Below are 144,179 nucleotides of genomic sequence, written 5' to 3'. Positions count from 1 at the left end.
TGCCCTGACCTTACATAGGAATGTCTTCCACACACAGTCATACACACACAAACAAACACACACACAGGTGACCCTGTGAAAGAGTGAAATCAAGCATATTGCTATCCTCAAACAAAGTAAAAATCCAAGGGTAGTAAACCCCTTGACTATCACAATATATCAGCCGCAATCTCTTAACAGATAAAAAAAAAATCACATTCTGCGTTAACTGAACTTTCACGGTTAAGCTGCGTCCCATAACAGGAGAGGAAGTCAGTCCCAACTCAAGATCAGTATCTGTTTATCAGAGGTTACTGAAACCATTTAAAAGACCAGTATGAGACCATTCTCGGAATGGGATCAATTGTATATTTTCCCGCTGTAAACTCCAGAAAAGTTGTTAAGAGGAGGAAGTATTTTCTTGGCTTTGAAATGTAATGTGATGGGGAAAAAACACTGGGGCTGGACCTTGTTGAATTTACTCACCCACAAGTTTCTGTCCATCAGAACACATTATGCTATCCTGTACACTTTTCAGTTCTAGTCTATTTTTTACATAGTTTGTTTTTCTCAGATATGCAGACTAGAGGTCGACCGATTAATCGGAATGGCCGATTAATTAGGGCCGATTTCAAGTTTTCATAACAATCGGTAATCAGCATTTTTGGACACCGATTATGGCCGATTACATTGCACTCCACGAGGAGACTGCGTGGCAGGCTGACTACCTGTTATGCGAGTCCAGCAAGGAGCCAAGGTAAGTTGCTAGCTAGCATTAAACTTATCTTATAAAAAACAATCAATCTTAACATAATCACTAGTTAACTACACATGGTTGATGATATTACTCGTTTATCTAGCTTGTCCTTGTTGCATATAATCGCAGTGCCTGTTAATTTATCATCGAATCACAGCCTACTTCGCCAAACGGGTGATGATTTAACAAGCGCATTCGCGAAAAAAAGCACTGTCGTTGCACCAATGTACCTAACCYTAAACATCAATGCCTTTATTAAAATCAATACACAAGTATATATTTTTAAACCTGCATATTTAGTTAATATTGCCTGCTAACATGAATTTCTTTTAACTAGGGAAATTGTCACTTCTCTTGCGTTCTGTGCAAGCAGAGTCGGGGTATATGCAGCAGTTTGGGCTGCCTGGCTCATTGCGAACTGAGTGAAGATCATTTCTAACTAACAAAGACCGTAATTAATTTGCCAGAATTGTACATATTTATGACATAACATTGAAGGTTGTGCAATGTAACAGCAATATTTAGACTTAGGGATGCCACCCATTCGATAAAATTCGGAACAGTTCCGTATTTCACTGAAAGAATAAACGTTAAGTTTTCAAAATTATAGTTTCCGGATTTGACCATATTAATGACCTAAGGCTCATATTTCTGTATGTTATTATATTATAATTAAGTATATGATTTGATAGTGCAGTCTGACTGAGCGGTGGTAGGCAGCAGCAGGCTCGTAAGCATTCATTCAAACAGCACTTTCCTGCATTTGCCAGCAGCTCTTCGCTGTGCTTCAAGCATTGCGCTGTTTATGACTTCAAGCCTATCAACTCCCGAGATTAGGCTGGCAATACTATAGTGCCTATAAGAACATCCAATAGTCAAAGGTATATGAAATACAAATGGTATAGAGAGAAATATTCCTATAATTCCTATAATAATTACAACCTAAAACTTCTTACCTGGGATATTGAAGACTCATGATAAAAGGAACCACCAGCTTTCATATGTTCTCATGTTCTGAGCAAGAAACTTAAACGTTAGCTTTTTTACATGGCAAATATTGCACTTTTACTTTCTTCTCCAACACTTCGTTTTTGCATGATTTAAACCAAATTGAACATGTTTCATTATTTATTTGAGACCAAATAGATTTTATTGATGTATTATATTAAGTTAAAATAAAAGTGTTCATTCAGTATTGTTGCATTTGTCATTATTACAAATATATATAAAAATCGTCCAATTAATCGGTATCGGCTTTTTTTGGTCCTCCAATAATCGGCATTGGCGTTGAAAAATCATAATCGGTCGACCTCTAATGCAGACAAATGTGAGAGCCTGATGAGCAGTTGCAAATGCAGTGGACCAGGTCCCTCCATCCCTCCGAGTTGAATGTAAGATGGCAGCGCTGAGGAGGGCACAAGTCTTGCCGGTTCCTGCTCAACCTTGGTTTGTTTTTTTATACTGTGCTCAAATGTTTATTCTATTCTGAGCCATGTACTTTATGTTCGTATTCTTATCTTTTCTTATTTCTTATTGCTGTTGCATTGCCGAGAAGGAACCTGCAAGTAAGGATTTAATTGGACGGTGTATACCAGGTGTAATCCTGTACATACGACTAATAAAACTTGAAACTTGTCCCTCACACCTGACACCTCAACTTGACTTAATCCCCCACATGCTGGAAGTCATCTGACCAGTGGTCTGGTGGGCCACTTCCCCTGCATGGTCCTCACTTCAAAAGCACAGGTTCAGATATCAGACCCAGACTAGTAACACAACACTGTCACCCCCTTACACACACTCCAAACCCTCACCTCGGCCCGACTGCAGCATGGCAGAGAAGGGGTAAACACACACATACCTGCCGTCTTTTAAATATAGTTTATAGTCATGTTTAATGGGTTTGCACAATCAGGTCACATTCCAATACCACTTAAGTTGAGCAGTTGAGCTATTGAGGCTGAAACATTACCTCCCCAGCCATTTGAAACGACATCCACAGTATGTTGCAGCTTATTTATATGGTTTGTCCATATCAAGTGTTACAAATCAAAGAGCTGCACATTACCAAAGAGAGGATGTTCCCCCAGAACAATCATAAAAATGATGAAAGTCACTGTTTCAATATGGATCTGGCCACAGTCTCTTGATCTGCAGCCTGTCACTGTGCAATCTATTATAAGAGATAACACTTGCAATCATACTGCAAATTGTACAATACTACATGGGCTATTAAACCCGTGGGCCACAGTACATGATCATGTATGCGTCTGGCCAGAGATTGCATATGAGCAAATACTCTTGACAGCCCACTTTAAATAAGTGTTTAATTAAGCATTGTAAACCTCAGCTGGCGGCCTGGAGAGGCCGTAGGACAGGATTTGACTGCACTCTCATAAACTAGCACAGTGACACACTTTCCCATCCCTGCCTGCACAGTTCCTGTCAGGCTGCCTGCTATGCTGTGTGGACTGCAGTGAGAGAGTAGAGCTGAGCACAAGGCACAAGGCACACACACACACACACACAGGCATGCACACTGCGCTGACTCCCTCGCTGGGGGTGAGACACGATATGCCGGCATCACTGCCCCCTTAGCGGAACCAGGGCTGAGGGATGGGCAGAGGCACAGTGGGTACTTCCACAGTGGGTACTTCCACAGTGGGTACTTCCACAGTGGGTACTTCCAGTCACGAGATAGAGTAGGACTCTTATAGGAATGTGCATCTCTCCTTTCATGAATGATTTGATACGCATCTAGATACATGGGCTCTGATACGATACAGGAACAATACGTTTTAGTCTGAAACGATTCAGTGTACGATTCGGTTTGATTAGGGGAACGAATTGATGCGATTCGGTTCAATTCGATTACACCGTACTCAAACCGGCCGCGCGCGAGCGCCATCTTGCGCAAATTGATTTTGTCCCCCCWRGTCAAATGCGATCATGACACGCAMGTTGAAATATCAAAACAAACTCTGAACCAATTATGTTAATTTGGGAACAGGTCAAAAAGCATTAAATATTTATGGTAATTTAGCTAGCTAACTTGTCCTATTTAGCTAGCTTGCTGTTGATAGCTAATTTGTCCTAGGATATAAACCGTGAGTTGTTACTCTGACAATTAATCCACAGATAAAAGGGTAAACCAAATATTTTCTAGTCATCTCTCCTCCTTCCAGGCTTTTTCTTCTTTGGACTTWTATGGCGATTGGCATCTAACTTTCATAGTTACCACGACTACCGACCGAACTCAGTTCATCTTTCAATCACCCACGTGGGAATAACCAATGAGGAGATGGCACGTGGGTATCTGCTTCTATAAACCAATGAGGAGATGGGAGAGGCAGGACTTGCATCGTGTTCAGCTTCACAAATAGAACTGACTTCTATTTTAGCGCTTGGCAAATCAGACGCTCGTTGGCGTGCACGAGCAGTGTGGATGCAAAAATGTAATAACATGTACGTTTAAATTTATTTTGCAACGTGGGCGGTGTGGTCAGCATGTTAGAAATTATTAGGACAGGACTATCGTGTGTTATATATATTGTTTTTGGGGGAGGGGATTTATTCATCCTAAAAAATAAATATCAGGTAACTTACTGCATTTCAACACATTTTAGCATGGTGCAGAGAAAAATTGCTGTTTTATAACACAATTCTACACATTTTGGGCTCCAGAGTGGGGCAGCGTTCTAAGGCACTGCATCTCAGTGCTAGAGGCGTCACTACAGTCTGGGCCAATTGTGCGCTGCCTTATGGGACATAGTGAAGACATCAAAACCATGAAATAACACATATGTAATCATGTAATGACCAAAAAAGTGTTAAACAATTAAAAAATATGTTATATTTGAGATTCTTCAAAGTAGAGAATGTCAAGCTTGTAAAGTGAAGCTGTCATCAAGGTAAAGGGTGGCTACTTGAAGAATCTACAATATAAAATATATTTTGATTTGTTTAACACTTTTTTGGTTACTACATGATTCCATATGTGTTATTTCATAGATTTGATGTCTTCACTGTTATTCTACAACGTAGAAAATAGTAAAAATAAAGAAAAACCCTTGAATGAGTAGGTGTATCCAAACTTTTGACTGGTAGTGTATATCAAATTACTCTTGAACGTTGTAATAGTAGAACGCACAAGGTGACATTTTTAAATTGGGTAGTGCATCATRAGTATTCCTCTTGTCATGTCAGTCATTGTATACCTTAGAGAGCTATTTATAACTTGTCAGAAATGTCCAGATCAACTAGCTCATGTCAGCTAACATTTTTTAGCTAGGCTTTTTGGCCCGTAGATTTTGTAGTAATGTTCGAGTTACTCAAATATCACATGAATACACATTTAACATGGCAAAATACATAGAATTTCAAGAAAATTTGTTTTAAACCTGCCACATTTTCTATGTACCCCATGACAACATGTGCATAATTGCAGGAAATAAGCTTTAAACCTGCAACATTTTCTTTCCGCCAACAAGAGGTGAACAATTTATGTCATGAACAGTGCTTGCGCCCATATGGCACGAGCTTGCGCAGCGGGGGCGTGGGATGTTCCCCAATGCTGGAAGGGGATGCGAGTGAAAAGTTTGGAACCCCTGGGCTACTGAACTGAAGGAGAGGACGCATCAATTCAGTCACAAAATTGATTTATTTTCAATAGGAATAAAAAACATTAATAAACCGGCGATTCGTAACGTTTGAATCGGTTTTCTTTCCGATGCATGCTTATTTTGGATCAGTTTGGGCTCCCGCAAACCGAATGCTTTAGCATCTTAAACATTTGAACCGGGGACTGATGCGTATTGGTTAATCGTTACATCCCTAGAGTCTTACTGTCTCACCCATGAGAGAGAGGATGCATTCATGTCTGAGTCACTAGCCCAAGCCCCAGTCACAAGGACCACTGCATCACAGTCCTCTGTACCACTTAGCCAAAGGTAGAGAGGGAGCGTGGATGTCAAGTGCAGAGGAACATCTAACCCCCATTCTGCGTAACCTTGGTAACAGCTAATGCCATTCTGCTTTCCAGGAGGAATGGGTCCTGTCGTAACTATGCAATAGAAATGCCAGTGCGTCTGTGTTAAACAAGAGCCAGCAGTCACAGGACATGAACAAACAGTGGAAGCTGAGTCTAACAATACGCACACAGTGAGATCTGTCTTCATTCAAGGCCCTCTAGGTGAGGATAGCATCATTACTCTAAATTGTGATTTTAGCCCTGAATCCCACACTTCACTTAAACCTTTACTTGAGCTCCAACAAGGAGGCAGCTGAGTAAAATGATGAGTCATGCTAGCCAAAAGGAGTACCTCAAATAGTGTGTGTGTCAGAGTGTGGCTGGGGCTGGGGTTCGATAGGAGCATCTGTCTGCTGCCAGGCCAGGCTGTCCAGAGACCGCCCGTGTGAACAGCAAAGACCAATAAAACAGTTCACAAACTCTCTACTCTTTCAATCAACAAAACCATGTCTGTTTCCCTAGTGGGAGTATTTTTGCACATTCTATTTCCAAACACCAACTTTCTCCTCTCTCTAACTCTCTCTCACACCTTTTCTCCCTCTCTCTCTCTCCCTCTCTCACCCTCTCTCTCTCTCCCTCTCAATGTATCATTGAGCCTTGTTTGCTGTATACTTGGAAGCAATGGCATGGAAAGTTTACTGTGGTGAGAGTTAAAAGCGAGCTTAATTACTTTTATTAGCGTGGACAGATTATTAAAATGCATAGGGTAGAAAGTATACAAGACCTGATGGAGCATGGCCATTAATTTGTTATGCCCAGAATAATTGTATATTCTATGCATAAAATATAGCCCTTGATTCAATGTTGCTGATTTTTTTAAACCTTTGGGAAATGGGCAATATCATATACAGTGGGGAGAACAAGTATTTGATACACTGCCGATTTTGCAGGTTTTCCTACTTACAAAGCATGTAGAGGTCTGTAATTTCTATCATGGGTTCACTTCAACTATGAGAGACGGAATCTAAAACAAAAATCCAGAAAATCACATTGTTAGATTTTTAAGTAATTAATTTGCATTTTATGCATGACATAAGTATTTGATACATCAGAAAAGCAGATCTTAATATTTGGATCAGAAACCTTTGTTTGCAATTACAGAGATCATACGTTTCCTGTAGTTCTTGACACGGTTTGCACACACTGCAGCAGGGATTTTGGCCCACTCCTCCATACAGATCTTCTCCAGATCCTTCAGGTTTCGGGGCTGTCGCTGGGCAATACGGACTTTCAGCTCCCTCCAAAGATTTTCTATTGGGTTCAGTCTGGAGACTGGCTAGGCCACTCCAGGACCTTGAGATGCTTCTTACGGCGCCACTCCTTAGTTGCCCTGGCTGTGTGTTTCGGGTCGTTGTCATGCTGGAAGACCCAGCCACGACCCATCTTCAATGCTCTTACTGAGGGAAGGAGGTGTTGGCCAAGATCTCGCGATACATGGCCCCATCCATCCTCCCCTCAATACGGTGCAGTCATCCTGTACCCTTTGCAGAAAAGCATCCCCAAAGAATGATGTTTCCACCTCCATGCTTCACGGTTGGGATGGTGTTCTTGGGGTTGTACTCATCCTTCTTCTTCCTCCAAACACGGCGAGTGGAGTTTAGACCAAAAAAGCTCTATTTTTGTCTCATCAGACCACATGACCTTCTCCCATTCCTCCTCTGGATCATCCAGATGGTCATTGGCAAACTTCAGACGGGCCTGGACATGCGCTGGCTTGAGCAGGTGGACTTGCGTGCGCTGCAGGATTTTAATCCATGACGGTGTAGTGTGTTACTAATGGTTTTCTTTGAGACTGTGGTCCCAGCTCTCTTCCAGGTCATTGACCAGGTCCTGCCGTGTAGTTCTGGGCTGATAACTCACCTTCCTCATGATCATTGATGCCCACGAGGTGAGATCTTGCATGGAGCCCCAGACCGAGGGTGATGACCGTCATCTTGAACTTCTTCCATTTTCTAATAATTGCGCCAACAGTTGTTGCCTTCTCACCAAGCTGCTTGCCTATTGTCCTGTAGCCCATCCCAGCCTGTTGCATGTCTCTACAATTTTATCCCTGATGTCCTTATACAGCTCTCTGGTCTTGGCCATTGTGGAGAGGTTGGAGTCTGTTTGATTGAGTGTGTGGACAGGTGTCTTTTATACAGGTAACGAGTTCAAACAGGTGCAGTTAATACAGGGAATGAGTGGAGAACAGGAGGGCTTCTTAAATAAAACGAACAGGTCTGTGAGAGCCGGAATTCTTACTGGTTGGTAGGTGATTTCAAATACTTATGTCATGCAATAAAATGCAAATTAATTACTTAAAAATCATACAATGTGATTTTCTGGATTTTTGTTTTAGATTCCGTCTCTCACAGTTGAAGTGTACCTATGATAAAAATTACAGACCTCTACATGCTTTGTAAGTAGGAAAACCTGCAAAATCGGCAGTGTATCAAATACTTGTTCTCCCCACTGTATATTGTAAAAACAGATTGGCCGGCATCAATATTACTTTAGGGTAAAAAAAAACTTTTACCATGTAATGAAAGTGACCAAGGTTTGTTGCTCTAAGTGAAATGGTAAACATGCACTTATTTACCGTTATCTTGGCTGTATTGGTCTGACACCTGAAAGTTCTGAACTTGTCTCCAGTCCTCCTACACATGATGGTGAGCTATATGTTGAGAAACTCCACCCATGGCTTCAGGGACTGAGGTCCAATGGAATCCCAAAGTTCAAGAGTAAAAAGTTTTCATGCCCCTACCGAGGCGGTGGGATTCTGTCGTGCTCAGCAGGATGCTGGGAAATGCCCCACTCTGTGATTCACAGTGGCGAGAACACTGGCCTGACTACACTGGTCAATAGCTCTCAATTGTTTGAGTCCTCCTCCTTTTTTAATGCTAATTGAGATCGTTCCCTGTTTCCTTTCCATGTCAAAATCATCTCCAATATCCCACATCCCCTTCCTTTCCTCGTAGTACAAAACACAGTTCTCATCAATTACATCCACAGGGCTACACAAACACACTAGCTAGTAACTATACAAAATCAACAAGGCATCACATAGATAAACAACCACCCCTCCTAAAGAACCCATGTGTCAGTTTCATTTCTGATAGATACCCATACTCACTTATAACGTAAATGCAACCACCAAAGTACTACAGATATAGGCTATGAAAAATAAACAGCCGACAACCAATAAATAGCAACTAACAGACTGCAGCAATAAAGACTGTATGTAAGTATAATCTGTGAGTTGTAATGTCATRGTTTAACTAATAAACAAATGGCACCCCCTTATTGAGCAATTGTGAACATTCGTTTCTGAAGGGCCTTAATGTATTGATTTTAGGGGTGTAACGGTTCACCAAACCAACAGTTCGGTAGGTATTGTGGTTTTGGGGTCACAGTTCAGTTCGGTTCCGGTACAGGGGGGAAATGAAATGCCAACAGTTACTGTAGTTTTACTTGTTTGTTTTTGTTGTTGATGGGCGGTCACTGTTAAGTAGCTCTCCGTAGACCTGGGGGTCCATCCCTCTGTACTATGCGCAACACAGGACGCATTGGCCAATTCATTGACAACTTCGGCTTTAACCTGCTTATATAGAGCAGGTACTACATGCTTGCTAAAATGGGTCCGAGAGGACAATGTTCGTAACGTTGCTCGAGCACTTTCACGAGGTGCTGAAACCCCTTATTCTTCTCAACCACCGAGAATGGGCGCATATCCACAGCTATAAACATACCTATCGCTCTTGTAGAAWCAGCTGCGAAGGGCTGCTTGAGTACTGAGGGGAGACGTAGTTATGTTGTTTTTTTGCGTTTCCGTCTTGCTCCGCAGGTAGGAATATTGGGGTGATGTTGGTGTAAATGCATCAACATGTTTGAGGTGTTGGCAGCTGTATGGCTTATTCACGTTGAGCAGTGGCGACGTACTCTCTGTCCAACGCTATTTAATCTACTGGGAAGACAAAATGTTCCCAAACTGGAGATTTAAACAATGATGGAGAATCCTCCTAGTTCATCGACCCCACCACTCACCATTGTACAGAACTAGTTCTCGGCTGCGCCTCACAAAAGGACAGTATGAAATGCACCAATTAAGATTCAAATTTTGATAACAACGTGCGCATAGGCTCTAGTTGTTTTAATGGAATAGCCAGAATTGTTTTCAGCTCAGATTTACTCAAGAGGCATACAACACAGCATAAGCATAGCCTATAGGCCTAGTGTTTTTAGTTTTTATTTGAACAAAAATATAAACACAACATGTAGTGTTGGTGCCATGTTTCATGAGCGGAAATAAAAGATCCCAGGACATGGTGTGCACAAATTTGTTTTCATCCCTGTTGGTGAACCTTTCTCCTTTGCCAAGATATTCCATCCACCTAACAGGTGTGGCATATCAAGAAGCTGAATAAACAGCATGATCATTACACAGGTGCACCTTGTGCTGGGCCAATAAAAGGTCACTCTAAAATGTGCAGTTTTGTCACACAACACAATGCCACAGATGTCTCAAGTTTTGAGCGAGTGTGCAATTGGCATGCTTACTGCAGGAATGTCCACCAGAGCTGTTGCCAGATAATGTCATGTAAATTTCTCTACCATAAGCCAATGTCGTTTTAGAGAATTTGTCAGTACGTCCAACCGACGTCCAACCGGCCTCACAACCGCAGACCACGTGTATGGTATTGTGTGGGCGAGCGGGTTGATGTCAACATTGTGAACAGAGTGCCCCATGGTGGCGGTGGGATTATGGTATAGGCAGGCATAAGTTACGGAAAACGAACACAATTACATTTTATCAATGGCAATTTGAATGCACCAAAATACAGTGACGAGATCCTGAGGCCAATTGTCATGCTATTCATCCACCGCCATCACCTCATATTTAAGCATGATAATGCACGGCCCCATGTCGCAAGGATCTGTACACAATTCCTGGAAGCTAAAAATGTCCCAGTTCTTCCAAGGACTGCATACTCACCAGACATGTCACCCATTGAGCATGTTTGGGATGCTCCGGATCGACAGCGTGTTCCAGTTTCCTCCCATAACCTGCCATTGAAGAGGAGTGGGACAACATTCTACAGGCCACAATCAACAGCCTGATCAACTCTATGCGAAAGAGATTTGTTGCGCTGCGTGAGGCAAATGGTGGTCACACCAGATACTGACTGGTTTTCTGATCCACGCCACTACTTTTTTTTAAGGTATCTGTGACCAACAGATGCATATTTGTATTTCCAGTCATGTGAAATCTATAGATTAGGGACTAATTCATTTTTTTCAATTGACTGATTTCCTTATATGAACTGTAACTAAGTAAAATCTTTGAAATTTTTGCATGTTGCGTTTATATTTTTGTTCAGTATATTTTTTATGCATTCATTCGGGTTCACAGTGCGGACTGAACTGACTCCCCGTGTTCGGTACAAATATGTGTACCTTTACACCCCTAATCGATTTTGCAGGAGACATGATTCCGTCACCGTTGGGTCACTTTGCTCCACCACATGGTGTTTAGCCTTAGAGATTCCACTAAGTTGCTTAACAGCAGTCAAACTCAAACATGATCAAAGTGAGCTGTTACAGTAGCCTAAATGTTATTAATGGTCACAAACTGGGCAAATACTCAATTCAGAGGGGACACAGTCTTCAGAAATGCATTGAGCCTCATTAGACTTTTCCCATTCCGATAATACATGACTAGATTAAACATTTGTTCTATTTTCTATTTAGTTAGACACCGCCACCTGTCTTTACTGGTGTAAACGAATGAGACAAGAAAATTGGATACTGCGCAAACCTTGCAAAGCTTGCTCCGAAACCTTATTACATTTGACCCCTTTATTCACTCTCCAAAAACACCTGCCCCTTCTTGAAGGCTGGCTGGAAACTGGGCTCCAAATGATGATGTCAGAAGCTATAGCAAAGCCCAGTTGTCTTCTCCACTAACTAATAAGCCATTGCCTTTTCATAGCCTTCTCAAAACATGATGAAGCACACTATTAACATAAATCAGCACAATTGGAAGATGCTATGACAGGTTGCAGGAACCAGGTGCCCAGGTTCCCTGAGCTGTTGAGGGTAACCACTAGAGCAAGCAATAGTTAATGTCTGGCAGGTAGCCTAGCGGTTAATAGCGTTGGGCCAGTAACCGAAAGGTTGCTGGTTTGAATCCACGAGCCGACTAGGTGAACAATCTGTCAATGTGCCCTTGCGCAAGGCACTTAACCCTAATTGCTCCTGTAAATCGCTCTGGATACGACTGTCTGCTAAATGACTAAAATGTAAAATAATTGCAAGACAGATGAGGTACAGGAAATGTAAAGAATAACGCTGATCTGACAACAGCAACAGTCCTCAAAACATTGAATTATGCACTGTTTTATGCTATGGAAAATAATCCACATCTTTACAAGCTGCTCAGTCCTTCAAAGTCATTGTGGTGCACTTGTGTGAACTATGTATAAATTATTTTAAGAAAATTGTTGAGAACTGTTTATTTCCTTGACAAAGAACATGCATGTGGATAAGACTGGCTGCATTGTCAATAGAATAGCTCAATTGTAAATTTAATTTTGCAGAGAAGGTCTTCTGCATTTCATATGCATTCCACCACTTGTTTGCCTACTTATGGCATATTAACAATCATTTTGGATACTTGAGTATCCAATGACTTTGTCCTTGTTTCTGAATAGGCTGAATAMGCCTACTGAACCACTTTTAAGAGGTTGCATACACTGCAAAAAAATATATATAGTAGTTTCAACTAATTATTATTAAGTAACTGGTTCCACAGCCTGTTTTAGTTTACTCAACTTTTCGGTCAAAGTGTCACCTGAACTTAACATTTTTAGGCTCCAACTTTTTTAGCACCAACTTGAGAAAACTTAGGCAAAAACTCAGTCAACTTAAAATGACGTGTTTGCTGAACTTGTCTCATATGTTCATTCAACTAGAAAAATATTATCTGGGCATTTTTACACAAAAAAAGTCTGTGTAGTAACACACACACACAGTGCTTTTGACATACAATATTTTCAACGTACATATTTGACACACATGATTACATTGTGCATGTTCATCTATTCAGTAATTATTATTCAACGTGTCTGTGATTTGAACTCACTACCTTTTGGTTCACAGCATTKCGATCTTTCTTCTATGCCACCATGTCTGTGTCAATTAGCAGTTCATCTAACTATTCTCTCATCATTGATTTGATTGACTTATTTATGAAATGTGGGTTTTTTCTGTATAGTTGTCTAATGTTGATGGGGAATATTACTTTGTTTTAATGTTACTCTTTAATAATACTTTTACTTGAGTGTACTTTTAACAGAGCTGAGATTTACTTTGAAGTGCAAAGTATAGCAACACAGATGAAATCAGTCATTGACACAGAATTGGTGGCGTAGCAGGAAGATCGGTGTGCCGTGAACCAAGAGATTATGAGTTAAAATCCCAGGTGAGGAGATGTTGAATAATAATTACTGTATAAATGAACATGCACAATGTCATCATGTATGTCAAATATGTATGTTGAAAACATTGCATGCCAAAAGCACTGTGTGTGTGTAACTTGTTCCACAGCATTTTTTTGTGAAGATGCCCAAATAATAATTTCTAGTTGAGTAAGCATATGAGACAAGTTGAGCAAACACATAACTTTAAATCGACAACATTTTCTCAAGTTGGAGCTAAATTTGGGCCAACAAAAAAAAATTACGTTCAGGTAAGACTGATCGAAAAGTTGAGTAAACAAAAAAAACAGCTGTGGAACCAGTTAGGGTTCTACACGGAACCAAAAGTGGTTATTCAAAGGGTTATTCTATTGGGTCAGCCAAAGAACCCTTTTTGGTTCTAGATAGCACATTTTTTTCTAAGACTGTACCTTTATTTGAATGCACTGAAGTGGATAAAGAGACACACTATTCCATTGTATAGGCTATTGTAAACTGGTGAAAAACTAGGCTTATTTAATTTAACACAGTCCTCCAGGATGTGACATCAGGTTCTATATGCATTTTTTGTCGCTAAAATAAAAGGCCAAAAGCTAAGATAAACCAATAGGACAGTATTTACCTATACTATGCGCGTGCATGTGCATACACATAATGACATTGGTGGGACTCGGAAACCGCGCGCTACCACCACCGCTACGAATGCAAAATGGCCACATGGTCGAAGTAGTAGGCTAACCTTCATCCATGGATTCATCCTCGTTCGTTTGCCGGAAAGCATCATTATAAAGGCTCACATTTTTACGGGTGTAGGCCTAATTCATTGCTAAAATATATGAGCCTATAAGATTGAAACAAAATCAAAAACATATAGGCTAATATGTTTGTGGGCTACTGTGGAAAAATCAACAATCTCAAAGCCTAATGTGATATATGTTTACATTATGCAATGTGACCATATTTTCAGCTATTTCCATAGCTAAGTCAAGCTAGATACGGCATTATTTTAAAAATCATCAATTTTCTTTTGCTATTCAACCTACTCTCAAATTAATGAATCTCTGAATTGACGTGAGCCTGGCGATGAAGCCTACAATAACATGTAGCCTAGCATGTAGGCCTATGTATCTCTTTACAGTCATGMGGACCAAAACAAGATACTGATACTGTAGTCAGACCAACAATAAAGCTGTAACTAAATAATAATAACATAAAATAGCTACAATGTTAAACCATTAGCGACAAAACATTGTTGCATTGTAACGGCTCGCATGAATGAGGATAAACCCGAAGAAACCTGACAAGGTATACCGTATTATTTTGAGTAGGACATCACAATGGCACTTACTTTCTCCATTTGCGGTCCATAGGCAGATAGTGGAGACAAATAGCATCAGACCCCAAAACAAGGTCAAAGTATTCCTCTCTGTCCCAGATCTCATTCCTGATCAATTAATTATTCACCTCTCTAAAAAGCAAATAACTTAATTCCAAAATAGTGGAAAGGGGAGATGATGCCACCGAGTTCACAAAAAGTAAAAAAGAAAAAAAAAACGTGGTCCAGCAAATAGGCTACACTGTTTGACAGGTCGATACAAATTCGTGTTCAGAGTATAGCCTACTATTTTTCCAAGTTTTGTGTTTTGGTGGAATTATATATAGCCTAGGCCTATATATTAAAAATATATATAAGATTAAATAAATTAAAACAATTCGTTATTCTTGCCAACGACACAATGATTTAAGGATTGCTGGCAAGACATTCGTGCCACTGATTTCACTCGACAGATGATGGTAATCCGCATCCTCAGTCTCCATTTCTTGAAACCCCAGTAATTGTGCGCAGGAGTTTTTATGACTCGCAATCGAACAACGTTCACTTGTAGTAGACCAAAGGGAATTCCAATCTTCTATCATTCATTTCCGTCTGAGTGATGAGAATTAGAAGGAGAATCTACGGCCAGTTCCACAGGGTGGTGGCTGAGAATGGAAATGAATGAGAACGTAACTCCGTTCAATGAGCCTTTCCAACAGGGCGCAATCCAAAATATCCTCCACAACAGAAATTGTTTCACCAATCTCACCCCCCTTTTCTCCCGCCCCCTGCACTGTCTGTTTTCGCTGTTAACGCAGTCAATCGTCTCCTTTGCGGCTGAAAAAAAGACTTATGCCACGCAACAGTAGACTATCAAGTTTAAGAGCTTCGGTTGGGGTGTAGTATGGTATACTTGCACCAAACTCAAGCTTCCGTTATGTCCTGTGAGCCATTTATGGGTGATGATGTGTATTTTTTTGTTTTCCCGTATAGCTCAAGTAAGCAGCAATCCTATCACTGGCCCTCGTTTTCGGTCTCCAGTCCGTAGAATCACTGCTGTAAACAAGAGTAAGCTCCGCTCACACAGAAACACATAGCACTAAGCATACGGCAAGTCACGGAGAAAAGCTGGAATGGAGCAAGCAGCCAATGACATGGATAACCAATGTTAAGATAATTTTAAATGTAATTTAGCCTAATAAAAAGACGCATCCCTGCAAAAAATAGTATAACAAAAGGTTATAAATCGTTTGTAAACGGTTAATTATAGCTCCCGTTGTATAGGCTACATTTGTAAATCGGTAATAAACATTTGTGAGATTGTTATTTCTGAATTTGCCAAATTGTGTGTTGACATATGACCAGGCTACTGTTATTAATTATTAGGCTACTTTTATTATTGCCCGTGCAGTCATGGGCAAGCACCATAACAAACACACAGTTTCAACCAATGTGTTATAACTGTTTATTACATTTATAATATATTAACTAATAATTAAGAGTTTATAATCTACATACAGCTAAACCCTTTATAACTGTTATACCATGTAGCCAACGGTGTTGCCTTAAATMAAGCTATTTGGTATGATTGATGGTCATTAGGTTATAACGTTCCATATTCGTCTATAGGGTAATAAAAGGAAAGTAAATATACATTATTCTGCCTACAGGCTATATCAACTTTCCATATATAATTTTGTGTAGTAGCCTAATAAGTGCGATATCTGGAAGAAGAGCTCATTTATTTGTTATTCCCTGGGAGTAGTGAATTATATAACAGTTGCCTAAACGTTATTTGAAATTTAAAAACACTTTAGAATCCAGCTCCCTCTGAATTCAAAATAGGTAGCCTAAGTCTTATGTCCGGGATAAACATTTAGCAAGCAAATAATTACAATCACAGTAAGCTACAACATTTTATTATTGGATGCATTGTGCTTACAATGCAAACCAATTTGTTATATTAGATTATTGGTAAGCCTATAAATTTAAACAGAACATATAAATAGCCTAGCCTATGCTAGTCTATTTTCCGCATTGCCTGTTTGATTCTTTCGGGATATGTTGGTTGTACATGGATGGAAATGTAGGTTTATATAGCCTACCTTTATGTTTAGAATTAAATGTATATGATTATTGATTCTAGTCTTATAATAGAATGCCGTATGTGTTGTAGAGCCTATTATGACCATTTACAAATAGATAATCTTACCCAGTTCCACATTTTTGATGTGCACGTACAGTACTTTGCCTGACACACGATAGCCCAAAGCGAGTAGTAAAATCCGCCATGGAGTTTCATTCAAATGCACGGATTGGACTCAATATTAGCGTTCATTCATCTGTGTTCTCTCTATAGCTTGTTTTGTGTAGATAGCGCGCAATGGGCAGGGCTCAAATAATTKATGTTAATTCTGCAAAAGTAACATTATAATTTGAATAGGATACAAATAATAAAACAGGTCACAAATTCTTATTTTTAATTTGTGGTGTTAGCTTATAGATARGTCATGACATGCTTTTTGTTTCAAAATTCAAAAGGCACTTGCACTTCTGAGCCTTTGTTGCAGGTACATGCTTTTTGTTTCACAAAGTTTCACTTGTTTGCATTTGTTTCGTAACGTATTTAATTTTGCAGCATATTTTGTTACTTACAAAATATTAGTAAATATTTTTTATAGCATATTTGTTCATCAACAATAAATAAATAATGTGGAGAATCAGGGCCGGACTAACAACCTCCAGGTTGTTGAAAAAGGTGCCGTTTTATCATGTTATTCTAAACATTTTGTCAAGAAGCTATGAGAAAATGTTGCAGTTTTAAAGCTAATTTCCTGCAATTCTACATTTATTTGCCATGATGCTGAGAGAGAATGTTGCAGTTTTAAAGCTAATTTCCTGGAATTCTACATTTTTTGCCATGATGCTGAGAGAGAATGTTGCAGTTTTGAAGCTAATTTCATGCAATTAATCACATTTTGCTATCATAAGCTATCTGGGTGGCCCCAAACCTCCAATAATGTTTTGATATGTAATAAATTAGTGTTGCTACTCATTTATTTCTACGAAGGCATTCTCATTAGAATGTGTGTCTGTCAGAATACATTTGAACAGACAGCATGTATTTTATGTTTATAAATTCATATTTCATAAACCATTACTTAATTACACCTAAGCAGTATATACACAGTGAACATCAGTGCCCTCTCAAAAATCGTTGGTGCACGATGCCACTGCTCAGGTGTAATTCAGTAATTGTTTATGATATATTAATTTAAAAATTGTATAAACATAAAATACATACTGTCTGTTCAAATGTATTGTGACAGACATATACAGTTGAAGTCGGAAGTTTACATACACTTAGGTTGGAGTCATTAAAACTCATGTTTCAACCATTCCACAAATTTCTTGTTAACAAACTGTAGTTTTGGCAAGTCGGTTAGGACATCTACTTTGTGCATGACACAAGTAATTTTTCCAACAATTGTTTACAGACAGATTATTTCACTTATAATTCACTGTATCACAATTCCAGTGGGTCAGAACTTTACATGCACTTAATTGACTATGCCTTTAAACAGCTTAGAAAATTCCAGATAATGATGTCATGGATTTAGAAGCTTCTGATAGGCTAATTGACATAATTTGAGTCAATTGGAGGTGTACCTGTGTATGTATTTCAAGGCCTACCTTCAATCTCAGTGCCTCTTTGCCTGACATCATGGGAAATTCAAAAGCAATCAGTCAAGACCTCAGAAAATAAATTTAGACCTCCACAAGTCTGGTTCATCCTTGGGAGCAATTTCCAAATGCCTGAAGGTACCACGTTCATCTGTATAAACAATCGTACGCAAGTATAAACACCATGGGACCATGCAGCCATCATACCACTCAGGAAGGAGACACGTTCTGTCTCCTAGAGATTAACGTACTTTGGTGCGAAAAGTGCAAATCGATCACAGAACAACAGCAAAGGACCTTGTGAAGATGCTGGAGGAAACAGGTACAAAAGTATTTATATCCACAGTAAAACGAGTCCTATATCGACATAACCTGAAAGGCCAGTCAGCAAGGAAGAAGCCACTGCTCCAAGACCGCCATAAAAAAAGAAAGACTATGGTTTGCAACTGCACATGGGGACAAAGATCGTACTTTTTGGATAAGTGTCCTCTGGTCTGATGAAACAAACATAGAACTGTTTGGCTATAATGACCATCATTATGTTTGGAGGAAAAAGGGGGATGCTTGCAAGCCAAAGAACTCCATCCCAACCGTGAATCACGGGGGTGGCAGCATCATGTTGTGGGGGTGCTTTGCTGCAGGAGGGACTGGTGCACTTCACAAAACAGATGGCATCGTGAGAAAGAAAAATGATGTGGATATATTAAAACAACATCTCAAGACATCCGTCAGGATGTTAAAGCTTGGTCGCAAATGGGTCCTCCAAATGGACAATTACCCCAAGCATACTCCCAAAGTTGTGGCAAAATGGCTTAAGGACAACAAAGTCAAGGTATTGGAGTGGCCATCACAAAGCCCTGACCTCAATCTCGTAGAAAATGTGTGGGCAGATCTGAAAAAGCATGTGCGAGCAAGGAGGCCTACAAACCTGACTCAGTTACACCAGCTCTGTCAGGAGGAATGGGCCAAAATTCAAGCTTGTGGAAGGCTACACAAAACGTTTGACCCAAGTTAAACAATTTAAAGGCAATGCTACCAAATACTAATTGAGTGTATGTAAACTTCTGACCCACTGGGAATGTGATGAAAGAAATAAAAGCTGAAATAAATCATTCTCTCTACTATTATTCTGACATTTCACATTCTTAAAATAAAGTGGTGATCCTAACTTACCTAAGACAGGGAATTCGTTACTAGGATTAAATGTCAGGAATTGCGAAAAACTGAGTTTAAATGTATTTGGCTAAGGTGTATGTAAACTTCCAACTTCAACTGTATATATATTTAAAGATGCCTCTAAACCCAAGGCAAAAGAATAACACCGCGAATGAGACACAGAATGAAAGCAGTTTTACTGGCACTCTTTGCCTCTATTATACCGCCACTACTGATGTTACTATCAACTACTGCTCCTATAAACATTTGCAAACCATTCATTTCAGTATTGTTTTGCCATATGTCTAGATCACTTCTATGCCATGCAATCAAGGACCTATGTCCATGCACAATTATTATAACTGGCGCCCTCTGTTGCTACAAAGATAGTATTGACGCACCACTGAGGACAATGCACCTTCATGCTAGGGTATTTGAAACTGTGTTGGGTATATGACTGTGTTGCTCTGTCAAAGCTTTTTCAGAGTCTGTTCTGTCTGAAACCCTGTTGTATTGCAAGTATTATTGCAAGCCAATAGACCAAATGGTCAATCAGTCATAAATCTAGGCTACTCTCGCTTTGTTCTTTTGATCCTAACTAGAACCTGTGAAAAAGTGTATAGAAGCTTTGTAGTGTGGCCCAAACACTTCGATTTGGAGGATTTTTGAGGCTGCAATAATGTAGTTTTTGAAGGAAAATATTCCAAGGTCATTTAAGTTAATTAAAGGTTAAACAGTAGTTCTGGTTGTAATGACTGTCAACATAAATACTTTATTTTATGTTGATAACTTGTTTGCGTGTCAGCAGAACCTTTGTATCAGAAAATAAAACTGTATCAAAGAGATACATCCTTTCACTGAGAAATATTACAAAAAACAAGCAGAGGATATCTGGCCACCCAGACTGCAGTTATGATGAGTCATCCCTGCATAATTATCCCCGGTCTCCAGTGATTGACCTGCCTGTCCACTTGCATTTGTTAAATCCTTGTAAACAGTTTCTCATAAAAAGTGGCGGCATGGCCTACCTACCTTGACCACCACTTGTTTGATTTCATTCTGACCTAGCACTCAAGTGGAAATAAGTGTTTACCACCAGCAGGTCACATATGCTAATGAGTGGCTGTTTGTTCTTCACAGRACCCATGCAGGAGAAAATACATTTTAGGAAGTTATGATTGGGAGAGAAAAAAAATGACAGTTCTGAAATCATAATCCCCCAAAAAATCTGAACCCTGTTAARGGATAATTGTCACTGAATCCATACTTGCCAACAGTAACTTAAACACTATGCCTAACTACATTATGTACCTTTAGTATTCTGAGTGCATATTTAAAGTAATTTTGGCCAATTTGATTTAAGCACTTCTCAGTAGTTGGTATMCACACCCGTATGCAGCAGTGGCGGTRGGTGACATTTAAGATGGGGAGGACGATTATTTTGTTTATGATCATGGCCATATTTCTATTAAGCCATATTGGATGACTGTCATTCATATTCCATTCACCCATCTCATTGTAACATCGATAGGTTTAGGCTCCATGATACCCGGATTTTCCTTATACCCATCATGAGGTTGCTACAACGTAGCCTATGAATGAAAGTTTACAACACAGGTGCACAGGTCGAGAGAAAAATTTGAGTAATCAAGGTGACAGACAGTGACACATTCAATACCAACTTGCACACTCTTGCGTGCATCTAACTGATCTAGAGTGTAGTCATTAGTCCACCAGTTGCAAACAAGCGTTTCTATTGGACACATTCAGGTATGTTTATCCCCATTTTGTTCTGTTTGCTTACGTTTAAGAAATGTTTTCAACAGAATCGGCAGAATGAATACATCCCTGATCACACGCAAACACAGTTCACTTTCATAGCAGCCTCATACAAACAGTATGATCATTTTGCTCGTTGTATAATTCCTTCTCACATCTACGCACTCTCCTCCGCTCACCTTTTCCCTTTGCTTGTGGACTTTAGTGCACAACACATCAGCTGTCTGTGACTAGGCGAAGAAACCTTTCTAAGCCAAACTTTCATATCATAACCGCTAACCGCTATACACAGCCTACATCATTGTCACCATATTAGCTAACGTCATAGACAACATAGCTACTAGAACTTTCACATTAGTAAACCCGCTACAATCACGGTACAGTGTACAGTCAGCAAGCAGTTTAGCAGTTACACCGGTGGGCCCCGGTGGCAATAAATGTATAAAACTAAATGCTTACCTTGACTTGGAAGAGTTCCAGTGTTGGATAGCCATAGCCAGATAACTAACATAGCATCCATTTCTGCTTGAGCTGGGTGTTTGAGTAGGCTAAACTAGCTAGCTGCATTCAGTGAAAGTCAAAGTGAAAAAAATTGAACGAAATATAGCCAGCGCTCTCTCTCTTGCGTCTCCTTAATTTTTTTAATAAATACATTTGTTCTAAACTGTTCAACTATTGTATTTTTCACACTTTGAGTCAACTACATTTTATGCACTGCAGTGCTAACTAGCTGTAGCTTATGCTTTCAGTACTAGATTCATTCTCTAATCCTTTGATTGGGTGGACAACATGCCAGTTCACGCTGCAAGAGCTCTGATAGGTTGGAGGACGTCCTCCGGAAGTTGTCATAATTACTGTGTAAGTCTAAATGTGAATCAATTCTCAATTGCAATGGTACGGTTCTAGAAACATAAATCCCTCTACTTTAATATCACATCAAAATAATTTCAAAAATGCAAAATACACACTTACTGTACATTTTTTAAACCAGTGTTAACATAGTTGCAGTCAACAATTTTTCAGTGACAACAATTTTGTGGCATCCGTCTTCCGTTTACACACAGGTGTTCGATGACGCAGATAGCTAAGTAGAACAGGTAGTCCACTCTGTCTTCCATCTGTTTTCCGTAAGCAACCGCTGTAACATGGAATAATGGCCATTTGGGAAACCTTAACCCTCTAAAGGTTTGTTATTATTATTTCTCGCCGATATGAAAGATAAGGTCCTTATGCTTCCAAAACTGCACCGCAAGCAATCCGTGTTAATGTTCCAACCAAGTGTCGCGGCTCTATTTGCTTTTCGATTAACAAAATCAGATTAAAGCTGCAATATTTAACTTTTTGGGCGACCCGACCAAATTCACATAGAAATGTGTGTTATAGATCTGTCATTCTCATTGAAGTCTAAGAAGCAGTAGATCGGTTCTATGTGCCCTATTTCTATGCTTCCCTTTCTTAAGTTTAGTTTTTGCATCTTTTACTTTTGGTTTTCTAAGATAACGGTTAATAAAAAAACACTGGGGAGGTTATTAAATATAAAATCTGCGATTTGTTCCCCCTGCGCAGAACCCAAAATTATATGTTAAATTTTCCCGAATTCTGTTTTTCGCTGGTTTTTCACTCTCAAAATTACAATTGTTCATAGAGAAACAACAACATTGGAAGTTCTGAGTCCATGCCAATGTTTAAATCACACCAGAAGAAAAACATTTGTTAGGTCTGGAAGAAAACTATCACAATTCAATTTTTGGGGTGTAATTCCCCTTTAATTGTGCACGTGGCCCTTCAATTGCGCATCTAGCAAGTGAGGAATGTGCAGTCTAATGTTCTGGTCTAGCCATGGTTCTGTACTGCTGCTGCTCATTTCATGGCAAAGTTTGCAAATAACAAATAATAAATACAAATGATATACAGTGCATTCGGAAAGTATTCAGACCCCTTTAATTTCTCCACATTTTGTTACGTTACAGCCTTATTCAAAAATGTATTAAATATTTTTTTCCTCACCAATCTACACACAATACCCCATAATGACAAAGCGAAAACAGGTTGAACATTTTCTTTGCAATTTTTGATTTGTTTTTTAAACAGAAATACCTTATTTACATAAGTATTCAGACTCTTTGCTATGAGACTCGAAATTGAGCTCAGGTGCATCCTGTTTCCATTGATCATCCTTGAGATGTTTCTACAACTTGATTGGAGTCCACCTGTTGTAAATTAAATTGATTGTTCATTATTTTGAAAGGCACACACCTGTCTATATAAGGTCACAGTTGACAGTGCATGTCAGAACAAAAACCAAGCCATGGGGTCGAAGGAATTGTCTGCAGAGCTCCGAGACGTGTTGAGGCACAGATCTGGGGAAGGGTACCAAAAATGTTCTGCAGCATTGAAGCTCTTTTTTTATTTTACCTTTATTTAACCTTTATTTAACCTGGCAAGTCAGTTAAGAACAAATTCTTATTTTCAATGACATCCTTTTCAGGAGCAGAACGACAGATTTGAACCTTGTCAGCTCAGGGATTCAATCTTGCAACCTTTCGGTTACTAGTCCAACGCTCTAACCACCAGGCTACGCTGCCGCCCTAGTTTGGAACAACCAAGACTCTTCCTAGAACCGGCCCGCCCGGCCAAACTGAGTAATTGGGGGAGAAGGGCCTTGGTCAGAGAGGTGAGCAAGAACCCAATGGTCACTCTGACAGAGCTCCAGAGTTCCTCAGTGGAGATGGGAGAACTTTCCAGAAGGACATCCATCTCTGCAGCACTACACTATTCAGGCCTTTATGGTAGAATGGCAAGACAGAAGCCACTCCTCAGTAAAAGGTGCATGGCAGCCTGCTTGGAGTTTGCCAAAAGGCACCTAAAAGACTCTCAGACCATGAGGAACTAGATTCTCTGGTATGATGACACCAAGATTGAACTTTTTGGCCTGAATGCCAAGTGTCACGTCTAGAGGAAACCTGGCACCATCCCTATGTTGAAGCATGGTGGTGGCATCATCATGCTGTGGGGATGTTTTTCAGAGGCAGGGACTGGGAGACTAGTCAGGATCAAGGGAAAGATGAACAGAACAAAGTAGAGAGAGATCCTTGATGAAAACCTGCTCCAGAACCTCAGATTGGGGTGAAGGTTCACCTTCCAACAGGACAACGACCCTAAGCATACAGCCAAGACAACATAGGAGTGGCTTTGGGACAAGTCTCTGAATGTCCTTGAGTGGCCCAGCCAGAGCACGGACTTGAACCCGATTGAACATCTCTGGAGAGACCTGAAAATAGCTGTGCAGCGATGCTCCCCATCCAACCTGACAGACCTTAAGAGGATCTGCAGAGAAGAATGGGAGAACCTCCCAAAATAGTTCACAGGAGGTTGGTGGGACCTTCATTTGGGAGGACGGGCTCATGGTAATGCCTGGAGTGGAATAATTGGAATGGTATGCCATTTCATTTGCGCCGCTCCAGCCATTATTATGAGCCGTCCTCCACTCAGCAGCCTCCACTGGATTAGATAGTAACTGGGAGCTTGCAGTGTCTGATACTTGTGAGATTTGTTCATGACAGTTTGCGGTGGTGAAAATTGCATGTACTTTCAGAATTGTTTGGTGAGCTACTCATAGGTGGACTGCAAGCTACTGGTAGTAATCAACCTCTTGGAGACCCCTGCTGTGATGTGATCATGTGAACTGCTGATTATATTGTAAATGTTTCACAGTTAGCATATTTAATTTTACCGGTGTTCTAAAAAATCAAAAAAGTTGATGGAGCGCTCTCTCTCTCTCTCTCTCTCTCTCCCAATGTGACAACTTTTTTCTCTTCTCGGAAATTAATTTGGCAACAGTGTTGCTGGCTTCATTAAAAACTGTTAAAATGATGGATTTTGGATGTCCTTGGTCTTATTTACTTGTTCAGGGCCTATACATGAGGAAAACTTTACCATATTATCCTGGAGCCATACTTACACACACAGTCTAATTGCAGTCCCTTACTTTGCGTGAATGATATCTCTCAACCTTAAACAATGTAAAATTTTAATACAAAATCATTTGAAATAGCAAACATAACATGATGACATTTGTTTACGTCATCTTTGTAGCTCCCTGATGAAACAGTAATATCCATTACAAGACAAAAAAACAAAAGGAAAGATTGTCATTTAATGTGAGGTGCTCAGCGATATTAGGATTTTGAGTCATGTAGTGTTGACTAGATTCCACAATGTGTGCATCCGTATGCACGCTGAAATCTACATCCACCGTGACATATACAGTGGCTTGCGAAAGTATTCACCCCATTGGGATTTTTCCTATTTTGTTGCCTTACAACCTGGAATTAAAAATTGAATTTTGGGGGGGTTGTACCATTTGATTTACACAACATGCCTACCACCTTGAAGATGCTAAATATTTTTTACTGTGAAACAAACAAGAAATAAGACAAAAAAACMGAAAACTTGAGTGTGCATAACTATTCACCCTACTAAAGTTAATACTTTGTAGAGTCACCTTTTGCAGCAATTACAGCTGCAAGTCTCTTGGGGTATGTCTCTATAAGCTTGGCACATATAGCCACTGGGATTTTTGCCCATTCTTCAAGGCAAAACTGCTCCAGCTCCTACAAGTTGGATAGGTTCCGCTGGTGTACAGCAATCTTTAAGTCATACCATAGAATCTCAATTGGATTGAGGTCTGGGCTTTGACTAGGCCATTCCAAGACATTTAAATGTTTCCCCTTAAACCACTCGAGTGTTGCTTTAGCAGTATGCTTAGTGTCATTGTCCTGCTGGAAGGTGAACCTCCGTCCCAGTCTCAGATCTCTAGAAGACTGAAACATTAGCGCCTGTATTTAGTGCCATCCATCAGTCCTTCAATTCTGACCAGTTTTCCAGTCCCTGACAATTAAAAACATCCCCACAGCATGATGCTGCCACCACCATGCTTCACTGTGGGGATAGCATTCTCGGGGTGATGACAGGTGTTGGGTTTGTGCCAGACTTAGCGTTTTCCATGATGGCCAAAAGCTAAGTCTCATCTGACCAGAGTACCTTCTTCCATATGATTGGGGAGTCTCCCACATGCCTTTTGGCGAACACCAAGCGTGTTTGCTTATTGTTTTCTTCAAGCAATGGCTTTTCTCTGGCTACTCTTCCGTYTACGGCTTAAAGTGTACGGCTTAAAGTGGTCCTATGGACAGATACTCCAATCTCCGCTGTGGAGCTTTGCAGCTCCTTCAGGGTTATCTTTAGTCGCCTTGTTGCCTCTCTGATTAATGCCCTCCTTGCCTGTTCCYTGAGTTTTGGTGGGCGGCCCTCTCTTGGCAGGTTTGTTGTGGTGCCATATTCTTTACATTTTTTAATAATGGATTTAATGGTGCTTTGTGGGATGTTCAAAGTTTCAGATATTTTTTTATAACCCAACCAAGATCTGTACTTCTCCACAACTTTGTCCTTGACCTGTTTGGAGAGCTCCTTGGTCTTCATGTTGTCGCTTGCTTGGTGGTGCCCCTTGCTTAGTGGTCTTGCCGACTCTGGGGCCTTTCAGAACAGGTGTATATATACTGAGATCATGTGACAGATCATGTGACACTTAGATTGCACACAGGTGGACTTTATTTAACTAATTATGTGACTTCTGAAGGTAATTGGTTGCACCAGATCTTATTTAGGGGCTTCATAGCAAAGGGGGTAAATACATATGTACGCACCACTTTTCCGTTTTTAATTTGTTCGAATTTTTGGAAACAAGTTTTATTTTTTTTCATTTCACTTCACCAATTTGGACTATTTTGTGTATGCCCATTACATGAAATCCAAATAAAAATCCATTTAAATTACAGGTTGTAATGCAACAAAATATGAAAATCACCAAGGGGGATGAATACTTTTGCAAGGCACTGTAGCATCGCCCACCAGGTTAAATGGCTTGAAAAGAGTGTCCCAACATTTATTTTGGGATACACTCCTGTAAACGTAATTGGCTTGATGACACACAAGTGGAGGAGCTTCTCATTTCATACAAGCGCATTTTCTTCCATGTTCTTTCATTTTCTTCCTCCACTCTCTCCTCACTGCCTCTCGACGATTACCTTTGACCTTTTTCAAAAAGAGGCGAGAGAGGACGGAGGAGAGAGAACACACAAGTTGAGCAAATCTAATTGAGAAAAAGCCCCTACCCTGTCACATAATGAAAGTTGCATAATGTTTTGTTAAGTTTAGATAGAAATATATGTAGAACAAACATGCCTCTTTGACATGTAGAATAATCACATCGGCTCATTTTTTAATGCAACTTTCTGAAACGTTTTCTTAATGAACATGGTCCTGATACAGATCTGATAGCGCTCTACAAATGCAGAAGTAGAGTTTTACATTGCAGGACCACAATCAGTATGATAACGATCTGGGCCCGGTTTCCTGATAGCAATGGAATTTAAACTTATAAGTATTTTAACAATATATCGTTCCTATAGTGATATATAACAGCCAAACAACTTACATGTGTTTCCCAAAACACCATGTAGGGAGAACTTTCACTCATGCGTCATTGCAGCATGTGTTGATAGGCCTACGGATAGAATCTCTAACCTCAGGGAGGTTGAATTTGCAATTTTCAACTTGTTGTGTAATGTTTATGTCCAATGGCCGATGAGCACCGATACGTTTTATCCATAATTTCTCTTCATATGACAAGAATTGAAAAGGATTGCCAGTAGATTGCCGACTTGATGCATGGTGATGACTGCTTGTCTAGCTTGATAGCTAAGATTTTGAAAGTATGATGTTGACATGATCAGTCCAATCAAAGCTACGGTAGATGTAACGTGATTTGACGTCATTTGATCTGTGACCAATGACCTTGAGCCTTCTTGGATGGGTACTTCTAATTTAAGTCTATGACAACACTCAAGGGGATTTAATTTAAATTTTGCAGTGACATAGTGTCCCCATAAGTGACAGAACACTCATGGCGCAACTAGAGAACATTACCAGCCCCTACGCTCTGTATTTTACGCTGGCTGCCCCACCACCACAGAAATGATTGTATTGAGATAAACTGTCACGCCTGCTCCAGGCTGCCCTTCATTACGCACACCTGTCACCATCATTACGCTCATCAGCGCTCACTGGACTCACCTGGACTCACCTGGACTCCTTCACTTTCTTGATTGCCTTCCCTATTTCTGTCTGCTCCTCAGTCTGTTCCCTGTGTCAGCATTAATGTCGTTATGTTTTCATGTCCAGACGCTGTCCTGTCCTGTTGCATGTCTGTTGTTAATTAAATGTTCACTCCCTGTACTTGCTTCTCGTCTACCAGCGTCGATCCTTACAGAATGCTGACACCACCATACGAAGCGTCAGGGAGGTTTTTGTTTTTTTGMTTTGTTGGTGACATCGGGTCTGGGTGCCGCCGCCGATGGAACCGGGGATGCCTCAGCTGGCCCGTCAGGCTTTCACGCCTTAGCTGGCTCGAGAGGTTTATCCTAGGGGGGGGCGCTCCTAGAGAGGGGGGGGGGGGGTACTGTCATAGTTTGTACATCTCAATTGTCAGTAGACACCACATTTGTTTAAGCAAGTCAGACATCTCAGCTATGTTTTTAAAAAAGGCAGTAAATGAGGCTGAATGAACTGTTTCGCTGCCAGTATCCGCTGATAGCCAGGTGTAGCGGTGGTAAGGATTGGCTCCATAGTGCTGAAAAGAAAGCTTTGCTGTTGGGACAGTTTGTGGGCACCGTTTTTCACGTTATAGTGCAATAAATGTATTGTACAGCATTGTGTTGTGTTGTGTAGTGGCTTTGCTGGCATGCATAATTTTCTTTTGAAGAAATGTTACATGCTTAAAATGCCACTGGATACATACTGCATACTGTAGCTGCGTATATGCGCTACACATTACTGTTTGGGATGTGCTAATGTGAAACATGGCCTTTAAACCTTGAATACTGTTCTGTCATACTGAACGCAGCCCAGGCTAATGCAATCGAGCAAAGCATTATGGCACTGATCAACCAATTTTGGGGTATATTATTAGGATCCCCAATAGCTGTTGCTAAAGCAGCAGCTACTCTTCCTCGAGACATGAAACATGACATGATACAGAACATTAACAGACAAGAACAGCTCAAGGATAGAACTACATACATTTTAAAATGGCACACAACGCCGATATATCAATACATACACACAATATCTAGGTCAAATAGGGGAGAGGCATTGTGCCGTGAGGTGTTGCTTTATCTGTTTTTTTAAAACCAGGTTTTCTGTTCATTTGAGCAATATGAGATGGAAGGGAGTTCCATGCAATTATGGCTCTGTATATACAGTAATACTGTACGCTTTCTTGAATTTGTTCTGGATTTGGGGACTGTGAAAAGACCCCTGGTTGCATGTCTGGTGGGGTAAGTGTGTATGTCAGAGCTGTGTGTAAGTTGACTATGCAAACAATTGGAATTGGGATATGCTTAACACCCCGGCCGTCCTACAATCTAAGCTAGATACTGTCAATCTCACACAAATTATCAAGGAATTTGTACTCCTTGGTTCACTCCAGACATGACTGCCCTTGACCAGCACAAAAACATCCTGTGGCGTGCTTTCCACCTGGCTACCACAACCCCGGCCAACAGCTCTGTACCCCCCGCAGCAACCTCCAAAATAGCTTCAATGCCATTCAACACTCCTTCCGTGGGTTCCAACTGCTCATAAATGCGAGTAAAACTAAATGCATGCTCTTCAACCCATTGCTGCACACACCAGCCCGCTCGACTAGCATCACTACCCTGGATAGTTCTGACTTAGAATATGTGGACAACTATAAATACCTAGGTGTCTGGCTAGACTATAAACTCTCCTTCCAGACTCATATTAACCATCTCCAATCCAAAATTAAATCTAGAATCGGCTTCATATTTCGCAACAAAGCCTCCTTCACTCATGCTGCCAAACATACTCTCGTAAAACTGACCATCCTACCGATCCTTGACTTCAGCGATGTCATTTACAAAATAGCCTCCAACACTCTACTCGGCAAACTGGATGCAGTCTATCATAGTGCCATCCATTTTGTCACCAAAGCCTCATATACTACCCACCACTGTGACCTGTACGCTCTCGTTGGCTGGCCCTAGCTACATATTCGTTGCCAGACCCACTGGCTCCAGCTCATCTATAAGTCTTCGCTAGTTAAAGCTCCGCCTTATCTCAGCTCACTGGTCACCATAGCAACACCCACCCGTAGCATGCGTTCCAGCGGGTATATTTCACTGGACGTCCCCAAAGCCAACACCCCTTTGGCCACCTTTCCTTCCAGTTCTCTGCTGCCAATGACTGGAACGAATTGCAAAAATCACTGAAGTATATCTCCCTCACTAACTTTAAGCATCAGCTGTCAGAGCAGCTTACCGATCGCTGCAGCTGTACACAGCCCATCTGTAAATAGCCCATCCAACTACCTACCTCATCCCCATATTTGTTTTTTGTTTTTCTGCTCTTTTGCACACCAGTATTTCTACTTGCACATCCTCATCTGCATATCTATCTATTACTCCAGTGTTAATTGCTAAATTGTAATTACTTCGCCACTATGGCCTATTTATTGCCTTACCTCCGTATACAGATTTTTCTATTGTGTTATTGACTGTATGTTTGTTTGTCCCATGTGTAACTCTGTGTTGTTGTTTTTGTCGCACTGCTTTGCTTTATCTTGGCCAGGTTGCAGTTGTAAATGAGAACTTGTTCTCAACAGGCCTACCTGGTTAAATGAAGGTGAAATAAATAAATAKAATWAAATTAAAATAAGTAATGGATTAATTGTGTGTAACCAATGGTGTGCTAGATATCACCCACATGTGTTTGCTTGACACCCCCTAATTTTAATATTGGAGGAAGAAATACAGAAATACAGTACCAGTCAAAAGTTTGGACACACCTACTCATTCAAGGGTTTTTCTTAAGTTTTCCTATTTTCTACATTGTAGTAGAATTCATCAAAACTATGAAATAACACATATGGAATCACATAGTAACCAAAAAAGTGTTAAACAAATCAAAATATATTTTAGATTTTAGATTCTTCAAGTAGACACATTTTGCATTGATGACAGGTTTGCACACTTTTGCCATTCTCTCAACCAGCTTCAACTGGAATGCTTTTCCAATAGTCTTGAAGGCGTTCCCATATATTCTGAGCACATGTTGGCAGCTTTTCCTTCACTCTGCGGTCCAACTCATCCCAAACCATCTCAATGGTTTCGGATGCAGCACTCCAACACTCTCCTTCTTGGTCAAATAGTCCTTACACAGCCTGTAGGTGTGTTGGGTCACTGTCCTGTCGAAAAACAAATGATAGTCCCACTAACCGCAAACCAGATGAGATGGCGTATCACTGCAGAATGCTGTGGTAGCCATGCTGGTTAAGTGTGCCTTGAATTCAAAATAAATCACAGACAGTGTCACCAGCAAAGCACCCCCACACCATCACAACTCCTCCTCTATGCTTCACAGTGGGAACTACACATGCAGAGGTCATCCGTTCACCTACTTTGCGTCTCACAAAGACACGGCGGTTGGAACCAAAAATCTGAAATTTGGACTCATCAGATCAAATGACAGACTTCCACTGGTCTAATGTCCATTGCTCGTGTTTCATGGCCCAAGCAAGTCTCTTCTTATTTTTTGTGTCCTTTAGTAGTGGTTTCTTTGCAGCAGTTCGACCATGAAGGCCTGATTCACGCAGTCTCCTCAGTTGATGTTGAGATGTGTCTGTTACTTGAACTCTGTGAAGCATTTATTTAGACTGCAATTTCTGAGGTAGGTAACTCTAATGAACTTATCCTCTGCAGCAGAGGTAACTCTGGGTCTTCCTTTCCTGTGGTGGTCCTCATGACTGCACTTGAAGAAACGTTCAAAGTTCTTGAAATTTTCCGTATTGACTGACCTTCATGTCTTAAAATAATGATGGACTGTCATTTCTCTTTGCTTATTTGAGCTATTCTTACCATAACATGATATTTTACCAAATAGGGCGATCTTCTGTATACCACCGCTACCTTGTCACAACACAACTGGTTGGCTCAAACACATTAAGAAGGAAAGAAATTCCACAAATTAACTTTAAAGGATGGTATAACTAAATAAATGTATCTCTGAAATTGTACGCATTCAAGAGGTCAGGTTTACATCTAAATGTTGTAAATCTTTTATAATTAAATATGAAACTATTTGTGAGAAGATGAAATGTGATTTTAGCCTACTAAATGAGATAATTGTTTTTCATGTAAACATTTACCCAGGCATTAACCTCTCCCACGTGAGCACAGACATTGTGGCAAAGTGATGGAACCGCCCTCCAAGGCGAGTGCTTAAAAGGACTCGCTGAAGAATGAACATATCAGACCAGTACATTGACGGGTTGCTATTGGCGTGTAAAATCGTTTACACTACCATACCAGACAGTGTGGAGCGGTGGCTACATGGCTGACAAATGGTAAGACCATCAAACTCTCGAGGTAAGAAGATAAAGATGACATCGGAACATTCAGTCTGCAGCTGTTTAAGCACTTTAGTCTGGTAAACTCGACCGAGGATCACTGCGTGTGGACCTTTGAAGGATCCAGTATAACGAAGACAAGAGGGGAAGAACATTTCCCTCCCACCACCGTGTGGAACGTCTGATGTATCCATTCTAACAGACCTACTACAACTAAACTCAGCAAAAAAAAGAAGCGTCCCTTTTTTAGGACTCTGTCTTTCAAAGATAATTCGTAAAAATCCCCAAAACTTCACAGATCTTCATTGTAAAAGGTTTAATGCAACCGCTGTGTCAGATTTCAAAAAAACTTTACGGAAAAAGCATAATCTGAGTACGGCGCTCAGAGCCCAAAACAACCAAAATAAATATCCGCCATATTGTGCAGTCAATATTAGTCAGAAATAGCATTATAAATATTCACTTACCTTTGATGATCTTCATCAGAATGCACTCCCAGGAATCCCAGTTCGACAATAAATGTTTGATTTGTTCGATAAAGTTCATCATTTATGTCCATATACCTCCTTTTGTTAGGGCGTTTGGTAAACAAATCGAAACGCGCGTGCAAGTCCAGGGGAAAGGTCGGACGAAAATTCCAAAAAGTTATATTACTGGTCGTAGAAACATATCAAACTATGTATAGAATCAATCTTTAGGATGTTTTTATCATAAATGTTCAATAATGTTCCAACCGGAGAATTCCATTGTCTGTAGAAAAGCAATCGAACGAGAGCTACCTCTCATGTGAATGCGCGTGACTGAGATCGAGGCTGCTGGCAGACCTCTGACTCATTCCCCTCTCATTCAGCCCCCCTTCATAGTAGAAGCCTCAAACAAGTTTCTAAAGACGGTTGACATCTAGTGGAAGCCTTAGGAAGTGCAACATAACCAATATCCCACTATAACTTCAATAGGGGCTSAGTTTAAAAACTACCTACCTCAGATTTCCCACTTCCTGTTTGGATTTTATCTCAGGTATTTGCCTGCCATATGAGTTCTGTTATACTCACATACATCATTKAAACAGTTGTAGAAACTTCAGAGTGTTTTCTATCCAATACTAATAATAATATGCATATAATAGCATCTGGGACTGAGTAGGAGGCAGTTTACTCTGGGCACGCTTTCATCCAAAAGTTAAAATGCTGCCCCCTATCCCAAAGAAGTTAACAAGGCACACCAGGTGCATTCCAGGTGACTACCTCATGAAGCTGGTTGAGAGAATGCCAAGAGTGTGCGAAGCTGTCATCAAGGCAAAGGGTGGCTACTTGAAGAATCTCAAATCTRAAATATATTTTGATTTGTTTCACAATTTTTTGGTTACTACATGATTTCATATGGGTTATTTCATAGTTTTGATGTCTTCATTGTTATTCTACAAAGTAGAAAATATAAAAAATACAGAAAAAACCCTTGAATGTATAATAATAATAAGATAAAATATAAATAATATAAATGAATAAAATGAAATAAAATTTGATTAATTAATTAAATAATTGTTTATCTAATTATGTGTGAATTATTTATTTATCTATGAGTCCATTTATTTATTCATTTATTTTTAACTATGGCAGGTTTGGTCCAGCATACCCTTAAGATGCTTTTGGGAGACCAGGCCCTGATAATTTGCCCAATCCATCTGCAAAGTAGACAGATTGGAGGGCACTCATTGTGTATTGCTGTCTACTGAAGTGCCTCTAAAAAACAAGGTTTAATTTTCTCTGTCACCAAAAGGTGGTAGTGTTGCATAACTTTTGTCATCCAGTTGACAGTTTTCAAAATGGAATCCAACCAGACATTCCAAACACAAAACACAGGTAAAAGAGAATAATGTGAGCCCATAATGTGACATGTTAGCATGGCAAATGGCTAGAATGTTCAGTAGCCGATATATGATACATTTTTTCTCCTCTTAAGAGATCGCTGACAGTTGAGCAAGTTACACAGTTGTAATCCAAGCGTATTGCAAAAGTTCAGAGTTCAAATCAAATTGTATTTGCTTACTTACAAGCCCTTAACCAACAATGCAGTTCAAAAAATATAGTTAAGAAAATATTTACAAAATAAAGTTAAAATATAAAATCCAAAACTAACACGAAAATTACATAACAATAGCAAGGACATATACAGAGTCAATGTGCAGGAGTACAGGTTAGTCGAGGTAATTTGTGCAGTGACTATGCATAGATAATGGGGGGGGGTCAATGTAAATAGTCCGGGTGGCCATTTGATTAATTGTTTATTGTTCAGCAGTCTTATGGCTTGGGGGTAGAAGCTGTTAAGGATCCTTTTGGTCCTAGACTTGACGCTCTGGTACCGCTTGCCGTGTGGTAGCAGAGAGAACAGTATGACTTGGGTGACTGGAGTCTTTGACAATTTTTTGGGCCTTCCTCTGACACTGCCTAGTATATACAGTGGGGAGAACAAGTATTTGATACACTGCCGATTTTGCAGGTTTTCCTACTTACAAAGCATGTAGAGGTCTGTCATTTTTTATCATAGGTACACTTCAACTGTGAAAGACGGAATCTAAAACAAAAATCCAGAAAATCACATTGTATGATTTTTAAGTAATTAATTTGCATTTTATTGCATGACATAAGTATTTGATCACCTACCAACCAGTAAGAATTCCGGCTCTCACAGACCTGTTAGTTTTTCTTTAAGAAGCCATCCTGACACTGTTGTGTCATCAGCAAACTTAATGAATGTATTGGAGTCGTTCTTGGCCACGCAGTCGTGGGTGAACAGGGAGTACAGGAGGGTACTAACCACGCACCCCTGAGGGGCCCCAGTGTTGAGGATCAGCATGGCAGATGTGTTGTTTCCTACCCTTACCCCCTGGGTGCAGCCAGTTAGGAAGTCCAGGATCCAGTTGCAGTGGGAGGTGTTTAGTCCCAGGGTCCTAAGGTTAGTGATGAGCTTTGTGGGCACAATGGTGTTGAACGCTAAGCTGTAGTCAATGAACAGCATTCTCACATAGCTATTTATTTTGTCCAGGTGGGAAAGGGCAGTGTAGAGTGCAATTGAGATTGCTTCATCTGTGGATCTGCTAGGGCATTATGCGAATTTGAGTGGGTCTAGGGTTTCCGGCATGATGGTGTTGATGTGAGCCATGACCAGCCTTTAACAAAGCACTTCATAGCTACCCACGTGAGTGCTATGGGGTGGTAATCATTTAGGCAGGTTACCTTCGCTTTCTTGGGCACAGGGACTATGGCGGTCTGTTTGAAACATGTAGGGATTACAGACTCAGTTAGGGAGAGGTTGAAAATGTCAGTGAAGACACTTGCCAGTTGGTATGCGCATGCTTTGAGTACACGTCCTGGTAATCCGTCTGACCCCGCGGCTTTGTGAATGTGTACCTGTTTAAAGGTCTTGCTCACATCGGCTACAGAGAGCGTGATCCCTCAGTCGTCCGGAACAGCTGGTGCTCTCATGCATGCTTGAGTGTTGCTTGCCTCGAAGCAAGCATAAAAGGCATTTAGCTCATCTGGTAGGCTCACGTCACTGGGCAGCTCACGGCTGGGTGTCCCTTTGTAGTCCGRAATTTTTTTCATGCCCTGCGACATCCGACAAGCATCAGAGCCGGTGTAGTAGGATTTAACCTTAGTCCTGTATTGACACTTTGCCTGTTTGATGGTTCATCTGAGGGCATAGCGGGATTTCTTATAAGCATCCGGATTAGTGTCCCGCTCCTTGAAAGCAGCAGCTCTKGCCTTTAGCTCGGTGCGGATGTTGCCTGTAATCCATGGCTTCTGGTTGGGAATTATACGTATGGTCACTGTGGGGACGACGTCGTCGATGCACTTATTGATGAATCCGGTAACTGAGGTTGTATACTGCTCAATGCCATTGGATGAACCCCGGAACATATTCCAGTCTGTGCTAGCAAAATAGTCATGTAGCATAGCATCCGCGTCGTCTGACCCCTTCCATATTGCGTGAATCACTGGTACTTTCTGCTTTGGTTTTTGCTTGTAAGTAGGAATCAGGAGGATATAATTATGGTCAGATTTGCCAAATAGAGAGCGAGGGTGAGCTTTGTATGCGTCTCTGTGTGTGAAGTAAAGGTGGTCTAGGTTTTTTCCCTCTGGTTGCACATGTGACATGCTGGTAAAAACTGATTTACGTTTGCCTGCATTAAAGTCCTGGCGACTAGGAGCGCTGCTTCTGGATGAGCTTTTTCTTGTTTGCTTATGGCCTTATACAGCTCGTTGAGTGTGGTCTTAGTGCCAGCATCGGTTTGTGGTGGTAAATAGACATCTACGAATAATGTAGATGAGAACTCTTTTGTTAGATAGTGTGGTCTACAGCTTATAATGCAGTATTCTCCTTCTTTAATATTAGAAATCACGCACAAGCAGTTATTGACAAATAGACACACAAACCCTCGCCCTTTGTCTTACCAGATGTAGCTGCTCTGTCCTGCCGATGCATGGAGAAGCCAGCCAGCTCTATATTATCCGTGTCGTCGTTCAGCCATGTCTCGGTGAAATATAAGGTATTACAGTTTCTAATGTTCCGTTGGTAGGATAGTCTTAATCGTAGATCGTCCAGTTTCTTTTCCAATGATTGCACGTTGGCCAATAATACAGAGGTTAGTGGTAGTTTACCTACTCGTTGACGAATTCTTACGCTGATGATGGGGATTTGAGCCTTGTCTTGACAAAGCAGTATATCCTTTGCGTTGGACTCATTAAAGAAAAAATCTTTGTGCAGTTGGAGGTGAGTAATCGCTGTTCTGACGTCCAGAAGCTCTTTTCGGTCATAAGAGACGGTAGCAGCATCATTATGTACAAGATGAGTTACAAACGAATCGGAAAAACTAACTAAATAGAACTGTTGGTTAGGAGCCCGTAAAACAGCAGCCGTCCCCTCTGGTGCCATTATTAAATAGGTGATAGCCCATGTGCAAGCAGCGATAGATGTCAGATAATGTTTCAAGTTACTTTTAGTGTAGACTAATGTTACTTTTTCCTAAGGAGAAATCTAGGAAATATATCCCATTGACCCCCCAGATCTAGATCACAAGACCTTGAATTCAACCTCTGAAAACATATTGTCATCCCTGGAGTCAAAAACCTATCAAGGAGAGCATTGGTTTATGTCCTCAAATGGCTCCAAGGTATGTTTTCAATTATACAAGTTTCTGGTTACACTCACTCCAAATAAAACATCATGCTGCTGTAGGCTAGAGTTGAGCATCTATCTAAAGTGACAACCATCCAATGTTTGTGACAGATKTATCACCTGCCAAATGTAACCCCTGCACATAGAACCCCTGCTTCCCTCCATCAGGTGGAGGTGACACATGACAATGTGGGCAAACTCCTGCTGTTCGGTGATCATGATCCCCCTTGTACTCTGGCGGCTCTGCACATGCCTGCAGCTGAAACTCAATGCTGATACCCTACAGAGAAACMTTCAGATCCGCTTAGTTTGGTTGATGTTATATAGGCTACAGTATAATGTTACAGAAAATGTAAAATGTTTTCACAGTGGTGGCCCTGAACCTGCATGGAAAGTGGTGGTCTTTAAATTATGTTCAAGACATCCAGCAAATCCAGATCTGGTCTTGTGATGGTATGTTATTTTCATTTGTGCTTATGTCCTCTATGGTAAGTAATTGGCAATGGCGTCACTAAATATAGGACTTCCCATTACCTTCATGTTTAGATGGAATAGGTGCACATATATTAAATATAATACCATAAATGCTATGTTTTTACATGGTTATTACATCTAATGAGTGTCTTATTACATGTAATAACATGCAAAGGCCCCTCCATACCCATAAATACATCAAATTAGGTTTTAAACCACTGAATGGGTTTCTATCTAAGTGTTTAGGATATGGCTTAGATGTGTAGGTCATTCACAGGGGAAGTCTGTTACAAAAATATATACTGTTCCTGCTTAGATTATTTTGGGAGTTTTGGAAAGGTTGGGGAAGAGATTTAATTCTGAGGGAATTTGGCAAAATTCTATGGCACAATGGAGAGGCAGTTGGATTCTACACCATCAAAAAGAAAGGTAAAGCAGTCTCACATTGTGTTTGATTCCAATTTGCTGCCAGTTCACAAAACAAGCAGCCCAATTTGGATATTTTTTTCAATAATTGGTCTTTTGATAAATCAGATCAGATCTGAAAAAGATCTGATGTGAAAATATCTGATGTGATTGGTCAGAAATCAATTAGTGAGAAAAAAATATCTGAATTGGGCTGCCTGTGTGAAGGGCCCGTTTCACAGCTAATGCGAGGTGACGCAACAACTAATAGGTGAGTGTTACAACATCGACTGTGTACTCGATTGACAAATTGCTATTACATAACACTGATTAGCCAATCAGTGTTGAGCTGAGCTCAACTGTGGGTTGTCCCCGTGCAGCAAAATATAAATGTAACAGGTAAAAATGTTGGTCCCATGTTTCATGAGCTGAAAAAAAAGATCCCAGAAATGTTCCATACGCAAAAAAATATTATTTCTCTCAAGTTTTGAGCACAATCTCTGTGTTCTCTGAATTTTTTCTGAATCTCTGAATTCGCAAGTGGCTGAATCGCACCGGAGAAATAATATGAGCGAGGGAAACAGCACCCCTCTGTCTCAGTATGTGTAGCCCATGTATCTGATGCTGTCTGGACCAAAATAATATTATGTATAACTGTTGCCACAGTAGCATTTGATTGAGTGATGCCAGCAAGCATTTGACCTCCCTTGATAACATGATGAAACCCGCACACTGCTCTTTCTAGTCTCAGTTCTCTTTATTAAGTTTTTCGTATCGACCTCAAAGCCTTCGTCAGAGCTTTTATGAGTATTTTTAATTTTCACCCTTATATAGTCATTGTAGCCTCCCTTGACAAAAAAATAAATAACAATAATTAGCCAATCAGTGTTGAGCTGAGCTCAACTGTGGGTTGTCCCCGTGCAGCAAAACGTCCCCACAAAGGAGGCCAGTTTGGATTTGGCTTCAGACCAATCAAATCACTTCCTTTGCAAAACGTCATTTTCAGAAAAACTTGTCTGTTTCTGGTCTGCTTGTGTCAATGTCCTGCAGTAGCTAGCTTGATAAATCGGCCCTTTCCTAAACCATGGATGGAGATGGGGATTTGGACTTGTGGTTTTGACTTAATTCTCTGTACCATACATTAATATGTTGTGCCACTGGCCTGAGACAATTAAACTTAAATATGTAGCCTAGATATAGCCTAGTAGGCTCAAATTAACTAGTTAGCTAGCTAACTTAGCTGGTTCACTGCTGCCCATGCGAGGAAGTCAGGCTAGCAAGCATTTTAGCTTATGACAACAAAAACTAAGAGTGTACTGTATGACATTGCCATAGACTGTTTTGCCAGCATGAAAGAGAGGAGGATGGCATTGGCTTTAGAATAGTCTACAAGTACCATGTCTACAAGTAGCATGAGTTTAAAAAAAATGTTTACTTGCGCACACACACACAGAGAAATCAGTACCATGGATAACCACATGATATTTAGGAACATTGATTGGACTAACTTGTTTTTGYTATCTTTAAGATTGTTTTCAGTGTATTAAACTAAGCATATATAGCCTTGTTGAATTGATGATGTTTAAGTTGAAGTGGTTCTGGAATAGCGGAGGCAGGGCTCCTGTTGTCTTTGTCCTGACTTGCTGTAACTCGGTGGTTCTAAATCAGTAGTTGTTTGGTAAACTGTTGAAAACACTAACTTGCTTGACTGTTATATAACTATTTGTATGCAATGTTTGCTTTGTGGACTTCACCGGACAGATGTTGCTTTCCGGTTTTGTGATGAAACAAATGTGTAGTTGAATTTATTCCGCCACTGTGTGTCTTTTTGTTGTCACAGCGTTGTATAAATTCCCAATCTGGCCCTCAACCATCACGGTCACCTAATAATCCCCAGTTTACAATTGGCTCATTCATCCCCCTCCTCTCCCCTGTAACTATTCCCCAGGTCGTTGCTGCAAATGAGAACGTGTTCTCAGTCAACTTACCTGGTAAAATAACGGTAAAAAAAAATAAATATCACGTGGCGTATGAACGAATCGGTTATATAGCAAACAACGCAATTATCACAACATACAGTACCATTGAAAAGTTTGGACACACCTACTCACTGCAGCGTTTTTCTTAATTTTTACTATTTTCTACATTGTAGAATAACAGTGAAGACATCAAAACTATGAAATAACCCATATGGAATCATGTAATAACTAAAAAAGTGTTAAACAAATCAAAATACATTTTATATTTGAGATTCTTCAAAGTAGCCACCCTTTGCCTTGATGACAGCTTTGTACACTTTTGGCATTCTCTCAACCAGCTTCATGAGGTAGTCACCTGGAATGCATTTCAATTAACAGGTGTGCCTTGTTAAAAATGTATTTGTGGAATTTATTTCCTTCTTAATGCGTTTCAGCCAATCAGTTGTGTTGTGACAAGGTAGGGGTGGTATACAGAAGATAGCCCTATTTGGTAAAAGYCCAAGTCCATATWATGGCAAGAACAGCTCAAATWAGCAAAGAGAAARGACAGTRCATCATTACTTTAAGACAWGAAGGTCAGTCAATACGGAAAACTTCAAGAACTTTAAAAGTRTTTTCAAGTGCAGTCGCAAAAACCATCAAGCGTTATGATGAAACTGCCTTGCATGAGGACCGCCACAGGAAAGGAAGACCCAGAGTTACCTCTGCTGCAGAGGATAAGTTCATTAGAGTTACCTACCTCAGAAATTGCAGTCTAAATAAATGCTTCACAGAGTTCAAGTAACAGACACATCTCAACATCAACTGTTCAGAGGAGACTGTGTGAATCAGGCCTTCGTGGTCGAACTGCTGCAAAGAATCCACTACTAAAGGACACAAATAATAAGAAGAGACTTGCTTGGGCCATGAAACACGAGCAATGGACATTAGACCAGTGGAAATCTGTCATTTGATCTGATGAGTCCAAATTTCAGATTTTTGGTTCCAACCGCCGTGTCTTTGTGAGACACAAAGTAGGTGAACGGATGACCTCTGCATGTGTAGWTCCTACTGTGAAGCATAGAGGAGGTGGTGTGATGGTGTGGGGGTGCTTTGCTGGTGACACTGTCTGTGATTTATTTAGAATTCAAGGCACACTTAACCAGCATGGCTACCACAGCATTCTGCAGCGATACACAACAGGACAATGACTCAACACGACAATGACCCAACACACCTACAGGCTGTCTAAGAACTATTTGACCAAGAAGGAGAGTGATGGAATCCTGCATCCCAAACCATTGAGATGGTTTGGGATGAGTTGGACCGTAGAGTGAAGGAAAAGTAGCCAACAAGTTCTCAGCATATGTCCTTCAAGACTGTTGGAAAAGCATTCCGGGTGAAGCTGGTTGAGAGAATGCCAAGACAAAATGTTAACAATGTAAGGAGGTTTTCTCAATGAACATGTACATATTACCTCAACTAACTCGACTAACCTGTTCCCCCGCACATTGACTCGGTACCGGTACCCCCTGTATACAGCCTTGCTATTGTTGTTTGATTGTGTTTTTTTATTTTTTACTTTATTTGATTTAGAAAATATTTTCTTTTACAACTCTTATTTTCTGAACTCTGCATTGTTGGTTAAGGGCTTATAATTAAGCATTACACGGTAAGGTCTACTACACCTGTTGTATTCGGTGTATGTGACAAATAACATTTGATTTGATTTACAGTAAATGCTTTATGGAAAATTCAGGACAAATTCAGGACAACATCAAAGCTACCCCATTCAACCCACAGTGATATTGTATTCAACGCACTGGGCACACACTGGTTGAAACAACATTGTTTTCAAGTCATTTCAATGAAATTATGTTGAACCAATGTGGAATAGATGTTGAAATGACTTCTTTACCAATTGGGAAGTCTCAATTCCAGTAAACTGTCCATTGTATGTCTCCTACTCCTCTCCAGTGTGCAGGAAATACCTGTTGATGTACCAGAAACAAAGGGATTGGCTCTGTGAGGAGGAGGCTCCTGGGGGCTGACGCCAGAGATGGAACATATTGCTGAACATAGAGCTCAACCGCAACACAAACAGAGGCCATTTCTAGGTCTGAATCAGGGTGTACCAAGGCAAACGTTGTGTGTTAATGTTAGACAGACAGACATCACTATAAACATAACATGGTCTCTGAATTGTAAGACAAGAAAGCACACCTTGAAAGCATTCCACTTGTGAATAGGATTATGTTTGATTATATTATGTTAGGATTCTATAGCTTTTTTATTTCCATGTTAGTTTCATTCATTTTCAGTGTGAAGTATCATTGTAAAGTAAGAGCGTCTGCTAAATGACTTAAATGTAAATGTAAATGTAAAGTGGGGTTGTCTTTGTAGGTTCAAGTGAGAAGCAATGTCCAACAACATTGAAGAAGAAGAAGCGAAACAATAAAATTTGAGAAAAAAAATCTGACTTTGCCTGGACATACAATGTGTTTTGGTGACTTTTGGGGTCCATAACAACAAATTTAGCAACCACTGGATCTTGTAATTAAGACCATTTCTAAGATGTAGGGAGGAAAGAAGCCTTGTATACATGGGTTAGGGAATCAATGTGTAATGAAATATTTTACATCTGATTTAGCCTACTTTTCTGAGGAATGTGTATTCATGACTATACTATCTGCCTCTTGCCTAACACTTCCTTCAAGTAGTCACCTGATTATAGGTTTGCTGATGGGTTGGCTGCCGCCAGTGATGCAGCATCTTGTGATCACCACAGGAGTAAAAGAGTGAAGCCACCGGCAGACAAGGCTGATAGGAGTGCTAATTCCAAACGGGCTGGGACATTAGATTAAACCTGAGCACAGATGGAACATGGTCCTCAGAAGACTTCGGGTCATGGGTTTGATACAGTATGTCATTTGTAGAAGGACATACAAGGTAATTTGTGTCATTTGTGATTTTGAGCAACTGTAAGGTGTTGACAAAGGCTAGAATAATGGATTTTCAAAACTAAGTTTATAATTTTGTGACCTGAATTGCAGATATGTCAGTTTTATATTCTGCATAATAAATGTATAAGATCATCACTGCGGTTACATGGGTTTATGTTTCTATGTGTTTACTGCTTTGTATTCATTCTGTCCTGCCATCTCATGACTGTAATTGGATGTTAAAAGTAAGTGGCTTTGCAGGGCAACCTTAAAGGCCCAGTGTAGTCAAAACGAGTTTTTTTCTGTGTTTTATACATACACTATATGGCCAAAAGTATGTATACACCTGCTCATCAAACATCTAATTCCAAAATCATCTGCATTAATATAGAGTTGGTCCCCCCTTTGCTGCTATAACAGCCTCTACTCTTCTGGGAAGGCTTTCCACTAGATGTTGGAACATTGCTGTGGGATCTTGCTTCCATTCAGCCATAAGAGCATTAGTGAGGTCGGGCACTGATGTTGAGCGATTAGGCCTGGCTCGCAGTTGGCGTTCCAATTCATCCCAAAGGTGTTCAATGGGGGTTGAGGTCAGGGCTCTGTGCAGGCCAGTCAAGTTTTTCCACACCGATCTCGACAAACCATTTCTGTATAGACCTCGCTTTCTGCAGGGGGGCATTTTATTCCTCCTCCACGAAACTTTACAGTTGGCACTATGCATTCGGTCAGGTAGCGTGCTCCTGGCATCCGCCAAATCCAGATTCGTCCCTCGGACTGTCAGATGGTGAAGCGTGATTCGTCACTCCAGAGAACGCTTTTCCACTGCTCCAGAGTCCAATGGTGGCGAGCTTTACACCCCTCCAGGTGACGCTTAGCATTGCACATGGTGATCTTAGGCTTGTGTGCGGCTGCTCGAACATGGAAACCCATTTCATGAAGCTACCGACGAACAGTTCCTCTGATGATGTTGCTTCCAGAGGCAGTTTGGAACTCATTAGTGTTACAACCAAGGACAGATGATTTTTACACACTACGCACTTCAGCACCATTTCGCGGCTGAACCGTTGTTGCTCCTAGACATTTCCACTTCACAAAAAAAAGCCCTTACAGTTGACCGGGGCAGCTCTTACAGGGCAGAAATTTGATGAACTGACTTGTTGGAAAGGTGGCATTCTATGACGGTGCCACGTTGAAAGTCAGAGCTCTTCAGTACGGATCATTCTACTGCCAATGTTTGTCTATGGAGATTACATGGCTGAGTTCTTGATTTTATACACGTGTCAGCAATGAAATAGCAGAATCAACTAATTTGGGGTGTCCACATACTTTTGAACATGTAGTTTATTTCCACACTATGAGGTTGGAATAACCCTGTGAAATTGTGAAAATTATGATAATACCCTTTTAGTGTAAGAGCTGTTTGAAAAGACCACCTGAAACTTCAGCCTGTTTTGGTGAGATGGAGTTTTGGCCTGACTGGTGGAACCACCAGGCAGTAAATTAGTTAATAGACCAATAAGAAAAAGAGTTCCAAACCTCTCTGCCAACCTCTCAATAGCTAGTTTTCAGTTTTCCCTTCCCCACTCAGACCTCTCCTAGAGTCCTAGCAAAATTCTTTCTCTTTGCTAAGAAGCTATTTTTGTTTATTTTTGACCATTGTAATTGAAAACCGTCACAGTAAGGTACATAATTGTTACCCAGAAATGATTTCGTATTAAGATAAAACTTCTGCATGGACCGTTAATACCAGTGGAGGTCAGTGCCGTTTATGATGAGGGAGGACATTTTTTTTCATGAGCATGGCCTTATTTCTATTACAGCATGATGGAAGACTGTCATTCATATTCCATTCACCCAGTTCAATGTAACATCGATAGGTTTAGGCTACTACATGATACTCAAGTTTTCCCTATACCCATCATGAGGTTGCTACAACCTAGCCTGGGAATGAAAGTTTACAACTTAGGTGCACACAGGTCGAGAGAAAAAGTTGAGATGACAGTGACACATGGAAAGACGGGGACACATTCAATACCGCCTTTCACACTCTTGCCTGTATCTAGCTTATCTAGGGTGTAATCATTAGTCTAACAGTTACAAGAGTTTCTATTGGACAAATTCAGGTATTTTTTATCCGTGTTTGGTTTGCTTTTGTTTTAAGAAACGTTTTTTAACAGAATCAGCGGAGTGAATACACCCCTGATCACGCATAAACACAGTTCACTTTCATAGCAGCCACATTGTATTCATTTTAGCCTCTATGCACTCTCCTCCTCTCACCTTTTCCCTTCATTTGTGGACTTCAATGAACAAAACATCTGCTGTTTTTGATCAGGCAAAATAACTTTCCCAAGCCAAACCATGTTATAACTGCTACACACACCTACATTGTTGTTCCCATATTAGCTAAAGGAACATCTTAGTCAACATAGCTAATAGAACTAATGCGTTAGTAAACCCGCTACAATCATGCAGTAACGTTACAGAGTATAGTCAGTAAGGTGTTAGATCGACGGGCCACCGTGGCAATACATTTATAAAACCAAAAGCTTACCTTGACTTGGAAGAGTTCCAGTGTTGTGTTGAATAGTCATAGCCAGCTAGCTAACATAGCATCCCTCTGTTTGAGCCGGGTGTTTGAGTAACTAAACTAGCCAGCTGCATTTGTTAGCTAAGTAAGAGAAATTAAGAAATTAATTTGTTATACCTCTGATATGAGGATGGYGACAACGTGTGCCCAATCTTCTCATTATGAACAGGTTTGTTCTGCAAGGATGTATTCTGATAAATTCGGCTCATTATTTGAGGCAATTGAGAGAGATCGAGAGGAAACAAGAACTTGTGAATTAACAGCACTGCAAAATTGTATACAGTAGCCTACAATATTTTTCTCCTACAGTGGTCTAGGTGTCATATTAGAGGGAAAGTTGGTTGTTGACATCAGTAATAACATGGCGTGAAACATCAAAGGTAAGCTGACATTATGGAATAACCTCAATTAAATATGATGAGTCTGTTATTGTTATAAGGCTATTTTATTGATTTCATTGTTCTACTCTGCTATCCAGTAGTCCTACTGTTGGCTGTTTGTACTATGAAAGTATGACTGCATGAGGACCTAGGCCTACTTGGATTTCTAGGACTCCTAATTTGTCAGTTTACAACATACTGTGCTGATTTGGCAGGGACATTTCTGTTTTATACATCAAACGCAGTCAAATCCACCAGAGGAAACGTGATGCTAAAGGAATGGAAATAGAACCAAACTTCAGTGATACCAAAAAGGTCAACAAAGGTAATCTCGTCATCATTCAGTGAGTATTCTTATCCACTTCATACAATGATATGAATAATCTTACAGTCGGATGATTCACAGATACATTTTTTTAAAGATATCTTATTGGTACACTTTACACTGAGACACCTATAAAGGGCTCATCACAGCTCCTCCAAGGACTCTCAGAATAATGTAAAAATGTACGTGCATGCATTTGCCATGATACTATATTTTTTGCAAAACAACTCTAGTGGTGCTGTCTGTTGGTTACTACCACCATGCAGAGGAGGAGAGATTGATCGCCTCACTGAGGTCCAGCTGGAAAACCTAGTGACCAAGGAGGATCTGGTGAATGTGACAGGGAAAAACGGTCCCAGTGGGACCTACACTTTTTGGCACCCAGAGGGAGAGATAGACAAGATCGAACTAGAAACAGGCCAGGACATTCGACTGAAAACCAAAGGCAATGGTCAATTCAAATAAAATTGTATTTGTCACATGTGCCGAATACAACATGTGTAGACCTTACAGTGAAATGCTTACTTACAAGTCCTTAACCAACAATGCAGTTAAGAAATAGTGTTAAGTAAAAAATWGATAATAAAAAAAATTGAAAATAAAAGTAACAAATAATTAAACAGCAGCAGTAAAATAACAAGCCAGGCTATATACAGGGGGTACCGGTACAGAGTCAATGTGCGGGGGCACCGGTTAGTCGAGGTAATTGAGGTAATATGTACAGTTGAAGACGGAAGTTTACATAAACCTTAGCCAAATACATTTAAACTCAGTTTTTCATAATTCCTGACATTTTATCCGAGTAAATATTCCCTGTCTTAGGTCAGTTAGGATCACCACTTTATTTTAAGAATGTGAAATGTCAGAATAATAGTAGTTTCTTTCATCACATTCCCAGTGGGTCAGAAGTTTACATACACTCCATTAGTATTTGGTAGCATTGCCTTTAAGTTGTTTAACTTGGGTCAAACGTTTCGGGTAGCCTTCCACAAGCTTCCCACAATAAGTTCAGCGAATTTTGGCCCATTCCTCCTGACAGAGCTGGTGTAACTGAGTCAGGTTTGTAGGCCTCCTTGCTCGCACACACTTTTTCCYTTCTGCACACAAATTTTCTATAGGATTGAGGTCAGGGCTTTGTGATGACCACTCCAAAACCTTGACTTTGTTGTCCTTAAGCCATTTTGCCACAACTTTGGGAGTATGCTTGGGGTCATTGTCCATTTGGAAGACCCATTTGCGACCAAGCTTTAACTTCCTGACTGATGTCTTGAGATGTTGCTTCAATATAGCCACATCATTTTCCTCAGTCATGATGCCATCTGTTTTGTGAAGTGCACCAGTCCCTCCTGCAGAAAAGCAACCCCACAACATGATGCTGCCACCCCCGTGCATCACGGTTGGGATGGTGTTTTTCAGCTTGCAAGCCTCCCCCTTTTTCCTCCAAACATAACAATGGTCAATACGGCCAAACGATTCTATTCTTGTTTCATCAGACCAGAGGATATTTCTCCAAAAAGTATGATCTTTGTCCCCATGTGCAATTGCAAACCGTAGTCTGGCTTTTTTATGGCGGTTTTGGAGCAGTGGCTTCTTCCTTGCTGAGTGGCCTTTCAGGTTATGTCGATATAGGACTCGTTTTACCATGGATATAGATACTTTTGTACTTGTTTCCTCCAGCATCTTCACAAGGTCCTTTGCTGTTGTTCTGTGATTGATTTGCACTTTTCGCACCAAAGTACGTTCATCTCTAGGAGACAGAACGCGTCTCCTTTCTGAGCGGTATGACAGCTGCGTGGTCCCATGGTGTTTATACTTGCGTACTATTGTTTGTCTTGGCTGATTTCTTTGGATTTTCCCATGATGTCAGGCAAAGAGGCACTGAGTTTGAAGGTAGGCCTTGGAATGCATCCACAGGTACACCTCCAACTGACTCAAATTATGTCAATTAGCCTATCAGAAGCTAAAGCCATGACATCACTTTCTGGAATTTTCCAAGCTGATTAAAGGCACAGTCAACTTAGTGTATGTAAACTTCTGACCCACTATAATTGTGATACAGTGAATTATAAGATAAATAATCTGTCTGTAAACAATTGTTGGGAAAATTACTTGTGTCATGCACAAAGTAGATGTCCTAACCGACTTGACAAAACTATAGTTTGTTAACAAGAAATTTGTGGTGTTTGAAAAACAAGTTTTAATGACTCCAACCTAAGTGTATGTAAACTTCTGACTTCAACTGTACATGTAGGTAGAGTTAAAGTGACTATGTATAGATAATAAACAGAGAGTAGCAGCAGCATAAAAGAAGGGTCTGGGTAGCCATTTGATTAGCTGTTCAGGAGTCTTATGGCTTGGGGGTAGAAGCTGTTAAGAAGCCTTTTGGAACTAGACTTGGCGCTCCGGTACCGCTTGCCGTGCAGTGGCAGAGAGAACAGTCTATGACTAGGGTGGCTGGAGTCTGACAATTTTTAGGGCCTTCCTCTGACACTGCCTGGTATAGGGGTCCTGGATGGCAGGAAGCTTGGTCCCAGGGATGTACTGGGCCGTACGCACTACCCTCTGTAGTGCCTTGCGGTCAGAGGCCGAGCAGTTGCCATACCAGGCAGTGATGCAACCAGTCAGGATGCTCTCGATGTTGCAGCTGTAGAACCTTTTGAGGATCTGAGGACCCATTCCAAATCTTTTCAGTCTCCGGAGGGGGAATAGGCTTTGTTGAGGATCAGCGTGGCAGATGTGTTGTTACCTACCCTTACCACCTGGGGGCGGCCCGTCAGGAAGTCCAGCATCCAGTTGCAGAGGGAGGTGTTTAGTCCTAGGGTCCTTAGCTTAGTGATGAGCTTTGATTGCCTATTAATTTGTAAGTTTGATGTTCCTTTGAAAAGTAGAGAACTCAGATTTTCACTTTAAAATGCATGTCAAACAAAAACCAATGATTCCAAAGTTAAACAAACCAAATATGCACAAGGACTTATTTTAACAATTTCCATGCAGATGCAAAGGTTGGTAACGAAATGACAGTTGAAAAATAAAACGTACATTGCTTACCTAAATGATTCCAATGAATAGAAAACTTACATAAACGCATTTACTTCAAGAACAGTACAGATGCAAAGTTTGGTAACAAAATGACAGTTTGTCCTGTTTGTGACTTCATTCTGTTACTTTGCATCTGCACTGTTCTTCAAGTAAATGAGTTTGTAAGATTTTCTGTGCATGTTGTTAAAAGTTGTCCTTGTGCACAGAGTTGTCATTGTTTTTTGTTTAGCATACATTTTGAAGTGAATAATCTGAGTCTCAGCACCACTCTGTCACTGTGGAATTTCCAAGCTCTTAGTACTAACAGCATTGTGTACTTAGTTGTCATCTGCCCTTTCAGTTTCCTTGGCCATAGTCGATGGAGGCACAGTGACCAAGTGCAATTTTGCAGGCGACGAAAAGGCAGGAGCATCGTGGACAGACAAACTAATGGCCAACAAATCAGATGTCAGCAATGAAGTTGGAGGGACAGGGCGTGGAAGCAGATGAGGAGGGATGGGTAAGAGGAGCAGGGGATTTCTGAAGCACAATTTATTTGCTTTCCACACATATTTAGTCCTTGTTTACAGTAATCACATAGGGAATAATTTAGGTAATCAATGTACGTTTATTTTTCACCTTGTTATCTTTGGGAAAACATGTCAAATTGTATCTACAGCACAGATATGATCTACAGCGGGGGTGGCAACTGGCGGCCCATGGGCTCTTGGATGAAATTATTTTTTTCAATTGACTGTTGTGATTTAGAATAGTTGGTTGTACATCAGCAGTTTTTCCGCTTATGTCAGTCACTGATAGTCAGTTAATTTGTCCATGTCAGCTAACATTTTTTAGATTGTAAATTAAGTTTAGATAACTGGCTTCTAAACTATCATGGTCGAATTACTGGCCCGGGGGTCACCCATAGATTTGTTAGTCAGTCTCACTCAGATATCATATTAAAAACTGCAAACATTTCTCTCCACCCTATGGCAAAATGTGTAGAATTGCAGGAAATTTGCTGTAAAACAAATAATTTTCCTCTCTGTCCCATGGCAAAATGAGCAGAATTGTATGAAATAAGTTATAAAATTGATAAATCTTCTCTCTGCCCCATGGCAAAATGTGTAGAATTACACTACTGGTCAAAAGTTTTAGAATACCTACTCATTCAAGGGTTTTTCTTTATTTTTACTATTTTCTACATTGTATAATAATAGTGAAGACATCCAAACCATGAAATAACACCTATGGAAACATGTAGTAACCAAAAAAGTGTTAAACAAATCAAAATATATTTTAGATTTTTCAAATAGCCACCCTTTTCCTTGATGACAGCTTTGCACACTCTTGGCATTCTCTCAACCAGCTTCATGAGGTAATCACCTGGAATGCATTTCAATTAACAGGTGTGCCTTCTTAAAAGTTAATTTGTGGAATTTCTTTCCTTCTTAATTCGTTTGAGCCAATCAGTTGTGTTGTGACAAGGTAGGGGAAATTCAGAAGATAGCCCTATTGGTATTATAGTTTCGATGTCTACACTATTATGTAGAAAATAGTAAAAAATAAAGAAAAACCCTTGAATGAGTAGGTGTTCTAAAACTTTTGACCAGTAGTGTATATCAAACTTGTTTTGAAATTGCAACATTCTCTACACCCTATTGCAAAATGTGTAGAATTGCACAAAATGTACTCTAAAACCTAAAAACAATTCTCTCCTCTGTTAAGAGGAGGGCCAAGAAGGAGAAGCGGGGTAGATGTGGGTACGCAGACCCGCGAGCAACTGCGGGCCCTCATGAGTTCAGATTTTTTGTGGTCCCCATCAAAGTTGCCCATCCCTGATCTACAGTCTAGTCACTGAACATAAATTATAGCTTTTTCTCTGTACTGTATATCTTTTATGACACCCCATTTCAATGTTTGGCCCCTATCACCCCTATTTGACTGCCATTTCAATTTTAGGATGATTGGGGAGATGAATATAATTGCACAGCCTCCAACGTTGCTTGTGCAGCATATGCACACAGAAGAGGAAGAGAGACGTTTAATTTTTAATGTTGTTTTTTATTCTGCATGTAATATAGACTCTACAAGACGCTGACAAATCTTGGTATTGCAGGGTACCTTTGATATAGGGGAGTAAAGACTCTCTTTGGTAATCATCATACATGCTTTACCCCCTCTACTAATCGCTCTATTGAAAATGCATCATTGTCTGTAGAAGGGTACAAATCACATGTATAAGGCTAACCTTGTAATAACTTTGTAATAAAGCTAATGGCAATTTATTTGATGGTGTTGTTGTTCTAATGATGTGTCATCCAAAATGTAAACCATCACTTGGGTAAGTGTGATCATGCAAGGATGGAGTTATAGCTTTGACTAGTAGAGTAGTAAACGTTGCCTGCTAATCAGAATATCTGCATGTGTAAATGTATGAAGTAGCCACTTAGATCTAGGCTACAGTAGAATAAGTCAACTATTGTAGGTGATTTGAAATCATGCGTCCTCCAAAATAGATCAAAAACACAATAGCCGTTTTCAATCTAGTCCTTTTACCAATCTAACTTCAATCAATTAGTTAAATTTTTTAAAATATATATTTTTAAAATGAAAATGTATGCACTCAGTACTACTGTAAGTTGCTCTGGATAAGAGTGTCTGCTAAATGACTAAAATGTAAATAAAAATATGCTTTGACACATAATACATATTTTTACAAATACATACAGTTAGACATTTTACTGCTATAGTTTCATGTTGTTTGATAGTCGTTTAACAAAATAATTGTAGTTGTCAACCTGAGAAAGCGCTTTCTTTGGGTGTGACTGTCAGTGTAAACAATATTGTCTCAAACAACAAATGGTGGAATGTTACTTGTTTAAATAAAATTGATTAGAATTTCTCCTCTTTTTGAATTACAAGTGACAAAAACATTGAAATATACATTTATTTTAGGATTATATTGCATGTTGATTGTATAAAACCTGTTTTCAGATCTAACTGAAATTAAATCAAGGATGTATTCATTAGTTGGATTCTGTTGCAAAACATTTGATCTGTTGCAAAAAAAAAACATTGCTGTTTGTATTGGACAAATTCAGGTAGGTCCCTCCACGTTTGATTACTTTTGCTTCAATTTGCTTCTTAGAGTAAACAGTAAACGGTTTCCGTTGAAAAATCTGACTAATTAATACACCCTAAGACTCAAGTCAAATACAGGGTGTGTTCAAAATCATGGCACTCTGGTCCATCTGGTTCTCATCCTATCAGCTCAGTTCAGCTGCTCTCGCCTTGACTCATTTTTAAACCACTCCAAAACAGTCTGCTTGTTTTCCTTCACCCATTTAATGTTGGCCTCAGTTCTCTCAGTGGCTTGCTCTAGGGCCCTGATTGCCAAATGCAGTTCTTCTACATCATGGTCGGTCAGGAACTGCCACAGCTGCACAATAACAATCAGGGAAAAGTTTGAATTAGGGCGGAAACCAGTAATTACTCAAAACTCAACTCCCACCAGCTGAACCTAGTCTCTCATCCCCAGACATTAAAAATGAATGCATTCAAGGCGGAGGAGAGGTTTGTGACTCAGATAGCGTTGTGGGCCTTGCCTGTTACCAATAGGGAGACGCTCACCTCTTCAAGCTCAAAGTCAGTGGAAAATCTCTGCGTCACTCCATCAATCAGGTTGCCAAGTGACATGATCCCTTCTTCGTACCTGAGGAGGAGAGCGGAGGAGAGGGGTGAGATGAGCATGTTTGCTCAGCAAGCAGTTTGATAGAAGCCAATTTAGATGACTGCCTGGCAACTCAGTGGCCTTGTGGTTAGTGTCCGACCCTGAGATTGGAAGATTGAGTTCAATCCCTGCCAGAATTACACCAAATATTGTAAAAATGGGACCTGATGCGTCTCTGCTTGGCACTCTGCGATAGACTAGCGTCCTGTCCAGGGTGTGTACATTAAGCTGCCTCACGCTACAGAAACAGGAAATGGGCTCCTGCCCACTTACTGGCAACTCCAAACAAATAAATTAGAGGTGATTTCCTCTGATTGGCCAAGGAGACCTTTGTACCTGACTTGTTTGGCCGGTCTACACCTTTCTTATTGGTATATTGCTTGAGGTTTATTTAGGTGATTTTTACACTTTATGAGATACCATACAAAATAATTGCTAATAAGTCATGGTTCCGTTATTTCAGTTAGAAAGGAACTTGGTCCTCTGGCTTGTTTGTCTTAACATTAGGCCTTGCTATATACAGTACTTAACAACAGAAAAAACATACTCCAAGCTGATGTAGTTCCAGTTAGCGCGTACAAAATTCCACGCTATTGCTTGTCCTGCCACATTTCTGGCTATGTAGCTGATGGTAGAAACGGCATCCATTTTTCTTATCTTGTCAGGGTTCAAAGTGTACTCAAGGTATCTGCAAGATCAGAAGAAAATGCCAAATAAATGGTCTTTGCACAGCAACTAAATMTTATATCCCGAAAACGGTGGTACAGACGGAAATCAATCTAACCTGTTCAGGAGCCAGATCTTCCTTGTGCATGAGAGGGCATATCTTAGTTTGTCTTTCTCTGTGGCTGTGGTGGCATTCTCAAACTTGCCCCAAGCAAATTCCCATTCCTTCTCTCCCCCAGCAGCTATAGCTTGGCAGTAGATGGTGGCCTTCAGGTTAGGGTGTATACTGTGGCAGTGAGGACAATCAAAGAGAGAAACAGAATCTGGTCATTACAGTTAAAAGGATCAATACACTCAATATATCCAAAATTGCATATAACATTTTGGTATTAGGTTATTGAATTAATCTCATGCATATTTCAGGTTATGTGTTGTTTTATGAATGATATGACAACCCCATTCAACTGTGAAATGCAGTTATAAGTACAGCAGGAACTAGCATGCATCTGGCTGTGTTGGCTTGATGAAACCTAATTCCATACCGATTGCTGGTTTTGTTTGTCATCCAGTTGTCAAAGAGCATTTTTGCCATTTCTTGGCACTCTGGAATGTCATTGCTGCATGCGACTGAAATGGCGTTAATCTGGTTGTACCTGGGAACGAATAATGACATGTTAATAACATGCTTAAAGAGAGGATGTGTTCAGAGGGTTGCAATATCCAACGAAAATATGTTTCTCACTGTGCAGAATGCTTCTCTGGGACCGTAGAAAACATGGTGAAATTTTCAAAATGTTGATAAAGGCCACCAACTTGCTTTCTTAAGTATGCCTGGAAATAGCATAGGAAAAAATACTGTATTACACTCATATTTGTCATTTACATTTGTAGGAATACAGTTTGCTATAATAAAAAGGCACTTTAATGTACAGTATCTTTATTTGATGACTGACCTGCATTGGACCATAGACCTCGGAGCGATCAAACATGAGAATGAAATAGTCCAGGTTTCTCAGTGCTGATTCCCATGGTATGTATTCTGTGTCATTCCAGAGGTACTTGGTAGTTCTCAAAGCCAGTGTCACACTGATATGTTTGGCCCTTGATAAATAAATAAAATACATAATATAAGAAGACCATAGCCGTCCAAAGAGGATATTAATTACACCAAGAAAGTATGATTTCCGTAAGGTCTCAAGCCATGAAAATGCAATCATTGTGATGTGTAAAAAATGTTTATCAGAGTGTACATTTTGAAGGAAGTCCATGAATGTATCAGTCTTAGATGAGATTACCTTGCCAAGTTGAATGCATCATCAATAAGCTGTCCCCGGTTGATGATTGGAATTTCCTGAGAATAAATCAAATTAGTTCTAATTATTAAAGTCCTACTCCCTTTTCACCTCATTTAACACCTGATTTACTTAACAAAAGGCACATCTCAATAGATGGTCCAGGTACGACATGGCAAAAGATGGGCCTTTCCTTTTTTCCCCCTCTAGTACTCCTCTATTGTTCCCGTAAGGAAGGGGGAGGCCGATGACATCACATCAGACCATCATGTCCTACTCCTTGAAGTTTACAGTTGTGTTTAAAAAATACTACTTTACTCAAAACATATATTTTGTCATGTGTGTACTGTATATTACTGTATTTATACTTGTTATATTGTTTTTCAACTGGAAAAGTTCAAAGCTGGAGAGCGTCTTTAAAGCAAACTGCACAAGTGAGCTAGCATATTGTCTTATTTGACTTATTAAGGGTCATGCTCCATGGTCTGTGATCTGTGGTGAGGGGTTCGAATTATCTGTTGCATGCCAGGTGTCTAGCATTTTTCAATGTACTCACCACTGTCCCTCCTACCCAAGCAAACAGAGGTAAATGACTATCGCCATGTAGCACTCACTTCTGTCTTCATGAAGTGCTTTGAGAGGCTGGTCAGGGACCACATCAGCTCGACCTTACCTGACACCCTAGACCCATAASACTTTGCATACCGACCCAACAGATCCAGGGATGACGCAATCACCATTGCTCTGCACACTGCCCTATACCACCTGGACAAGAGGAATACCTATGTGAGAATGCTGTTCATTGACTACAGCTCAGCTTTCAACAACATATTCCCCTCCAAACTCGTCACTTAGCTCAAGGCGCTGGGTATGAACACCTCCTTCTGCAACTGAATGCTGGACTTCCTGACAGGCCGCCCCCAGGTGTTGAGGGTAGGCAACAACACCTCCGCCACACTGACTCTTAACACAAGGGTCCCCTGGGGGTTGCTCAGCCCTCTCCTGTACTCCCTGTACACCCATGACTGCGTGGCCGCGCATGACTCCAACACCATCATTAAGTTTGCCGATGACACGACAGTGGTGGGCCTGATCGCCGGCGGCGACGAGACAGCCTACAGGGAGGAGGTTCGAGCCCTGTCAAAGTGATGCCAGGAAAACAGACTTTCCCTCAACATCAGCAAAATGAAGGAGCTGATCGTGGATTACAGGAATGAGGAGAGGGACCACATCCCTATTGACGTTGACGGGACTGTAGTGTAGAAGGTCAAAAGCTTCAATTTCATTGGTGTGCACATCACAGAGGACCTGACATGGTCCAACACCGGGGTGAAAAAGTCGCAACAGCGCCTCTTCAACCTCAGGCGACTGAAGAAATTCAGCATGGGTCCTCAGATCGTCAATAAGTCCTACAGCTGCACCATCAAGAGAATCTTGACCGACTGCATCACCGCAACTGCACAGCCCTCAACCACAAGGCTCTACAGAGGGTGGTGCGGACGGGCCAATATATCACTGGGGGCAAGCTCCCTGCCCTCTAGGACATCTACATAAGGTTGTGTTTGAAGAAGGCCCGTAAAATCGTCAAGGACTCCAGTCACCCGAGCCACGGACCGCTCACTCTGTTACCATCTGGCAAGCAGTATCGGAACATTGGGTCTCGGACCAACAGGCTTTGAGACAGCTTCTACTACCAGGCCATCAGACTGCTGAACAGCTAACCCTAGCTGTCTCCTGCACAGACCTGAGCCTTAGTGACCATTTGCACRGACTCTCCACACACACACAACCATCCATAAAAAGACAGACACTAGCAAACCACAGTCAATGCTGCTTTTCTATTATATACTATTTATTCAACTGCGTGACCAAGACACAACCCACTTTATATCTGTAAATATAATTGCAGTGTAGATATTGGGGGGGTGAACAATAAACAGGGGGTCCCGGGGGGTAGTCCTCCCCKAGAATGTTGTTGTTGTTGACATTTTAAAATGCATTTCCTGCAATTCTACACAGTTTGACATTACTTACTATGCCTCTCAAGGGGTATTTTGAGGGGTATATGGAGGGGTATTTTGAAAATAATATYAGTGGAAGGCCCCACAACCTCACCAAAAAAGGAATTACTGATTTCTAATGAAAACGTCCAGCATTTCAACAAATTTTGCCATGGGGCAGATAGAACAATCTGCAGTTTTATAATGCTACTCTATACATTTTGTCATGAGGCTGAGATAAAATGTTGCAGTTTTAAAGCCATGGGGTTAAGTAATTGTCCAGTGAAAACTWAAAAAAATGCTTGCTATTTCCTCATAGAGGATGATGTCACCCTCCTGAGGAGGATGAGCAGGCTAATCAGTGGTCTACTTACATTAATATTTTTTAGGGCCGGTATTGCCCGCACCATTCTGTTGTTGGGGTACGCCTACACCATTCCAACACAGAAAATCTGCATTTTAACATACTTAATAATGATTTCTTGGAAGGAAAACTATTTCACTCATATTGTAATTAATTATAGGTCATATTTCATAGAAATCTGGAAACACTGGGCAGCTACTTTAAAGATAATTTCCTGCAATTCTACACATTTTGCCATTGCTTATGACGTATTCAAATGCTACAAAAAAATATTTTTGTAAATATTTTTTWAATAAATTATTGGGGGGGAAGAATTGACCTGTTCTGAATATTGTGGGGGAGGGGGGGCATTTCACCCCCCATTCCCGTGGCAATTTCGCCTATGAAACACAGTCATACTTGACATAGCACAATCATTATCTATACTGCATAACCTATTGTGTATACAGGGCCGGCTCTAGCCTTTTGGTGGCCCTAAGCGAGATTTGGTTGCCCCCCACCATCTAATTTCCTGCCCTACTTATTTTGCCATGGGGTGGAGAGAAAATGTTACAATTTTATAAAAACTGTCATGCAATTCTAATCATTTTGCCATGGGGTGGAGAATTAAAAAAAATCAGCTTTGAAGCAGATTTCCTGCAATTCTACACATTTTGCCATGATTATGCCATGTTAATGATATCTGAGTGAGAGTGCCTAACAAAATCAATGGATGCCCCCTGGAGGTCAGGGCCCCTAGACACGTGCTCTGCGTGACCGGTCAATATTCGGCCATGATTACTTCTGGTAAATTAGTCTAACCGGCTATCTGAACTAATTAAAAAATTGTTAGCCGACATGGCTAATTCAGTGATTGTCAGCGACTGACATAGCAAGAGAAAAATTGCTGTTGCACAATCTACTATTCAACAGTAAATTGAGACCCCAACTGAGGAGGGGGGATTGGCTGTACTGCAATTTTGAGGGAGTTAGCACACAAGGCATTTTCCTGCATCTTTTAAACCTGCTGTAAACTTAACATGACAAGTACATTTGATTTGAAGAATGTACTCACAAAAACCTTGTCCAGCACATTCTCTCCAAATATTTCTTACCATAACAAAACATTACCTAGTCTTCTTAGAATATGCTACATTGTTTATTTTGGATCAACAGGCTGCTTTGATAATGCACAGGCACAGTTTTCTAAGCACGTGCAATATATAATGTGCTCTGTTTCGTGTCTGACTTGGACTGTATGGACAATACTGTTCCACACAAATGAGGAAGACTTACGTGAATATTCATTTCCAGCTGAGAGAGCAGTCTATCCCAATTCACTGGATCATAGTTGACTCTGAAATATCCCATACAGTTTATGTTGGCAAGCACCCACTTGCCATCTTCAGACAGGAAATCTGGCAGCACTGTTTAGCAAATTCAGAACATGAGAGTTACAATATGCCTTAATTAGGTTTTTATTGACAGAACTAATGACTAGCACCATTTAATTAGTTGGGTTTGCTATTATCATACATTATACAGTATATTTGCCACGTTCAGTCTATCTGTAATGGAGAATTACTGTACATAATATAGCTCATCAGATCATCTCTCTCAATTAGCCTGGGGACGAGGTTACTCAAAGTGATACTAAGACAAATATTAACAATTGTACATGTATATTCAATTAAATACTCCTTACCTTGGCCTTTTTTATCCAGTGTAGCTATTTTTATTGGTTCACCTTCCTTCATCACTCTGATTGGAACATGCCATTCAAAACTAATGAAAGAGAAAAAGTTAAAAAATATATGGGCATAATATTATGACCTACAGCTATATTCAAATATGCTAATAAAATACTTAATTGTTGGCCTAATTCATTACAATGTAATCCAATTAAAACTGGAATAATATACTATAGCAACACTTCATTTGAAATGATAACAGTGTTATAATATTGTCATAAACATGTCATAACTGAAAGTCAAGGCAGTGCCATTTTGCATGTATTGGAAATGGTTATGACATATGTTACAACTAACAATTTTAGCAACAATTTTTCGGTGAGTAAGCAACATAAGCCGTTATGTCAACATATCTCATCACTGTTTCTGATGTATGAAAAATGACATTCATTATGTCATATTCATGATAATAGTATGATGCTGTTATGGTTTATATTTCAATTAAAGTGTTACTCTAAAACTGTTGAGTGGGAATGTCTGTCAGAGTACTATAGCAACAATCCATTGCTTAGAGAACAAGAGGTGGAGTAGCCTGGGTTTGAACTCCCCACCTGCTGTGGGGGACGGACCAAGCACAGGATTTCACAAAGTCAGCCATATGGGCATCTAATTCTAGGGGGACAATCAGTGGTTCAGGAAACCTGTTATATTTGTTTTCTCTCTCTGTGATGTTTCTTGACATAGTGCAGGACTTACTCATAGTCAGATGTTTGATTTTGGAGGAAATGTTCTTGAGAAACTGCCCCATTGGTYGTGTTGATGGTGATGACTGGGTAACCCATTTGCTTTGTCCAAGTGTCCATGACTTCAGCAACTTTAATGTGGCTGCTGTCCTCGTCCACCGCCTAGAACGTTTTTGTCATTAGCATTTTATACAATGTATTCATGCCCCTAAAGCATTCTATAAGTTTTACATGCTTGAAAGAACATAATTACATATACTAGTTTTGTGTTGATATGCCTAGCAAAACTATCAGCTTTTACCTCTTGTAAATATTCCCACAGGTCCTTGTGTACAGTATTACTGTACTGGAAAGCCTGAAGATATTTCTGAAACATTTTGAAACAATAATATTTACACACACTTACACAAAAAGTTCCCATTAGTTTTGATACATCCATGTGGAAAATTGTAAATATACAACATAGATGTTCCACACACTGACAATAAGACAACCTACACATTAATGGACAAAGTCATATTTGCACGTACTCTCAGGCCATTCAGAAAGACCCTCTCGTCCAGATAATCTGCCAGCATTCTCAGCACAGCTGCCCCCTGAAAAGTGAAGATATGTTAATATTCATACATTACATCAACTCATTCTGTCACTATATAGAAKATTCCTGTACAATGTTAAAAATAAACATTTTTGATATCATCTCTCTTCCCCCATGGGGCTCTGTGACAACCAGACCTTGCTGTAGGTGATGGAATCAAAAAGCTGAGTGATGTCACTAGAAGTTTGAACATCATCCTCTTTAGAGCTCAGAGGATGGGAGGAGGCCAATGAATCCACTTGAAATACAGTCTGGATGTCATTMAGAACAATCAGATCTTTCTGGAAAAACAAAACAATCAGAGACCAAATGAAAAGAAGCCTCTTAGAAGTATTACTARAATTTGCGATCTGATGTAACAGAAGCAGAAAAAAATACAGTTATTAATAAGTTATTAGGGACATACTATGTTCCATGTTGGCTCAATATGATCCACTCCCATATAGGATATATATGTTGCAAATCCCTCATTCAGCCACAGGTCATTCCACCATTTCATTGTCACCAGGTTTCCAAACCACTGAAAACAACACATTTCGGTACTGTTACAGTGAATGCCACAACAATGCAAGATCATGTTTTTAGTTAATTGTAGTTCACTTTACATTAATACATACACTACCGGTCAAAAGTTTTAGAACACCTACTCATTCAAGTGTTTTTCTATATTTGGACTATTTTCTACATTGTAGAATAATAGTGAAGACATCAAAACTATGGAATCATGTAGTATTTTAGATTTTAGATTCGTCAAAGAAGCCACGCTTTGCCTTGACAGCTGGCATTCTCTCAACCAGCTTTACCTGGAATTATTWTCCAACAGTCTTGAAGGAGTTCCCACATATGCTGAGCTTTTCCTTCACTCTGCGGTCCGACTCATCCCAAACCATCTCAATTTGGTTGAGGTCGAGGGATTGGGGAGGACAAGTCATCTGATCGTGCTTCTACACCTGCATTGCTTGCTGTGTGGGGTTTTAGGCTGGGTTTCTGTATAGCACTTTGTGACATCGGCTGATTTAAAAAAGGGCTTTATAAATACGATTGATTAAATGATGGAGCACTCCATCACTCTCCTTGGTAAAATAGCCCTTACACAGCCTGGAGGTGTGTTGGGTCATGGTCCTGTTGAAAAACAAATGATAGTCCCACTAAGCCCAAATCAGATGGGATGGTGTATCGCTGCAGATTGCTGTGGTAGCCATGCTGGTTAAGTGTGCCTTGAATTCTAAATAAATCCCAGACAGCATCACCAGCAAAGCACCCCCACACCACCTCCTCCATGCTTTACGGTGGGAAATATACATGCAGAGATCKTCCATTCACCGACATCACGTCTCACAAAGACACGGCGGTTGGAAACAAAATTCTCCAATTTGGACTCCAGACCAAAGGACAAATTTCCACCAGTCTAATGTCCATTGCTCYTCTTTCTTGGCCCAAGCAAGTCTCTTCTTCTTATTGGTGTCCTTAAGAAGTGGTTTCTTTGCAGCAATTCGACCATGGAGGCCTGATTCACARAGTCTCCTCCTGAACAGTTGATGTTGAGATGTGTCTGTCACTTGAACTCTGTGAAGCATTTATTTAGGCTGCAATTTCTGAGGCTGGTAACTCTAATGAACTTATCCTCTGCAGCAGAGGTAACTCTGGGTCTTCCATTCCTGTGGCGGTCCTCATGAAAGCTAGTTTCATCATAGCACTTGATGGWTTTTGCSARTGSYCTTGAAGACATTTTCCGTATTGACTGACCTTCTTGTCTTAAAGTAAWGATGGACTGTCGTTTCTCTTTGCTTATTTGAGCTGTTCTTGCCATTATATGGACTTGGTCTTTTACCAAATAGGGCTATATTCTGTATACCACCCTTCCTTGTCACAAAACAACTGATTGGCTCAAACGCATGAAGAAGGAAAGAAATTCCACAAATTAACTTTTAACAAGGCACACCTGTTAATTGAAATGCATTCCAGGTGACTACCTCATGAAGCTGGTTGAAAGAATGCCAAAAGTGTGCAAAGCTGTCATCAAGGCAAAGGGTGGCTACTTTGAAGAATCTCAAATATAAAATAGATTTTGATTTGTTTCACACTTTTTTGGTTACTACATGATTCCATATGGGTTATTTATGTGTGTTATTTCATAGTTTTGATGTCTTCACTATTATTATACAATGCAGAAAATAGTAAAAATAAAGAAAAACCCTTGAATGAGTAGGTGTTCTAAAACCTTTGCCCGGTAACGTATATTACATTTTGAAATAGTCATTTTGAGTTTTCGTACCTGATGGGCAAGCTCATGTGCAATAACTGTGGCAATCCACTCTTTGTTTGATGTGGAGGACACCCCTTCCTCATATAGCAGAGCTGTCTCACGATATGTTACCAAGCCCCAATTCTCCATGGCACCTGCGCTGAAGTCTGGTAGAGCAATTTGATCTAAAGTAGACATAAAATAGGCAGCGGTGGAAAAAGTACCCTATCGTCATACTTGAGTAAAGGTTAAGATAACTTAATAGAACATGACTCAAGTAGAAGTTGAAAGTCACCCAGTAAAATTCTACCTGATTAAAAGTCTAAAAGTATTTGATTTTAAATATACTTAAATATCAAAAGTAAATGTAATTTTAAAAATATACTTAAGTATTAAAAGTAAAAAAGTAAAAAAATCCCCTTTATTAAGCAAATCAGACAGCACCATTTGATTTTTTGTATTTATTTACAGATAGACAAGYGCACATTCCAACACTCAGATATAATTTACAAACAAAGCATGTGTGCTATGAGTCCGCCAGATCAGAGGCAGTAGGGTTGACCAGGGACGTTCTCTTGATAAGTGAGTGAATTGGACAATTTTCCTGTCCGGCTAAGCACTCAAAATGTAAAAGTAGTACTTTAAAGTATTTTTACTTAAGTACTTTACACCACTGAAAATAGGTTATTTTAATTGAATTTCACAACATAATCAGTGTTCTTCTTACATTGTTTTAGACAGGTTATGTATGGAGTAAAGAATTAAATTGATTAGATGGATTTTATGACAATTAATCTTTGTTGAACACTTGCAATGTTATGATTAACCCATGCTTATTTTACATTGTTATGATGCAATCATGCCATACATACCTAGCTTGCTCAAAGGATAATTCATTTTGAATACTCCAGGACTCTCATAGAACGCCAGTATACTTCCAGTGATACTTGCAGCATACTTTGCCTGTCCAGCTTTTATGGCCTCCGGTCGAGCATATGTCTTTAACAAACCGAACAGAAAATAAAAAAGTGAGTTTTAGTATCATATCAATATGATTTGGTGAGTAAAAACATCTCTACCATGAAAATCAGCAGTGTAGTCTAAACTGAATACATTTAAATAGTATATAGCGGTTTGGCTGGAATCTAGAGAGAATTTGTCATTTACAACCGTATTAACTTTCTTTGATGTTGCTAGTGAAATACAAACCTTTTACAAGTCATTTTGTTGATATAATGCACTACTACAGTTATGATTCAACAACTATAGCTACATACCTTAATGTCAACTCTTTCATGTGTAGATCCTATGGAATCGAAATCAGACACTGTGAAAGCTAGGAGGTAAGTTGACATTTTCTTAGTCGTTTGAAAGCGAGTGACTTTCCAGGTCTCTCCATCGATATCCTCAAGGGTTGTACCTAAAAGGAATAAAAAAGACTCACTGATTACTTGAAGACTTTGATAGTATGAAAGGAAAGAGTTGTTTTGACACTCGTTTTGACACTCGTATATGCATGCATAAGCCTCATAATCTGTGAATTATTGTTTACAAAAAGTAATGCATTTAAAATTATGAATGTAWTGAGAAGTCATAAATGTATGTCTACATTTTTGAATATACATTTTTTGCATATTGTTTTCCTGACGGACTAATTTCAAAAGTATTGGGAAAGTGAATTTTTTGTTGTTGTTTTGGCTCTGTACTCCAGCACTTTGGATTTGAAGTGATACAATGACTATGCGATTAAAGTGCAGACTGTCAGCTTTAATTTGAGAGCATTTTCATCCATCAGGTGAATCGTTTAGAAATTACAGCACTTTTTGTACATTGGCCTCCCCTTTTTAGGGGACCAAAAGTACACAAATACACTTGTGTATTAAAGTAGTCAAATGTTCAGTATTTAGTCCTATATTCATAGCACGCAATGACTACACCAAGCTTGAGACTCTACAAATGTGATGGATGCATTTGCTGTTTGTTATGGTTGTGTTTCAGATTACTTTGTGCCCAATAGAATTGATTGGTAAATAATGTATTGTGTCATTTAGGAGTGTCATTTACACTTTTATTGTAAATAAGAATATATTTCTAAACACTTCTACATTAATGTGGATGCTACCTGAATGAATCGTGAATAATGAGTGAGAAAGTTAGACGCACAATTATCATACCCTCAAGACATGATAACCTCTAGCATATTTTGGGGGGTGGGGGGGTATGATATTCGTGCGTCTGTACCGATCTCACTCATCATTATTCACAATTCATTCAGGATTATCCGTAATAATGGTAGCATCCACATTAATGTAGAAGTGTTTAGAAAGATATTCTATTCTTATTTACAATAAAAGTGACTCCAAAATGACACAATACACTATTTACCAGTAATTGCGTGCTATGAAAATGGGACCAAATACTTAACTTTTTACTACTTTAATACACATAAGTGAATTCGTCCCAATACTTTTGGTCCCCTAAAATGTGGGGACTACGTACAAAAAGTGRTGTAATTTCAGAAAATACCCTCAAATGAAAGCTGACAATCTGCACTTTAACCTCACAGTAATTTTATAATTTCATTGTCATTGTATCATTACAGAACCAAAACAACAAAATTGTCACTGTCCCAATACTTCTGGAGCTCACTGTACCTGCAGGAATCCTACAGGAATTGTCCAACAGTAAAGTGGCCCCGAAAATCCTATGGGATATCTTGCAGGACTTCTTATTCCTGCAGGATATATACTGTATTATGCAGGATTTTCCCTGCAGGATTCCTGTATAACCTTTTTGTAAGGCTACATAAGAATGTGAGGCGCCTTTTAGAAGGTGGCTTAACATTCCCTAGTATGAAATGTGCTTCTCACCTATGACTTTCCCATTTGCTAATGCTGTCGTGCCAGGCCTATGGATGAGAGAGACTCTAAATGTAGCCTTCATGGCTGGCTCATCGAAACAAGGAAATACTTTCCTGGCGTCGGTTGGTTGCATTTGGCTAGTAGCGATGAATCTGTGTGGAAAGTATTTGTTGAAAAATAGGATAAATATTACAACTGGAATTGAATAACAGTGAATCAACAGCAATAAAACACAGAAAATAGTWACTTGTTAGTTCATTTTGATTCAATTAGCTTCTTTCAGTATTTCAAATTWTCCAAGCTTCCAATGTCTATGCAGCTACAGTATGAACTGCGATGGACATTTATTGCAATACAGGACTGTGATTGTAAAGCCACTGAGGAAGTAACAATTTGTCTCAAATGAGTGTCCTAATCTTTTCAAGGAATGAGAAGCAAAGCTGTTGCTGAAGTGAACAGAGGAAAAATGTGCAACATTCTCCCAGGGGGTCTTTTTTATAATAAACACTTTTAAAGTTGAACATATAAATATGAGCCAGGACTGAACAACTGCTGGGTGATTTGATATGACAAGAAATAAAGAAATATAGTCCCATTTGTTGTATTCATCTGTACACATGTCCGCTGAAGAAGCCACTTTGGGGTCTTTTTTTAAGAAATTGGAATTCCATCTGTAAGCAAATCATGTTTTTTTAGGGAAAGAGTGCAATAGAATACAAACCATGAGGAACTTTGTATTCGATCTCTGTTCAAGCACAGTTGTCTGTAAACTAGCAGGTCACTGATTTATAGCATGGAAATGATCACATATTAATATGCGTCAAGGTGTAATGACGAGGTGGTTTCAGGTTGTTTTCTAGCTGCTTAGTACTGGCCACTACTAATTAATTGCAAGGAAGCACTGCATATTAAAGGAATAAGCTACTGCCTGACCTAACCTGTGAGGACTTATGAAACAGAGTCATTATCTTTCCTGCCAGACTCCTAAATGTAACCATATAACAGCCTCTAACAAGAGGTCTGACCTAATGACACAGTAGGTAGAGCAATGTCTGCCTTGTAATTGCAAGGTCTCTGGTTCAAGCCCTGCTCTGGCTGTCCCCCTCAATTACTACATTGGTGGCAGWGGGGCAAATTATCCCATAGTATGTCAGGCCTTTGTTGGATGTGCCTCCGTTTTAGTTGAGGCATACAGTGTTGTGCCTCATGATGATACAGGGGAAGTACGTATCCTCCCTGTCAAGAAGTCTAAACTTAAAGGTTCAGGAGTGTGCTTACCTTATTATCAAAAAGTCACTACACCTGTATATTGGCAACGTAATCATGCCTTTATCAGACAGAGAAAGCTCTATCCAACCGGAGCACTGTTTAGGGTGGTGGTTTGTGATCAATCCAGTTATGTAATGCAAATGATGATGCAAACATATSAAACTTGTACAAGTCTTACCTTTCATCAAGTTCGACGATGATCGTTTCATTCCCGAACCACCTGTAAATGGGTTTTCATACAAGTCAAATCTAATTTCCATCTCACAGCATTCCTATCATATAAGTTTSACAACAAATCTTTGATATTTTTAGTTTCTCAGCAGTTACCAAAGAAACCCTTACCTTTCAGTGTCATCCTCTGTGCTTGGCCCTTTTTTGTATGAACTCATGTAAAAACCAGCCAGATCATCAAGGAGCTCCCCCTCAAATGCAGTAAAGAGACTGTAGTTCCCATCTTTGACTAAAACACTGTCTAGTCCAATCTCTAAGAAGTTGCTTTCATTACTATACAGTATGGTGTTATCAACTTTGATGATCTTTCCCTTGTCAAGATCTGTCACCTTTACAGCAGTCACATTCTGTTCTTTACTGTGAAGGACGATAGTTTTGGTGTTATCCACACATCTAAAATACACAGTGGAGTTTCCAGTGAAGACGAGAGATTGATTGGTAGTGTTGTTCATCACGATGTAGAGGTGAGGCTGTAGTACAATGTCATAGCTCTCTGGAATCAGGTTTCCAGGGAGTCTCATGTTGGGTGGTGGTCCAGTTGGATACGGAGTAGTGGAATTAGGTGTTGGTGGTGCTGTAGGTTGTGTCTTGATTCTTTCGTTCTCATACACAATAAACATTGTAATTATTCCACCAATAGATGAGACAGTCAACACCACTATGGCTATGGCCAGGAACTTTGAGATATACACCCCTGTGGCCATGTCCAGTCCTTCTGGAAGAGCCTCACACCTCCCGTTGTGTTGGTAAAGCTTGGAACTCGGAACTGAACTTGAAGCTGAACTGAGCTGCCTTTAATTGGCTCTGTGTCTCTATCCGACCTCCCATAAACATGCAGACTGCTATGGGGATTAGCTAACCAGTTATTGCTCATAGACTTAGCATGAACTTGCCTTTGCAAGCAAAGAGTAATACTGAAAGAGGTCGATATTCATTCAAATGAAATCAGTCAGATTGTTCTCCCACACATCTGGCATTGGTTATCCTCTCATACCATCAACCCTGGGTTAGGTGAACCTCAAACGGGAATGCTTTGAAATCCAAACATCACACGCCTCTCAATAAGTGTAGGGCACAAAAAGTGATACATACTTTATATCGCGTGAGCTCCTCTCAAAAGAAAAAATGTCCTTTAAGAGCAAGAGAAAAAGCATGTTGGCCCTCTGGTGTCTATGTTGATCCTCGCGGTTCTAAGTAATGATAGAACCAGCTGTGTGGGACAGCAGCAGGCGCTGCAGCCCTCTGAGTCCTCAAGAGTTCTTTACCCGTTTCCAAAACAACCTCTGAGTGCACTGACAGGTCTGTGTCCCACCAGCACTGGATTATTATGCATTCAGGGAAAATTAGGAGCATGTGTTTGTGTGAGGAGGGTGTGTTCTAGGGGAGGGGATTTTAGGACATAATTATTTGGAATGCCCCCCTTCACCACACATTCTTTACCTCAAAAAGAAAAATAATGAAAATGGAAGTAAAGGAACATTCTAGGATATTGGATCTGCGACAAGTGATTTCCCCCCCCAACACCCACTAACTAAATAGAGCAGCAAAAACTTTACATGGGTCCTTTAATGGATCCGTTGTATTGTAAAATCACAGCAAAGGAGTTTTATATCAACAAAACAATGACAAAAAAGGAAATGTCAGGATACAATTCAATGATTTGTTGGAATGTCATTATCTAATACCCTCCATAAATAGGCCTAACTACATTACTGGTTACAAACTAATTAATGAGAGCGCAGATTATYTTTTACCAGTGCAGTTGCAAATTACACCTATTGAGAGAAATCTTCATGGTCAATCAAAAACATTAAGGATAAGGACCTCATGGTTAAGCGAGGCACTGCAGCATCACTAATTCTATTCTTGAAGTAATACATATGTGTTTGTTTACCCTACAAACAAGTGACCCCCCAAAAATACCTGACAACATGTCAAGTAAACCTGTTATTTCACACAAAGGCAATTTTCCATTGAGTGGAATTAGTTGAAATTCGGAACATTCAATGTATATTTGTTACAATTATTTTAACAGAGAACTATTGTTTCAATATCACACACAAGGAATCAATGCAAATGTTTATCGTGGAAGATCTAAAGGCTCATTATATTCCTTCACTCAAGAACAGCATATGAAATATGAAATCCGTATATACAGTATGTGTATTGTTTTTAGTTGTCAATGGTGTGAGAGAAATATTGGACCAATTAAATATTATGATTGATTCAGCTTCTTCAGTAAACTAAGAAATAAGTTAAGAAAAACATTTAAAAATGTCTGATGGATGGTAAAATAAAAAAATAAAATACACAATAATTTTGTGCAATTGAATGGTGAAGGAATAAGCTAAAACGTTCCAGCCACCATTGGAATGGACTCTGATTAGCCTAACTACGCTGCATTCCTGATAAGCTGTACTGAATTCCAACAGCTTATGATTCCGTCTTGTAATAGCATTTTGTTTACCAGAGCCAACTGTCCAGGTGTTGGAGACAATAACAGGACTGCTGGAGGATAGATGACAGCTCTCTGTAACTCTGCTCTCTCCAACCAGGAAGCAGTCGCTCATTGTTAAGGGCCTGTAGCCTGGGGGTCCCCTCTCTTAGAACCTGGTACAGACAGGGCCATCTGCTCTGTATCCTAAGCCTGGTTCGACGGTCTAAAGTAATGCCACGGACAATCTTTTTGGCCCTTAGCTCCCGTAATGCTGGCAGATTAAGACTGGAGAAGACCAGACCACGACTAGGCGATACATCCAGGAACTCTAGAGACATGGACTCCAGCGTGTAAGATATGCCAAGGTTTCGGAGTGGCACCAGGATATGCAATGTCAAGGACTTAAGGTTGGGCAGTGACTTGGTCAGGGTCTGCAAAGTGCTTGGGCTTACTCCTTTGAAGACCCAAAAGTACTTGAGTTCAAGGACACGGAGGTGCTGGAAATGAGTAAGGAGTGACACTGATGTCTCAGACCAGTCAAAGTGCAGGCGCATCTTGGTGATCCGAGGGCAGCTGTGGGAAAGTTTTCCCAGTAGCACCTGAAAGTTAGTGACCTGGTCCATCTTGATCTTGGTAATGCTGTCATGGTGGGAATTGGAACCAACCCGCAGGTCCAGTGGTTCCAGTAGTGTGAACGTCCAGTTCAGGTCCAGATGACTGAGATCCCTGCAGTGGACATTTTCCAGGAGGTCAGAGAGAAGCTCCCCCCATTTGTTGCACTGGTCCCCCAGGTCAAAGCTTGCTTTTAGGGTGAGCAGGCTTGCCCCACGGGATATAAGGTGGTGGGTGTAGTGCTGAACCCATGCTTTCCAACGCTCAAACTCTCTGTTGGACACCAGCAGTCCTTCCTGTCCAAGGTGGATCACCCCACGGCGAGAAAAGTCTGCCACTCTCCAAAGCTTCCCTGATCGCACAAGGCAACTCCAACTGGAGCATACAAGTGCAGAATTGCACTTGTCAACCTCACTCAGGAAGGAAAGCACATGGAGCTGGCATTCCACCGGCAGAAGATTGAAAGGAAATAAGTCATCCCCTGCTTTTGCCATTCTTCTTCTACTGACAGGGACAAGAAGTTTCTTCCTTGGGGACATGGTGTTCATTGGTGGAGGACAAAATCCCCACCAGGATAAGTCTGATTTAATTATGCCATATAAATTCTGGTCCAGTTCTTCCCAAGTCTGAGAAAGATAATCAAGTGTTTGTCAGTAATCATCTAACGTTATAGTATACTATAGAAATTATATTCTTAACCAAACAATTTAACCAATGTATACATGTCTGGTTACTGGTATCATATATTATGTTAATTGCATAACACGCCTATTCCACAGAATGTGTAACGATACAGAGCGTTTGCTAAATATTTGCTGGCTAGGTAGCTAACCCGTAGCAAGAGAGCTTGTAGACAGACAAACAAAAGACACCAACATCGTAAATGTTGAGRTTGTCGTCGATGTGGCAACGACATAATGGAACAAATATGTTTAGTTTTTCAACCTGCTCTAAATCTAAAGTGAAATACCAACTGGTGTGTTATGCTAGCTAGCGTTATAGTTAGTTATACATTTCACGTACCTTGTGATGATTGTATGCAACAAAAAGAAGAGAAGTAGCTATTTGCTAGCAACCTTGGTCATTTTTTCTTGTGGATAATTGTTTAATTACATAGGTTACGGAGAATAAATGTCTATAAGACCAATTTATGTAAAGAAAGTATTGGTTAGCCAGCTAGCTTACAAGGTTAACAACTGAGTTGTTGTTGATAATGTCGTCATCAAATCGCGCGTCAAGGTTCTTAAATGTTCATGGGTTTCAAGTTTGAGTAAGCAGTGCGCAGGCTAATGTTATTTACATTTATAGGGCATTTATAAAGCGCCAGGTACTGTGATGTTTTTTTTCTACAACAATGAAGTTAGCTAATACAATAGTTAWTAAACTACATGCAGTCCTTGGTTTATCTAACAAACTGCCGTAATATCAAACAATGTATATGTCCAGACAAGCCCCCCCCAATCTTCGCCTGGCCGCCATCTTCAATTTTAAATGTTTGTTTTCTCTGACGTTTAAACTAATGGTATTTCTATTTGTTCAGACCTCGGATTGCAGGATGAATCACGTAATAGTACAAACGCTTGAATAACAAAGTGAGTATTTTAGACAGTTTGTCTTATCAGCGACACTTTTTTTTACTGATATTTCATGGACTTTTTTTTGTGGAACAATGTTAGCTTACTAACGTTAGCTAGCTAGCAATTGTTGTTGTGATGTTTTGCTGTAGCATTCGCTTGTTATTATTTAGCTAGTTAAGTGAGAAGCACACACMTTCAAAAGCAGAGCAAGTAACGTTAGTACTAATGGCATGTAGTTGCTGGCTATTTAATTGGATGTGAAGCCTCTGCTAGGTAACCAGAAAACGCATAGCCTCTAAARCAGACCTCATGAGTCATGGGGGTGTTGGCATGCTAGCCTAACGTTAGTTACCCATTTATAATCTTTCAGGCATTAGTTAAWTGATTATTGTGCCACATTACACTGGCTAGCACGACCATATTTCTGCAGGTACATTGCTTGTTTTGCCTTTCGAGAAAGACTAAATTAATAACCACGATGAAATGCAATGCTATGGAAACTCAAAGTTGACAAGCAACCACAAGATGGCATCCTTTGATAAACCATGAATTAGCTAGCTACAATCCGTTCAGGATCTATGTTAGTTTTGTGGCGCCCAACTTTCTGCTTAATYTATTTGCTTACAGTGCCTACAAGTGCATTGCCTACAAGTCTTTACTCTCAAATTGTTTGTTTCTTTGTTTAGGTCCAGAATGCATAGTYCTAAATTCTTGTCTATATCAACAGAAGATTAAACCACGCTAGCCTCCCCTCATCCTCACTCTGCAGATCTTCAAGCACAGATTAGAGTATATGCGCCTTACTCTGGCGTAATGAAGTAGATGGGGGAATCAAAGAACATGGTGTTGAATGGCAGGCGGCATGGCAGCAGATTCTCCAGTGATCTATCCATAACCTCGGCCAGGTCGCTGCGACAGAGCAAGGGCTCCTTTAGAAGCAGGAGATGTAGTCGACGTAAGTGCTTTCCTCTGGCAATGCTCACCACACAATTACAGAACCATAAATGACCAATTTCAGCTTCATAAATAAATTACACTGCAGTTTTTCCAGATTTTTAAATGGTTTAATTGTTCAAGTTTTTTTGTCTCGCCTCATCTCCTCCCTCTCTCACCTCAGGTGTCAGCAGTTCTGCCRTAGAGGCAGAGAGACGTCATACCCCATCATCTGGTATGACTGCAAAGGAGCTCTGTGAGAATGATGACTTGACTACAAGCCTTATTCTAGACCCCTACCTTGGCTTCCAGACCCATAAGATGAATAGGAGGTTTGTCTCTTTCTGGCTCACAATTGTACACATTTGTCATATAATGGCTTGTGCATAAGTAAGCAGCCAAAGTTATGAAATTGACTGTCTATGGTGTACTTTTAGGTTTCGACCCGTCAAGGACCGACATAGACATTTGAAGGAGGTGCTAGAGTGCTTTAAAAAACATGACAACCTTGAGAAGGCCTTCCATGCCTTGACTGCAGGGGACTGGTCAAGACACCACTTTCCGCACAAGACYAAGGCACAGGGCAAACTCTTCAAAGAGCATGTAAGTTATCTAGAAATATCCATTGTTGAGCAAAAAGCATGAACCATCAAAACAAAAATGTTAACATCATTTTTTTGTGTTTTGGCAGGTTTTTGTTTACCTACGAATGTTTGCAACTAACAGTGGGTTTGAAATACTTCCTTGCAATCGTTATTCCTCTGAGCAGAATGGAGCCAAAATTGTAGCAACAAAAGACTGGTAAGTATCCAAATTAAATTGTAGTAGTCTGCATTTAGTTATAACAAAATGTTGCACTAAGTATATAGTCATTTTTACAAACTCAAATATTCCTTATTCACATTATCCCAAGGAAAACCAATGATAAGATAGAATACCTGGTGGGCTGCATCGCTGAGCTATCGCAAAATGAGGAAAGTGTGTTACTGCGACATGGAGAAAATGACTTCAGTGTGATGTACTCCACCCGCAAGAACTGTGCTCAACTGTGGCTGGGACCTGCAGCCTTCATCAACCATGGTATGCATACCCATGCACTTGACACCAACTGTATCTGCCTCATTCAACACACGTATACTATAATTAAAATACCTGTATTAAGAGACTAAACAAATGTTTTCTTGTTTTTCAGATTGCAGGCCAAATTGCAAGGTAAGTAATAATTATGCCTGCAAATCAAAGGTATTGTGGAAAATGAAGTGAATTGTGGAAATAAATAACACATTTTTCTGTATATGTTGTTACAGTTTGTTTCCACTGGGCGAGATACAGCTTGTGTCAAGGTTCTTGGGGATATTGAACCCGGGGAAGAGATCTCCTGTTATTATGGAGATGGCTTCTTTGGGGAAAATAATGAACTATGTGAATGTTACACATGTGAAAGGTATCATTCATTTTTTGCTTAAATATCATATAAAGTAACAACAAGTTTGTAGAATAATGAGTCATACATTGATTAGGATTTTGAGATTTCACATCTTTATAATTTCTACTCCCTTCAGACGAGGTGCTGGTGCTTTCAAATCGAAGACTGGACAGCCTACGCCCACTCCAATTATCAACAGCATGTATGGCCTGAGAGAGACAGARAAACGTCTCAATCGGCTGAAGAAACTAGAAGACAGCAAATGCTCTGGCAGTCAGTTGGAAGGCTCTAATATGGATCCAGACTCTCAGGAAAATCATGACACACATCCATGTAAGTGCACCTTTGAGGTTGAGCAGGGATTGACATTAATGGTTGCCCTATTTCCTAGATTAGGCCAAGTGAATTAAGCAGTCACACAAMTTGAGCCTGCTCTGTGGTTGCCCCATTGAGCAACAACCAAAACACAAAGATTTTTTTCAGTAGCCTGAAACTTATCTTTTTGGTTCCTCCCCATTGTTTAAGTGAAAGACAGATAATTTAGGCATTTATGGCAGCTGGGCAAGTTGTGCTTGCACTGGAGTTGCCCCWGGAAATTCAGTACATTTTTTGTGATAACCAACATACAAAGAATTTGATTAGTGATTTTTCTGGTTCCTCCCCTGTGTGTAGGAGAAAGGCATGCTATATATGGCATTTCTGCATGTAAAAAGCTAGATTACATTTTTGAGATCAAGTTTTTGTCATGTGCATAAGTACAGTGAAATGCCTGTCTTGCTTAGTCTTTCCCAACATTGAAGTCAAGTATGACAAAAAAAATAGAAATAAGAAGAACCWGAGAAAGTAAGTAAGCTATATACAGTGTTAGTTCCAGGGTCAGGTAATTTACAATGTGTAGGGATACTGGAGTGGTAGGGTTAGATATGTATAGGGGTAAGGTGACTAGGCATCAGGATATATGATAAACAGAGTAGCAGCATGTACTGTATGATGATTGTATTTGAGTGTGTGTGTGAGCAAATGAAGTGTGTTGGTGTGTCAGTGTGAGTATGCATAGAGTCAGTGCAAAAATAAAATAGAAGGGTCAATGCAGATCTTCTGGCAACTAAAAAATACTCCTGAGCTACTATTGGTCAATTATAACACTTACGTGACATGCTGTACTTGTATTAAGAACTGTAACATTTTATGGTACATACTAATATTATAATACATTGTAATTTTACAATGATTGTATGTATGTTGTCCTGTTTCTCAAACTTTTGAATGGCTGTTCTGACATTATTTCTTCTTTTCTGTTCACATCTTAGCAGTAGGGAGGACAGCCCGCTCTAGTGTGACAKGGCTCAGTGACGCACAAGCTCTAAGCAGGCAAACTCTGTCCAAAATGCCTATCCCTACCTCATCGTTCAATCAAAGACACTCAAAGAACTCCAACGTGCCAAAGAGGCTAAAATCAAAGTCCATAAAGCCTTTGCTCAAGTTAGGAAGAAGGTGTCAGGTAACTGCCCACAAGTGCCCCATTGAGGTGGAAGCTATGGGTTTGTGCCTTAAGGACCCCACAAAATGTGTCAATAACAGGGTCTCACAAAAGAGAGAGATGGATAAGAAAGGGCCCGTGCAAGTGGTGGGAACAAGGGGTGGTCTTGAGCACTATACTGCGAAGGAAAACCATCAGAAATCAGTGAAAGATGTTAGTAGGTGCCCTGATGGTTTAGCATGCACTCACAGAACTCGCAGTTCAACCAGAGCATCAGTTGGCACACAGGAGTCTGACAACATTAAACTTGAACCAAACTTGCCACCCATCCACTGCGTTGTGGTTAGTAAGACCAAGCCTATGGACCTTGGTGATTGTGTCACAGACAGTCACTGGATGAACAGCTCAAGCCTGGATATCGGCTGTCCAAAGACGGAGAACTGTCCCAGATATAAGCAAATTATAAAGCAGGAAGAGCACTCTTTCCGACCAGCATCCCTTCTCAAGGAGGAGGTTTCAGACCTGCACCATACAGCCTGTACCACAGACAGAGCTGATGGCAGGAAAGAACTGCAAGGCCTGCCTGATGGTCATGAGCCCTACAACCTGTCTAAGGGAGACAAGCTTCTCCACCTTGGCAAGGGGAAGAAGAAACAGCAGATTACGCGCTATGATTCCCAGCTGATCCTAGCCAACAACAACTCAGGTGTCCCCAAATTGACCCTGCGGAGACGAAGGGACAGCAGCAGCAGTAGGATTGAGCCTGGTGAGGCAGACCCTGTCAAGTCCTCCAGCTCCACAAAGACCAGCATGAAATTTGGTAAGGACCATCATGCAAAGACCAAGAGGAGRTCTTATGCAGCCAGACTGAGTAATGGGACTTTCAGTCCTGTGGACCACATCCGCTCCTCCAAACATGGCCTCAGTCCTGTGGACCACATCCGCTCCTCCAAACATGGCCTCAGTCCTGTGGACCACATCCGCTCTTCCAAACATGCCTCAGTCCTGTGGACCACATCCGCTCCTCCAAACATGGCCTCAGTCCTGTGGACCACATCCGCTCCTCCAAACATGGCCTCAGTCCTGTGGACCACATCCGCTCCTCCAAACATGGCCTCAGTCCTGTGGACCAACCCTCCATCTCCGCTCCTCCAAACATGGCCTCAGTCCTGTGGACCACATCCGCTCCTCCAAACATGGCCTCAGTCCTGTGGACCACATCTGCTCCTCCAAACTGCAGATTCAGCTGCAGCGTGAGCAGGACAGCAGGAGACTCAGCCAGTATCACCATGGTACTGGGCCCTTCACGGGTATAGTAGAGAGGGAAGCAGGTGAGGTCTTTGGGCCGACTGTAGCAACATTTGGGATGCATGATGACACAGAGGAAGACTCGTCCTCCTCTGAAGAAGAGGATGAAGACGACGTCTCTGACTCTGACCATGAAGAGTTCGACGATTTCATTCCACTTCCACCAACAAAACGCCTCCGACTTATTGTTGGTAAAGACTCTATAGATATTGATATTGCATCAAGGAGACGTGAAAATCAGTCACGCACAGTCAATGCATGAGCTTTATGGATCTTTATTTGACTAGTTGATTTAAGTCAACAAAACAAAAAAATCCCATGCTGTTGTAAAATGTTAACTATTTTTGTACATGATGGAACTTGATTTGTTATTCATATAGTAGAATGTGTATATTTTACATAGCATACAATGTGTAGGCCTTTATTTTTATATCTTCAGCTTTATTTTGTACAATTGTTAATTATATTTAAAGCCTTTTCTTGTTTGTGGGGTAAACATGCTAAATTTTGCTTCACTGACATTCACAAGAATGGAACCTTTTGGGAACACACATGATGTGCTTTTGTCCGCATGGCAGTGTATACATGCATATAAAATAATGTGTTTTATATATTGTTTTGAGAGTTTGAAAGGAACCGAATTGTTTCTTGCTGGAAGTCTGTGAAAATGTGTTTGACTTCCAGTGATTCCTGGGAGCTGGTCTGTGACATTTTTGCCCCGTTTTTAATATTTCATTCATTAATCAAAATGTCTTGGTGATTATATTAACTTTTCAGTTTGTGAAGAGATGGATTGTCTGTTTATTCTATTCATTTCACTAAGTCACTCAATTCTCAAACTGTATCACTTCTCAGTCTCCGTTTAACAATCACAAATTCATTACAACTTACTTGGTCTGGCATTGGTAATGTAGATATTCAAACACTTTGAAAATCAGATGTTTTACTTACTTTGCTATTTTGTTCACCATTTGTTCATCTGAATGACTTTCTGTCTGCTGTGCGTGAATGATGTGCATGTCTCAACTTCTTAAATTGCTCTGTCATTTTTTTATACTAGGTTGATTTTAAAGTCGGTTGTACAACTTTGGTGGACCTGTCACTGTATGCTGTCATACGTAGGCTACTGTCTGTGGTCTTGATTAAGCTACACTACATGGCCAAAAGTATGTGGACACCTGCTCGTCGAWCATCTCATTCCAAAATCATGGGCATTAATATGGAGTTGGTCCCTCCTTTGCTGCTATAACAGCCTCCACTCTTCTGGGAAGGCTTTCCACAAGATGTTAGGAACATTACTGCGAGGACTTTCGTTCGGGGTTCCAATTCATCCCAAAGGTGTTCGAAGGGGTTGAGGTCAGGACTCTGTGCAGGCCAGTCAKATTCTTACACACCAATCTTGACAAACCATTTCTGTATGGACCTTGCTTTGTGCATGGGGGCATTGTCGTGTTGAAACAGGAAAATACCTTCCTCAAACTGTTTCCACAAAGATGGAAGCACAGAATCGTCAAGAATGTCATTGTATGCTGTAGCGTTAAGATTTCCCTTCACTGGAACTGAGGGGCCTAGCCCGAATCATGGYAAAACAGCCCCAGACCATTATTCCTCCTCCACCAAACTTTACAGTTGGGACTATGCATTCGGGCAGGTAGCGTTTTCCTGGCATCCGCCAAACCCACGTTCGTCCGTTGGACTGCCAGTTGGTGAAGCGTGATTCATCACTCCAGAGAACACGTTTCCACTGCTCCAGAGTCCAATGGCAGCAAGCTCTACACCACTCCAGCCGACGCTTGGCGTTGCACCTGGTGATCTTAGGCATGTGTGCGGCTGCTCGGCAATGGAAACCCATTTCATGATTCTCCTGACAAACCGTTATTGTGCTTCCAAAGGCAGTTTGGAACTCGGTAGTCAGTTTTGCAACCGAGGAGATACTATTTTTATGCGCTTCAGCACTCAGCGGTCCCATTCTGTGAGCTTGTATGGCCTACCACTTTGCAATTGTTGCTCCTAGACATTTCCACTTCACAATAACAGCACTTACAGTTGCCCGGGGAAGCTCTAGTAGGGCAGAAATTTGATTAAATGACTTGTTGGAAAGGTGGCATCCTATGACGGTGCCATGTTGAAAGTCACTGAGCTCTTCAGTACGGGCCATTCTACTGTCAATGTTTGTCTATGGAGATTGCATYGCTGTGCTCAATTTTATTCYCCTGTCAGCATGGGTGTGGCTGAAATAGCKAAATCCACTATTTTGAAGGGGTGTCCACATACTTTTGGCCATGTAGTGTACCTTTTTGAGTTGCTTGTATAATGTTGAGAATTACAGTTGAATTTCATAAACATGGCTGTGCATTCTATAACTTAATGTATGTAATTCTTCACATTTATCTCCATGTTTAATTGTTTTTCTACCTCAGAAAAAAAACTGTACTAAACGTGTCCTTATTTCTGGTGAATGTAGTTTATATAATGCAAATCACAAATGCTTGTTTTTATTTTACAGTTTGAGTACTCAAATTAAAGCTTTCTTCCAAGTGTTTTGTCTTCATGACCTGCTGTGCTAAGCTGCTGTTTATTTGCGACATTTTATTRTTGTGGTATTTAACTAAGGAAGGAACATTCTGTAACTTTCTAAAAATCTACTTTTATTAATCGCATGCACCGAATGCAACAGGTGTCAAAGTGGTGATCCTAACTGACCTAAAACAGGGACTTTTTACTAGGATTAAATGTCAGGAATTGTGAAAAACTGAGATTAAATGTATTTGGCTAAAGTGTATGTCAARTTCCGACTTCAACTYTATGTGCACCGCTTAATTTCTACKTTTCTCTGCATCGCTGTGTGTGCATCATGTGCATTTTTCTAGCTCTCACTCATATGGCTCGGGCCTGAAGCTCATTGGTTGAACTCGAATTGCTAGGGGTCTGGTCAGTTGATTTCAAACTAGGGATTTTATGGTTAATTGAGGTGAAACAGTAATTCTGCTCATAGATTATGCATGTATAAACTTCACATTGACACACCCATCCCAAAGTGGGAGGTTAAAAAATAGTTTGTATTCTGCAAAGTTCCGGAGTACTACATCATCAGTAATCACATTTACATCCACAGTTTTTATGCAAGTAAAGTCATACCATATTTTTAAAAATCACGACAGATGTGATGGAAACAGGACGTTTCGGTGAAATGATATGAATGCCGACAGATAATTTGTTCGTTTGACATGGAGGAATATTTTTGTCTGTAAAATGTATTATGCGAGAAATGACTGGAAACGCCTTTATTTGCAAATATTTATATAATAACCATCGTATCTAATGTAAACTTGGAGTCACGCAATTATATGGTGTGTGGTCCAACCACTACAARTTGTGTAAACCATGCAGTTTATTAGGCTACAGATTAAATACTTTATGATGCACTTCACAGGGTGGTGAAAGAGCACAGTTATATTGATGCCCATTTCCAATAAATATCGAGTCTTTTTCTGGTGACATGATGATCAATGCTTGACATAATAATCTCATCATGTAGACTAGCCTACCCGAACTGTATTTGAGAGTTGGCTAGAGCATACAGTATGTGCGAAGACCAGAGTAGGCACATGTGCTATTTAACACAACAGTTTTTGTGACAAAACTATAAGTAGAGTTGAAAATGCAATGGAAACGTATTGAACTTTAGCTTTTTATTCAGTACATGAAAAACGTCATCACGCACTGATTTTTATCTGCAACAASTCCATTTCGTGGAAACACCACTGGCATATTTTCTTTATGKGTTTTTTAGAATACTCACACGAAAAATGTTGCCAATTGGATGGACACCTAGTTTATGGCTGCGCCTGCATTCTTTGAAAACTGTATGAGGTGTCTTGAAATAATATGTAGCCTTTTTAGTGAGACGTTAACCAGGTTTCCATCCAACCATTTAAAGAGGATGAATGACCTGACTCATAAAAAAGTGTACAACATGTACAACAATATGTAAACATCAAATTTGTCTGTAAAAATTCTCAACGTCGACAAAACAAAATATGCTAGTGTAACAGTATAACTTTAAACCGTCCCTTCGCCCCGACCTCGGGCGCGAACCAGGGACCCTCTGTACACAACAACTGACACCCACGAAGCGTCGTTACCCATCGCTCCACAAAAGCCGCGGCCCTTGCAGAGCAAGGTGCAACACTACTTCTAGGTTTCAGAGCAAGTGACGTAACTGATTGAAACGCTAGTAGCGCGTACCCGCTAACCATTTCACATCCGTTACACTCACCCCCCTTTCAACAGCAACCAGTGATCCGGGTCACGGCACCAATGTAACAGTATAACTTTAAACCGTCCCCTCGCCCCGACCTCAGGCGCGAACCAGGGACCCTCTGCACACATCAACAACAGTCACCCACGAAGCGTCGTTACCCATCGCTCCACAAAGGCCGCGGCCCTTGCAGAGCAAGGTGCAACACTACTTCTAGGTTTCAGAGCAAGTGATGTAACTGATTGAAACGCTAGTAGCGCGTACCCGCTAACTAGCTAGCCATTTCACATCCGTTACACTAGACAATTTTTCTCAGGGAAATAAATTATGCGAAAACTTAGGTGGAAACACTTTTATTTGCAAATATTGATAGAAAAACCATAATGTCGCAGTAAACGCATGATGTTTTAGCCTACTACGACCTGGAAAAGTATGCAGAGTTCATAGCCATGTGTAATAAATTATGATGAATTTTAATTATTTAATAACTTCAATTTATAGCGGTTAAGTGCACAGTGATGAGCTTCATGCAAATTTCCAATAAATATTGATGGTAGGCGATCATTTGAATGATGCTGGTGACACGATGATCGGTGCTTGGCTGACAATTATAAAAAGAAAACAATGCAAKAGTAAACCTTTCGTCCGCCACGAATGATGCAGCGCCCCCCATGGGGCAATCAATGTAATTTTGTAAATGCCTAATCTCTTTGGCAAGACGCGTCACTCACCCAAGTTTTGTCAAAATCGGACCAGTGCTGTCTGAGATATTTCGTGTGAAGAACACACTAARGGACGAAAACAGATCCATAGTTCCCTCCCCGATTTCACTGTGGGGGACAATTGTCTTGTTTTTATCCATATTTCGTCATATAGGCAAGGCTTAACCTACCCTGTCCACTTTATCAGCAAACGTGTCTGTAGAGCATGCACAAAAACCAGATTGGGCAAGTGTGTGTGACAAAACCATTGGTAGAGTTGAAAATGCGGTGGAAACACATTAAACTTCTGTTTTTGAATTCTGTACATYAAAAAGTCAGCGCAAAAGAGATTTTATTGCACTATGTCATCACACACAGCATTTTATCCGCTAAAAAGTAAGTTTGATGGAAATACCACTCTGGTGGGAAATCAAATGTATCATATCCAATCTATCGCCAATTGGATGGAATACTAGCTACCGATACTTGAGAGTGGGCAATGGGACAAAATAGCATTTGAAGTCTACTTGGGTACACAGACTTCACCACAGCAGCTCAGTTTTCCCATATTAAATTGCCATTTTGTGCACACTGATCAGCACAAACATTGCATAGTCAAAACATTTGTAGGAAATGCATTGTGAAAATATAAAATCCCATCTCTCATTGAGGTGGAAGTTGTTTTAGAGAAAGATAATTAGTCAATCTTGGGTAACAYTAGCATAATCCATAGCATAGCCTAATGTAAACAATATTTTGGTCAGGTTTATCATAGCACCACAAAATAATATTTGTGAAACAGCTACAAGAAGGCCTTTACCATGCATGGGAAATGGTGCTGGTCTGTCTCTGTTTTGCTCCTAAAAGGACGTGCCTGTGCCAACCAATGAGGTAAGAGAATGGGTGTGGTAGTATGACGTYTAGATGCAAACCCTACGTGCAATCCGTGCAACTCCAGTCGATTTCAGCCTATTGACTGGTGTAACCAGTAGTGTTTCTTCAGTCGATTCACTCTTTGGCACTTAACGGTCTTGTCTACTCTGCTGTTTGAATAAACCCGAGACGCATATTTTCTWGATTGATTAGACACATTGCTTGAAATCAAATCTGGGTATTTTTTGTCGAAGCAAGCCTGATTCTACATTTCCTTTTATCTAATTAATTCAAACGGTAGGTTATTTAGTATTACTTTTAAGACAACATGAAGACGAAATTCATCAACGGGGTGTCATCCTCCCCTTCTATGTCGTTGGGTTTGTTGATCACTGAAAACGRACTTGAGGTGCAGCCAGATACAGAGGATGAATGCAAGGACATCATCCGGCCGGATGAGCCCGACCTGGACACGAAGCGTAAGGCATATTTATGGTGCAAAGAATTTCTCCACGGTGCGTGGAAAACGGTGACAGAAGAGGACTTTCAAATCAGCTTAATAAGGTAAATATAATCTTTGAGCCCATTAATTAACCATTACTTATCAATATTTATTTTTCATACATTACACAGAGAAACCGTTATTTGCTGCGTTTGCAAATGCATAGCATAGCTTTTTCTCTCCCTAGTCATGATGGTGTGGAAGACCAAACCTACCATAATTATAAATAAATAAATGCTCACATAAATAGATAAATAAATCCACATAAATAAATGAGCAAGGAAATACATAAATACTGACCAAAATCCATACAMGTATTCAAGTATTTATTAATCTATTATATAATTATTCACACTTTCATTGTATTAATTTATATATTTATTAATTWATTTATTTTGGTATTTCTCCCTCCAATATGATATTTTTTAATTACATTTTTTATTTAACCTTTATTTAACAAGGAAGGGCTCATTGAGATTTAAAATCTATTTTTCAAGAGCGTCCTGGCCAAGATAATGAGGGAGTGTCAATCAAACATCTGTGGGTGGTATCTAACACACCATTGGTTGATCAATTTCACTGTGTGTTGCTTTTTTCTGGCTGATGGTCCGAAATGTAAACAATCAAACTACACACATTTGAGAGATTTACAACTGGTAGATAACTACAGTAGCCCACTTCTTCTGACAAGTAGGATGGCTGCAATCAGGCGAGTAGTAGCCAGAGACTTGTGCTGGCTAACGCTGCTGAAAACAACACCTCTCCAGATTACCTGCTTTTCCGTGTGGAGGTGTAACGGAGGTTAGSTCTTGTGAACTCCTTACAGTTCTCAGCCATTAGCTTCGCCCACAACTGCCTCATGTGAACTACAATCCGGACGCTGTGTTTTAACATTTAAAAACATCAATAATCATTGCTTGCAGTATGGCTTTGGAAACAAATGGCCCTTGTCTTTCATCAGCGAGAAATAATCATTCAAATAAAAAGATGCACTTACTGTAGCAGTTTTGCACAGATCCATACAGCCTCCATCTGCGGAAACTACACTTCCCGAGTTACACTTACACGCAGGTGTTTGGAGAATGCTAGATATCTAATAATCACAGGTGGTAAACCTCTTGTCTTCCATCTGTTTTCAGTAAAGAAGTGCTGTAACATGGAGATATAACCATGTGGGAACACTAACCCTATTGCGTCAATTTAATCCTTTTGTGTTTAAAAAAAGATTTCTTGGTGAAATGAAAGATAAGGTCCTTATGCTTCCAAACCCGTACCGCAAGCAATACATGTTAATGTTCAGACGAATCAAAGCTCCCCCATACAGAAGACCCCTTCACATGTGTTGGCGAGGTATAGGACCCTCGTTCAAGCCCAGTCAGTGGAAAGTTCAAGGAGGCAGCGCTATATGCTCTGGTTATAGAGGCATGCATCGAAAACTTGGGTCAGCTAGCTGTTACAATGGGCACAGAGGTGGACCCATTAGTTCTTTGGAGGAAGTTGCCCGACGACTTCACCAGAGTTCAGGTTATAACAGAGAGTCCTGGTGCAACACACCATATACAATCGCCCTCTGGGCCACCATAATCACACCGTTTTTCAACTGGTCATTCAGTACAGTATCGTTTCTGTTTAATTAAATGTTGAACACTGTTCTGTTGTACTGAATTTTTATCTATATGTGTGCATTCATTCATCCATTTATTTATCTATTTATGTGTGCATTTATTTAGGTATTTATTTATTTATAATTATGGCATGTTTGGTCCTCCATATCATGGTGTCCAGTGGTATGATAGGGTTTAATAAACAGAGAATATGATACTGTGATAAACCTAAGTAATTTAAAATTAAAACGATTCCTTTGTCTATATGGGATTGTATTATGTGTTTTTGTTTTTAAAGGCCCAGTGCAGTCAAATTTATGTTAATCCGGATTAATAATCCGGTTTTCCATGGTGACATAACAATGTGGTAAATTGGTTAATAGACCAATAACAAAGAGAGTTCCAAACCTCTCTGCAAATAACAGCTAATTTTCAGTTTTTTCCTCCCCACTCAGACCACTCCCAGACAGTCCTAGCAGAAATCTTGCTTGAGAAATAGTTTTAGCTAAAAAGCTATATTTGCCAATTTGAATGGAAATCTATTGCAGTACGGTACTTAATTGTTACCCAGAAATGATTTGATATAGATATAAAAACATCTGTATTTGGCCTTTAAAGCATCACTTATTATTTATGGGCTTTCTATCCTAGAACAAAAATGTTATTTAGCCCGCCACATTCATTGACCTGCCGGAATGTGACTGTTTTGTAATGTTGTGACAGGGGTGGCCTCAGCAACAAGCTCTTCCTCTGCGCCCTGCCCGACACCCAAACCAGTGTAGTTGATGAACCCCGTAACGTCCTCCTGCGCCTGTATGGAGCTATTCTACAGGTGTGTATGACATCTATAAACAGACACTGAAATGTTGAGTGAGTCAGTCATATCTTACCAAACACATGTTTTTGTCACACAATGTCCAGTGTTTAAAACATACATTTAATGTATTATTTGTTTGAATTTCATTGACTAAGCTGGTGATCATTATCATGTCTCAATGAAATGCACCCATATACAGTGGAATTCGAAATTATTGACACCCTTTATGAGATTGAAGAACACCCTTTATAAAGATTTTATATGGTCATTTTTGATAATCTTTATTAAGGGTGTCAATCATTTCGGACCCCACTGTATGTGTTGTGTGTCCTTTGAATTTTCTATTCAGTTTAACTGAAAAATCCCATCAATGTTCTTTAGGCTAAATACGTAGCCTABCGAAAGGTCCAACCTTGGAGCCTTGAAAAGTTCAATTTGATCTAACCTGATTTTCTGGTCATGTTTTAGAATAAAATAGAATGTGATAATATAAAAGTTTAGGAAAAGACATAGCCTACATGTATTCCCTGATAGGTTCTAAGAAAGCTGAGCAGGGTCTAGGCTTTGCTGCTGGAATTTGMGGTTTGACAGAAGGGGAAGGAGATATTTTCTTCCTCAAACATCTTGTTGAAATGCCCTCTCGGCCAAATACCCACATGATGGGTGGCTCAAGTCGTGTGTACATGTGTGTTGGTGTGTGTGTACGCTTGCTTGTGTGTTTGTGTGTGTATGTGTGTGTGTGTGCGTGTGTTTGTGTGTGTGTGTGTGTGTTTCTGCTGTTGTGGTGTGATGTACCCCCATGGCTGTACATGCATATGTTCTTTGCCGTAGGCCTTCCAAAAGGAGCGTGCCTTGAGCACACTTGTTTCCAGGTGATTCCACCATACCATACACGGTAGAGTATGAGATCCCTGAAGTCTCAGTATTGTCCACAACAAAGTTCATCCACATTGTTATGGAAGGCAGCTTGTGAATTGATGCACTTGTGAAGATACAACAAAGTTCATCCACATTGTTATGGAAGGCAGCTTGTGAATTGATGCACTTGTGAAGATATGGAGGGTGGGGGGTTGTGTGTTGACCTTTCCTATCCTTTTCATATTGGAAAAAGGTTGTCAAATAACATAGTAATACAAAAAAAGACAAATGAGAAAACTCACATTGCAAATAAATAAATAAATTGGAGCTCACCTGACAGCAATTAAAATGTGAGGTGTTGCGCAGTAATTATAACAACTAGTAGTAACGAAATTTCGTAATCTAGTTTAGTTTTTGCGTCATGAGTTACTGCCAAATGACACAGGGGGATATCATTGCTGATGACGTGTCACTAGGTCCACATTACATTGCTCATAGATCACATGATGGGAGGCTAGTTAGGACAACCCCAAGATAACCTCCTGGCTAAAATCAGATGACCAGAGAATCCAGGTCAAGAGTCAGTCAAGCTGACATTCTCCTTTAGTTGGATGGGAATGACAAAAGCAACAACTCTGATCTAAACCATTTTAGCGTAAAACTATTGAAGTAACACTATAGAATAGAAAATACAATGAGACATTCCACATTTCTAATAAGAAGTCATACACCATTTGGAACCTGAGGACAAAGACCCATGAATTAAACATGTAGAATTAGCCCCAAGATGTAAAGCAACAAAGATTATTGTAAGAATCGAATAYAATTGAATATTAATATCTATTTATTATGGTCTCATGCAGTTTAGGAGATTCTTTCTGATTGATAATGGCAGTGGTTAACTTTTATTGCCAATGTTCTCAGTGTAATATTAGCACACCTGTTGCTAGAGCAACACTATGTTCTTCACCAAGGTAACGTGCCCATTTTTACAGAAAATTACGCAATACATTTTCCTCATAAATGTTTCGACCATGTCTACAGAGGAATTATAAATGTCTTATCAAATTCCTAATGTGATTAATAACTCCAAAATTCGTGAGTAACTGGGTTTCCAAAGAGGAGAAAATATTTAAAGTGCTAGTTTATAGATAGGGCAACCATGCCAATATCTGCCTTTTATGCCAGAGCATACCGTAAGTGATCTTGCTGGTGTTGAAGCCAAACCTTAACCTTCATGCCACCTGCCTTGATCAGGAGATAACAGATCCCTTTCATAGAGCTTGTCTCTCTGTTTCTACGACTTTAATATCTCAACAAGTCGGTCGTTAAAAGGCACTGAGCGCTTTCCTATTGCCTTTTTGGCCGTTGGACTTGGGGACTATACTGTACTCTGTCATTGTCTTATTGTGAGGATGCTGTAGCATGATGAGTCTTTTGAAAATGTACATGTACTCATGGTTAGTTTCTTGCTTTTTCTTTCATTGATAGATGTCCTGTAATAAAGGGGAGCCCAGACAGTCAAACAAAGAAAATCTCTTTCAAGTAAGTAACTAATGGCAAAGGTGATCTACCCATACTATTGGTTAGATTTGCCATCTGATTGTGAAAATCACCACAACAATGTTTCATTTTTCTGGCCTGGAGACTGTGTTTTTGTATTCATTTTCTGGAGTCTGTGATCAAATAAGTCTGAATAGTTTATCATGAAAGGTTTTAGTAATTGCCAATGGACGTAGTGATCACTTTGAAAAATGCCAATCCCAGACCATTCTCCAAACTGGATGGTATAAAATGGTGTTAAGAAATAGCCATGTTGAGTCACCACTTTGGATGGAGGTCACCTGGGTTAGTCAGTTGATGATAGCAAGATAAAGAGAGGGTAATCTGACCAATGTGTTCATGTCACTCATCTGTCATTGCTATGCCATTAGTATCTTTTGCATGAGATTCATATAGATTTATCCTATTAGAGGCTAATCCTACCTTGGCTAGCCAGTCTGTCCCCTCATAGACCTCACTGCTTCTTAACTGTGTGCATGTCTGTGGCTGTTTTCTCATTCCAGTATGATTTAGGTTCACATGGACAACAGTATTGCCCGTAAGGTTATTTAAATACGGTTTAAGGGCAACGTGGCATACTTTAATATAGACTCTCACTTTCACATGATGACTAATTACAGTAATGTCCTCAGAACTGTAGCTTCAAGTGGAAAATCTCCGCAACTGCTGTGCCATGGTCATGTGACCGTAGCCCAGGCACAAAGGGGGTAGAGGGATGGCAAGTGGTACCCATCGGATGGTACTGTGGCACTGAACTTAATGTTAATAGAGGTGTGTCAATGGTGTGCGTACTGGGAGCGGAGTCAGGTGCAGGAGAGCAGAGAGTTGTGAACAGGCGCACACTTTATTTAGGCAGGAGAAAACAACAGACGCCACTGCATCGAAACCTCCATGCAATATGCCAAAGTGCAAAAACGTGCAAACAGTCACAACAATAAAGTACAAACAAATTAACATACCTCGTGAATATAAAACACGGAATATATGCACACCAGAAATAGCGCGTCAAAAATGACACGTAACACGAAACAATCACACACAAAGACATGATGGGGAACAGAGGAATAAATACATGTAGTGTGATTGGGGAATGAAAACCAGGTGTGCAGGGAACAAGACAAAACGAATGGATAACTGAAAAATGGAGCGGCGATGGCTAGAAAGCCGGTGACGTCGATCGCCGAATGCCGCCCGAACAAGGAGAGGAGCCGACTTCGGCGGAAGTCGTGACAAGTGCCTATTGTTAACGTCAGTTCGGCTCACTGTGATTTATATAGCAATATTTGTGTAATAAACATCCATGTTTTTAAATGAACTTTCAAACTAATATTGAAACAATTTATGTGTAATTTATTACAGAAGGTGAGACGTTTTGAAACTAAAGAGTTTCATCATTCACACATTTGTCAACAATGATTTTTTGAATGGGCAGTTCCTAAGGTGTTGGCGTATTGATTAACCTTATTCTCAGTCATTGGAGGTACTCATTACCCATGAGTACTACTGATTGAGTTCCTTATTGCTATCTGTTTTGTTATCCGCATACACAAACAGCAGGCGTACTTAGTGATTTGGAGGCCCCAGGCAGAGGCCTGTGCACCCGCCAACTTTCCTTCAATTCGTAAGTGGCATAAACTACTGTATCTCCCCAGAGAAAGCATCCAAGCGAGTGAAACAGCGSCCCTCTGTCTTACTATATGTAACCCATGTATTTGATGCTGTCTGGACAAAAAGAGTATGACATGTCTCGAGTGGAGCATGGGGGGGCCTCAAGCGGAAAAATATATATATTAGTAGTATCATTTTGTTGAATTATGCCCAGCTCACGAGGCCCCTTGATGAAGTTGGCCTCTTCTGCCTAATGGTAAATCTGCCACTGACAACAGGATTTGATCATTCAGGTCAGAGCTACATTTATTGGCAGGGAAGTAATTTTCCAAAGACAGTATTTCAGACCGGTCTGCACTAGTTACGGTGGACATTTTTACCATTCAAGTCTATGACCATTGAAAAGCATTGGGATTTATGCAAATGTGGTTGCAGTGTGAAAAGTATAAGTAGCATCAAAATGTTTTTTTCAAGCACACTAACCAATGGTAGTCTGGACATTTTAAAGCTGTTTTGGTGTTTGTAGCTTTTACGGTTTTGGCGCTAGAGGTTCCAGCTAAATTATTATTATTATTTATTATTATTATAAGTATGAACCGTTTCTAAAGTTGTGTTTTACTTTCAGCAAGCACACCTAATTAGGAAATGTGGACCACAGTAGTGTTTTTGAGGAATTGTGATTTAGCAGTCAGAATAGTAGTGTTCACACCTGGACAGCCCACAGTGGACCTCAGTATCCTGATGAAGGGACATCACATTGTATCACTTTCTGTTCCACAGGTTAGTTGTAATCATGTATTTAAATTGACAAATCATACTGCYTATTGAGTTTCAACAGACGAAATGGTAGCCATTAAAAAAAAAAACGTTTTCTTTTTTTCAATAATGAGAAAGGTTGGACGAATGGAGTGCTGAACAGTTGCACGACAAAGTGGTCATCAGCAGACCAGGATGTGGATGATAGATAGCATTGTTGATTATTAACCTGAAAATTAGGCTACTTAGCCAATTGAATTTGAAAAGCCTTGCTCAACAACCTGTTGTGATAGAAATAGGTCGTAAAATAAATGTCGTTGGACTGCTGACCCACTTTTAGAGTGATTTCATGGACATGGAAATGCATTGTACATGTAGCCCTACATACAGGCTGCAAGGCCACAATGTGTGTCAGGATGATTATGATAACAGGTTGAGCAGATTTCCATTTAGCATCCATCAGCACCACGGAGATATGTTGTGTAATATCATCGGAGCAGAACCCATCTGTGAATGTGTCGAATATGAATACTTGCAGAGTTTGCAGAGTTTAAAATTGGCATAGTTGTTTTTAATAGGTCTGCCACACTAAGGATCATTATGGCTTTATATGTACCCGTTTTATGGCATGAAATCCACACTGTGGATAGACCTAAAGATGATATCTCTCTTTTGAATAGTGGGAAAGCCATTCAAAAATGAGTACTGTAGAAGTTCCCCATGTTGTCAGTGATTATTTACTTCCAGTGTTGAGGAGTAACGGATTACATGTAATCCGTTACATGTAAGGGATTACAAAAAATGGTAACTGTAATCCTTTACGTTACCAGCAAAAATATTGTAATCAGATTACAGATACTTTTGAAAAACTAGATGATTACTTTGAGGATTACTTTTAAATTCAGAAAGGATGTTTGCGGAAAAAAATCGTTGACACCTCTCTGTTTTCTCAATCACATTGAAATCAGCATTGAAAAAAGGCGCAAATTTAAATGTGTTCCACCTGAGCGAGTCTGACCACAAGTCAGAGACCACTATGATGACAKACCAAATGTGTTTGATGGATCAAGGGAAATTATCAGGAATAGGCTTTTGTAGGCTACAGTTCAAGCTGTCTTCCAAAGGTGAGAGGTCAGCATCCAGGTCAGCATCCAAAGATTATCCAACTTGAATAAACGCTTAGAGGTAAGGATGATAGCAGTGGTGTAGTCTACGGCGATACGGATATCACTTATTATTATTGATATCTACATAGCGCATTGATGTGAATCCCACTGCTGCTCTCTCATTTAGCTATTTGCACATTACACGGAACCCAAACAGGCTGCGTGCGTGCGCCATCGTGCATACATTTATTTTGTCCCCCTACACCAAACGCGATCACGACACTCAGGTTAAAATATCAAAACAAACTCTGAACCAATTACATTAATTTGGGGACAGGTCGAAAGCATTAAACATTTATGGCAATTTAGCTAGTTAGCTTGCACTTGCTATCTAATTTGTCCTTTTTAGCTAGCTTGCTGTTGCTAGCTAATTTGTCCTGGGGTATAAACATTGAGTTGTTATTTTACCTGAAATGCACAAGGTCCTCTACTCCGACAATTAATCCACACATAAAACGGTCAACCGAATCGTTTCTAGTCATCTCTCCCCCTTCCAGGCTTTTTCATCTTTGAACTTATATGGTGATTGGCATCTAAACCTTCTCATAGTATTACCACGACGACCGTCAACACAGTTCGTCTTTCAATCACCCACGTGGGTATAACCAATGAGGAGATGGCATGTAGGTACCTGCTTCTATAAACCAATGAGGAGATGGGAGAGGCAGGACTTGCAGCACGATCTACGTCAGAAATAGAAAGGACTTCTATTTTAGCCCTTGGCAACGCAGACGCTCGTTGACGCGCGTGAGCAGTGTGGGTGCAATAATTGAATAACATAGATTTCTAAATTTATTTTGCAACGCTCGCAGACACAACGTGAGCGGTGTAGTCAGGGTATTACGGATTGTGGTTGTTGTGGATGGCTGTTCACAAATGTGTATTTGAACCAAATAATGGTTGAATTCAAGAAGTTTAAGCTGCCTATCAATAATTGTTTTTGAAACCAGTGGACAGCCAGTGAAAAATTTGCTCTTGCAACAGCTGCATAGTGTGGATCCAAGCCTATGGAAGAAAAGTGTGGCTTTTTTGCTCAATCTAATTCATGCTGATAAAAAAAAGAATCCATAGGCCTAACGGATACATGCTCAAACTCGCACACTTTTGATAGACTTAAAGGGGCAATCTGTAGTTGCTACATCCATTTTTGGATTCATAAATTATATATATATATATCCATTGATTCTTGAAGAATATAACTTATAAATGCCTCATGAGTTTAGTTCAACTGTTACACTCCATGAGAACCCAAAATATAAACTTGTTTTTCTTCAATATTTGTAAACATTGTAAACGTAAACAAACACTGTATATCCTCAACATGGTTAAAACAATAATTTTGATATCATGGATGGTCAGGCCTTGCATCCATAGCTCTGTCTATTAATCTGAGAGTGGTTACATTTCTCCAGGCCCATCCCTCAGCGCTTTACTAAAACATAGGCGGGGCGACCGTTTTATAGTTGTTTCTTTTTCATCTTTGGATTTGCCCTTTATTAAACAGCTGCATATTATCAAGATATCAAAGTGTCACCAACAAAAAGGTAAACAATAGGCCTATAGCAAATGCAGCATATGGCATTCATTTTTCACATGTAAATAGCACTTTACAGTAGTGCTCAAAGCATGCCATTCCATGAGCGCAACATTTATTTTTCAACTCGAATCAATGAGCCCAATGAGTCCTCCATGACAACATAATTATAATCAACAGAGTAGAGCTGGCTAATAAGTCCTTAGTTTTGCGGTTATGCTCAGGTTAAACAATTTGGCTAATCTATACTTCCATAATCCTATTCTTGAAGATCAAGGGGTATAACATTTATTGGAATGACTGGAATTCTGATAGACTTTGGTTGTTAATGTAAAGATATAATTTAATCATATTATTATATGTAGTAGAAATTTATGGATTAGAAGAAGCCTACATAACCAACCCATAAAGTAAAGGCCAGCTATGTAAACTTTAACATTGATTTATCCTGCAATAAAAGTAACTGAATGTAATCGGAGTACGTTCCTGAGTTTGGGTAATCCAAAAGTTACGTTACTGATTACAATTTTGGACATGTAACTAGTAACTGTAACGGATTACATTTAGAAAGTAACCTACCCAACCCTGTTTACTAATAATGTTTTCCCTGTGTCTATAGTCATATCAGGTCAGTCTAATGTGCATTCAACACGCCATTAGCAAAGCACTACTATAGTCTGTTTTCCTCCTATTTGGCTTCCGACAGAAAGAGCTGAGTCACTTTGAAGTGCACACTTAGCAAATTTCTTGCCCAATAGTCAGAGTCCACAGACCACCGCCAGCTCATAGCCATTACAGTCGATAAGGGCACCTGTTCATAGCCGCAGGAAGTAGGGGTGCTGATGAATCAAAATCCCCCGAAATATATTTAAAGAAAAAATTATATATATATATATATATATATATATATATATATATATATATATATATAAAATAACATAAAATAAACTTTTTCCCACCAAATTAGTGCACTAGGCCTTTATTACTCCTGTATAAGCAGAGAAAAATACCCCTTGACAGCACCTCCACCCCAAAACATTTTCCTGCGGCCATGCACCTGTCAGCTACACCGTATTTGGATTGTACTCAAGGCTATATGGGTTACGATTAGGGTTACTACTGTATAGTACTGTATATAAAATGTAACAATGGCAATAATTTTTTATGTACTTAGCTACATTAATATAAAATAATAAGAACCCTTTATTCTTAAGTATCAACATATATTTATCTGTAAGTTAACAGACTTTTCTAATAAATTGTGTCAGACTGTATAGGTCTATCTTTTGAATTCTAGCTATTTTAGAGCTCTGGGCTCAGATAATTGCTCCTGCCACCATTTTACTCCACAGTTGAAAGCCCTGGTATRTTCTTCGGTTAAGCAGACACAATTACTAATTGATGCTGTTGGCAGGCTCTGCCTCTCTCAGTACAATTGGCCCCTTGTTTTATTATTCTCCTCATGTGGAACGCAACTCACTTCTTCCCTTTCTGGTCCAAATCTGCTTTTAAACTTACCACCATGATGGATGAAATACCTGCCAATTCCCTGACAGAGTTGTGAACGTAATTTGTTTGAGGTAGCCATTTTACAGTTCCCGTGACTCAAATATCTGGACCTGTGTATCATTGATTTATGAATTGTGAATGCTAGATCCCTGGAAAAATGATCCTATCTCATCCAGACAGCCTAAGCTTGTTTCATGTGATGTACGGTCATGTGCCTTATCAWCAGCTTCCTCTGTCTAAGCTGTTCTCATTTAATCCTATAGAATTGAATGAGTTTCTGTCCTACTAACACCAACTTGATGAAAAATCACAGCTAACATTGAACCACAGGTTGGCTACAGTCATTTTTAGCTTATCCTATTAATTGTCTTCTCTTCCGGTTACCATGAAAACATCAACCAATGACTAAGTKATTTTCCCTCCTAATTTCTAAGGTTGGTTGTGCAAGGCAACAGTGACTGACAATCCCGACAAGGAGAAGTTAACAACTTTCTGTTCTATGCGTCTGCAGGGTGCTGAGGCCATGGTGCTGGAGAGTGTGATGTTTGCCATTCTGGCAGAGCGGGAGCTTGGGCCCAAACTCTATGGCATCTTCCCCCAGGGCAGACTGGAGCAGTTTGTCCCTGTAAGTGACTCTGTGGAGTGATAATCATTGATAGAGAAAACAAATTTTCACGACTGTGTGCCTGTGTGTGCGTGCGTGCCTGAGTACGTGTATGTGTGTACAGGTGTACTATCTTKATTTGATCACTCTGTTGTCACAGAAAATGTTCCTGCGCCGCAGTAAATGCAAACTTGTAGTGTATTCAAGGTTTAAAAAGTCTTCTAAAGTTTGTAATTTCCACTTTAAATGTCAGACTTGATTTCCCCTAACAAAAAATGTATCAACCTCTACAAAAACGTCCATTAATTATAATCCATAGAGTGTATTGATTATACTTTATTTTTATACATGAATTATTATCCACAATTCCTGTAGGATTATTTTCCTGCTGTGAGATATTGTTCAAATTCAGATCGGAAACCTGTAGGGTCTGTGCATGTTCTGTTCAGTGATGTGTGTTTAATTTACAGTATGTACAAAGGGAATACATTTACATTTGACATTTTAGTAATTTAGCAGACACTCTTATCCAGAGCAACTTACAGGAACAATTAGGGTTGAGTGCCTTGCTCAAGGGCACATTGACAGATTTTTCACTTAGCCGGATTTGAGCCAGCAACCTTTCGGTTACTGGACCAACGCTCTTAACTGCTAGGCTACCTGCTGCCCTAACCATACTAAATATCTTCCCTTTTTAAAGTGGCTGTCACGTTCTGACCCTAGTTATTGTGTTAATCCTTTGTTTTGTTGGTCAGGACGTGAGCTGGGTGGGCATTCTATGTGTTGTGTTTCTATGTTGGGTTTAATGTGTTGCCTGATATGGTTCTCAATTAGAGGCAGGTGTTTGACGTTTCCTCTGATTGAGAACCATATTTAAGGTAGGCTGTTCTCACTGTTTGTTMGTGGGTGATTGTCGCTGTGTCTGTGTTTTGTTGCACCACACGGTACTGTCTCGTTCGTTCATTKGTTTTTCCTGTTRGTGCGTTCTTCGTTTTATGTAGTTCTCATGTTCAGGTCTGTTTAGTTCGTTTTGTTATTTTGTATTTCTAAAGTGTGCTTCGTCATCATTATTCTTTTCTCTATTAAATTCATTATGTATTCATCACCCGCTGCGCCTTGGTCCGCTCATTCACTACAAGACGACCGTTACAGTGGCAAAAAATAGCTTGAAGTGATAAGTAAATTGAATCCATGCCCATGTTGCCCAGGCATTGTCCTAACAAGAGTTCTCTTGCAAAATTCAACCTTAGGCTAAACAAATGAATCAATTGAAATAGGTACAGACCATGAGTATAGTCATGTTCTATCTGAAACACCAGTTTTGCTTGTATGATGTACAGTACCAATCAAAAGTTCAGACACACCTACTCATTACAAGTTTTTTCTTTATTTTACATTGTAGAATAACAGACATCAAAACTATTAAATAACACATATGGAATCATGTAGTAACCAAAAAAAGTGTTCCAGGTGGTTACCTTGTGAAGCTGGTTGACAGAATGATGTCTTCATTATTTATCCCTTATTTTACCAGGTAAGTTGACTGAACACATTCTCATTTACAGCAACAACCTAGGGAATAGTTACAGGGGAAAGAATGAGCCAATTGTAAGCTGGGGATGATTAGGTGACCATATGAGGGCCAGATTGGGAATTTAGCCAGGACACCAGGGTTAAAACCCCTACTCTTACAATAAGTGCAATTGGATCTTTAGTGACCACTGAGTCAGGACACCCATTTAACAACCCATCTGCACCCTATATAGGGCAATGTCCCAAATCACTGCCCTGGGGCATTGGGATAAAAAAAAAAAAATAGACCAGCAGAAAGGGTGCCTTCTACTGGCCCTCCAACACCACTTCCAGCAGCATCTGGTTTCCCATCCAGGGACCAACCCTGCTTAGCTTCAGAAAAATGCCAGCAGTGGTATGCAGGGTGGTATGCTGCTGGCAATGTAGAAAATAGTAAAAAGAAAGAAAGAAAGAAAACCCACTGAATGAGTAGGTGTATCCAAACTCTTGACTGGTACTGTATATCTTAATACATTTTTTAGAACAGCAGTAAAGATGTTTTAGTTATCCACTTAAAGTCCTCAGAGACCAAGAAACCACAGAGGTCAAGCAAATGGCCTTTAAGCAGCTTCTGCTGTGATAAAATCTTAAACTGTTAGTGTTGAGTGGAGGGAAGAAGGCAATGGAGCTGGTTATATCCTCCAATCTTTTTGACAACCCTGTCAGCAGTTGATAATGTTGTCTCTGTTTATTGTTGCATAAAAAGTTGTCAGCTTGATGGGATTTAAGACAAGCTGTATTCAGCTAAGACTTGAAGACCTGCCTTCCTTGATCTCTTTGTGTTAATAGAGTCGCAAATTGGACACAGATGAGCTGAGCATGCCAAGCATATCTGCTGAAATAGCTGAGAAGATGGCCAAGTTCCATGGTATGAGGATGCCTTTCAACAAGGAGCCCAAATGGCTGTTTGGAACTATCGACAAGTGAGTTGGTCTCTTATAATGCAATTTCCAATAGAAACTGTAAACCCTCTTTGCCTAACCTGACCTCACTGAAAGCTCCAAACAACATTAGCTATCACACATATCTCCTCTTACAAAATGGTTGCTAGTTTGCTTTTGTTGGTCAATCCTCAAGTCACCTGGTTTGAGAATAACAGAGAGCCAAAGTATGTTTCCCGAAGTATTTGTAGAATAAAACAACACGCCAATAACAGTCTTGGTGAATGTTCTTTGCCTTCCTGTTGATTATGTGTTTTATGAATGGCCTAGTTAATTGACTTACAGTATTTGCTTACAGTTAAAACAGGGCATATACATTGTTTAATGGATTAGCTTATCGGAGTGAAATATTGACTTGTTGACCTGCTTCGTGGTCTAAGGATAGTTTCAAGGAAATCACAGAGYAAAAGTTGCTTGTCCTCACAAATAATGCGTCATTTGTACGAGTATAGACAAGAAGTGCATTATCATCATCGCTGTGATAAAATAGTGATATCTCTCTTATCTTTAAACTCTACAACCTCTTGTATCCCATACGTACCCTGACTGTCCTGATGTTTCCCCTATCCACAGGTACCTGAACCAGGTGATGAGACTAACCTTCACCAGGGAGTCCCACATTRGCAAGTTTGCCCGTCTGAGGAGCTATAATCTGCCCCAGGAGATGGAGAGTCTCAAGTAAGGCCACCCTGGTTCCTGAATCACGTACATAACACCTTTTAGACTAAGCACACAGGAACAGACATGATTACATGTATATGCAGTAATTCAGTTTTGTAATAGTCACGTGGTGTTTTCCAATAAATTGGTGTGGAATCCAGTCAACAACAATAAGCCAATAATTCCATACAAAGACTCTGTTTTCTGAGTGGTTGAAATATGTGCTGGAATTTGGCATTCTGTTTTTTGGGGGGTAAACAGTGAACTAGTGGGCATATACAGTGCATTCGGAAAGTATTCAGACCACTTGACTTTTTCCACATTTTGTTACGTTACAGCGTTATTCTCAAATGCATTACATAATTTCCCCCCCTCATAAATCTATACAAAATACCCCATAATGACAAAGCGAAAACAGGTTTTTAGAAATGTTAGCAAATGTATTAAAAATATAAACAACAGAAATACCTTATTTACATAAGTATTCAGACCCTTTGCTATGAGACTCGAAATTGAGCTCAGGTGCATCCTGTTTTCATTGATCATCCTTGAAATGTTTCTACGATTTCATTGGAGTCCACCTGTAGTAAATTCAATTGATTGGACATGATTTGGAAAGGCACACCTGTCTATATAAGGTCCCACAGTTGACAGTGCATGTCAGAGCAAAAATCCAAGCCATGAGGTCGAAGGAATTGTCCGTAGAGCTCAGAGACAGGATTGTGTCGAGGCACAGATCTGGGGAAGGGTACCAAAAATGTTCTGCAGCATTGAAGGTCCCCAAGAACACAGTAGCCTCCATCATTCTTAAATGGAAGAAGTTTGGAACCACCAAGACTCTTCCTAGAGCTGGCCGCACGGCCAAACTGAGCAATTGGGGGAGAAGGGCCTTGGTCAGGGAGGTGACTAAGAATCCGATGGTCACTCTGACAGAGCTCCAGAGTTCCTCTGTGGAGATGGGAGAACCTTCCAGAAGGACAACCATCTCTGCAGCACTCCACCAATCAGGCCTTTATGGTAGAGTGGCCAGACGGAAGCCACTCCTTAGTAAAAGGCACACGACAGCCCACTTGGAGTTTGCCAAAAGGCACCTAAAGGACTCTCAGACAATGAGAAACAAGATTCTCTGGACTGACCAAGATTGAACTATTTTGCCTGAATGCCAAGTGTCACGTCTGGAGGAAACCTGGCACCATCCCTACGTTGAAGCATGGTGTTGCCAGCATCATGCTGTGGGGAGGTTTTTCTGCGGCAGAAACTGGAAGACTAGTCAGGATCTAGGGAAAGATGAACGGCGCAAAGTACAGAGAGATCCTTGATAAAAACCTGCTCAGGATTTCAGACTGGGGCGAAGGTTCACCTTCCAACAGGACAACGACCCTAAGCACACAGCCAAGACAACACAGGATTGGCTTCGGACAAGTCTCTGAATGTCCTTGAGTGGCCCAGCCAGAGCTCGGATTTGAACCCAATCTCTGGAGACACCTGAAAATAGCTATGCAGCGACGCTTCCCATCCAACCTGACAGAGCTTGATAGGATCTGCAGAGAAGAATGGGAGAAACTCCCCAAATACAGGTGTGCCAAGCTTATAGCGTCGTACCCAAGAAGACTCAAGGCTGTAATTGCTGCCAAAGGTACTTCAACAAAGTACTGAATAAAGGGTCTGAATACTTATGTTAAGGTGACATTTCATACCTAAAAAACAGTTTTCTCTTTGTCATTATGGGMTATTGTGTGTAAATTGATGAGGGGGAAAAAACGATTTAATTCATTTTAGAATAAGGCTGTAACGTAACAAAATGTGTAAAAAGTCACGGTCTGAATACTTCCAAATGCATTCTAACTTCTGCTTCTTACCTGCTGAAATATGGCTTGTTTTTCTTTGTAGATCTTTGCTGGACTCCACTCACTCCCCTGTTGTTTTCTGCCACAATGACTGTCAAGAGGGTAAGGATCTTAGGCATAGTATTGCTTTGTGTAAAGCTAGTGAAGATAGTATTTTAAATACAAGGTATTGTACTGTGTGCATGTGTGTGGTGTAGTAATTATTCCTGTCATCCTTTAGGAAATGTCCTGCTCCTCAGTGGTCGTGAGGGCTCTGACGGACAGAAGCTCATGCTGATTGACTTTGAATACAGCAGTTATAACTACAGGTCTGTAACTCAGGCCCTAGTGCATACTGTAATCATCCCCTTTATTACTGTAATCATCCCCTTTACTTCCAAGTCAAAGACAAAACATGTATACTGAATGTACAAATGTACAGCATTTCTTTGGGTTTCTGAGAGCTGAAGCACATTCCTCAGAAAAGGAGCTAGATCCAGCAGTAAACATTGGCCACACTGTCTGTCCAAGGTGACACTTTCTCTGCAGAATGTAAATCGTATTTAATGTCTGCTGTAACACAGAGAGGGATGGAAGGAATTTACCCAGGTAGTTTGTATTTATCATGTTTTTTACAACATTTAAGACAAGAACATAGCCGCACATATTTGTGATCCAAAACATCTGGGTTTCTGAGTCTTATTTTATCATGTAAACAAGCCAGCTAGACCGACCAAACAATCCATCCAGTCTTTTACTGTAGTTTTTCCTGTACCACTTAGTATTGAGTTTTTTTGTAAAGTGTGGAATTCATGAGTGCCCCATTTCTCGGAAAGGACCTTCACTGTTGTTGGCCTTGGCTCACAGCTAAGTTAGTACCGTCAAAACAGCCCACCCCCCTCCTGACCCTCAGGCTCTCTCATGGTCATTGTACGTCACCACACGTGCTCCTCATTCTCAAGCCGGATCAGGTTTCACTGGGATCTCCTGTGTCCTCCCCGAAGCTTTGATTGTATGGGGCTCTAGGGTAAAACATAGATCATGTTTAGGAAGCTGGGTGCTCATAATAAAAAATTATTAAGTCTAATGGACATCTGTACGCAATGACAAAAGTCCAAGGAGGCCCATATTAGACACACATTTTGTTTGTTTTCCCACTGTTTTTCTTCCAAGTCGGGTTCATTGGCAGCTAGTGTGGCTCGCTTGAACTGTACAGGTTTTCAACACTGACCCATATTGCCGCAGCCACGGGTAGAGAAAGGTTGGAATGGAGTTTAGCTTCCAAGTTGTTCCTTTTGTCTGGTTTCCACAGCAACTGTGATTCCCTTCGCAAAGAGCTACCTATTTTCACTCCCTTTGTGAGAACGTCTCTTCCTTTGCTATGGGAACATTTTACTGTAGGTCTAGTTTTCATTTGGGCAAGCAAGGAAAGAGCCCAAGGAATCATAATCCTGAATACATGTGGCAATAAGTCAAATCAAATCTTATTTGTCACAGGGGCTGAATACAACAAGTGTAGACCTGACGTATTTGTCACAGGGGCTGAATACAACAAGTGTAGACTAGACGTATTTGTCACAGGGGCTGAATACAACAAGTGTAGACCAGACGTATTTGTCACAGGGGCTGAATACAACAAGTGTAGACCATACAATGAAAGGCTTACTTTACAAGCCCTTACCGACAACGCAGAAGAAGAAAATAGAAACACAATAGAAATAAAACATAAGAATGAAGCTACAGTGCCTTCAGAAAGTAGTCAGACCCCTTGACTTTTTCCACATTTTGTTAGGCTTCAGCCTTATTCTACAATTTATTAAATTGTTTTTTTCCCTCATCAATCTGTGTTGCTATCATGTTGTTACCATGTTGTGTTGCTACCATGCTGTGTTTTCATGTGTTGCTGCCATGGTATGTTATCTTAGGTCAAATCAAATTGTATTTGTCACATACACATGGTTAGCAGATGTTATGGCGAGTGTAGCGAAATGCTTGTGGTTCTAGTTCTGACAGTGCAGTAATAACCAACAAGTAATCTAACAAAATTCACAACAACTACCTTATACACACAAGTGTAAAGGGATGGAATCTGATATAAGATATAAACATATAAATATATAATATATGGATGAGTGATGGCCGTGCGGCATAGGCAAGATGCAATAGATGGTATGAAATAAAGTATATACATATGAGAGGAGTAATGTAGGATATGTAAACATTATTAAAGTGGCATTATTTAAAGTGACTAGTGATACCTTTATTAAATCCATATATTAAAGTGGCCAGTGATTTTGGTCTGTATGTTGGCAGCAGCCTCTATATGTTAGTGATGGCTGTTTAACAGTCTGATGGCATTGAGATAGAAGCTGTTTTTTTGCACCTGTACTGACCTCGTCTTCTGGATGATAGCGGGGTGAACAGGCAGTGGCTCGGGTGGTTGTTGTCCTTGATGATCTTTTTGGCCTTCCTGTGACATCGGGTGCTGTAGGTGTCCTGGAGGGAAGGTAGTTTGCCCCCGGTGATGCGTTGTGCAGACCGCACTACCCACTGGAGAGCCTTGCGGTTGAGGGTGTGCAGTTGCCGTACCGGTGTTACAATCTGACAGGATGCTTTCGATTGTGCATCTGTAAAATTTTGAGAGTTTTAGGTGACAAGCCAAATTTCTTCAGCCTCCTGAGGTTGAAGAGGCGCAACAGCACGCTGTCTGTGTGGGTAGACCATTTCAGTTTGTCTGTGATGTGTATGCTGAGGAACTGAAAACTTTCCACCTTCTCCACTACTGTCCCGTCGATGTGGATAAGGGGGTGCTCCCTCTGCTGTTTCCTGAAGTTCACGATCATCTCCTTTGTTTTGTTGATGTTGGGTGAGAGGTTATTTTCCTGACACCACACTCCGAGTGCCCTCACCTCCTCCCTGTAGCCTGTCTCGTCGTTGTTGGTAATCAAGCCCACTACTGTTGTGTCGTCTGCAAACTTGATGATTGTGTTGGAGGCGTGCATGGCCACACAGTCATGGGTGAACAGGGAGTACAGGAAGGGGCTGAGCATGCACCCTTGCGGGGCCCCAGTGTTGAGGATCAGCGAAGTGGAGATGTTGTTTCCTACCTTTACCACCTGGGGGCGGCCGTCAGAAGGTCCAGGACCCAATTGCACAGGGCGGGGTTGAGACCCAGGGCCTTAAGCTTAATGATGAGCTTGGAGGGTACTATGGTGTTGAATGCTGAGCTGTAGTCAATGAACAGCATTCTTACATAGGTATTCKTCTTGTCCAGATGGGATAGGGCAGTGTGCAGTGTGATGGCGATTGCATCGTCTGTGGACCTGTTGGGGCGGTATGCAAACTGAAGTGGGTCTAGGGTGGCAGGTAAGGGGGAGGTGATTTGATCCTTGACTAGTCTCTCAAAGCACTTCATGATGACAGAAGTGAGTGCTATGGGCGGTAGTCATTTAGTTCAGTTATCTTTGCCTTTTTGGGTACAGGAACAATGGTGGCCATCTTGAAGCATGTGGGGACAGCAGACTGGGATAGGGAGCGATTGAAAATGTCCGTAAACACACCAGCCAGCTGGTCTGCGCATGCTCTAAGGACGCAGCTCGGGATGCTGTCTGGCCCACCAGCGTTGCGAGGGTTAACACGTTTAAATGTCGTACTAACGTCAGCCACGGAGAAGGAACGGGGGGGCCCGCAGTCCTTGGTAGCGGCCCGCGTCGGTGGCACTGTATTATCCTCAAAGCGGGCGAAGGTGTTTAGCTTGTCTGGAAGCAAGACGTCGGTGTCCATGACATGGCTGGTTTTATTTTTGTAGTCCGTAATTGCCTGTAGACCCTGCCACATACATCTCGTGTCTGGGCCGTTGAATTGCGACTTTGCTTGTTTGATTGCCTTCCAGAGGGAATAACTACACTGTTTATATTTGGACATATTCCACGACCTCTTTCCATGGTTGAATGCGGTGGTTCGCYCTTTCAGTTTTGCCAGAATGCCGTCGTKAAATCCACGGTTTCTGGTTGGGGTAGGTTTTAATAGTCACAGTGGGTAGAACAGCTCCAATACACTTCATAATAAACTCACTCACCAAGTCAGCATATAAATCGATGTTATTGTCTTAGGCTTCCCGGAACTTTTTCCAGTCCATGTGATCAAAACAATCTTGAAGCTTAGATTCCGATTGGTCAGACCAGTGTTGAATCGTTCTCGTCATGGGTACTTCCTGTTTGATTTTCTACCTATAGGATGGTACGAGCAAGATGGAGTTGTGGTCGGATTTGCTGAAGGGAGGGCAGGGGAGGGCCTTGTATGCATCGTGGAAGTTAGAGCAGTAGTGGTCCAGTCAATGTGCTGGTAGAATTTAGGTAGCCTTCTTCTCAGATTAGCTTTGTTAAAATCCCCAGCTACAATAAATGCAGCCTCAGGATATATGGTTTCCAGTTTACATAGAGTCCGGTGAAATTCTTTCAGGGCCGTCGAGGTATTTGCTTGGGGGGGAGGGGGTGGATATACACGGCTGTGGCTATAATTGAAGAGAATTCTCTTGGGAGATAATGCGTTCGGCATTTGATTGTAAGGAATGTAAGGTCAGATGAACAAAAAGACTTGAGTTCCTGTATGTTATTATTGTTACACCATGAGTTGTTAATCATGAGGCATACATCCCCGCCCTTCTTCTTACCAGAGAGATGTTTGTTTCTCTCGGTGCGACGCTTGAAGAAACCCGGTGGCTGTACCGACTCTGACAACATATATTCAGAGTGAGCCATGTTTCCATGAAACAGAGAATGTTACAATCTCTGATGTCTCTCTGGAAGGCAACTTGTGCCCTAATTTCGTCCACAATGTTGTCTAGAGCCCGGACATTGGTGACTAAATGCTTGGAAGCGGTGGGTGGTGTGCTCACCTTCTAAGTCTGACCAGGAGGCCACTCCGTCTGCCTCTCCTGCGGCGACGACATTGTTTTGGGTCGGCCTCTGGGATTAGATCCAATGTCCAGGGTGGAGGTCTGAACAAAGGAGCCGCTTCAGAAAAGTCATATTCCTGGTCGTAATGTTGGTAAGTTGACGTCYCTCTTACAGTTGAAGTCGGAAGTTTACATACACTTAGGTTGGTCTCATTAAAACTTGTTTTTCAACCACTCCACAAATTTCTTGTTAACATACTATAGTTTTGGCAAGTAGGTTAGGACATCTACTTTGTGCATGACACAAGTAATTTTCCCAACAATTGTTTACAGACAGATTATTTTACTTATCACAATTCCAGTGGGTCAGAAGTTTACATATACTAAGTTGACTGTGCCTTTAAACAGCTTGGAAAATTCCAGAAAATTATGTCGTGGCTTTAGAAGCTTCTGATAGGCTAATTGACATAATTTGAGTCAATTGGAGGTGCTGGGGATGTATTTCAAGGCCTACCTTCAAACTCAGTGCCTCTTTGCTTGACATCATGGGAAAATCAAAAGAAATCAGCCAAGACCTCAGAACAAAAATTGTAGACCTCCACAAGTCTGGTTCATCCTTGGGAGCAATTTCCAAATGCCTGAAGGTACCACGTTCATCTGTACAAACAATAGTACGCAAGTATAAACACCATGGGACCACACAGCCCTCATACCGCTCAGGAAGGAGACGCGTTCTGTCTCCCAGAGATGAACGTGCTTTGGTGCAAATCAATCCCAGATCAACAGCAAAGGACCTTGGGAAGATGCTGGAGGAAAAAAGTACAAAAGTATCTATATCCACAGTAAAACAAGTCCTATATCGACATAACCTGAAAGGCCGCTCAGCAAGGAAGAAGCCAGTGCTCAAAAGCATGATATATTGAAGCAACATCTCAAGACGTCAGTCAGGAAGTTAAAACTTGGTCGCAAATGGTTCTTCCAAATGGACAATAACCCCAAGCATACTTCCAAAGTTGTGGAAAAATGGCTTCAGGACAACAAAGTCAAGGTATTGGAGTGGCCATCACAAAGCCCTGACCTCAATCCTATAGAACATTTGTGGGCAGAACTGAAAAAGCGTGTGCGAGCAAGGAGGCCTACAAACCTGACTCAGTTACAGCAACTCTGTCAGGAGGAATGGGCCAAAATTCACCCAACCTATTGTGGGAAGCTTGTGAAAGGCTACCTGAAATGTTTGACCCAAGTTAAACAATTTAAAGGCAATGCTACCAAATACTAATTGAGTGTATGTAAACTTCTGACCCACTGGGAATGTGGTGAAAGAAATAAAAGCTGAAATAAATAATTCTCTCTACTTTTATTCTGACATTTCACATTCTTAAAATAAAGTGGGGATCCTAACTGACCTAAGACAGGGAATTTTTACTAGGATTAAATGTCAGGAATTGTGAAACACTGAGTTTAAATGTATTTGGTAAAGGTGTATATAAACTTCCGACTTCAACTGGAAGTTGACAACAAACATTTCAGGTAGCCTTGTATATCCAATAGTTCTTCCCAGCTGTGTGTAATAACACTTAAGATTTTCTGGCCTGACAATGTAAGAAATAATACATTAAAAAACAAATTCCTGCATAGTTTCCAAAGGGCTTGAAGCGAGGCGTCCATCTCTGTCGGCGCCATCTTGCTATCTGTGGTGTCTCTTTATGTAGTGTTCGGGTGTCTCTCTTTTTGTGATGTGTGTTTTGTCCTATATTTTAATTTTATATTTATTTTTAATCCCAGCCCCGTCCCCGCAGGAGGCCGTTTGACTTGCCTAGTTAAATAAAGGTTAAATAAAAATAATTTTTAGAAATTTTCGCTAATTTATATAAATAAAAACACCTGATGTATCACATTTACATAAGTATTCAGACCTTTTCTCAGTACTTTATTGAAGCACCTTCGGCTGCGATTACAGCCTCAAGTCTTCTTTGGAATGACGCTACAAGCTTGGCACACCTGTATTTGGAAGAGTTTCTCCCATTAATTTCTGCAGATCCTCTCAAGCTCTGTCAGGTTGGATGGGGAGCATCGCTGCATAGCTATTTTCACATGTTCGATCGAGTTCATGTCCGGGCTGGGCTCTAGCTGGGCCACTCAAGGACATTTAGAGACTTGTCCCAGAGCCACTCCGGCGTTGTCTTGGCTGTTTGCTTAGGGTCGTTGTCCTGTTGGAAGGTGAACCTTTACCTCAGTCTGAAGTCCTGAGTGCTCTGGAGCAGGTTTTCATCAAGYATCTCTCTCACTACTTTGCTCCGTTCATATTTTCTTCGATCCTGACTAGATGTCCAGTCCCTGCCGCTGAAATACATCCCACAGCATGATGCTGCCACCACCATGCTTCACCGTAGGGATGGTGCCAGGTTTCCTCCAGACGTGACCCTTGGCATTCAGACAAAATAGTTCAATCTTGGTTTCATCAGACAAGAGAATCTTGTTTCTCATGGTCTGAGATTCTTTCGGTGTCTGAGATTCTTTCGGCAAACTCCAAGCATGCTGTCATGTGCCTTTTACTGAGGAGTGGCTTCCGTCTGGCCACTCTGCCATAAAGGCCAAATTGGTGGAGGGTTGCAGAGATGGTTGGCCTTCTCCCATCTCCACAGAGGAACTCTAGAGCTCTGTCAGAGTGACCATCGGAATCTCTGACCAAGGCCCTTCTCCCACGATTGCTCAGTTTTGCTGGGTCAGCCAGCTCTAGGAAGAGTCTTGGTGTTTACAAACTTCTTAAATTTTAGAATGATGGCGACCACTGTGTTCTTGGGGACCTTCAATGCTGCAGAAATGTTTTGGTACTCTTCCCCAGATCTGTTCCTCGACACAGTCCTGTCTCGGAGCTCTACGGACAGTTTCTTCGACCTCATGGCTTGGTTTTTGCTCTGACGTGCACTGTCAACTTTGGGACCTTATATTGACAGGTATGTGCCTTTCCAAATGTTGTTCAATCAATTGAATTTACCACAGGTGGACCCCAAGTTGTAGAAACATCTCAAGGATGATCAATGGAAACTGAGCTCAATTTCGAGTCTCAAAGCAAAGGGTCTGAATACTTATGTAAATAAGGTATTTCTGTTTTTCGTTTTTAACAAATGTGCAAACATTTTCTAAACCAGTTTTTGCTTTGTCATTATGGGGTATTGTGTGTAGATTGTGCAAATTGTTTTATTGAATCGATTTTAGAATAAGGCTGTAACATAACAAAATGTGGAAAAAGTAAATGGGTCTGAATACTTTCTGAAGGCACTGTATATACAGAGAGTACCAGTGATGTACTGGGCTGTCAGGGCCTGAATAATACAGGGGCTGATGCCCTGGGGCCCAATACCTATGGGGGCCCTTGATGCAGAGACTTTTTTTAAATTTTTACTGCAACCTCCAACCACAGGAACCCACTATCAATGAGTGTAGATAGCCTACTTCCACTATACTAATCATCAGATGGTGGAGGAGAGGATGTAGGGGGCCCACGTGGGTAACTGGGGGGCCCTGCCTTGGTTGTGTAACTGATTAATAAAAAACCAAAGCCCCTGGGCCTATGATTTGTTAATCCGACCCTGTGAGCTTTCCGCACCAGCCTTTGTAGTGAAAATAAGCTTATAAGATACGTATCTGGTGTTACAGGCGGGACTGCTGACGTGGCCAATGTGATATCATTGTTAATGTTATTTTTTTCTCTACATATTTTGTTCTTTCAGGGGATTCGACATAGGAAACCACTTCTGTGAATGGATGTATGACTACACAAATGACAAGTTCCCATTTTTCCATGTCAACTCAAAGAATTATCCCAATAAAGCCCAACAGGTGAGTAAGGATGACAAAATGAAGGCTTTTTGTCCTCTGAATCTGAATGAGTGGCTTTTTAGGCAAAAGCCATCTAATAACCTTGTGATGTTTCTCTTTGCAGCTGCATTTCATTGGAAGCTACCTGTCAGAGACTGACCAGGGATTTCAGAATCTGAGTACTGAAGATCAGATGAAACTCAAAGAGGAGCTGTTTGTGGAAGTCAACAGGTAAGGGCCCCAAGTTGAAGTGGCCAAGGCATTCCTCTTGAATGTTTGGCACTGTGTATCAGACAGTGCCCCACATTAGTATTTACACCTCGAGTCATTATTTAATTTTTTTATTTTAGCGGATGCTCTTATCCAGGGTGTCTTACAATGCATACAATTTTTGTACTGTTCCCACATGGAAATCAAACCCACAACCCTGGCATTACAAGCACTATGCTCTACCAACTGAACCACACAGGACATATGAGGACAAGTTGATTTAGTGTTTTTCTTTTCTTTTTTTTACAAATCTGAGGATACCTGTGGTTTAGTACTTATAATGGCCTCCTGTTGAGAGAGCAGCAGTAAATCATAACAATAATGAACCAATAAGACTGGGCCTCTTGGTTACTGTAAAATGCTCCCTGGGAAATATAACCCTGGAATCAGTCCAGTAGTGATGAAATAGCATATTTCCATGTGGCCGTTGCTGTGGACCAAAGGTTTGCTCAGTTCACCCAGCTGTATGTTTAATGGACCATACTGTCAATGTGCTTGTCCACGGTTTTATTGAAACATTTGCCTGTTGGTAATTACACAGGTTTGCTCTGGCTTCGCACTTCTTCTGGGGTCTGTGGTCGATGATTCAGGCGAGAATCTCCACCATTGAGTTTGGGTACATGGTAGGTGTCCATTATCTGGTTGTCATGCTTTTGTTTTAAGCATTTGTATTTGTGATATAAACAAAACAGCCATTCTCCCTCAAACAAAATATAAATAAATGAGAATTGTCGCACAGGGCACAGTTCAATGTTTAGTTTTCATTTACATTTGGTTGAGTTGTCAACTAACGTGAATTCAAGGTGAAGTCAACAAAAAACAAAAAATGTCACAATGTCTTTGGATTTAGTTAAAACGTTGGGTGAAAGAAAAAGTTCACTTACGTTGATTACTTTTTTTCAAATCCAATCAGTTTTCCACGGTGATTCGACATTATCACATTGAATTTTTTTGTTGACGTGACGTGGAAACAACATCGATTCAACCAGTTTTTCCCAGTGGTGTATGTTATATACAGATGTAGAATCTTAATTTGATCACTCTTTTGTTGCTGAGAATTTCCCAACACAGCAGGAAATGCAAATGTGTTGTGTATTTGAGGTTTAAAAGGAATGTCAGACTTGATTTGTCGTAATAATAAATGTATCAACCCCTACAAAAAATGTCCAATATTTAGAATCCACATAATAGTTTCCTGTTGCTCCAGAATTATTTTCCTGCTGTAGCAAACTGTCTCAAATTAAGATCCTACATCTGTAAGACAGGATATTTAGATGAGCTTCATGATTTACATACATTCACTGAAAACCTGCACTAACACAGTGAAAACAGTATTGTACTTTTCATATATCCTACTATTGTCCAGCTACTAGCCTAACCACCAATCGTGCAACATTATGGACTAAACGTTCTTATCCTGTTGCTGCAGGCTTATTTTGCTATGACAATACTGGTCAAATTAAGATTCTAAGGCCAGTGTGTTCCTTGCCATGTTTGGTCTCACAGACTACTCTGAAACTATACACAAGTATTTTCCATGGTCAGGGCAACCTGATAACTGAGAACCACTGGGAATGTGTCTGAGAATGATTATCGCTGTTATATTTCCTTTCTATGCTGAACTATATACAGTATATATACCTTTTCTTTCTCTTTATCTGTTGTCTGAAATCCATTCTGTGCAAATGTTCCAATATTTTTCTTTCCTCTGTCTGTCCACAGGAGTATGCCATGGCCAGGTTTGATGCATACTTTGAGCAGAAGCGGAGCCTGGGTGTCTAAGTGAGGGACCACATATAGTAACAAGGAGGTGGCAGATAAATGGATTAATAGCGCTTTACCTGAAATGAATGCAGACAGGGTGTAGGACCATGCTTAATGGGGACCTCCTGCTTTGGGAATGACATGCTCACTACAGTTGTTATTGCATGGACCAAAGTGAAACCATGAATATCTGGTTTGGTGTTGAATTATGCCCCATGCGTTGCTGCTCAGTGTTTACACAATATTAAGCTCCTAATATTACACATGCTCAAGATAGTTCTTGGCTTGTCTTTTCAACAAAATATCAGAAAGATTAAGACGGGAGAAAAATCTTCATTCTGAAAGGAGGTCTGAGTTACATCTCTGGGAAGTCTATTACTCTTTGGAAATGTACTGGGATAGTGGAAAAGAAAGGAAGTCTCAATGACCCTTGCTAATTGAAAAGCCAGTAATCTGTGACCCAACCGTGATAAGCCAAATGGCCATGTTGACTCAGTGTCTCAACTTCAATTGATTATGTTTGGTTCTTTGCATCCATGCTCAGTTTTCCTCCATTCTTTATCAACTGAAATTCCTCTAAAATGACTTGTATATGGAAATATCTAGAACCGCCAATGAGATGGGAGCATCTCTGGCCAACAGCATTTTTTCCCACCTGCAGTACTGTGAATATAATGTGCAAAATGTGACCTGAAACACAGTAGTAATGGTAACCTCACAACTCTACTCTGTACTTACTCTTACTTTACACAGTCCCCGAAATGGTTTCAGCTCTGAATATGTCATTGAACCAGTAATGATATTTAAACAGATATATTCATAATGAACACATTGGATAATACATTGGTAAGGAAATAGCAAGCAGCAAAGCTATTAGCTTTAACTTAAACAGACATACAAAATATATGCTTATTGTGTTATTCAGCTGGGTTAAGCAGTTGTAGATGAAGTTGTGAGAAGAACTGTTAGCAAGGTGTTACAAAAATCCTCATGTAGAGGTTTTGAATGTTTATATTGATATCTTTAGAATATGTTTGGGGACTGGAAATATTTACTTGACTTTTTTCCAATTCATAACCGAACTGTGATAATTATTGATGTTTTATATATGAATTTGTATTCTGTATTTCATCATTATATTTGTTTTATGTAAAAATGTTTATTTAATCTTGTTACAATGTTATTGAGACAGTTATGAGCCTTCACTTTGAAATGTCATCGTTATGTACAATGTCAGTGTCACTTTTTTTCGTTCACCAGAAACTTCTTTCCAATGCTTGGACGCAATTAGCCTAGGGACGAGGTTAGTGGCACTTTCCTGACCCAGTTTATTTTTTAAGATACACTTTTTCTATTTTTTTCCTCAAATGGAATAAGTATTTTTCATAATAAGAAAGTTGTCTCTTTCCTATGAAATATGTCTCACTCCTGTTTTCTCCACACCTCCTATAGTATTGTGTGACCAACTACATTCCATTCTCATGTATACGTGTATATTTGTATATACCTTACACCTCTCTTTCATGCTATATTATTAGTTTGAGACAAAATAAGAATTGATCCAACTGTTTTCAAATGTAATTGACAGTGTCACATTCAAATTTCTGAGTACATCCTTGGTGTATTTCATGTCTTGCCATCCAATACAGTGATCAAATAAAATGTACATGTAATTGATTATCAAACATGGTAAGAAGGAGCTCCTCTACATTACACTGAATATTGTTGATAATGTATATTGTATACTTATGGATAGTTGAATTGAGTGTCCAAATTTGTTTATGCTGTGAAAGGATCCCAACTACTCTATTTTGTGCAAACATTTAGCCTTGCTTAGCTATACAGCTATGCAAATACTCTAAAAGAAGAAAAGATGTACTGTATAAAATAGTAAGGGTTAAGTGCTTTGTAAATGTACCACTATTGCAAGTGCATACATTTACTGTACCTTCTACTGCATTGTATAAATACTACAGCAAAGAGAAAATGTGTAGTCTTGCATTTGTGAGTGTCTCACTATGGATTCAATGAAAATATTTTTAAACATATTATTGAAAACATGAAGCAGTAAACTATTTCAGTGCACACACCTGATTCGAGAAATAATATTAGTCTGTGTGACTGCTCTTACAAAAAGACATGTCACATTTGCAGTTTCACATATGAAAATCACATTTTCAAGCAGTTTTCACATGTTGAACTTAAATTTCACATTTAAAACCATATTTTCACATGTATTACTTTGAGTTCACATGTTAACACCAACTATTCACATGTGAGGATAACAACATGTTTTCACCCAAAATGTGAATTGCAGTTTCACGTGAAAATCAAATGTTGTACATGTGGAATTGCAAGTTCACGTGAAAATCAAATTTGCAGATTCACATGCAAGAAAATGCCATATGTGAAAATCTCACTTTCATATGTGAAATTGCAGATTCACATTTGGGGTTAAAATATGTTATTCTCCTCACATGTGAAAAGATGGTGTTAACATGTCACAGTAGCAATGTTTCCACCGGTGGAATTCCACCAGGGTGACCACATCTAAAAAGCCCAAATGCGTGACAAGGGAACGATTTTGCGGGACATTTACGGAACAGTGGACAGAATAAAGTGTTACCATACACTTTCTGGGGGCAGGTTAATGGATCACGTTCAAATGGTGACATGCACTCAGTGGCCAGTTTATTAGGTACACCTCCCTGTTCCCGAAAATGGTTCGATCATACAGTTAGTGAGTCACAAGGGCGTGGCTTGCTATATAAAGCAGGCAGACAGGCATCGAGGCATTCAGTTACTGTTTGATTGAACATTAGAATGGGCAAACGACTGACCTAAGCGACTTTGAGCGAAGTATGATCATTGGTGCCAGGCGCGGCGGTTACAGTATCTCAGAAACGGGCGTCCTCCTGGGCTTTTCATGCACGACAGTGTCAAGGGTTTACCGATGGCACTTATGGCACTTTTCCCATGGCACTTATCATAAAAGTAGGGGTGTTAACCCCGGTGTCCTGGCTAAATTCCCAATCTGGCCCTCATTCCATCATGGCCAACTAATCATCCCCAGCTTCCTATTGGCTAGTTCATCCCCCTTCCTCTCCCCTCTAACTAATCCCCAGGTCATTGCTGTAAATGAGAATGTGTTCTCAGTCAACTTACCTGGTAAAATAAGTGTTAAATATATATATTTTTTTAAATGGTGTGAAAAGCAAAAAACATCCAGTCAGCGGCAGTCCTGTGGGCGAAAACAGCTTGTTGAGGAGAGAGGTCAAAGGAGAATGTCAAGAATGGTGCAAGCTAACAGGCAGGCCACAAACAGGAAAATAATGATGCAGTACAACAGTGYTGTGCAGAACGGCATCTCGGAACACACAACTTGTTGCTCCTTTTCATGGATGGGCTATTGCAGCAGACGACCACACCAGCTTTAAACAGGAGAAGTGACTCCAGTGGGCACTCGATCACCAACACTGGACAATTGAGGAGTGGAAAAACATTGCCTGATCCGACTAATCCCGGTTCCTGTTACGTCATGCTGATGGCATATTATCAATGCATTGTCACTTCACCTCTACCTACATCTACAAATGACTTCGACTAACATGTACCCACGCACATTGACTCGGTACCGGTACCCCCTGTATTTAGCCTCATTATTATTGTTATTGTGTTACATTTTTGTTTTGTTTTTTTACTTTAGTTTATTTAGTAAATATTTTCTTAAAACTGCAAAACATTGTTGGTTAAAACATTAAAACATTGTTGGTTAATGGCTTGTAAGTAAGCATTTCACAGTAAAGTCTACACGTGTTGTATTTGGCACATGTGACAAATAACATTTGTCAATGGCTCCATCCTGCCTGTTGTCAACGGTACAGGCTGGTGGCGATGGTGTAATGGTGTGGGGAATGTTTTCCTGAAACACGTTAGGTCCCTTGATACCAATTCAGCAGCGTTTCCATGCCCCGAAGAATTCAGGCTGTTCTGAAGGCAAAGGGGGGTCTGACCAGGTACAAGATGAGTGTACCTAATAAACTGGCCACTGAATGTAGTTCTGCTGTATGAAGGTCACTGTCTGTTAAAGGGGCAATCCTTAGTTGCTACATCTATTTTTGGACTTATAAATAATGACATGTACCCATTGATTCTTGAAGAATATAACCTATAAATCTCTTATGAGCTTAGTTCAACTGTTGTGCCCCATCAGAACCAAACATATAAGCTTGTTTTACTCCAATGTTTGCAAAAGTAAATGTAAACAAACACTGTATAGCCTAAAAACCTTGTTAAAACTATCATTTTGATAGCATGGATGGGCAGTCCTTGCAACCATAGCATAGTCTATGGATTTGAGAGTGTTTGCATTTCTCGAGCTCCATCCCTCAGCTTTTTACCAAAACTGTGGTTCGGAGACACTTTGTTAATGTTTCAATGAAGGATTGCCGCTTTAAACACCTTTATTAGAGTAATAGTGTTATTATATGGTGCAGTCCTCTTGTGAATGAGTTACTTTCGTGCCATTCATTAATATCAAGCAAAACTTCTGAATTCAATAAAAAGATTCTTAGTCTTGCAAACAAAATTAATGATATTGAAAGCAATAAATAAACCGAACAGTACTGAGAGCAAAACAAAATATTGGCAGGAAATCATTTTGAAATGCAAGAACAAATTCATGTAACAGATGCAAAACAATATATATTTTTTAAAATATTTTTATGATAACATCATTTAATATTCTCCCCTCACCCTTACAAAAAGCACATTAATAATCTAGGGAAAAAATAAAACCATTTTTTTTCACAAGATTTTTGTTATGTGTTTTATTTTGTACGGGTGAGGGAGAAAATATATTAACTGTGACATTGTACAGTACACAGGTAACATGAGAAATATTGTAGTTCCTATCAAAAATGTTTTCATGTGTTGTGTGTAGCTAGCACTATGATAGTCAATTACTGGACATGATGTATGTAAATAAGCAGACAAAGTGCTGCATCAATGATAAGTGTATAAAATATTAGAGGTTAATTGGATGACTGGATAGTATGACTCAGAATGAGCTGACAGACTTGGCATCATCCACATGCTGTCGTTCCTCTAAACTTTGCCTTCCTTTTTACAAAGCAGCTGTACCTTCACTTCCAATAACTTATCTTTTATCTTGTTGCTTTCATCAGTTTATGGCATATGCCACATTGTCCTCTGTGATTATGTAACTACTATGTTTTTTTGTGGTGATGTCACCATCTCCTCTCCCTTTCTCTGGCTCCTTTGCACATTGATCTCTGAGGTGGCAAATTGGGTTAAAAGTATTATATTCTCCAGGACACAAAGGTCTCACTGTTCTCATGAGAGTGATAAAGACCTTGATCTACATTCAACCAGTTCAAACACGACAAAGGAAACAGATCTCACAGAGCTGCCAGAATGTTGGTGGGACAAAGGCTCTAATCTACACCTGCCAGATTTAACAAACGTTTGCATCAGGTGGCCCCGGGTATTTTAAAAGACAACCCCTGCCGGTTGACCTCAGCCAAAATGTCAGCACAGAGCACTGACCACTCCCAGGCAGACACCATCTGATTTGACCTTGTCTTTTCTTGTTGACCCCATCATGGTGTGGCCAATGGCCACATGCAGGGATGAGCACAGACAATCACATTCCTCAGCTAAAAGCATGCTTGTGTTATCATTTAAATTGGTGTAGTTTCACGATCGACATAGGGTCTCAAGAAACTTCAAAGAAAGGCAGAGCCTACTGTAAGTGTAAACAGATGAAGATGAATACTCCTGCCCCTGGGATATGAATAAAAATATCTCTATGAATACATTCTTACTTTAATATATACTTCATAAAGATTATCTGAGCATGTTGTCAATGCATTTCAATGTTGTAGATCTGATGCTCTTCAAATGCCTTTTTCTTTGTCTTTTCTGCCAGACTAATTGGACAACTGGAAGTTCTTCTATAAACAGCAGGAGGGATGTCTGACGGGAATTCTGACAGGCTGCTGTGCTGGGCTGGGCTGGGCTGGGCTGATTGGTAACAGGTGGAGCTGATTAGGTCATTAAGGTGACAAGTTGCACATGGGTTTGGGATCAACTAGGAGATAAAAGTTCCTGGTGCCCAGTCCTGCCTCTCTTTCACTCTCTCCACAAGCACCATTTTGTTTTGTGACCTGGTTGATTATGTTTTTTGATTAGGTGCACCCTTTAACATTGACACACATTTTACCTTCATCCATGCATCTCCATTACACCCCTCACATGCCTACTTTCACACTTCACAGGTTTGTTTTCCTTTGTAGTTTTATACTTTGTTTAAATATTTGTGTTACTCCTTAACTGCCAATMTGTGGACTCCTTTCCTTGTCGCCATCTAAGAGCCAGGTTGACAAATGGAGACTCGTCCGGGATCTTGCCTAAYCTATTTTGATGTTATCCCATGTATGTATGGTAATTGGTGACTCTTTGGTGTGTATTATGGTTTGCTTAGTTCTGGTATTGTCCCAGAAGCCTGTATGGCTATTTGGCCATTTGTATGCGCTATTGTATATTGGGACTTACATGTTGACCTTTTTGCAGTTGTGTTTAATCACACCAATTGTTTTATAGATTGCCTTCTAAGGTATTAGTTTGATGACTTGTTTATTTAATACACGTTTTTATTTGGTGCATCAGTGGTAAGAAGACCATGAAGTCTCTTCCTGTACTGTCATTAGACATTTTTCTGTTCCCTGTTGGGTCATTGGATTGTGGAGGTGAGTTGTCTTTGCAATGTATMACAGTGAAGTTGAGGCAGCCATAAGTCATTGCCCAGAGCTTTGGTCTTTCCCCCTGTTAGGTATAGCAGTGTATTCCCACTGGGAGCACGTTGTGCGTCGTTTGTTGTTTTTGTGTGATGATCGTGGCCAGAGCAGTTGTCTCCGGAGCACATCTGTGGCTCAAGGTTACCAGCGAGCTGGTTCCTCCTTTGTGCCAYCATGCGCTAGTGCAACAATACCCGCCACAATGCCACCGACAACTAGGGTTAAGTTTAACAATAGGATTTGGGGGAACTTAAGTAATACACCTGTTTTTGCACTGTTAAGTCAGCTATGTACTTCTGTAGTTTGTGCTCATTAGGGCAGTTAAAAGTTTGGGCTACTACTCTGTTCAGTTGGTAGTAGTATTATGGCGTCTATTGGGGATTTTGTCCGTGCTCCTTCTGAAGAGTTACTTATGCAGTTTACAAAGGAAAAGCTTTTGAAGTTGAGTGAGTATTGTCATGCTGAGATTAGTGACAAACATCTCTAGGATACAGTGAAGTATCCTTGAGATACAGTGAAGGATACAGTGAAGGCAGAATTGAGTGAACCTAGTCCAGCTGTATTGTATGTACCAATTGTGTCTAGTACTGGTTTGAGCAGAAAAATGAGTTTTATTGCAGCTAAATCATGACAAATCTGGAAAGGTTGAAACAGAAAAAATGACTTGATTTGGGAAGGTTGTAGCGGGATTGGAACAAGCTAAACTGTTGCAACATCAGCGGTTAGAACTTGTCAGAAGGCAAGCTTTCAGGTAAATTTTATTTTGAGAATGTCTACTCAAGCTCCCCAACGGGATGTTCTTCCCTTGGTCATTCTCCGCCTTTTGATGTTGCTGGTAATCTCCTGTTTCCTAAATTTACTGAAAAGGATCAGGATCTATTTTTTTAATCTTAATTGAAAGTGTAGCAGACCGTACTTTGACGCTACAGTGTGTTTTGACCAGTAGGGCTCAGGAGGCTTACTCATCTTAGTGCTACAGATGGTGACGATTATGTGAAGGTTAAAGCTGCTGTCCTGCATGCTTACGAGTTGATCCCTGAAGCATATCGACATCGTTTCAGAACGTTGAAGAATGGTGAAAAACATTCCCATGTTGAGTTCACAGGATTTGTTAACTCAATTCAATTGTTAGTGTACTGCGTCAAGTCACTAGTTTTGAAGATTTGTGCAACCTGGTTGTCCTTTAACAATTTAAAGAATCTCTCATATTGTCTTGCTACCTATATAAATGAACATAAAGTAAGGACTGCATCTGAAGCTGCTGTTTTGGCAGATGAGTACCCACAAAGGCAGACCCACAAAGGCAGTTTGAGGGTCCCGTATGTGAGATTGGGGGCAGAGGAGCAGTTCAAGTGGATTTCAGTCAGCAAATTCCTTTGGTTCTGGTAATGACGCATTTCCATCTAGATCCGAATGTGGTACATGTGGACAGAATGATGTAAGTGAAATCTGTAATTATTGTCAAGGTAAAGGCCTCTGGAAGAATGAATGTCTTGTCCTTGGTAAAAAGGACAGCAGCTTGGCCAGCACAAATTTAAAACCTGTTAGCAGTGCCTGTTCCTCATGTCAATCCTGTTGCGCAAGCTCAAAAATTGTCCAAACCTTTTTGTACTGGTTATTCGCCGTTGGTCACAGATGGTTATGTTTCACTATTGAAGTGATGTGCCAGTAAAGATTCTGTGAGACACTGGTGCCTCTGAATTGTTTGTTTTGGAGTCTGTTCTGCCTTTTTCTCTGGAGACAAATACAGTAACCAGTGTCCTTATTCAAGGGCTAGGTTTGAACACATTGTCTGTACCCTTGCACAAAGTTGAACTTCTATGGTTTCCCTTGGGGTGCGTCCCTTTCTGCCCGTTGACGGTGTTCATGTGATTTTGGGTAAAAACGTAGCCGGCAGTCGTGTCTGGCGTGATATATCTCCTCTGGTGGTTTCTCATACCCCATCCCATGTAGGGATTATCGATGAAAACGTACAGAGATTCCCGGAGGTGTTCTCTGCAWGTGCTGTGACTCGTGGTATGAGCCGTGCTGACACTACGGTCAAAACTGAACTTACACAACACATAGCCGAACAGTTTGATAATCCATTAAATATTTACCTTTGCCTATTTCCTGTAGCGATCTTGTGATGGAGCAGTCCTCTGATCCTACCTTAAAGGTTTATTTGAGCAAGTACTTCCGGTTGCGGTAAGGAGTGCTGTACAGGGTTACTATATTCAAGGTCAGTTGGTGAGGAAATGGATGCCTCACAGCAAAAGTTGTTCAGATTGTGGTTCCTTCTAAGCTTTGAGAACTAGTTTTGAAAACATCTCATGACATTTCTGGTCACCTGGGGTTAGTAAAACCTATGTTCGAATTTTGCGTCATTTTCATTGGCCTCGTTTAAAGACTTCTCCGCTAACATCAAAACATGCTATGTTTCTCAGCTGACTGGGAAGCCTAATCGAATGATAAGGCCAGTCCTCCTACAACCTGCTCCTGTTACAGGCCAGTCACTTGAGCATTTGCTTATTGATTGTGTTGGACCCTTACCACGTTCTAAAGCTGGTAGCACCTACCTGTTAACTGATGTCAGGCTACGATATATCCTGCAGCCTATCCACTTCGCAACATTACCACTAAGTCTTGTGGAGGCTTTGTCACAGTTTATCAACATTTTTGGAATACCTAAGATTCAGAGCGATCAGGATTCCAACTTCTCACATATTTGCACCAGTCTTGCTACAATTGCTTATAAACATAATCAGGCCAATGCTTATGCGCAGAGTCAAGTGGCCCTTGAGCCGTTTCATCAGACTTCGAAGTCACTGTTACGTTCTAATTCAGTGCAGTACACACGTGACTGGGAAGAGAGGTTACACTGGTTGCTACTCTCTGTTAAAGAACTATCACAAAGCACTGGGTTCAGTCCTAATGACCTTGTTTTTGGTCATGCTGTGTGTGGTCCCCTTACTGTATTAGAGGATTGGAAGGTGGTTGGGCCTCCCCCAAATTTGTCATTTTTGTGTTTTCTGACACAGGTTGTATGTATCTTGTGAAATGGCAGCCCATTTCATCCTCTCAGGTGAGGATGAAAAGTTTGTTTGACCGGCGAGCTGAGCCGTGACAAATTTGTCCAGGGGACCAGGTTCTGGCCCTGCTGCCCATTGTCACTTCTCKTTTTCAGGCCAAATTCAGCAGCCCATACACTGTGGTTCGCCAATTGTCCGATCTAACTGATTGCTACCCCTGAGCGCAGGAAGGTGAATCATCTCTGCCATGTCAATTTGTTAAAGCCCRATTATGCTTGTTTGTCTTCTGAATTGGCTAAATCAGAACTGTGCTAAAACTGATGTGGTTAGTCCTGTTCTTTTGGTGGAATCTGTTGATCTGAGGTCAGCCACTCCACCTTAACATAGTGGCAGTGTGAAGAGGAGGTGCCAGGCCCTGATGGTATTTTGTGTTGTAAGTTTATGGGTCACCTGTCTAATTGTCAAGCAGAGTTAACTGATTTTCAGTCTGTTTGCTGACACACCTTCTCGTATACGTTTGGCATGGCATGATATTGATATTGGGGATGCTGTCCCCATTAAACAATGTTTTTATCGTGTCATTGGAGACCCTACGTCACCTGGACTCGGATGAAGTACATACCTGTTAATGATATCGCTGTACCATTCTCCAGGTGGGCCTCCCCGTGTTTCTTGGTGAACAAGCCAGATGGTTCTCTTAGATTTTGCACTGACTACCGGAAGGTTAATAGTGTGACAAACTGACTGTTACCCACTCCCATGGATGGAAGATTGTGTTGACCAGGTTGGTACTGTCCGGTTTGTCAGGAAGTTTGATTTACTGAATGGTTACTGGCAGATGCCTTTGTCATCAAGAGCATGTGAAATATTTGCTTTTATTACTCCATGTCTTTTCTCCTATACTGTCATGAGTTTTGGCCTACGCAACGCTCCTGCTATGTTTCAGCGTCTTATGAATAGGGTGATCTCTGGCCTTGAAGGCTGTGCTGTTTATCTAGATGTGGTTGTTTAGTGACCTTTTGGGATCGACATCTGGTGCAGATACGGACTCTGATTGTTTGGCTGAGGCCTGTCTCACTGAACTTAACCAAATGTGAGTTTGCCCAGGAAACCGCGACCTACCTCGGCAGGGTCGTGTTCTCCTGGTGCGTGCTAAACTGGCCACAATCTGTTTCCACCACCAAGAAGGAGCTGCGACGCTTCCTAGGTATGGTTGGGTATTATCGGGGGTTTGCGTTATCTTCTCCACGGTTGTAGCACCCCTGACTGATCTGTTGAAGAGGGCTGATTTCATCTGGACTTCCTGCTGTCAGTGCTTGAGAAAATGTGAAACTGCTTCTTAGCTCTGACCATGTTGGCTGCCCCATGATTGGAACAGCCTTTCAACCTATATGTGGAGGCAGGTGCTGTGTCYCTTCAAGCAGGTGTTGAACATCCTGTTAGAATAATTCAACTGATAAACTTTCAGGAGAAATAGCTGTGGTGGAGGCCCTTGCCGTAATCTGGCCATTGCAGTATTTTGAGGTATATGTGGGTTCAGGTCTGGTCCCTATTGTGGTTTACACTGACCACAACCTTTTTCCTACACACCATGCTTTCCCCAAATCGCAGGATTATGCGCTGGTGTTTGTTCCTGCAGGCGTTCCATTTGGATGTAAAAGTTGTGGATGTGCTTTCCCATGCACCGATWTAATAGATCTTCGGATGCCTTTGTTGTGTGTTTTCGGTTGGTGGTCTGTACAGGGTTTATCTTGTCCTTCCTGTTGCTCTGGCTTCTGCTCTCCTGTCTCTCGGTCTCCATTTCTTTCTCTTAAATTGTTGCTTCCAGGTACCGTGGTTGGATGGGGTCATGGGCATCCGGTGGGCCTCTTACCTTTTATGGTTTGTAAAGAATTGTCTGAACCTTTATTAGTTATAGTTTTTGATCAGTTGTATTTGTGTGTTTTTTTTTTTCTCGGGTCCTTGTTTAGTCCCTGATGTTTATGGGAGGGGGGTGTTATGCCCCCCTCACTCTCCCTGCCTCGTTTGTGTTTTCATTTGCAGATTAGGGACAGGTGGTGCTGATTAAGTTGAGGCAACAAGTTGCACATGAGTTTGGGATCAACTAGGAGAAAAGTTCCTGGTGCCCAGTCCTGGCTCTCTCCACAAGCACTATTTTGTTTTTATCTGGTTGATTATGTTTTTTGATTAGGTGCACCCTTTAACACTGACACACATTTTACCTTCATCCATGCTTCTCCATTACACCCCTCACATGCCTACTTTCACACTTCACAGGTTTGTTTGCCTTTGTAGTTTTATACTTTGTGTTATTTAAATATTTGTGTTACTCCTTAGCTGCCTACGTGGACTCCCTCGCTTGTCACCATCTAAGAGCCAGGTTGTGACAACTGCAGGGAGAGTGGAAGACATAGTAGTGAGCCAAAGACAGCTTTTATTGTGGGTGAGGTGGGTCTTTGGCTTGTCTCTAACACTGACTCAAAGATGCAAATGTGTGTGAATTGTAATTCAACTGGGAGGAAAAACAAGAGCAGACAGGACAACAGTGAGAATGAGGACTGGCGTGTAGTCCTCACAGGAACTTGAGGTCTGTCTGTCAGGGGCTTGGAAACTTCTAGACTTTACCCAAGGGAAGAATGTGGGAGATGGAGTGTGGAATTTTGTCAAAGGAGGGGCTGACGAGTAAGAGACCTCTCTGCTTTGTTAGGATTTCCTGTGCTGTGAGGTCAGATGGCCACAACACGAACTTCACACAACTTCAATGGTGCCACACTCGATGTCACTATTTGAGTAATTGTCTTTTCTTCTGACAAAGAAGAAATGCTCATATCCCACKTGTTGAGTCATGTTTGTTAGTTTCAGAAATTAAATTAAATAACTAAGAATGGATGATCCTACATGGTAAATTCAAACAGCTTAGCTCTGAAACTAAAAAAAAAGAAACTTCCACAACCTTTTCCTATGTAACCCAACATTCTACTCTATTGACTTCATCAGAGCCAATTGAGTGGGAATATATTTTCTATTTAACTAGGCAAGTCAATTAAGAAAAAATCCTATAATGACGGCCAGTTGTGCGCCGCCCTATGGGACTCCGAATCACGACCGGATGTGATACAGCTTGGAATATGCATTTTTCTCTTAGGCAGATTGGCTGCATGTCACTTATGTAATGGTCTACAGTAAAGTGTGCTGACTGCTCACCCATTAGTGATGCCTGACCTACAGTATATCCTGAAAGTCCTGTATACAGTATCAAGTTCTGCTGTGGCTTGCAGCAAATAAAACTGTTCGGTTTCTAACCAGGACATCCCATACTCGCATTTCAAAGCCAAGCTCTAAAATACACATCTTTGACTGATACAACTTCAAATTACACCCCCTGTTATGACCTTTATTTAGAATAGTATGTATGGTTTTTTTCTACACAGTTTACGTTTCTATAAATGAGAGATGACGCCACAGGTGAAGAAGTTCTCAGCTGTATTCACTGTGTGGGAGATCCCAGGAGGTTTAGGAGAGCGGTAAACCACGGTGGCTAAATGTTTACGTCTAATTTCACACTGGGCAATAAATGAAATGGCAGAGCAGCTAATGACTGACGTAACTACTATTTTGATACCGATATTTTGGAACTGCACCTTACTACAGTCTGAATCAATCGAACGTGATGAGAGCAACTTTTCATTGTTCAAACAGAAGGGAACTATGAAATTGAAAGCTGCAGGACCACTTAGAGTATTATGGCTGTGTTCATAGTGTGTAAGCCCCTTGGTAGACTGGACAGAATTTCCCCTCCCTAACAGCTGTACGACATTGAGTGGACAGTAATTGCAGGCAGACTGCAGCCCCTCTAAAGGCATGGCAGTAAGCCCCTTTCATAGTTCCAACAGAAGGGAACTATGAAATTGAAAGCTGCATGACCACTTAAAGAGCATTATGGCTGTGTTCATACTGTGCATTCACTGTGTAAACCCCTCAGTAGACTGGACAGAATCTCCCCTCTCTAACAGCTGTACAACATGAGTGTGGACAGTAATTGCATGCAGACTGCCACCGCTCTAAAGGCATGGCAGTAAGCCCCTTACATCTCAAGGTCTCTGGGTTTATTTTCTCATGCCTCTGTTCACGGACAGACAAATTAGGAGATAGGGGGGTATCAGCCAGCTAACAGCACATTGCCCTGGAGAAGGGGTGGGCACTGCCTGGGAATGGCCTTGAAAGGGTGAGATGCAAGCTGGCTACTAATCTCACATCAGCAGRTCACAGTGTTGAGAGAAGTTTTGTGGTGTTTCATTTTGTGATTGGGGATGCACATGTTTTGGAGTTGCAGTCTGAACTCAAAGAACTCTCTTCTGTTCTGATTGTMCTTCTTCGCTTTTCATTCTCTAGTCTTGAGTAAGGTTGGGGTTTGACTCAGCTGCCACATTTCAGTTTTTCCTCAGATGATTGTTGCAGGACAGCCACATCAAGGACAAACACTGCATGATAGACTATTTGATGACTGATCTCGCAAAGCCAGACATGTCTATGAATATTGCATATCCTCAGACTACTGTCATAACTGTATAGTCTGGCATGGGAGTCTTGTTGACAGTTATGTCTATCATTATAGACAAATGTATGGACAGAACTGATTAGATAATAAATAATGTATCATGATGTACAGTAGCTGGTAAACTGGGGAAAGTACAGTAATAGAACCATTGAGCTACAGTATATATGAATGATTATAAACTGGGTGGTTTGAGCCCTGAATGCTGATTGGCTGAAAGCCGTGGTATATCAGACGGTATACTACAGGTATGACAAAACAATCTCTTTACTGCTTTAATTACGTTGGTATCCAGTTCATAATAGCAATAAGGCACTTTGTGYTATATGGCCAATATACTACGGCTAATGACTGTAACTGCGTTGCGTCGTGCAAAAGAACAGCCCTTTGTCGTGTGACACGAGGCTTGTGTGGCCTTTATGCCGCATCCAAAACAACTGGGAACTCGGAAATCACCCATTTCGGAATTCCTAGTCGTGATGTATTGTTGTCTCTACCTTCTTGCCCTTTGTGCTGTTGTCTGTGCCCAATGTTTTTACCATGTTTTGTGCTGCTACCATGTGTTGCTACCATGCTGTGTTGTCAGGTGTTGCTGCCTTGCTATGTTGTCTTGGGTCTCTCTTTATATAGTGTTGTTGTCTCTCTTGTCATGATGTGTGTTTTGTCCTATATTTATGTTATTTATTTGTTATTTTTTAATCCCAGTCCCCGTCCCCGCAGGAGGTCTTTTGCCTTTTGGTAGGCCGTCATTGTAAATAAGAATTTGTTCTTAACTGACTTGCCTAGTTAAATAAAAATAAATACATTTAAAAAATATATATATATACTCGGGCCAACTTCTAGAGCTCCGACTTGCTGATCTGAAAATCACTGACGTCAGAATTTGAGTTTTTTTTCCCGAGTTCCAAGTTGTCTTGAAAGCAGCATTACCAATAAGTAGTCATGGGTCGAACAAATGGCTCTTTTTGAATGGTATAAGAGCCGTTCAGTTGGCTCCCTAAAATGGCACACTGCTACCCCTGCTCGTAGAGCTTAAAATAATGTTTTTCTGCAGATAAATTACAAAATGATTAAATAGTGGGGACAGCGCGTCAATCTGGTCGACGGGCATTCCGAGACTTTTTGGCCCACCGAAAATAGTCGGAAAGCTCATCACTACTAACAAGTTACAGCAGAGCACCCTCATGTGGTCAACAAAGGTACACGCTAGACCAGAATGAACATACCTAAACTGCTTGTGGGAGTCCAACTTCAGCGCTGAGACTATAAATATGTGAGTGTTTTAACTAAACATAGATATCTTCAAGGTTCTAGTGATGCTGACATGCAACAATTACCATAAGTTAAGAATCTTTGTGCACTTCATTAATGTGGAGTTGGTCCCCCTTTGCTGCTATAACAGCCTCCACTCTTCTGGGAAGGCTTTCCACCAGATGCTGGAACATTGCTGCGGGGACTTGCTTCTATTCAGCCACAAGAGCATTAGTGAGGTCGGGCACTGATGTTGGGTGATTAGGCCTGTATTCCAATTCATCCCAAAGGTATTTGATTTGGTTGAGGTTAGGGCTCTGTGCAGGCCAGTCAAGTTCTTCCACACCGATCTCGACAAACCATTTCTATATGGACCTCGCGTTGTGCACGGGGGCATTGTCATGCTGAAACAAGAAAGGGCCTTCCCCAAACTGTTGCCACAAAGTTGGAAGGACAGAATCATCTAGAATTTCATTGCATGCTGTAGTGGTAATGTTTCCCTTCAATGGAACTAAGGGGCCTAGCCCGAACCATGAAAAACAGCCCAAGACCATTATTACTACTCCACCAAACTTTATAGTTGGCACTATGCATTGGGGTAGGTAGTGTGCTCCTGGCATCCGCCAAACCTAAATTAATCCGTCGGACTGCCAGATGGTGAAGTGTGATTAATCACTCGAGAACATGGTTCCAATGCTCCTGAGTCCAAAGGCGATGAGCTTTACATCCCTCCAGCCGACGCTTGGCATAGCACATGGTTATCTTAGGCTTGTGTGCGGCTGCTCGGCCATGGAAACCCATTTCATGAAGCTCCCGACGAACAGTTCTTGTGTTGAAGTTGCTTCCAGAGGCAGTTTGGAACTCGGTAGTGAGTGTTGCAACCGAGGAGAGACGATTTTTACTCACTAAGCGCATCAGCACTCGGTGGTCCCATTCTGTGAGCTTGTGTGTCCTACTGCTTTGCGGCTGAGCCGTTGTTTCTCCCAGATGTTTCCTCTTCACAATAACAGCACCTGCAGTTGACCGGGGRAGCTCTAGCAGGGCAGAAATTTGATTAAATGACTTGTTGGAAAGGTGCCATCCTATAACAGTGCCACACTGAAGCCACTGAGCAGTAAGGCCATTCTACAGTCAATGTTTGTCTATGGAGATTGCATGGGTGTGTGCTCAATTTTATACACCTGTCATGAACGGGTCTGGCTGAAATAGCCGAAACCACTAATTTGAAGGGGTGTCCACATACTTTTGTATATATAGTGTTTAATATTCACAGGTGATCAGGCACTGCTCATATCAGGTGAGCAGCTGGAACTTATGATTTATCCACATAATTTCAGTATAGTATAATAGTAAAGCATAGTCTATACTTCACAGAGAGGTGATATCAATTTTGAGAAATAGCTTGAAAAARGAAATATTAGTAAACCTGGTCCTCCACACATTTCCATTTTTTTATTTTACCTTTATTTTACCAGTTCGGTCTCATTGAGATGACCAAACACTTTTACAAGAGAGACATGGCCAAAATAGCAGCACACAAAGTTGCAGACACGTTTACAACGTAAAACACAAAGAARTACAGTTTAAAAAACACCAATTTACACACTGAACAGCAAGATGATTTGGGAAAGTGTGGTGCAACTAGGAGTCAAAATATTGACAGCCCCCCACTTTCCATAATTTCCCATTATAGTGTTAACCTAGCTTTGAACTAATATAAAGGGACAAGCTCCTTTAATTTGGAACTGGAATGTTTTTCTCCGTACGGGCCTTAGGCACAATCACCAAAACACAGTCAAGTGAGCACACGCGATAGTTTTCATTTGTTTGTTGGACAGAAATGGGAGCTGTTTCAATATGGCCTTATAAATAAATAAATTACCAATGATGTAATCTCCGAAAGAGCTAATGAAGGCCAGCCCACTCTCATATAGAGGATACAGTGATGTGTGAGAGCTTTGGAGTCAGTAATAAACCTCAGCGCCCCATTGTACACAGTGTCCAGCATACATAATGACTCCACAGGGGCATACATGTACAAGATATCACCATAATCAATTACAGGGACAAAAGTATCAGAAACAAGCRTCTTTCGCACTTCAAAAGAAAAACATGACTTATTATGAAAATAAAAACTAAATTTGAGCCTAAGCTTTTTCACAAGACCTTCGACTTGGGGTTTAAAGGTGAGACACTCATCTATCAAGAAACCAAGTTCTTGTAAGTTGCCACTCTTTCTATTTGCTTGTCCTGCATAGTGACTATACATGGAAGAGTATGAGGTTTCATCTTAGATTTTGTGAAAACCATCAACTGTACATTACAAGAACATAGTCAAAGTAGGGGGCCTGGCTGACCTCAGATCAACAACGGATGCCACTTTGCTATTGGCTGACAAATTGATRGCATCATCAAACACCAGTGTTCCTCCTCTGACCTCTTTCCCTTTCCAAAGGTGACCTGGCCAACCKGGCGTTTGGATGACTTCCTGGCTGCATGGATCTCGTACACAGAGACCACAATGCAGCACGCCCTGATCTGTGGGCCTGGCAAGGTGAACATCATGACTTCGTTGAAGACGGTCACTTCACACAGGGTCTTAGCAGTGGACTTCTGGTGCCGCAGCTTGAACTGGTTGCAGAGGACACTGATCCTGGCATACAACCGAACTAGAGAAATGAAACTAACTGTTTTAAACAATCACCAATCAATCCTACCTGTATCTACAACGCAACAGTATGCAACGTCTGCTCAGTAATGAGTTTATCACACAAGAAAAGTGCCATTTACCTTTGTCTTTTTTACTTTGCTGAGGCAGTGCCCTGATCTTCAGCAGACCCACCTCCAGTCTCTGGAGGGTGTGGAGGTACTTTAGAGAGAGAAGCACCTCTCCAACCATGTCCTGGAAATTGTAAAACTGTATTACTAAAGTCACAGTACACAGACAGGTTTGATATAATTTGGACATACACTCCCCTGTGTATTTATTCGGACAGTGAAGCTAAAAGTTAGAATTTGGCTCTATACTCAAGCATTTTGGATTTGAGATCAAATGTTTTATATTTTTTATTTATTCAACCTTTATTTAACTAGGCAAGTCATGAGGTGACAGTACAGAATGTCACCTTTAATTTGAGAGTTTCTGTATACATATCAGTTGTACCGTTTAGAAATGAAAGCACTTTATGTATCTAGTCCCCCCATCTGAAGGTGTCATAAGTATTTGGAACAATTCACTTACAGTGTATTCAATTTAGTCAAAGTTTAGTATTTGGTCCCAAATTCCTAGCACACAATGACTACATCACACGTGTGACTCTACAAACTTGTTAGATGCATTTGCAGTTTTTTTGTTGTTTGTGTTTCGGATTATGTTTTGCCCAATATAAATGAATGCTAAATAATTTATTGCATCATTTTGGAGTCACTTTTATTGTAAATAAGAATATAATACACTGCCGGTCAAAAGTTTTAGAACACCAACTCATTCAAGGGTTTTTCTTTATTTTTACTATTTTCTACATTGTAGAATAACTATGAAATAACACATATGGAATCATGTGGTAACCAAAAAAGTGTRAAACAAATCAAAATATATTTTAGATTTTAGATTCTTCAAAGTAGCCACCCTTTTCCTTGATGACAGCTTGCACACTCTTACCAGTCAAAAGTTTGGACACACCTACTCATTCAAGGGTTTTTCTTTATTTTTACTATTTTCTACATTATAGAATAATAGTGAAGACATCAAAACTATGAAATAACACATATGGAATCATGTAGTAACCCAAAAAGTGTTCAACAAAAATACATGTTGATTTGTTTAACACTTATCTGGTTACTACATGATTACATATGTATTATGTCATAGTTTTGATGTCTTCACTATTATTCTACAATGTAGAAAATAATAAAACAAATTAAGAAAAACCCTTGAATGAGTAGGTGTGTCCATACCTTTGAATGGTACTGTGTATGTAGCAGAAAAGCTGTAAAAAAAACAAAAAAACAAGATAAGTGTCCTCCAAAGAGTGGATGTGTTAAAAAAATTACAAATATATATAACACACTATAAGTGAATTTGTCCAAATACTTCAAATTGGGGGACTAGACACAAAGTGCTTTCATTTCTAAACGGTAAAACGTATGTATGAAAATACCTTCAAATAGAAGATGACATTCTGAGCTGTCGCCTCATATAAAACATTTGATCTCAAATCCAAAATGCTGGAGTATAAAGCCAAAATCAATGTTTTAGCTTCACTGTCCAAATAAATACGTAGCGGAGTGTAGGTCCAGATAGAGTGTATCATCCACCTTTTGTGGTGTCTGTAGATCCTCCAGTACTTCAAGAGGGTATGAGATTTTCATATCACACAGAGAAACTCTGACCTCTCCCAAGAACCCATGCCTGGAGAACTTATCAAAGTCTCTGACCTGCAGAAAATAGGAAAATATTTTGGTTATCTGATTTAATTATCTAATCAATGTAACACTACGTTATGTACCTCAAACCTGACGGTGGTGTGAGGGACATCCTCCTCCTCCATAGAGCAGGAGAACTGGTCCCCAAACGTAGGGCTGCTGCTGTCCTTCACCATACGGGACTGCCATTCATATAGCACACACTGCAGTGAAGGAGAGGACTGCTCCTCCTTATCATGCCTGGCCCATAGCAGCCGAACCCTCACAAAGSGGTCCACACTGCGGCTGAAGTCCCTGACCGGCAGGCCCCGGGCCTCCAGGACGGTGACCACCAGTCTGGACTGCAGCTGGTCATAGTAGAGGGAGAAGCGCAGGGAGCCCTTCACCTCCTCCACCAGCTGGTTCCCCAGGCCGGGCAGCTCCACATGGCTGCCCATGGACAGGCAACGGCTCAACCTCCGTGCCTCTTCATGGAGCTTCTCTACCTGGGGAACAGATATGGTCATACTGTCTATTTCAGTGCGTTCTCTAAACCACAGCTCACTGACATAAGCCCTCTGTTTGATTTATGTGCATTCAAGAACAGCACGACTGCAAAGATACACACAGAATGTTAGCTATTCATCATAGTAGAAGCTTGTTGCTCCATATTTCAGTGTAGACATAAGACAAAATGGGAGAGCGTTCCTTGTAAGTAACCAAAGGAATTAATAGTTACAAGTAATAGACTGCTTTAACCTTAAAATTAGGCCTCTGGGTTTCCGTGTAGAGATCTCCTGTCTTTGCTGGCTTGCCATCAGATGAAAGTAAGTCATCCACTGCATTGAATAGAGAATTAAAGCAGCATAACAACTTGTCTCCTGTTCATGAGCCAAAGTCTTATCCCAAAGATATAAGAATTTGCAGTAAAGAATGTTCAGTACTTTAATTATTATTCCATCCAGTTCTACTGTACATTGGTGCTTGACCCATATATGGTTTGACCAACAACCAACTGATAACTTAGATTCATTTTAGTTAACTTACCAGGTTCCTTTGAAGCCTGTGAGCAGTAGCGGTATAATTGCCACACCAGAATGCCCATAGCAATCAGGAAGAGGGTTACAGAGATTCCCAGGATACAGTACTTGACCTCTTCATTGAAGGGCATGCGTAGGTCCCCAATAGACAGGTCTACAGTGGGAAGGAAACTCATGTCTCTCTGCCATCTAAAACCCTGCAGAGCAGGATGCCATATCATTTCAGCACTTGTAATGTTCTATTCAAATCATATATTTACCCTGGTGTCCTACAGTATATGCAAAATTAGTGCAATTCTCAATGGTCAAACAACATTCATGAGATCCAGTAACAAACTTTAGACCAGTCTCCTCTATGGAATGTGACTTGAATATTTTCATGTTCGACCCATCATAGGTTCATATTATTAATGCACATTTACATTTTAGAGATACATTTTTTTTGTTAGTGTTGCTGTATAACAACTCTGTCATAACAAGGAAATTATATCAGATAAGTAAACTAAAGATATCTATCATATCATCTGGCTCCCCAATAACATGTTACAGTATTACACATAACATACAAGCACTGTATATATCAATAAAGTCACCCTATATCCTTAATCACTCTATTCTGTCCATTCATTTAGAATTGGCAGATACAAATATACAGTGACACTGGCAAACATCATCTGATAGAGCTACAGTTATGGTAAAAGACTAAACACAATGTGATATGTGTGAAGTAATAAGACTTAATACCTTATGACATCATCTGTCTGTCCCTCTCCATTCACTGTCACCTGTGTTTCCATTACCATACATTCATCCTCTGGCAAAATGACTTACTGATCCTATCAGTACCTGCCTATTCACCACCTGGTTTAACAGGTCTGATTAGTTTCTAAGGAAGTTTCAAGACTGCCTCGTCTTATTGTACTTTCTCCACAAGCAGCCTTGACATTTGTAGATAGACGGTTTCACATTACTCTCTGACTCATTGTTCCACCAGCACTATTTGCAAAGCCACTGCTAGATAAGGTTTATCACATGCAGTACCCAAATAGCTGCCAGATGAATGATAAGATAGTYCAAATAAAATAAAACAGGCTTGAATTATTTCAGCATTCACCTAATAGTGTTTGGATAACTAAAGAGCAAACAAAAGCATTCTTAACATATGGATGAAAAAGTGTTTTTATCATATCCACTTCCTTGTTCCTCATTTTCTAAACACTTTTGTGCACAACTTGTATTTCAGATTTATCTAACATGAGAAAAACTCCCACTATGCGTCATATGGGATAACACATGGGATAAATGTTATTTTGCAGGATAATTACAAAATGTTCTAAAGACAAGTAGTACAAATAAATACTCTCCATTACTATTTTGTGTAATAACACCAAAATGCTTTTCATTGGAAAAGAGAGCCGTAAAATGCATCACCCTTTCAGACATAACAGTGGGATATTTCTATATAATGACATAAAGAAGAACCGGATCATTCACTGCTCAGAAATAAAATATTATAATTGAATATCCTCTTAGTTTGTGGATTACAAAGAAGTCACATGGGAAGTTACTTATCCAAAGCTTTATCTTTTGTTTTATATGTAATGTAAGTGCCTTAATGTGTTTGGACCCCAGGAAGAGGGATCCATAATAAATACAAATACAAATAAGAACAGCTTTCTCAAAGAAAAACAGAATGTCAACTATTTTATTACTTGCCACTTCAACCTGTTGCACATAGGCCTATAGTACAATTAACTTGTCTATTTTTAATAACATAGGTTAGGCATACAGTATCAGTGTTACAGCAAATTAAGCTTATGTCATATATACTGAACAAAAACACAGACTGTAAAGTGTTGGTCCCATGTTTCATGAGCTGAAATAAAAGATCKCAGAAATGTTCCATATGCAAAAAAGCTTATTTCGATCAAATTTTGTGCACAAATTTGTTTACATTCCTGTTAGTGATCATTTCTCCTTTGCCAAGATAATCCATCCACCTGACAGTGGCATATCAAGAAACTGATTAAACAGCATGATCATTACACAGGTGCACCTTGTGCGGGGGACAATAAAAGGCCACTCTAAAATGTGCAGTTTTGTCACACAACACAATGCCACAGATGTCTCAAGTTTTGAGGGAGCGTGCAATTGGCATGATGACTGCAGAAATGTCCACCAGAGCTGAATGTTGAATGTTCATTTCTCTACCATAAGCCACCTCCAAGGTTGTTTCAGAGAATTTGTCAGTACGTTCAACAAGCCTCAGAACTGTAGAACACGTGTAACCACGCCAGTCCAGGACCTCCACATCCGGCTTCTTCACTCGTGGGATCATCTGCGATCAGCCACCTTGACACCTGATGGGTTTGCACAACCAAAGAATTTCTGCACAAACTGTCAGAAACCCCCTCAGGGAAGCACATCTGCGTGCTCGTCGTCCTCACCAGGGTCTTGACCTGACTGCAGTTCAGCATCATAACTGACTTCAGTGGGCAAATGCTCACCTTGGATGGCCACTGGCACGCTGGAGAAGTGTGCTCTTCACGGATGAAATCCCGGTTTCAACTGTACTGGGCAGATGGCGTCGTGTGGGCAAGCGGTTTGCTGATGTCAACGCTGTGAATATAGTGCCCCATGGTGGAGGTGGGCTTGTGGTATGGGCAGGCATAAGCTACAGACAATGAACACAATTGCATTTTATCAATGGCAATTTGAATGCACAGGGACACAGTGACGAGATCCTGAGGCCCATTGTTATGCCATTCATCCGCCGCCATCATCTCATGTTTCAGCATGATAATGCACGGCCCCATGTCACAAGGATCTGTACACAATTCCTGGAAGCTGTATATGTCCCAGTTCTTCCATGGCCTGCATACTCACCAGACATGTCACCCACTGAGCATGTTTGGGATGCTCTGGATCAATGTGTACGACAACGTGTTCCAGTTCCCGCCAATATCCAACAACTTTGCACAGCCATTGAAGAGGAATGGGACAACATTCCAGACCATAATCAAGAGCCTGATCAACTCTATGCGAAGGAGATGTGTCACGCTGCATGATACTGACAGGTTTTCTGATCCACGCCCCTACCTTTTTTTTCAACCTGATCTCAGAGCATTTTGTATTATTCTGTATGTAAATCCAAAACACTCCATTTAGTATATGTTTAGTTTCATATGGTATGTATTAATTTGTGGATGTCCATAACCCATTTCATATTATATGTTACGAATTATAATTCGTATGAAATGTTACATATTTACAAAATGTACAATATGTTACGAATTTGCAAACGTATGATATTGTAATGACCTGACTAGATCATAAAGGAGCAATTGTCCAGACAGAGGCTTGAGTTTACGAATTGACGGTTTATTAACCCAACTTTACACAGGCTACTGTTTGGCCGTAGCCCACGCCAAATAAATGAAAGATAACAACAAGCCAACCGTGACCTTCTCTTGTGAAGGCCAGACATAAGAGAGAGAACAAAGGCTAAACCTCGTCTTAACTTCCAATGCTCCATCCCCCTGCCCAACCCCCCTCCACGCCACTCCGCCAACCGCCAGGATGCCCGGCATCAGAACATTCCAGGCATTCACGTGATTGGCAGATAGCAGGTTGATTGYCATGTCGGACCCCGCGAACACTGGGCACTGGTAAGTACAACACAACCACCTACTAGCCTAACACATAACACAKAGCTGTCTGTGCGGGTCGCTACAATATGTTAAGAATTCTAGCTAGGTGGCTAACGTTAGCGAGCTAGCTAGGGGTTAGGGTTACGTTTAAGAGTTAGGTTAAAAGGTTAAGGTTACAGTAAGGTGAAGGGTTAGCTAAAATAGTTGAGGTTAGGGGAAGGGTTAGCTAACATGCCAAGTAGTTGCAAACAAGCAAAAAAGTAGTAAGTAGTTCAAAATTAGCTAAATAGCTAAAATTGTCCATGATGAGATTCAAAATCGCAACCTTTGGGTTACTAGACGTTCACGTTATACACCCAACCATCCACCCTAATTTCGCCTTAACCATGTCTTATGTAACCATACTAAACATAAGATTTACATACAGAATATGAAATGCTCTGAGACCAGTTTTTTTTTGGGTATCTGTGACCAACAAATGTATTGTAACGACCCTGGGTTTATTCCGAGGGTTCGAGACCTGCTCCCTGCCTGTTTCATTACAGTATATCTGTATTCCCAGTCATGTGGAATCCATTAATTGGGTCCTAATGAATTTATTTCAATTGACTGATTTACTTATATGAACTGTAACTCAGTCAAATCTTGGACATTTTTGCATGTTGCGTTTATACTTGTGGTCAGTGTAGAACATTACATGATGCAATTGTAGTGTAAAACTGCTATCTAGGTAGTATATTCAACATTGCATAGTCAAAGCATAAACGCGCAAACCATCAACTTTATAAAATCGTCCATGGTGATTTTCCAAATCATCTGGGTAGTTGCTTCCCGGTATAGTGTAGAAATGAACCAGACATCCACCAATTACTGACAACACAGGTGATTTGCATTATTGTTATTTCTAGCATAATGGTGGAACATGTTTCATATAGAAGTTAGCATATTTCTCCTGTTTTCTTCTCCACCTTCTTGCCATTAAATCGAGTTAAGGAGGATATCAACGCCTTTGCAGCCTGAATGGAGAATGTGTCATGTATGAACTGGTCCACAGGAAGTGTAGAAGTGTTTATAATGAGCTGCATGCATTCGCCATTTTCCGGCCTTTGGGCTAGGTTTCTGGCAATAATCTTACCCGGAGCAGAGCTCACATCGCCAGAATTCCATTATTTGCAGACCGAGGCTTTGCCTGGGTCGTCCCCAAAAATTAAGCGTAACTCACGGTTATTATGAAAAGCCATTAGATATTTTGGCCTATTTCTTCGTATGCACTGTAGTGACTATTGACTCTACAGTACACAACGATTTACTTCAGTGGTTTAGCCTAGTCACCTAATTAAAGGAAGAGGGCGCAATAACCACATCAATAGTAGGCCAACATAGCACATAATGGAAAATAAAATGTAGCCTAAAGTGTGTAATTTAGTTCAAAAAAAGTATTAGGCCTAAAGCACCTTATCCTTTACCTTCTGCCTGCCCGACTATGGTAAGACAAGTTTACCTTCTCACTAATACAGTTCACTTTGTGCTTGAATCATTGCTGAAAATGAAGAATCTGACATTCACACAAACTGTGCAACTGTAACAGTATAACTTTAAACCGTCCCCTCGCCCCGACACGGGCGCGAACCAGGGACCCTCTGCACACATCAACAACGGTCGCCCACGAAGCATCGTTACCCATCGCTCCACAAAAGCCGCGGCCCTTGCAGAGCAAGGGGCAACACTATATCTAGGTTTCAGAGCAAGTGACGTAACTGATTGAAACGCTACTAGCGCGTACCCGCTAACTAGCTAGCCATTTCACATCCGTTACACAACCATCTTTATTTTACAGAGAACTTACACTGGTCTGACATTACTGAAATCTGAGAAACTCAGAAGATTACAGTGCACAATCATGATGATCAGATTTGTACCATTCAAATGAACTTCGGTTTAATGAATCTATGACAGATGTGGATAGTGATGTTGGCCAGAAAAAGATCAGGAGTACAGTAGTTAAAAATCTGTGTCTATTTGSAACAGATGCTTCCACCTAATGTGCAAAATAAAACAATTCTAACTCCTGAGACCACATGGTGTCAGAGTCCTGGAACCTCAGAACAGGTGATTGAAAACTCATTCAAAGCTTCTACTGACATGCTTTAGAACATTTGTGACCCTGCATTCCATAATGTACAAAGTGGAGTCCACCATTAATCTTGTTCTTTCACAACACAAAGTAAAAACCAGTGCTTGGCTTTGAGGGAAAGTGTGTTACAGGGCACCTGAACTGTGCTTTCCATGGCCCCTCAGAAAAATACACCACAGGAGGCTGCTGAGGGGAGGACGACTCCTAATAATGGCTAGAATGAAGTGAATGAAATGGTATCAAACATGTGTTTGCTGCATTCGATACCATTCCATTTATTTCGTTCTAGTGATGACTGAGCCCGCCCTCACAAATTAAGGTGCCACCAGCAGCCTGTGATGTACAGTACACCACTGAAAGTCAGAGGGCATCTTAAGGATTACATTTTACTTTCAATGATGTTCAAAAAAATCAGAAGGCATGGGAGTAAACGACAATGTGCAAGCAACAAAACACCTTTCATGCTCCTGAAATTGAGTTAAGAGTTCATACAGTATACAGCATATATTACACACACTACCGTTCAAAAATTTGGGGTCACTTAGAAATGTCCTCGTTTTTGAAAGAAAAGCCGTGTTTTTTGTCCATTAAAATAACATCAAAATGATCAGAAATACAGTGTAGACATTGTTAATGTTGAAAATGACATTTGTAGCTGGTAACGGCAGATTTTTTATGGAATATCTACATAGGCGTAGAGAGGCCCATTATCAGCAACCATCACTCCTGTGTTCAAATGGCACGTTGTGTTAGCTAATCCAAGTTTATCATTTTAAAAGGCTAATTGATCATTAGAAAACCCTTTTGCAATTGTGCGCACAGCTGAAAACTGTTGTTCTCATTAAAGAAGCAATACAATTGGCCTTCTTTAGACTAGTTGAGTATCTGGAGCATCAGCATTTGTGGGTTCAATTACAGGCTCAAAATGTCCAGAAACAAGTCACCTCTTCACTGTTGACGTTGAGACTGGTGTTTTGTGAGTACTATTTAATGAAGCTGCCAGTTGAGGACTTTTGAGGCATCTGTTTCTCAAACTAGACACTAATGTACTTGTCCTCTTGCTCAGTTGTGCACCGGGGCCTCCCGTTCCTGTTTCTATTCTGGTTTGAGCCAGTTTGCGCTTTTCTGTGAAGGGAGTAGTACACAGCGTTGTACCAGATCTTCAGTTTCTTGGCAATTTCTCACATGGAATAGCCTTCACTTCTCAGAACAAGAATAGACTGATGAGTTTCAGAAGAAAGTCTTTGTTCCGGCAATTTTGAGCCTGTAATCAAACCCACAAATGCTGATGCTCCAGATATTCAACTAGTCTAAAGGCCAGTTTTAATACTTCTTTAAATCAGAACAACAGTTTTCAGCTGTGCTAACATAATTGCAAATGGGTTTTCTAATGATCAACTAGCCTTTTAAAATGATAAACTTGGATTAACTAACACAACGTGCCATTGGAGCACAGAAGTGATGGTTGCTGATAATGGGCCTCTGTACACCTATGTAGATATCCCATTAAAAATCAGCCATTTCCAGCTACAATAGTCATTTACAACCCTAACAATGTCTACATTGTATGTCAGATCAATTTGATGTTATTTTAGTGGACAAAAACTTTTGAATGGTAGTGTATATAAATAATCTATTTAATTAAATGGTACAGTATCAGTGGGAGATGTGGCAGTTGTTGATTGGAAGACAGTGCTCTTCCATTACAACAGCAAAATAACATCCTTAGCACACATTGTGGCTGGCTGATCATCACAATCAGGGACTCCATGCAGCACATATCATCCCACATAAGACAAGTGCCATGACCCCAGTACCATCACCTAGAAAGGTTCCACTGGCATTAAAGTTGAAACAAAGGTTTGTAGCACCTGACATCTTTTTTGAAAAAGGTTTTGTAAATGAATCCTTAATAAATGAGACGCACATTTCAATACAATTACCTTAAAGAGACAGTATCTTTAGTAAAGAATTTTCTAGAAAAATGTCTTAACCATTATTACTTTGGTGTTCCATATCACAGCCAATAGTTGAGCACAGTTCTTAGAGACAGGGTGTGCTCAGGCCAAGTGAGAGGACATGCTGCAATATAAGACGTGATTCCAAACAGTGATATTGTGCTTGTTAGTTTTCATTGTCAAGTATGACTTACACAAGATATTTTGAGCTCATGACCACTGCATGCATGTCTGAGGGAGGGTAAAAAAAGATTCAAGAATTCCATGGATATTTTTTCAGGGAACTGCACATTAAAAACCTAGTCACAGATAGTCCAACATACAATATCTAGACAATGCCAACAGAAAATGCCAAATAAAGTAACCCTATGGTATCTTATTACTTTTGAGTCTTCCCTAAAGGAAAGCAGAGGAGAGGGTTAATTTACATAAAAGTTGTTTTGTTTTTCTTGTCTGAAGCTACCGCCCCTCTATCCTCTGGTGGTGACGATGGTGTGACTCCTGGTTAGCCATCTCACTTGGTCACTGCATGGATACCTTGTGCAAGGTAACCCACATTGCCAGAGGTGACGCCAGCCATGGAGATACGCCCATCCTTTGTCATGTAGACGGAGAACTCCTTTGTGAGGCGCGCCACCTGCACAAGTTGGAATAGTTACTCATTACGACTCATCAACTGCATATTAAGCAATTTAATATCTAGACAGATACTTATAGTATAACCATGTTCGATGTTTCATCCAATGATTCCTTACCAGTAAGTAACCCAATGGAAATCACATACTATATTATATTATGAGACAGTGTAGAGTCTCAGCACACAGTTACTCTACCTGTTCAGGCTTCAGCCCTGTGAAGCAGAACATGCCAATCTGGTCAATGACGTGCTGCCAGTTCTGAGTGGAGCCCTCCTTCTTCAGGTTGGCCACTAACAGCTCCCTCATTGTGATGATGCGGTTAGCCATGCCATGCACCTCCCCCAGCCTAGGGAGAGAAGAGCCGTCACTCAGCTGGGCCCGTATCATGTTGGCTATGGGACAATTGAAATACGACACTTCGTGGATGACTTACTCACCACTCTTTGTACAGGTCTGGTGTATTGAGGATGGTGGCAGCGATGCGTGCCCCGTTCATGGGAGGGTTGGAGTAGATGGGCCGAATGAGGATCTTCAGCTGGGACTCCACACGCTTGGCCTCCTCAGCATCCTTACACACGACAGTGAAGCCCCCAACACGCTCACCTGAAGACATCACACACCACCACACAAGGCATGTTGATTATGCTTATAAATATGGTGTTTTGTTTTCCCCAAAACATTATCCTCAAATTTGACCAATGCAATTATCATAACTCACCATAGAGACCCATGTTCTTAGCAAAAGACTGAGAGAGCACAATGTTGTGGCCTTGCTCAATGAAATAACGGACAGCCCAGGCATCACGGTCAATYTCACCACTGGCAAAGCCCTGGTAGGCCATGTCAAAGAAAACTAGGAGGTTCCTTTTCTGGAAGAGAAAAACATGAGAACTTGTTATGTACAGTACCGTCAGAAAGTATTCACAGCCCTGGACTTTAAAAATTAAAACAAACGACTTTGAAATCCCTTTGAGCAGTTATTAATTAAAAACTTTGGATGGTGTATCAATACACTCAGTCACTACAAAGATAGAGGCGTCCTTCCTAAGGAGAGGAAGGACACCACTCAGGGATTTCACCAAGAGGCCATTAGAACAGTTAGAGTTTAATGGCTGTGACAGGAGAACACTAAGGATGGATCAACAACATTGTAGTTACTCCACATTTTTTTTTATTTTACCTTTATTTAACTAGGCAAGTCAGATAAGAACAAATTCTTATTTTCAATGACGGCCTAGGAACAGTGGGTTAACTGCCTTGTTCAGGGGCAGAACGACAGATATTTTTTTTTACTACTATACTAATCTAAATACTAATCTAAATGACAGTGAAAAGAAGGATGCCTATACAACATAAAAACATTCCAAAACATGCATCCTGTTTGCAATAAGGGACTAAAATAAAACTGCAAAAATGTGGCAAACAAATTAACTTTATGTCCTGAATACAAAGCGTTATGTTTGGGGCAAATCCAAACACAGCACATCACTGATTACCACTCCGCATATATTCAAGCATAGTGGTGGCTGCATCATGTTATGGGTATGCTTGTCAAGAGTGTTTTTAAATAAAAAGAAACAGAATAGAGCTAAGCACAGCCAAAATCCTAGAGGGAAACCTGTCTGTCTGCTTTCCAACAGACACTGGGAGACAAATTCACTTTTCAGCAGGACAATAACCCAAAACATAATGGCCAAAATATACAATAGAGTTGCTTATCAAGATGACATTGAATGTTCCTGAGTGCCATAGTTACAGTTTTGACTTAAATCTACTTGCAAATCTATGGCAAGACTTGAAAATGGCTGTCTAGCAATGATCAACCACCAACTTGACAGAAATTTTAAAAGAATAATTTGCAAATATTGTACAATTCAGGTATGCAAAGCTCTTAGAGACTCACAGCTGTAATCTGCTAGTGCTGACCAATCAATTTACATTTCTGTAATTTTTTTAGTTTTTAAACAACTAATTGACCAAATGTCGGATAAATTATTTGAACTCCATTTCGTTCTGTTTTTTTCCCTGTGAGCTCAATGCGCACATTGCAGTTTCTCTAGAGATAAATCAGATCCAGCCTGAACTCTGCGATGTAGTAGGGAGTTGTTGTTTCCAACAGGGCAATATTCTATGGTTTAGTGTATAAAACGTGGTAATTAACTACAATGACCATAATCCACTGCACATCTACTTGTCCGTGTTTCTTTTATGCCTGCTACGGAAGAGGCAGAAGAATGCACAATCGTGAGGGGATAGAGAGAGCAGCTGTTGCTTTCCTAATCTATCGCTAACCAGGGTTTGTACACAGTGGCAAGTCAAGGACTTTCAAGTACCTTTTCAAGCACTAATATTTATTTTCAAGGAACATCAATTTGCAAGTTTCTATACGCAATTGTTTCTAGTCGCCACAAGATGGCAGTATATCGCCACAACCTCATGAAAAAACCCCACTAACTTACTATTTATTATTCATCACTACCTTACAAGTTCTACTCAATATGTTTCACTAGATACATGAGTGGTAAGTCAGTACTGATGATGTTGACCGATTTCCTTATATGAACTGTAACTCAGTAAAATCTTTGAAATTGTTGTGTTTATATTTTTGTTCAGTGCACATATTACATTTCTTTATATTTAAATCGTCTTAATATTTCACTACATTTTAGGTCCACCTTAGTTAACTATAGAATGTTGTATTCAATACCCATTTGAAGAGAAAAATGTTGTGTTTGATAAAATTAAAGATTCTCTCAGGGGACACTATTTAAATTTAAGGGGACAACACATGGGTCCCAGACCCCGAGTTGGGGAACCATCGTACTACTAACCTCTCTCCCTGCTTGATTCAATGTTTCCTCTCTCTGTGTATCTCCTTTGCCTCCTTCAGCCTGACTCACCACTGTCTGTCTCACTACTCACTGTAAAGAAAAGGTATTTTGTTATGAGAATTTATAGTAGCCCATCTTTTGATTATAGCTAGCTTAATTTCAGTCAACTGCTCCTGCTGAGGTCAGGCTCAGTTCAACGTTAGCTTCTAACTTCATCCTTCTAGCCAGCTAGTTATAGCTAGCTAACTTGATAACAGCCAGACCCCTTATACTACCTAGCCAGCTAGACATCGGACTGAAATATCATCGACTATTTACCAGTTGTACACTCATTCTCAGAGTGAGGGGTTTTTTGTTTTGTGAGATGTCTGTTGACACGACATGAGGCGAGGGATGTTAAAAATAAATAAAAAAAAGACAAAAACCACTGTCGYC

The 144,179-nt window shown here is 40.5% G+C and overlaps 8 protein-coding genes and 1 pseudogene across 15 annotated transcripts in view; 4 read left to right on the top strand and 5 right to left on the bottom strand.

Annotated features, from left to right (window-relative positions):
* Nucleotides 1-15,592, bottom strand: part of LOC111952526 (insulin-like growth factor 1 receptor) — a 181,854-nt gene extending 166,262 nt beyond the window's left edge. For both annotated transcript variants that reach the window (XM_023971304.2, XM_070435203.1), the window contains exon 1: nucleotides 14,568-15,592. In XM_023971304.2, coding sequence (XP_023827072.1) covers nucleotides 14,568-14,661 — 94 coding nt within the window. In that variant the 5' untranslated portion in view covers nucleotides 14,662-15,592. The remainder of the gene's footprint in view (nucleotides 1-14,567) is intronic.
* Nucleotides 15,593-34,456: 18,864 nt separating this feature from the next.
* LOC139023019 (soluble lamin-associated protein of 75 kDa-like) lies at nucleotides 34,457-42,697 on the top strand (annotated as a pseudogene).
* A 3,842-nt stretch (nucleotides 42,698-46,539) lies between these two features.
* LOC111952739 (arpin-like) lies at nucleotides 46,540-50,411 on the top strand. Its single transcript, XM_023971635.1, has 4 exons — nucleotides 46,540-46,544; nucleotides 46,774-46,902; nucleotides 47,150-47,334; nucleotides 50,263-50,411. The coding sequence occupies exons 1-4, from the start codon at nucleotides 46,540-46,542 to the stop codon at nucleotides 50,409-50,411; spliced, it is 468 nt and encodes a 155-aa protein (XP_023827403.1).
* Nucleotides 50,412-51,944: 1,533 nt separating this feature from the next.
* On the bottom strand, nucleotides 51,945-69,028 carry LOC111952186 (aminopeptidase N-like). Its single transcript, XM_023970744.2, has 21 exons — nucleotides 67,685-69,028; nucleotides 67,521-67,562; nucleotides 66,083-66,225; nucleotides 64,490-64,632; nucleotides 64,085-64,211; nucleotides 63,243-63,397; nucleotides 61,374-61,487; nucleotides 61,105-61,248; nucleotides 60,900-60,965; nucleotides 60,671-60,736; nucleotides 60,383-60,531; nucleotides 59,641-59,720; nucleotides 59,232-59,362; nucleotides 55,596-55,651; nucleotides 55,254-55,401; nucleotides 55,043-55,131; nucleotides 54,843-54,953; nucleotides 54,419-54,586; nucleotides 54,182-54,322; nucleotides 53,535-53,616; nucleotides 51,945-53,343 (listed from the first exon to the last, which is right to left on the bottom strand). Exons 1-21 carry the CDS (start codon nucleotides 68,275-68,277, stop codon nucleotides 53,176-53,178), a joined length of 2,916 nt encoding a protein of 971 aa, XP_023826512.1. The 5' UTR covers nucleotides 68,278-69,028; the 3' UTR covers nucleotides 51,945-53,175.
* Nucleotides 69,029-69,121: 93 nt separating this feature from the next.
* LOC111952189 (uncharacterized) lies at nucleotides 69,122-71,839 on the bottom strand. The gene is made up of 2 exons (XM_023970750.2): nucleotides 71,646-71,839; nucleotides 69,122-71,248 (listed from the first exon to the last, which is right to left on the bottom strand). Exon 2 carries the CDS (start codon nucleotides 71,168-71,170, stop codon nucleotides 70,037-70,039), a length of 1,134 nt encoding a protein of 377 aa, XP_023826518.1. The 5' UTR covers nucleotides 71,171-71,248; nucleotides 71,646-71,839; the 3' UTR covers nucleotides 69,122-70,036.
* Nucleotides 71,840-71,864: 25 nt separating this feature from the next.
* On the top strand, nucleotides 71,865-77,388 carry kmt5b (lysine methyltransferase 5B). 2 transcript variants are annotated; one of them, XM_070435198.1, is made up of 11 exons: nucleotides 71,865-71,949; nucleotides 72,163-72,214; nucleotides 72,969-73,154; nucleotides 73,317-73,464; nucleotides 73,570-73,735; nucleotides 73,824-73,933; nucleotides 74,046-74,212; nucleotides 74,325-74,344; nucleotides 74,440-74,576; nucleotides 74,695-74,891; nucleotides 75,869-77,388. In XM_070435198.1, the coding sequence occupies exons 3-11, from the start codon at nucleotides 73,022-73,024 to the stop codon at nucleotides 77,293-77,295; spliced, it is 2,505 nt and encodes an 834-aa protein (XP_070291299.1). In that variant the 5' UTR covers nucleotides 71,865-71,949; nucleotides 72,163-72,214; nucleotides 72,969-73,021; the 3' UTR covers nucleotides 77,296-77,388. The 2 variants fall into 2 exon arrangements, with proteins under 2 accessions (XP_070291299.1, XP_070291298.1); XM_070435197.1 differs by lacking the exon at nucleotides 71,865-71,949 and having other exon boundaries at nucleotides 72,089-72,214; nucleotides 72,927-73,154.
* Nucleotides 77,389-83,265: 5,877 nt separating this feature from the next.
* chka (choline kinase alpha) lies at nucleotides 83,266-113,441 on the top strand. The gene is made up of 12 exons (XM_023971333.1): nucleotides 83,266-83,745; nucleotides 86,011-86,119; nucleotides 88,454-88,507; nucleotides 95,610-95,723; nucleotides 98,064-98,197; nucleotides 98,789-98,893; nucleotides 100,766-100,824; nucleotides 100,943-101,030; nucleotides 109,333-109,441; nucleotides 109,545-109,651; nucleotides 110,232-110,313; nucleotides 111,413-113,441. Exons 1-12 carry the CDS (start codon nucleotides 83,510-83,512, stop codon nucleotides 111,470-111,472), a joined length of 1,257 nt encoding a protein of 418 aa, XP_023827101.1. The 5' UTR covers nucleotides 83,266-83,509; the 3' UTR covers nucleotides 111,473-113,441.
* Nucleotides 113,442-128,422: 14,981 nt separating this feature from the next.
* LOC111952145 (synaptotagmin 1-like) lies at nucleotides 128,423-137,902 on the bottom strand. Of its 6 annotated transcripts, none has more exons than XM_023970671.2 (7): nucleotides 133,278-133,781; nucleotides 132,541-132,722; nucleotides 132,253-132,332; nucleotides 131,598-131,999; nucleotides 131,407-131,526; nucleotides 129,880-129,991; nucleotides 128,423-129,758 (listed from the first exon to the last, which is right to left on the bottom strand). In XM_023970671.2, the coding sequence occupies exons 1-7, from the start codon at nucleotides 133,334-133,336 to the stop codon at nucleotides 129,448-129,450; spliced, it is 1,266 nt and encodes a 421-aa protein (XP_023826439.1). In that variant the 5' UTR covers nucleotides 133,337-133,781; the 3' UTR covers nucleotides 128,423-129,447. The 6 variants fall into 6 exon arrangements, with proteins under 6 accessions (XP_023826439.1, XP_023826441.1, XP_070291296.1 ...); XM_023970673.2 differs by lacking the exon at nucleotides 133,278-133,781 and adding an exon at nucleotides 135,855-137,902 and having other exon boundaries at nucleotides 128,424-129,758; nucleotides 132,541-132,730; XM_070435195.1 differs by lacking the exon at nucleotides 133,278-133,781 and adding an exon at nucleotides 135,855-137,902 and having other exon boundaries at nucleotides 128,424-129,758.
* Nucleotides 137,903-140,251: 2,349 nt separating this feature from the next.
* The window catches only part of LOC111952576 (aspartate aminotransferase, mitochondrial), an 8,375-nt gene continuing 4,447 nt past the window's right edge, over nucleotides 140,252-144,179 (bottom strand). Inside the window, exons 7-10 of the mRNA XM_023971399.2 lie at nucleotides 141,632-141,782; nucleotides 141,351-141,516; nucleotides 141,109-141,259; nucleotides 140,252-140,912 (exon numbers count right to left, since the gene is read on the bottom strand). Coding sequence (XP_023827167.1) covers nucleotides 140,790-140,912; nucleotides 141,109-141,259; nucleotides 141,351-141,516; nucleotides 141,632-141,782 — 591 coding nt within the window. The 3' untranslated portion in view covers nucleotides 140,252-140,789. The remainder of the gene's footprint in view (nucleotides 140,913-141,108; nucleotides 141,260-141,350; nucleotides 141,517-141,631; nucleotides 141,783-144,179) is intronic.

Source organism: Salvelinus sp. IW2-2015, linkage group LG26, assembly GCF_002910315.2.
Source record: "Salvelinus sp. IW2-2015 linkage group LG26, ASM291031v2, whole genome shotgun sequence".
Lineage (NCBI taxonomy): Eukaryota > Metazoa > Chordata > Actinopteri > Salmoniformes > Salmonidae > Salvelinus > Salvelinus sp. IW2-2015.
The sequence above is the reverse complement of the archived record's forward strand: the minus strand, read 5'-3'. Positions and strand labels throughout refer to the sequence as shown.

Excerpts from the sequence above, each read along its gene's own strand:
- LOC111952739 (XM_023971635.1), top strand. Across the intron at positions 46,903-47,149 it reads GGTAATCTCGTCATCATTCA|AGGAGGAGAGATTGATCGCC; the intron begins GTGAGTATTCTT and ends ACCACCATGCAG. Across the intron at positions 47,335-50,262 it reads ACTGAAAACCAAAGGCAATG|TTTCCTTGGCCATAGTCGAT; the intron begins GTCAATTCAAAT and ends CTGCCCTTTCAG.
- LOC111952189 (XM_023970750.2), bottom strand. The coding sequence starts at position 71,170 with ATGAACACCATGTCCCCAAGGAAGAAACTTCTTGTCCCTGTCAGTAGA.